The sequence below is a fragment of the Cyprinodon tularosa genome, unplaced genomic scaffold (assembly GCF_016077235.1).
Source record: "Cyprinodon tularosa strain WSP-4 unplaced genomic scaffold, ASM1607723v1 ctg66, whole genome shotgun sequence".
Lineage (NCBI taxonomy): Eukaryota > Metazoa > Chordata > Actinopteri > Cyprinodontiformes > Cyprinodontidae > Cyprinodon > Cyprinodon tularosa.
In genome coordinates, this window is record NW_024039407.1 from 4,943,647 (window position 1) to 5,087,825 (window position 144,179).

Consider the following 144,179-nt stretch of genomic DNA (forward strand, 5'->3'; position numbering starts at 1 on the left):
TTGAGTTGATACTTTTTCACGAGCTTATAAGTTGGAAAAACTAAAATAATTTAGATATGATGCAGAAATACCATTAAACATAGCAAAATGTGCCATTTTAACATGATATATTTTTAAATAATTTTGATTAATATTGCACTCATAGCGTCTGTCTCTACTGAAAAGTTTTAAGTATAAGTATATATATATATATATATATATATATATATATATATATATATATATATATATATATATATATATATATATATATATATATATATATATATATATATATATATATATATACCCTGCGTCAAACCAATTTTTTAAAAGCAATTTTACCAAACAAACAAGAGCTGGTCCTTTTTTGGTTGTTTGCTCGTAATATTTCTGAGGTTGTCTTTTAAAACATGTACATGCTGGAACATGGATGTTACAACATTCGCAAAATACATTAAATAACGTTGACCTACTTTCTCCCACAATTGTGCCGTTGTAATTACGTGACGTGTTTGGTGTGCATGAGGGGACTACTTTCAGGAAGAAACGTGGGAGGCTACGTGTGCTGCTGATTTGAGGTTGTACTTCGGTCGTGAGAAAAAGCTAAGATGGCGTCTCGTTAAGACGCTAAGGATGGCCTAAAGAGAGTATTGATGTTGATCGGGAAAATGATTTATTACGTCAGTAATTGAGAAAGTTTTCGTATTAGGCGAACACCAGCTTCTCCGTAGTACGCCCGTACCGTAGACAGAGCGGTGTGTATGGAGAACTGAGGCTGAAAACGGCCAACTTTGCTAGCCAGCAGAACTGGACCGAGCACAGCTGGTTAGCTAACCAACAGTCATCCCAACAACAGAGGAAGGAGTGCGGCCACAGTCCTTATCAAACCCCGGGACATAGAGGTGTCTTCGGGTCAGTCACGGGAACGCAGCTAAACACTTTACTGTAACGGACTCGCTTCATAATCTGTTTTTTGTTCATAAAATACTCATAATTGGATATATCGATATTATTATCGTAGTGTTGTAGGTTAGCATATCTGCGGTTACATTGTTGACTTGAGTTAACGTTAGCAAACGGATGCTAGCTGTCTGCACTAGTAGGAAGCTATAGGATGGTGCTGCTAGGAAAATTTGGAGGCCTTGATGCTAAACCAAGCCGTCTTTGGTGTTGTGGCCTTTCGATGCTGAATAATGGACGTTAACACGGGTGGTGGTTATCACTAGGAACAGATGGATGACATTTACATAACAGCCTTTTGTTAATTTAGTGTGGAGGCCTGTTTCTTAACACTTCCTTTTTTAAACGACTGTCGCTAAAGGTAAGCTTAGTGTTTTACGTCAGTTCTTACAACTTTACTTGCTAACACTGTCAGCTAAATGGGATGATGTGAAGTTGGGTTAAAACGACATTAAAATTAGATTTTGTGTGACGGGTGAGTTAATATTTGCGTTATATTTTCTTGTTTTTAATTAAGCCCTGCCCACTTATGAGTTTAAGGTGTTTCTGGCCTTTTGGTGCTGCTGGGTTCATTGACTCAACGCCATTGTTTGCCTGGAGGCCCGTGAAAAATCAGTTTGATTGTCATTGAGAGCTCATCGTCAAATGGATTATAATTGAGGCGAAATAAATCTAAGCTCCATGTGATTGTTGTTTACTCGTATTTATCCACTAACATTCTCATCTGCCAAACATTTGTTTTTTGTTTTTGTTTTTTTTATACTAATTGTTTTGCAGCAATACCCGTAAAGTCTAAGAATTGAATTTTCACAATTCTACAGTAATCTGCCTCTCTTGTTAGTACTAAATTGTCATCTGCTTGGATTAGCTGGGAGGGCCTGTGGATTGCAGTCTTCAGTTTTGCCCTTCAGTTTAAGAAATTTAACCTATAACGTGATTAGTTTTCAAATATAAGACAGGAAACACCACTGGAATTACAAAGAAACTAGAGATGTAAACGTCTGAATGTTTAAATGGGCTGGTCGAGGGTTTTGAAGTAGACATTTATTGCTGTCATCTCAGGAAGCTGTTGTCATGCAGTTAGATAAGGTTTGAAACTGGCCTAAAAAGATGTAACCTGAACCTGGGCCTACATGTACTTGGGTTTGTGGTTTGTTTTGTTGTGTCTCGTGCTGGGGGAGGGGATTTCCTCCACAATATGCACAATGCATTGCATCCTGGGGTTTTTCCATTAAGAGTCATCGAAAGGACTGTCCTTTAAAAATGACTGAATTAGAAAATGTTGACTGTTGAAGGAAACCTCTCTTTATAGTAGAGTTGGTGGCAAGATGAGGAACTAATAATTATGTGCAGCTAAACAAATCTAGTGATTTCTGTAGAAACTTGGTAGCCATACTTTATTTTATTTTTTTTTTTAGCAAATGTTACCTTTGTTTTAAATTGCAGAGTTGGAAAACTAACTAATTTATTTGTGTTTTTTGAAATGATTTAAGAACTGACAGGTTTGTAAACATATTTTGGTGGCATATTATTTTAAAATACTGTTTGCATGTGAAGTCGTTTAACTTGTTTCCCTTTGTGACCTTCCTGTCATCAGGGAAATGGAAGTGGAAGAGTTTATCCCTCCTCCGGAGTGTCCAGTTTTTGAGCCATCATGGGAGGAGTTCCAGGATCCCCTGGGCTACATTGCCAAAATACGTCCAATTGCAGAGAAGTCTGGAATTTGTAAAATTCGACCTCCAGCAGTGAGTGGCTTGTTTTAGATGATGTTTTACATGTTTTTGGAGTTGCCACCCTGAAATAAATTCTCTCCAGAAATAGTGGCTTTTCTGTCAAGATGCAGCATCAGAACATTTTGGTTCTGTGAATGGAGAGAACCAAGAGTTAGATATGTATGCTTTTCAAATAAAAAAACAAACAAAACAAATTTGTCCTGAATTAAAAATGCATAAGTTTAAATGTAAATTTAGGTCTAAGTCTTTGTCTAAATATACAGATGTTAACACTTAAGATCTTTTTAATTTCTACAATAGTGAAATATAGTAGCTGATAGTGAGATATCGTGCTTTATAACCACTCTAACAAGGCTGAACAGCACATCTAAACCGGAATTAGACCCAATCCAAGTTAAATTTTAATTGGTGCTACATCCATGGAAGTTTTTGTTGCATCCACAACAAATTTAATAATGCAGATGTTACAAATTAACATATGGACATGTTGTTCATCCTTAGAAAGCTTAGATTCTCCACAATTCAGCAACCAAGTTCATTTTATGGGCACCATAAGGACCAAAGCACAATTAATAGCAGCGTATTAAATCTGAATTTTTAAAATAAAGCTTTAACTTCTTGCCTTTAAAGCGATCCTGTGGTTGTATTATAAATCCTTCCTTAGGTTGTTTATATTCCATTTGTCCGTAAGGGTTCATGAATAAAAAGTAATCTAGCATAGTCTTAATAAAAACTTTCCATGATGAGAAATTCGCCACAAATAAAAAAATTTTAACCATGAGGAAAGTTGGATCCTTATAGTTAATGCTAACCATCTTGCTAATTACCTTAGTTTCGCCAAACATTTCCGGTTGATCAGGACAGCCCTCGAAGCGTAACAAGTGCTCCTTCTCGGCCGTCATCTTTACGCATGCTTTCCCTCATATTATTTCTCATAAAGTCCGGCTGCTATTGGTTAAGTTTACAGGCAATGTTTGGCTCTAGAGCCAATGAAATTACCTTTAAAACGAAGGTAAACATGGCTAATTTGATAGGTGCAGCCCAGATATATCGCCGGTTGTATAGATAATTAGATAAAAAGTTAGAGAAATGGAAAAAAAATATTTGCGTCAAAAATGTTTTGTGGTCATCAAAATGCTTTGGTGTTATTTTTCGGTAAAATTGTTGTGTAAAAGCAATAAGCACAATTTTGAATAATTTGGCACATTTGTAGGTTTGAAGACGCTGGTGACACCAGAAGTCCAGATGTGCTTTTCAAAAAAGACCTATAATTCTCCGAGAAGGAAAAAACAACACCTTTGAGTTAGGTTTGAACTTCTGCAGTTTAGGCTGGGTTTTAATCACACTACTTTCATTTATATTTTTAGAAACTAGGTGTTAGCTTTCAAATGATGTACCACACCTGTAATTTAGGCTTACAGTTCCTTAAGTATTTGCTTTTCCATTTGGATATGCAAAAAGGCGAGGATTACTTAGAATTAGGTGGGTGTTAAGAAGTTTTAACACTCCTTTGCTTTTCTTCCTAATCAGGACTGGCAGCCACCGTTTTCAGTGGAGTTGGAAAACTTTCACTTCACTCCTCGCATTCAAAGGCTGAATGAGTTGGAGGTAAGGGTTGTTCATGCACTAAGACTTGTTTTCCAGTTAAAATGACAAAAGCCAACTTCTTTTTGAAGAGGGTGGCTTTTATTGTTTGTGTGTCGAGCTCATTTCAAGCATCAAATCAGGGTTTCAGTCAAGGAACTTTACTCAACCTTAATTTGTGTTTGAATTAGGAACTCAAAGGGCTAAAAACTTTCTTTACATCTTGCTGTAAAGAGATGCAGGTGTCTGATAGAATTTCTCTCAGATTTTTGCCTTGTGTTTTCATTTTAGGCTGAGACCAGAGTAAAACTCAATTATTTGGACCGAATTGCCAGATTTTGGGAAATTCAAGGATCTTCTTTAAAAATCCCTCATATCGAAAGGCGCATTCTTGATCTGTACAGCTTGTCAAAGGTGAGCAAAGTTCAAGTTTGATCAACGCTTACAATTTTTTGTTGTTTAATAAACATTTTTTCCTCCAGATTGTGGCTGAAGAAGGGGGCTTTGAGCTGATCTGTAAGGAACGGCGATGGGCTCGCATAGCTCAGAGACTGGGCTACCCTCAAGGGAAGAACCTGGGGTCTTTGCTGCGGTCACATTATGAGAGGATCGTCTACCCATTTGAAATGTTCCAGTCTGGCGCCAGTCTTACGGTATTACTCTACTCCAAGTTGTATTTTTTTTTATTTATTCATTTTTCTAATTTTAGCTCATTTCTGATTAAGAAAGGAAATGCAAAGAAAGAGACTATTGTGTAATAATTAACCATTAACCAAGTCTATTGTTTTAACTAAAATCCTTCATTATTGTTCACATTCAAGCATTGCAAGCCAAAGCATTATGATGGTGAAGATGTGGATAAAGAGTACAAGCCTCACTCCATCCCACTGCGACAGTCCGTGCCCCCGTCTAAAACGAGCAGTTATGGACGCAGAGCAAACCGTTGCCAGCCTGATGTGAGTCACAGTTCCTGCTGTTATCTATGTTTTTATATCTACTTCCTTCTGGGATCAGTAACCCTTCAAAGGAAACTATCTTTAACATTATTACATGCGGTCCGACTTCACCTTGCTTCTTATTGATTGTTCTAGTTGGAATATAAATCTGCCATTTGCCCTGAGCAAATTAGAGGAAACAATTTAGTTTCTTCAGCAACACTAGTTTCCCACTGGGTAGAAATCAAACATTCAGATTTATGTATGCTTAAAGTATCATTGATGATTTTTACCTTATAGCTCGAGTTCTGTTATATATTCAGAATATATTCAAATTTTGATCTTAATAAAAACAAACTTTATGCATTCATAGGTACTAATGAACTTGGTTATATTTTATTTTTTTGAGCCCAGTGAGTTTTGCCAGTTAGAGACGTGATTAAATAATTAGGAAAGTTTCTGATGAAGAAAAAATAAACATTAGTTGACCTTTGCAGTGCCTTGCAAAAGTTTCCACACCCACTGAGGTTTTGCCCCCATTGTCACACACGCACAATGTTTTTTCAGTACTTTTCCCTGTGAAGGAAAAAAGAACAAACCTTTTTATTTACTTTTGACAAAAAACAACAAAAAAGGAGGCATGTGTTTGTATTAATCGCATTTTTTCCCCTTAAATAAAATTCAGTCCTTCATGTCCTCAGAAGTCAACTACTTTGTTCAAAGTTTATTCATCCGTTTCTAATGTAATTTCTGTAATTTTGTTTTTTCTTAAGGCCTTGTTTTTTTCACAGTGAACTTTAGTGAATAAATGGATTAATAAAGAGCAAGGAGCTTTATGGAAGGGTCTGGATAGTTGTGAAGAAGTTTCAAATAGCTTAACTAACATCTCTGAGAATGACGTTTAAAGGGGAACACCGTTTTCTTTTACATTGGCCCCTTGATTTTACGTTATTACATCATGTTCCCCTCACCTATATTAGTTTTGTGTCATTTTGATTTTTTCCGAAGATATTCGGTTTTGTAATCCAAGTAACGTCTTCCTATGTGCAACGAGTTGAGCACTGCTTGGATAAAACAAAACCGAATATCTTCAGAACAGCTCCAAATGACACAAAACTAATATGGGTGAGTAGAACATGATGTAATAACGTAAAATCAAGGGGCCAATGTAAAAAAAAAAAACGGTGTTCCCTTTAATTCCTGCAGGTAGCAGTGGTTCACGAGGAAGGGCTTTGTCCTGTTTTTGTTTATTTTTAATGTGATCTCTGCCATGGGAAATTAATAACCCAAAACACCATCCCTACTGTGAAACATAGTGGTGGCAACATCACGCTGTGGTATCTGATTAGATATGATGGAGCTGAATATAGGATGACTATCACAACAAGCAGTGGTTCTTCCAGGTATTTACTCAGGACTGGAAAACAATTGCATGTCCCTCTTTCTAGACTAAAAAACAAAAGAAACTAAAGATAAATATAGGTGTAATTTTCCTTTTACTTCATTATCTGTTTTTCTAATTGGTCTATGATTCAAATATATTATTCAATTAAATGTGTTGCTCTAAAACATCTAAAAGGGGGAAGTTAAATGGTAGCAAATACTTTCCCCTAAAATGTTGTCAAATCATAAATGTTGTAGAAAAACACATTTCTGGGCAAAAATCTAATGACAAACACAATATTCTTCCTGTTCTGGTAAATATTAGTCAACAGGTGTCAGCTTCCTGTGAATGGATATTACTACTTGAGGCATGATAGATGCAACAACCATGGCTTCAGCTTTCTGCTTCATCGGAATTGTTATGCTTTTTCATTGGAAGCTGAAGCCTCCAACTTCCAAGCCACACATGCCTTTGTTGCATGATGGCAGAGTGGCTCTGTTGTTCATGACTGCAGCACATTGCCAAGCATGCTGTCCATGTGTGCTGCTGAGTTGAAAGACGCTTTGAACGAGGATTGAACACATTGGGATAGTATGTTGATTCATCCAATTTTAGGAAATCACACGTGCGCATATTTGTTTGATCCTTTTTGGGGGTGATCACCGTGAGGCAGTAATTGGAATCATTTCTTTTTTTATGGTTATTTGTGCAGCTTCTCATAACACAATTAGTTGGCTGCCAAAATGCTCCCAACTTTTCCACGTTTTCCAAATGTTGGCTTAAATGGTCAGAAAATTGGATTTGATATTAAACAGAACTTAGATTCAGAAAAAGGCCCACACTCTTTTGTTTCTTTTTTTCATCATCATTATCAGTGATTGCGTTAACATTTCCCACTGAAAGTCAGACACGAACATAGAAGTTTTTTTTTTTTGGTTTAATATTACAGAACTATCAGATTCAAGGCTACACTCTTTCTTTTTGATTGTAGTGAACCATTATAGTAAAAATCCCTTAAAGCATTTAACATTCATCATTTGATGTTTGATCAGCTCCCAAATAAATGTATTGGGCAATCTTAAGTAAAGGAGACTCTGCGCTGTGATTGGCTGTGATGTGAATTATTCTGTGAAGCATCAGATGCATGGTGGTATTCAGAAAATTATTCAGTGCACTCAGAGCACATTCCAGCTTGCTTGCTTTGCATCTTGCCATGATGCTCTGCTCATTTCTGCTGTATGTTTTTTGTGCTTTTGGGTTATTCTGTTCTCTGCTTTTATTCTTGTGCTTTTCTTTTACTATTTTAACCAAAGGAAAAGGAAGGGAAGTTTTTTTTTCTCACAAGCAGGATGATGCGAGAAGCAGTTTTACTCAAACAGCATTTGAGTCTGGCTACATCACGTTACTTGCATGCTAATGCTTGGATGTTGACCTAAATCCCCCCCTTTTTTTTTTTTTACTGTGATGACATTATCATTTCTTTTTTTGCTCTGCTTGGTATTTTATGCATTCTGAATAAACAGGGACAGATGTAAGATAATGCATACCATAAGAAGAAACATTTATACAATTTATGCTATATTCTAGTCCTTGAGATCTAATGTCCTGCACCTTTTAATGTTTCTGTGCTTCAAGGCACCTGATTCAAATAATCATGTCATTAGCAGGACTTTACTTTATAATCCAGTCGGCTGTTATCTTTTGCAGCCATCTATTTTTACCACAGCACACTGGTATTGTTTTTTGATGTAGGCCTACAAGTCCATGCATTAAATTGGTCTTGGATCAAAATACATTAATTTCAGTAACTACAAAATCAGCCTTATGTGGATTTGGAATGAAGTACAACCAGTGTATATTGGTAACTTCTGATGCTCATGGCTTTCTGCAAATGTAAACCCAAGATTCAATTTCTGGAACTAAGAGCGACTTACAACAGAAAATACTGTAAATAAGTCATTGTGGTCACACAGGATAGTATTAAAGAGGCTGACCGACCAGAGGTCTATTGTTAGGGTTAACTGGGTTTACAGCCACTCCTGAACCATACATGACAGAAGAATCTTACGGCTGCTCATTTTAGTCCAAAATCATCTTATCAGATGAAGGCAAATTCTGTATTTTATTTAGAAATGGAGGCCCAGAATCTAAGTTGCTTAAAGTCCAGTCTGAAGTGTCCACAGTATTTGATGATCATTGTAGTTTTAGTGTTGCCCCATTCAGTTTTTTTCTAGGCTAAAGTCAGTGCAACTGTTTAGCAGGAAGCACTCGGCACTGTAAACTCTTCCCTCTACTGCCAATTTTTAGTTAGAAATCTGTTATTTTCAAGCAGGACTTGGCCTTTACCCATCTGTCAATGTGACTGATCTGGCAGCAGAGTAGCCTGAACCCATTAGAGAGGGTTATGGAGTTAAGATTAAAATGCTCAAGACCAAAGGCTATAATTTTGTTTAGCTGAATGTTGTAATAAAAAGCAACCTGGGAACCAACTTTTGTTTATATTCCACTCTTGTGATGCACCTTTATGGCTCCCTCAGCTTCATTGTAATGCGTCAACTTTTGTAGTTCGGTGAAGGCGTGTTTTAACAATCCGAGCATCAGTTTTTCCACTAATGCAGAACCTAAAGCCCCATTTACACAACCTTTTTGAGATCGGTCTGAGCTCGGTAACCGAGATAACCGTCGAGTGTAAATGGAACGCACAACTGAACCGAACCGTGCCGGATACAACCGAACCGCGCTAAACTAGTAGAAGTTCATCAGTAGGACTCGGTTCAGTTCTGGCTATGTTCTCGGATAACAAAGAGTGCATGAGCCGACCGCGTCATCTCCTTACAGTCCACCTCCGTAATCATGAAATTTCAGACATTATTAAACATACAAGCTTGTGCCACATGATTTCCATTGATGATTCTGCTTAGCAGTGTGATGAACCTCCACGTCTGTCATTGTTTCCTGCGTTTGTAAGCCCTGATTAGACTATCGTGTGTCAATAGTAGCCAATAGCCGACTCTGTCAAGAAAATTCAACAAAGGCTGCCTTCTTCGCCTGACTCTCCGTAAACAACGAAATATCACAACCTTAACCATAATCAAACTTCCTGAATGTTAGAGGTGCCGCTATGTTGATTTGCTTGTTTCCCTCTAGAGCAGTGTTTTTCAACTCTGGTCCTCAAGGTACACTGCTCTGCATGTGTTGGATGTTTCTGAGCTTCAGCACACCTGATTCAGATGGTTGCAGTTCAGCAAAGCCTGATAATCTGCTATCAATTGATAACAGGTGTGTGAAAGCTGGGAAACATCTAAAACACACAGGGCAGTGTGCCTTGAGGACCAGGGTTGAAAAACACTGCTCTAGAGAGCAGTAGTACCGTAGATCGTCACTAGGAGGCGAGGAACCGTGCTAGCGTGGTGTGTAAATGGTTGTAAGGTAGGATGACCAGACGTCCCCTTTTTCCTGGGGGAATTTCAAAATCATCCGGGATTTTGGTCGACTACAGTGCAGCAGAACTGAGCTGTCAGCACCGTGGTGAATTTTGGTTTGAAGTGGGATATTGAATATTCAAGCTCCGCGCAGTCAGCAGGATCTAGCAAATGGTTGTTCCGACTGAGGCACCTCGATGTCGGCCAGCGTCTCTCAGCTGCTCCCTCCTCCCACACGCAGTGATACAGTTCGGGACGTCAACAAATTTTTGAACCAAGCACTCTTAAGAAACAAAAATCATTAAATTCCTTTTCTTATGATCAACTAAGACGAAAATAATATAAAATTATGCCAATAGATAACATATGTATGGCATACTTGCTTTTATGCAATTTTAATTTTAAGCTATTTTCAATTTTTAAGATATTTTTAAAGACAAAAGGTGGGACTTTTCTTCTATAGCTTCCAGGTCATGTGACCCACTAACTTGTTCATTCTTAATGATTTTTTAAAATACAAAAAAAAGTGATATTTCTTCCCCTCTGAAAAGTGTCCTCCTTTTCAGAAACCCAAATCTGGTCACCCTATCATAAGGGGCCGAGCACGGCACGGTTAACTGATCCAAGCTTGTTCCGAAATCGGCACAGATCGGTTTTCAGAGGGTAGTATAAATGGGGCTATAGCAATACACCGGGACTGCAGGGGCCCTACTATTCTAACAAGGGGGAAATATAAAGCTTAGGTTGTGTTTCTCCAGCTTTATGGCACAGCTGATACTATTAAAATGAACTTTGACGTTGTTTAAATTGTATCTTAAAATATGAGCTTAGGTTGGATTTATCCAAAGATCTGGACCAATCTAATGAGTGTCTATATATAATTCTACATAAATCTTCATTAGTAATGCTGGCAAACTGTTTTAACGTAAAATGTGGACAAAAAATTAAAAAATTTGTAACTGAGACATTTAAAAATATATATATTTTTGTCTCTAAAGCTGCCTCATTTAAAAGATATACTGAAGCAGCTCCCCTTTTATTATTACTAGCCACAGATTAAACAAAACAAAACAAAAATGCTGCCTTCAGAAAAAAAAAATGTGCTTGAAATTTTATTCTGTTGAGATTTTAATATCTTTTGGCGGAGAAAAAAAAACCCTTCTCCAGTTGTCTTGAGTCATTTTAATCTGTCAAGACTATAAATCAGCAGACAAGAGTTCTTTAAATGAGGCAACTCTCTCCAGGACATTATAAAGTGTACAGATGTTCAGAGATGTTTTATTCTGGCTCATATTTCCAGACTTTACTCCCTCCCCCTTTTCCATTTTCCTTGTCTTAGTTTATTGTTGCTGTTATTGTCTCCCCTTGCAGGGTCCAGGGGATCTGGCCCCCCATCCTCTCACCACTGGCTCTCAACTCATCTCTGCGGTACTGCCCCTTGAGCATAAGAGCTCAGTTTCCGCCCGCCCCCATTCTTCTTTCTGCTACCCCTTAAACACCATTCCTCGTATAAGATTTTCACCCCCACTTTTGTTTTGTTTTTTTATACTAAAACATTTTCATTAACATGCAGTCTTTGGGCTCTCTTTGCTCACTTTAACTCACATTCTCTCTGTCATAATGCTTGCCTGAAAATGCTTACTTGCTGAGCCGTCCGCATCCTAACTTTGTCCCCTTGCTCTGATTAGAACTGCTCTGTAATTACTAATGGCTAACATCGTGGTTGCATGCGTTTTAATTTGAGTGCACTTATATAAACCAATAAAAAAACACTGATTTAAATAATTGGTGTTAAATTTGAGACCAAAAATAGTCAAATAACATTCAATGCTTGTTTAAATATTCTTGTTCCATTATTCTCTCCAAGTTTGGTTGTTTAAAGCAAAAACTCTTGCAATGGGCCTACATGATCCTTGTAAATGATCTGGATTTTCAAATGAAATGATCGATTATTTTGTTCCTTAAGAGTTTTACTTTCCTGCTGTTTTCTGTTTGCGGACGGCACTCACTCTGCAGCGCTCTGCTGTAAAGGCGTTAATCAAGTGAACAGTGTTCTTATTTGGTATTACCATCTGAAAGTCAATTTCTGAGATGTCACGAAGATGTCTAATGTGATGAGATAAGCTGCTTGTGCGTAGTATCTCCTCCGAACTGTTTACATTTTTGTGAGATTGCTCCAGAGGCACCATTGTCCGGATGCATCAAGTTCTCTGGTTTTAAAATGATTAGAGAAAGCCCAGTAACCCTGAGGAAGCAATCTCTAAACGCGTCTGTCTTATCCACATCAGATCCACCTGCACAAAGAAATGTGAAGCAACTGTTGAAAGCAGAGCGTTGCACCTCCTTTCCGGTGGTTGATGCTGCGAGTCAGAACGCAGCTGCTTGGTGACATCAGGTTCAAGATTAAATCTTATTACAAAAAAGGTTTCTTTATAAGATGCCCTCAGATTTAACTCCTGCTGATGATCTGTGTCGTTGCTTTGAGGGACACCCGGCGGTTCATGCGGACAGAAACAAAGCAAACGCTGGTCATAAAATCCAAATAGATGAAGCTCTCGTCGGGATATCACGGCCACTGCAGCCATTGGGCGAAAAATTTTCCACTTACCCCCTCTCAGGCCAAAACTTCTCTTCATTTGTCTCCCACAGTTTTCAGTGTTTGACTTCCAACAGAAATCATTGTTTGGAAGCAGCTTTTGGTGTTCAGTCTTTTCATGTTAAGTTTATAAATAGTTATGTTAAATAATCAAGATCTCAACCTCAGTGAAAATAATCGTGGTTATCATTTTTTGCCATTAAGCAGCCCTATTCCAAAACTTTGGTTGCTAAAAATGAACTAATTCTCCATTGGAGACGAGAATACTTTGTAAAGAGCTGCAGCTGCATGATTAAATGGCTTGCAGCCATAGATGCACGGATGCCTTTTGTTTGATAAACGTTTAACCTGCTAATAACATTTTCTCAACCGAATTCTCTTAAAGGTATAACTTAAAGCATTTATATTTTTACAGCATTTCGGCAATGAGCACGCAGTATTTATAATGTGTAGAGGTGATGTCACAACCTCTGGGGAAAAGGAGTCCCCCCCCAAATGTTGTTTTAGTCTGTACTTTGAGCCTTCTATTACCAATTAGGATGATATCATTTAATAACTATGAAATTTTAGAGCGTTAGCTAAAATGTGTTTTTTTTTTATCAATGTTTTGAACTCTAACCTGGTCTAAGGTGGGCTGTTTTATAAGCCTCAGCGGATAAACAAAATCTTCTTTTCTGTCTGCCGTTATCTGTTAAAGTTCTACTTCATTTTGAAGGTTAACTTGTATAGGAAGCACATTTTAGATGATGTCAAGGTAAAATGCCCTCCCAAAACAGCAGAGGGTATAATTGGATAAAGCCAAAATAAATACTAAATATAGCAGAGAAGCAGATGATAAAAGTATCATTTCCTTTTTAAACTGAATTCCATCATCGCACAGAAAATAAACAACTGAAGCTTTTTTTCCAAGTCACCTCTTTAAGTTCATGTAAAGTTTGTTTCTGACAGACCAGTTGTTTCTCAGGGTCAGTAAACCTAAAAAAAAACCTTCCTGGGTGTCGGCATCTCTTCTTGCAGCTAAAGTCATGTGATCACTCTTAATTTTCTTCCATTTTTAGAATCATTTGGAAAAAGCAAATGTTTGGAACAGTAGGGATTTCCCACTACATCTTTTTCATTTACAATACCGCCATTTCAGCCTTTTGCAGTGTGCAATGTTGGGAAAGACTCGGAGTCATATGACTCCCAACAGAGAACAACAATCAACAACAATAAATAGAAAAACTCCCCTATTTATTATAAACCAATGGGTTACAGAAAGTTTGAAGAGAAGCAGAAAGAAACGTTTCCATCAGATTGCTTAGATTTTAGAGGCAGGCAGATATATTTCTATATTCCTTTTCTTCTTGATATCGGACCGATTTTAAATATTAGCTTTTGATTGGGACTTTCCTATTTAACAACATCTTTTATGCCTCTGTATATATATTTTTTTTTTGTCATCTGTGTTCCCGTACAGATTGTGGTTTGCTGACATCTTGCAGGATTTAATAACATATAAATCCTATCCAGTGTGGATGAAAAATGGACTCTGCTAAATTCTGATCTGAAACTGCTTTCAATGTTTACATTTCAAGAAATTGCTTTTGTTTTTTTAGCCGTGACAAATTCAAAATATGTTCTCTTTTTTTCATTTTAAACTTCTCTATTTTTCTACTTCTGGACTCTTTTCAGATCTAGATTTAAATTTTGACACCTTTTTTTTTTAAACCTGCTTTTTTTTCTGGCCTAATTACTTTAAATATATATATATTTTTTTTCTAAATTAAGCCTTCCATCTCAAGACTTGATGTGAGACTTAATCCTTGATTAAAGCAGCACTAAATATTAATTTAATATAGCTTCAAAGTACCTTTGGACGTATTCAAAGTTTTCACGATAGAATCGATTGATTAGAAACTCTGGACCAGAAAACCATCCATGAAACTTTATATTCCACTTCAGGTAACATTCTCCCAGCTTTGTTCTCATTCTCGCAGTAAAAGGAACAGATTTATGGCAGCCTAATGTTAAGTCTTTGGCATCCATAGCTACACGTCCCCCGCTGTGCTTCTAGCAGGTGATTATAGAACAGTTTTAGGAAGAGAAAATAGGAATAGAATCGGGACCGAGCTCACACAAGACTGTGCGTTTACTTTGTGGTGAGACCATCAAACAAGAACAAGGATGCCAAACTGATGCAGACCTGGTGATGTTATTATAATCAAATCATTTTAAACTGTTTGCAAGAGAAGAAAATGCCGCTGTACACTAATATACATTTTATATGTGTATGCAGATATAAATGGTATATTTAAAATAAAAAAAAAAGCTGTCATCATTGGACGCACTGTATATACTGTATATCCCATGCAAATTTGTCTTCCTTTGGCTAATTTTTCTTTGACAATTTGAGCTGATGTAAGGAGCAAATTTCTCTACTATGAGATCAATGATGTCAATCAATCAGTATAGTTCCAGCTGGTTTTAGAGTAGGGGTGGAACGGTTCACAAAATCCACGGTTCGGTTCACGGTTTTTGGTTCGGTATATGTTGATTGTTAGCCTGACCTGGTCGTCGTGTTGCTGTTAGCATAAACAAAACGCGTTGCACAATGCTTGCACACTGTTGCACTTTTATCCACAACTTTCTTTCTGCCGTCATCGTAGGTCACTCTAAATGCAAAGTGGTCCCATACAGCAGACCTATAAAGTGCTGCTGGCGCGTCTTCCAACTCCTGTTCTTTCCCACTCGCCATACCCACACAATTCTCCACAACAACTGATTTTTTTGTACTACACCCGGCTACGCTGCTTCGCTTCTTCTTCTTCTTGTTTACTACTGGTGGTTGGCTTTGGTTGCAGTACCGCCACCTTCTGCTCTGGAGTGTAATCGCTTCGCTTTTGAGAAAAAAGAACAGCGCATGAACCGAACGCAACACACTGTATACTGGTGGGATGCAGGTCAGTTGTAGGACAATCAGACCTCCACCCAGAAATTACTTAGTGCTGCTTTACATGAAATCAGTTCATGATTCAGTTGCACTGTTGGTGCTGTTATTAAAGAGTCTGGTATAAAACCTAGTAGATTCTCACTTTAAAAAAATCCTTTTTGTTGTAGGTTTTTTTCCCCCCCATTATTTATGCACACTGTAAAAAAAAAAAAATATATATATATTACCTAATCTATAGAAATATGTTTTAGTTTATCCCTCTTTTAAAAACGGTGCTAATATTACTAACATATTTGGTAAGGAAATGATGAATGTTGTTGACTGTGGTAGCATCTGCTGGTGGTTGTGTTTCCTAGTGTTGGGTGGTCTGTCACAGATGGTGGTTAACATTTCCTTACTTTCAGTCCCTAATCCTTTCTTGTGACGCATTCCTATGCATTATTATGTGCTTAAGTTTTAGTTTGCTCTGCACTTGGTTGTCACTTGGCTGTTGCTTTGTTTGTGTGTTTGTATAGTAGCTTTTTTTTTGTCCATCTGCGACTTCATAATGAAAGAGTGTCCTTTTGTTTTCAGCCTGAACCAACAGAGGAAGACATAGAGAAGAACCCCGAGCTCAAGAAGTTGCAGATTTATGGCGCGGGGCCAAAGATGATGGGACTTGGACTGGTTGCAAGGGACAAGGGTTTCAAGAAAAAAGGTTTGTGATTTTTTTTTTTTTTTTACTTTATCTTTTTGTTATAATAGAAAGCCCATTTTGTTTAGGTATTTTCCATTAGGAGCTGTTCATCTATATTGTGTTTTTGGTGAGTTTTTATGTCTGACACTCATGAAAGCGTTCCAACCCTTTTGAACGCATAACATCTAAATGTGATAAGCATGAGTTTATACATTTTTTTCTCTCCTTATATTGCAGTGTACAGCTCATTATTTCCTTTGCCTGTTTTTTTTTCTCTAACATTCATTCTCTGTATCCTCCTACCTACTGGGCTTGTTGTGTGTACATGTCAGAATCACGGTAAATCCACTACTAAACCAGATATCTGCCTCTGTCTAACGGGGGACACACCCCATGCACCGTGCCGCTCTAAACGCAGCTAACTGCTGGAGACTTTTGAAGAGAGAGCTGAGCGAAAAGGCAAAGCTCTCAATTTACCGGTCGGTCTACGTTCCTACCCTCACCTATGGTCATGAAATTTGGATCATGACCGAAAGAACGAGATCCCGGATACAAGCGGCTGAAATGAGCTTTCTCCGCAGGGTGGCTGGGCTCTCCCTTAGAGATAGGGTGAGGAGCTCGGTCATTCGGGAGAGGCTCAGTGTAGAGCCGGTTCTCCTCCACATCGAGAGGAGTCAGTTGAGGTGGCTCGGACATCTTCTTCGGATGCCCCCTGGACGCCTCCCTCGGGAGGTGTTCCAGGCATGTCCCACCGGGGGGAGGCCCAGGGGACGGCCCAGGACACCCTGGAGAGACTATGTCTCTCGGCTGGCCTGGGAGCGCCTAGGGCTTCCCCCAACAGAGCTGGAGGAGGTGTCTGCGGAGAGGGAAGTCTGGGAGTCTCTGCTTAGTCTGCTGCCCCCGCGACCCGGTTCCGGATAAAGCGGGAGACGACGAGTACGAGTATAAAAAAGAGATAAAATATATACACATATAGCTCTTCTATATATATCTATGTATGTATAGATATCAAATAATAATAATATCAGTTGTGGCACAGTTTTTGTTTTTCCATGTTTGATAAACAAGGATGTTTTTGATTGTTTTGTAAAGCTTTTGTATTTTTCTGACCTGATGCTGAACTCTTCATGGTGACATAGAGCTGAATTAGATAGTTAACCTTAAATTTTCCACGCTGTTATCAAACCAACATCTCTTTGGTGATCCAACATCATTTTTTGGTTGTTCTTGAATAAAAAAAATTCATCACAAGATGCAGATGATCTTGCATCAACACTAAAATAGGGTTATCTTTGCTGTAAATATGAATGCATGGAACTAGGGCTGCAACTGATCATTTTCAAAACCGATTAATCAGTTAATAATTTTTTTTCTGTTAATAATTGGATAGCCAAATATTGAAGACTTTTTGCGAAATTAAACCCAAATGAACTAAAGCTTTTCCATTCGAGGCGTTCTGGATAGAGCATCAAAGCTCAAAGTGGGCTGCTCTGTCAGCTAAAGGCATGTTTTAGTCTCTATACTCCAGTTAACAATTAATCGAATACTAAATTAGTTGACAATTATTTCAATAATTTATTAATCAAAATGTTTTAGCCCTGCATGGAACCATTAGACCAGCTTTGAGCATCAAATTTATTACCTTATTAGTTTTACCCCAGTTTTTATTCATGATGCCCTTTGGTTTAGTTGCTTATTGTGTCATTTAGAGCGCTTCAGTAAAAATTCATTTGGTCAGATTTTTCTACATATACTTTGAATTTATTTGATTTTTACAGTAAGGTTTAATCACTTTTACGCTTATCCTCCAACTTTTTCCTCTTAATATTTTACCTTCTGTCATTACATCTGTCAGAGCAGTATGTCAGATCTGATATATTACATGTTGTTTTATGTTAGACTTCCTGATTAGTATATTATGTGAATGTGGAATCAAATGGATGGAGATGGGAAAGCACAGTCCTTACCCATCTGCATCCATTTTTCTGGGAGTAGTTTTTCCAAAAAGACGTAAATGCATCACTCGCTCACTTTCCCTCCCACGTTTCTCGAAAGTCCTGCTGGCAAAGTTAACTAGGTGAGATGGAGGATTAAGGTGACGGTGAAAGTAATGAAACAGCCTGAAAGACTTGGTGGCTCTTCAGATAGTGAAGGCAATGGATGCAATGGAAAACGGCTTTCGATGTAAAAACATTGGAGACCTTAAAAAAGCAGAATATTTTCTGATGAATCATTCTGAAAGAGGAAAGTCTGCTCATCACCACCACATTTCTAAAGAATTGTGAAATTCACTATGTTTTTTTTTTTCTTTCTTTATTTTTAAGGAGCAGAAAAAGTTATAAAACTGCAGACTGTCGGTGGTCATTTGGAACAGGCTCTTAAAAAGGAAACCATAACTAGTGCTCTCCTTTATAAAATTTGGTGTGTCTTTAATAGACTTCTCAGATCTAACGTCACTCGTCTGTCATGTTTCGCAGCATTTTGTGCTTGAATTTTACTAGATGTTGTAACTTTTTGTTCTTCATTTTTGGTGGTCGATCAGTTTGTGCTCCAGTCAGTCATTTCTATTTAGCACCTGGATGGTTTGATTATTTCTCATTGCCAAAGAAAACGTTTTTAACTTTGTGTTTTTGTTTGCAAATATTTTGCAGTTAAAACAATGATATAAGTCATGGTAGAGTTAAACCCTGGCTCTATGATTTTTAGGGAAATGTGACATTTTTTTAATGCTGCTAAATATTACAGTGAAGATCTTAATCCATCCCCACATCATTACCACTTTCCCTAAACTTCCTGATCCTGGTTCAATCTACTGCAGATGTGTGCATAAAGGAACAGGAAGTCCATCACCATGGTGACCATGTTGTTGGCAACCTACTTTAAAGGCATACTATGCAACATTTTTTAGTTAAATAATGTGTTCCAATAACGTTTTGGATGATTAAATGAGTCATTTCAGGTCGAACAAAGGTTTTCTCGGCCGCCCTGGTGGTCTGTAGGGGAAATACCGTACTTGCAATTGCAGGAGCCCTCGGCCCGCACCCACAGGCTCAGAAGTCTGGTGCATCGCGAGAGTCGGTCTTGCTTTACGGCGAGAACTGCTACACGCCCCCAGTGAAAGGCATGCTTATTGCTAGCGCAGTGGCGATATTTGTGCAGTTATCATGGCGGAACCAGCGAGAAAACAGCGAAAGCACATGTCGGAAACATGCTAAATTTTCAAACTCAAAAATTGGAACAAAATAGTCACTTACAGCAGTAGACATGGTGATTTGTTGCTTTCGCCTGTCTGCTAAGCTCAAAACAACCGCGCCTGGCTTGACGGAGAAACCAGGAGAACAGCTGAGCATATTTACGACAGTGCACTTTTACTTTCGCCCTCTGGGGGGAGCCTCGCTGGAAAATCAACACCGGTTGCATAGTATACCTTTAATCCAGGATTCATCCAAGAAGCCCTTGTACAGATATTTCTGATTATGACCGGACAACTCCAGCTGAAAATTTATTAACTTTTTTTATGCGTAATAAATACCAACTTTATTTTATTCTGTACTTTTATAGATTTATTTTTTAGGTCATATCTTCAGTCCTTGTAAAAATATCTCACTGCACTGGTGACAGAATAGGGCCTGCACAATAATACAGTTTAAATGGGGCAACAAACCAAAATAATCACTTCCCTCAAGTAACTCAAATCCTTTTAGCCCTGCTTCTGATCACATGTCTCCATTTTAACCAAAGAGGGAGATGTTTAAATATTGACTGAGTGTGATGTGTTTTATATTTTTTTAATAACTTCAGTTATTCAGTAAAAATCCAAAAAAAAATCCACTAGACTTGGTTTCCAAAGTTTGAAAACGTTTTGCTACCTCTCCAGGAAGCTTTCTCAATTCAAATGCTTCCTGGAGAAAAATCCACTGGAAGTCCAGTGGATTTTTTTTTTTAACTTTAACAGAATGACTATGACCTGGATGACTAAGAATCTTCATCAGCAAACTTCAGTTATTTTAACAGACCAGGTCTAATCTTGAATATTTTTCTTTCAGATGATCTGCCTCAGACTGTTACCATCAAGGAAACCCCAGTTCCTGCTTCTGATGATGCACCTGTTAAATCGGAGCCGTTGGACCCTGAAGTGAAGCAAACTGATGGGATTTCTTCCAACCCTCAGCTTCCTCCCCATACTGTTACAGTGAAGGCTGAGCTGAAGAAGGAAGAGGAGGAAGATTTTGATGATGATGGGTCCAAAATGACCATGAGGCTGAGGCGAAACATTACTAACCCACAGCGTGTAAGTGGAGTCATTGGTACTCTGATAAATCCCTACATGAATGCTTCAGTCATTCTCATCTAATGAGCTTAAGATCACCATTTTTTTTTTTTATCTTCTTCTTCTTGAAGGCGGATTCATTTGTGTGTCGGATGTGTGGCCGGGGAGACGACGATGAGAAACTCCTTCAGTGTGACAGCTGTGATGAGAACTATCACACATACTGTCTCTTACCCCCCCTCACCGATCCCCCCAAAACCAAGTGGCGATGCCCAAAATGTGTGGCAGAAGTACGGTCAAAGATTTTTTTCTTTTCGCCAAAAAATTACTTGCCTTGTTTCAGAGTTTCCTCGCTCACTACTTGTCTCTTTCTCAGGAGTGCAAGAAACCGTCTGAAGCATTCGGCTTTGAACAAGCAACACGAGAGTATACTCTGCAGAGCTTTGGGGAAATGGCTGATGCTTTCAAAGCAGATTACTTCAACATGCCCGTTCATGTGAGTGCACCAATAAATGACTGTTTGTTAGAAAACAGGACTCCGTCTGACTTAAAGCATCTGAACCCTCTTGTTATGTGTAGATGGTTCCTACTGAGCTCGTGGAGAGAGAGTTCTGGAGATTAGTCAGCAGTATTGAGGAGGACGTGACCGTTGAGTATGGAGCAGACATACACTCCAAAGACTTTGGGAGTGGATTTCCGATGAATAATGGGAAGAAGGAGCTTACAAAAGAAGAAGAGGTATGCTTTGCATTTCCTACTGTTGGCTCGTTTATGAAACGTTATTCCATGGTTCAGGTTTATGAAACGCACATAAAAATTATGTGTTTGAGTTGTAGTAAACTGCTAAAGTAAATGTAGAAAAAGAATCTGGAATTAATCAATGAAATTGTGGACTTAGTATAATAGTCTCTGCTTTCTTTAACTACAACAGTTATGGTAGTTAAGGATAAAGATGTTCGATTGAATAAGATTTCTTTTTAAAAATGATCATGACATTTATAAAAGAAACTGTAATCAGTTGCTTTTTTAGGTATATAATGGGTCTCAAAGATGGTGTAAAAAAATAAATAAATAAAAATCTCAAAGATCCCCTGGATCTTTAAATTAATCTATATACTTGAAGTATTAAAAGAACATTTCCCTGGACTTGATTAATGAATGACCATATTTGGACTCCGGACTTTAGTTGGCACCTCACTATAAGCCGCGCTCAACAATAAAAAAAAAAAAACAACAACCTGGAAACGTACATAAATAAGCTGCACAGGGCTATAAAGGGCCGCTTATCCTCCTGCAGCAGTGTTGCAGTGAGCTTGTTGCAGATATTTTTGATTTCTATCCAATATTTAAGAGTGGTCTGCGCTGTTATTCCACGGCACAACACAAGAGGAACAATCAGGTACTAGCTGTGAGTCTAGATACGGCCGAGGCCGTGAGGAAGTGGGGGGCAAGTTTGTGTGACAACGGAAGGACATGATGGCCGAAAAAGAGCGGGGATCCAGATGGTAAAACAGTCCCAGCATTCTCGCGCACCTCGCTCTTCGAGCTGGTCCATTTTCACGAGTTGTTTTCCACAATGACGGTCATACAAACAAAACTAGCTGGTAAGGTACCAAACAGGAAATGCACATAGTGTAGAGCGGATGTAGATTTGACCAATCAGAGGCCTCCTGTCTGCGGCACTGTCTGCGGTCACCATTTTCGAGAGGCTCAGCAGAGTGCCTGCAGAAGAGGCAGGGCACATTTGCGTTCACCGCGACGCACATGCAGACTACCTGGTTCTGAGTATAAATCAGCCTTAAGCTGCTTATATCTGCTGAACTGTTTCCCACCAAACCTGTAGGGGGAGCTCTACTTATAGTGCCTGGAGTAGGGACAAAGAATGCTAGCTCCAGTTAGCTTATTGGCTCACAGCAGTAAGAGCTAATACTGAAAAATTGAGCTTTGTCGGCTCTTTATTTAAGTTCTGCAGGAATTTAGCCCAGTCTCTTCGTTGGTTCGGCAGCTTTAATGCGGCAAACAAATGTCTAAATGTGTGAATTCAAGACATTTGCTCTCCGTTGTGCCTGCTACTAGCATGTTCTTGTGCTAAATGCAAATTAGCACCTTATTAGTTTCTAACTTTGACTCCCCGCTCTTCCAGTTAGAAGAAAATCCACAGAAAAGCTGCAACTTCTTATAAGCCGCATGGTTCAAAACATGAGGAAAAAGTAGCGGCTTATAGTCCAGAAAATACGATACGGTCAGGAAGAAGTCGTTCTTAAAAATCTCCATCAACATGTATCCCATAATCCTTTGTCTTGAAGAAGGTTTTAGGGATGCAGCTAAAATAGTCAAGATTGCAATGAGAAAATAAAGACTAAATAAATAATTAATTTTGATTTCTTCACAAAAACAATTTAGCAGATTCAGAAGACAAATATTAATTTGTTTACTGGTAAATATAGATGAAATTGTCAAATAAGGTTTTCATACATGTCCATATAAGGAGAATCATTTCTAGTTCATACATGTGCTAACGGACCATTTTTAGCTCAACTGACGCCATGTTTTTTTTTCCTCTTTATTGGTGTTGCTGGGCAGGAGTACGCACGTTCTGGCTGGAACCTAAATGTGATGCCGGTTCTGGAACAGTCCCTCCTCTGCCATATTAATGGAGACATCTCTGGGATGAAGGTGCCATGGCTTTATGTGGGCATGGTGTTTTCAACCTTCTGCTGGCACATTGAGGATCACTGGAGCTATTCCATCAATTACCTGCACTGGTACTTCATCTTCAGCGCCTCTGTTTTAGCGTTTTATGTGCATGTTTGAATAAAGATTTAATGTTTAGGTGCTTATGAATAATTTGCGTCTCCATTTTATCTCCAGGGGGGAACCCAAGACTTGGTATGGGGTTCCTTCTGCTGCAGCCGAAAAACTCGAAGATGTTATGAAGAAACTGACTCCCGAGTTGTTTGAGTGCCAGCCTGACCTGCTGCACCAGCTCGTCACCATCATGAACCCCAATATTCTCATGGCTCATGGTGTCCCGGTCGGTCCTGCATCCACACCTGCTCAGAAGGACCATGTCATGAAAGTTATTTTAATTACCTTTCTTCTTTCCTCCTAGGTTGTGCGCACTAACCAGTGTGCTGGTGAGTTTGTAATCACCTTTCCTAGAGCCTACCACAGTGGCTTCAATCAGGGATATAATTTTGCTGAAGCAGTCAACTTCTGCACTGCAGATTGGGTTTGTATCCCCACTTTTGGCTTGATTTTTAGATTTACGTGATACTGAGGAGTCAATCTTTAATAAATCCCTTTTTCTTTATTACAGCTCCCTGCTGGTCGACACTGTATCGAGCATTACCGCCGTCTGAGGAGGTATTGCGTGTTCTCTCATGAGGAGCTCACCTGCAAAATGGCTGCCTGCCCAGAGAAACTGGACCTTAACCTGGCTGCGGCTACGCATCGGGAGATGTTTATTATCGTCCAAGAGGAGAGAAAACTGAGGAAGAATCTGATGGAAAGGGTGAGACTTGGAAATAAGTCATATCCTTCAGAATTCTAACAGGGTTCCCGCGGGTCCTTAAAAGGCATTGAATTCTTCAAAATAAAACTAAGGACTTAATTGGTATTTTAAATGTCTTAAATTAGTCCTTTGTAGGTCTTAATTTTTAAAACATAAATGGGATTATTTTTATTACGATTTATTTTTGTAATCTAAATAAAACATTAAAATTGGAATTAATAAATCTTATTTAAAAAAAAAAAACAACTCGCCATTATTGGTTCCGTCCCGATAGCGGAACCAATAAAAGCGTAGTTGTGGCCGGGACATTGGGGAGATGTACCATTAACTTTTTGTCTGAAAAATATGAGCAAGTGTAAATGTAATGAAAATTGTCTCCATCCAAGAGTTTTCTCCATGGCTAAAACCAGGGAACATACATGAGGCTCAGTGGATTTTGTGCAAGAAGTCATTCAAGCTCAGAACGATGGGAATTAAGGCAGTGGAGTCGCACATGCGAAGCGCGAAACACAAAGCGTCAAAATGGAGTTACCGAGAAACAGCCGGTATTTCTCGGTTTAGTTCCACCCTTGTCTCTGCAACGCCTCCACTTATCACCAAATCAAACATATTAACTACACTGGTTATGTTGTGGCTTTAAAACTGATTTTTGTTCCCTGCTAAAACAAAGTTTGTGAATTCAGTTAAATAATTGTTAAAATATATCTGTCATTTGTGTGTTTTTAGCTTTCTTCCTGTATGGGAAGCTTTTCAAAATTTGAAACATTAGTGCAGTGGTTTATGTTAAAATAAACCTTTGGGTTAAGTTGTCACAAGCGGGTTTTTCTTGTGTTTCTTGTGAATTTGGTCTTAAATCTTTATTTCAAGTGGCATTAAAAAGTCTTAAAAAGTCTTGAATTTAACTTGCCTTATGCTGTAGGAACCCTGTATAAATGGTGAACAGTAGCTAACATGGTAGTGAATATTCTGTTTGTCCTTGGGTGACTTGCAGGGTATCACAGAAGCAGAGCGAGAAGCATTTGAGCTACTTCCTGATGACGAAAGACAGTGTGATAAATGTAAGACGACATGCTTCCTCTCCGCTCTGGCCTGCTCCAACTGTCCAGAACGTCTGGTGTGTCTCTATCACACTCAGGATCTCTGCATCTGCCCCACTGAAAAGCTCTACCTCAGGTATTTATCCTGTTGGTGCAAATGCTCATCAATTTTATTGTACTTTCTGGAAAAAAAAAACTTGTGGTCCGAGAATAAATTGCAGTACCACTACAAGTATGGATCATATTTTCTGTCTTCAATCTTTAGATACAGATACACCTTGGATGAGTTGTTAGCTATGCTCCATCGGTTGAAGGTCAGGTCAGAGTCCTTCGATTCCTGGGCCAACAGAGTAAAAGAGGCGCTTGAACAGGAAGAAGGAAGCAAAATAGGTGGGATTTTTTTTTATATCTAATGAAAACTAAACATTAAACAGAATAGGTGATGTTGGTTTTAAGGTGAAACTAATCTTAAACTGCAGAAATTCACGACTTGGAGAAACTGAAGGCCGAAGCAGCAGAGAAGAAGTTTCCTGACAACGAACTTCTCAGGAAACTCAATACTGTTTTCAAAGACCTAGCATACTGCCAGCAGAGCAGCGCCGAGCTCCTCAGCAATTCAAAGACCGGGTGAGAAGGATGATGAGTTGATCTTACATTCAGTGTTTATTTTTATGAAGGTTTATGCTTATTTTGGTGTTATTTCTTTCAGGGATAACAGGATGACCTTGGCTGAGCTGAAATCTTTGGTTGACAAAATGCAAAACTTACCTTGTGGGGTGAACCATTTAGAGGAAGTACGGGTAAGAAGCATGTTATTACACCATATCCCAGCCCAGTGTGATCAGGGCTGCAACTAGCGATTATTTTTCAATTCGTTAATCCGTCAATTATTTTTTCGAAAATCAATTAATAATCGGATAGCCAAAGGTTCCTTAAGAAGAGTTTTTATGAAATTAAACCAGGTGAAACAAAAACTTTTCTACTTGAGGAGTTCTGGATACAGCATCACAGATGAAAAAGTTTTAATTTTTTGGTATAATTGCTGCTCAAGATTGGCGGCTCATTTTACAGTCTCTATACTCCAGTTAACATTTAATTTATTACTAAATTAGGTGACGATTATTTAAATCCATTAATCACAATTAATTGTTTCAGCCCTAAGTGTGATCAAAATATTTTAGTCTCAAAAGCTAATTTGTACGGAAGCCGAGAGCGGTCAGGTCCCTCCTATACTCTTACAAGGTGGTTTTTTTTAGAGAAAATGAGTAAATTTTTTCATTATCTAAAGATAACGTAAGCCGTTTTCTTACAATAGATGATAATTTTCTCATTAGAAAGCCGTTTTATCGTTTTAACGAGATGATTGGCGTGCGTTAAAACTGATTACATCCTTCAATACCACAACAGCAGAAGAGGATTTAGAATTAAAAGTCATGGCTACCTGTGTGTAATTCATTTAATAATCCTGTGTTTAACTTTTAGGTAACGAGATGACGTTGTTGGTTTGATCATTTACTCTTACTTCTGATTAATAAGCAATTAGACCAATGCCTCCGGTGCCTTTGCGCCGGGTGTTTTCTGAACAGCCCCGGTGTTACGTCTGTAATGGGTATAAGATGCATTAACCCCCAAAATGTTGTTGCTGTTTAAAAATTAATGGTTTAAACATGATAACAAGACAGTTATGTCATTATCTAGAGAAGGCAAAGGAGTAGGGCTGGGTATTTTCGCCAAAGTCCTGAATTGATTTGATTTTGATTAATACCGTTCTAAATCGATTAATTTCGATTTGATCTGTTTTTACAATAGTAAAAGTGGTTCAACTGTGTTTCAAAATACTCATGTATTTTGTTTTTTCCTGTCACATTAAACACAAAGTGCAAACTTGTAAATCAGACAGTTTAAACATGAGATGTGAACAAAACTGTCTCATAAGTGCAAACAGGTTTGTGAAAAGTGAAAAAGTGAAGCCTCACTCGAGCAAGCAGACGTGACACAGCAGACATGCATGAGCTGCGTTATCATCACTGCACAGACAGTATTTGCAGCGTTGTCTTTAACAACTACAGGGTGTTTTCAGGTCGGCCGCCATTTGTTAATGTCTTCAGTCAACCTATTGGTTATATTTCCAGCTGTCTGGCGTGAAGTAATCTTGAGTGCATCTTTCCTGCTTGTTTGAACGTCACACGGGTCACTATAAAATGAATGGATCTCATTCCCTAGACATCGATTTTGCAAAAATTTAAAGGAATCTTATTCAAAATTGATTAAATCGCTTTTTTTAACCGAGCCCTACAAAGGAGGAAAAATAGAGTACGGCCGCTCTCGGCTTCCGTAGATTTGATGCATATTCAACTGAAGTAGGATATTTCCATAAATTCCTTTTATCTGATGGTCTTTCTTCAATTTTTCTAGGCGGTTTTGCAGACTGTTGAGGATTTCCAGAAACAGGCCCAAGTTCTTGTCGGTGACAAGGACTGGAAGAAAGAGTCGCCGTCTCCTGAGCAGCTGCAGGGTTTGTTGGAGCAGGGAGACAAACTGCCCGTTTTGGTGCCAGAGTGTAATTTACTCCAGGGTCTAAAGGCGCAAGGCCACTGGCTGGAAGAGGTGAGGCGAACGCTTGGCACTGAAGGAGGAGAGAGGCACGAAGTTACACTGGAGGTGCTGAGGAACCTCATGGAAGCAGGTTGCAACGTGCCACAGAGTGTTTCTGTGGAGACGGCGATGGCTGAGCTGCAGGAGCTGCTGACGATCGCAGAGCGCTGGGAGGAAAAAGCACAGATCTGCCTAGAACAAAGGTAGCAAAACCCATTCATCATTTTCCCAACAAAAAAAATGGCAGCTGTGATCATGATGTAAAGACATCAAGGAATCCTTTGTTTTCCCCCTCTAGGCAGAAGCATCCTCTTTCCACCCTGGAGGCAATTGTGAATGAGGCTCTGCTTATTCCCGTCAAGCTTCCCAACATTGAGGCTCTGCGAGGCTGTTTGACACGAGCTCGGGCCTGGGTCACCGACTTGGAGGAAATCCAGGTACAAAGAAGAAACCTTTACCTGTTAGGCTTCACTGTATCAAAGCATTTTTTAAAGCTATAATGGCTGTAATAATGGATTTTATTTCACATCGATCGTTTCTTTAAAGCTAGCTGCTGTGTTTTCTGTTCTTTTGATGTTTTGCTGTAAACACAGTAGTATGATCAGGAGTAGATGGTAAATTAATGACATGGTGGAATGTGCTGTAGAATGGGGAGCATTACCCATGCCTGGATGACCTGGAGGGCTTGGTGGCCATTGGAAGGGATTTACCAGTCTTCATGGAAGAGTTAAGGCAGCTGGAGCTGCAGGTGGCCAGTGCTCACTCCTGGAGGGACAAAGCCACCAAGACCTTCCTAAAGAAGAGCAGCCAGCACAGTTTACTGGAGGTAAGACTAAAATATACGTATTGGAATAGAAGCATCCAGCAGGTTGCAGCTGATTCATGATATCTGGGATTACTTAAACCTTGTCCTGATTTTGTTTTTAACTTTTTATCTGTAAATATTGAAGCAGATGTGATGTTTTCAGAGTTAGAGAATTTCCTTAAATCCGGATTTTACTTTGTTACATTCCAAAATTATCTTGTTTTAATTAAAGCGGGTCTTTAGTATGTTATATTGATGATTAGCAGGGTTAGATTGGCTAGCATTACTAAATGCAGTCTTTGTCCTTAGAGATGGCTTGACAGACAAAGATTGATCAGAATATCTTAGTTGGTTTCTGGTTAGTCTTCCCGTTATTAATTTTAATTGAACTTCATTGATCTCATTGGATAAATTTAATCTCTGCATTTAACCCATCCCCTTAGGGAGCAGTGGGATGCCCTCGTGGGGCGCCAGGGGAGCAGTGTGGGGTTAAGGGTCTTGCTCAGAGAGCCAGAGTTGCAGTCTGTGGGAGTGGGGTTCGAACTCAGGATTCCAAGCTCTATGCCATAACCACTAGGCCACCACTAGGGGAGCTATCTACTAAATGCCTCTTTCTCCTACTTCCTTAATTTCCCTGGTTCCTGTAATGTAAATTTTTTTTGTGAAAATGTAATGCAGATATTCTTTTAAAAACTTCCTGAAGCTTCTTAGAGTGGTATTTGTTACAATACAAATTTTCTTGGTCCTTAATGTCTGTTTTAGATACTATTAAGAGCCATTGTGGGGGGGTCCAAAGAGCCGCTTTGGGCTCTGGAGCTGCAGGTTGCAGAGACTTTTCGGTTTATCATGGAGCCTAACCAAGAGTGGTAGATCTCTAAACAAAAGGGTGGCCTAAGATGGGCTCTAAAATTGCGGCTTATAAGCCTAAATTCTTTATCATTTATACCTCGCTGATGCCTAGAAATAGAAACCTGGTTTGTTTAGTTTGGTTAAAAGCAAAGTAAACTGGAATCAGTCGGTGATCGTACAATTCCTCCTTGACTACTGGATTTATTAGATCTGTAGAGTTTTGTTTTTACCCTTTTAACTGTGTGGTTCTGTAATGTGACCCCATTGACATCACTTCTTCACCTCCTGCAGGTTTTATGTCCGTGTGTGAAAAGGCGGGAGAGGCGGTCTGAGATGGAGCCGTTGGATGACACTCTGGAGCTCTCTGATTCCAACACTTTGGGGCTCTCTGCTGAGGCGTTGAGGGACCCTGCAGCTATTGTAAGAACTCTGATGCTGTCGTCGTTGTTCCTGCATTTTTATGAAAAACCTTTAGCTATTTCCCTGTAGAAACATGTTTTGTCCCTCACTCTCAGCTTGGTTTTTGTGATTCTTCTTGCTTTCTTTTTAGGTTTTGGCCTTCAAAGAAGGGGAGCATCAGGAGAAGGAGGCACTTCTGAGGTTACAGAAAATGAACATGTGTAAATCAGGACTTAATACAGCAAGCTGTAAGGAAAACGGGTGGTCGGATAAAAAGGACACAGACATGTCTTGTTACTCTGAGAACTCTGTTAAAGAGAACGGAAACGACAGCCACAGTCGCATCACTCCTCCTCAGTCGGTGTGTGTGTGTGCTGGGCCTCCCCGCGCTCCTCAGCTCCGCTGCCATCTGTGCAAGGACTGGTTCCATGGCGGCTGTGTTTCTTTCCCCTCCCTCCTGCCGCCCTATAACCCGCAGAGCAATCATCTTTGTTGGTGGGACTGGGACACCCGCTTTTTATGTCCACAGTGTCAGCGATCGCGGCGCCCACGTTTGGCGACTATTCTTGCACTGCTCGTAGCCCTGCAGAGGCTACCCGTGCGTCTGCCAGAGGGAGAAGCTCTCCAGTGCCTCACCGAGAGAGCGATCACGTGGCAGGGCCGAGCCAAGGAGGCGCTGGATATGCCCGAACTGCGGCGAGCGCTTCAGGAGCTGCAGGAACTCGCAGAGAAAGAGGAGGAAAAGGATGCAGAAGGGAATTCGGTTATTGTTTTATCAGACTCTGATGGAGGAGAAGGAGAAGATGGAGTTATTGATTTAACAGCGGATAATTCACCCATAAAGAAAAGAGAGGAACTCCATACTTCTCAGGTGATTTATATTTTCCCCTAAATGTAAAAACAGAACCTGATCGTCTGTAAACACTACACAGTTTTAAATGTCTCTTATGTCCCTGTTTGGCAGGCTGAATGCCAGAATGGTGTCGGCAAGAAGTCAAATGTTACAGGTAGGACACCTTGCTGATTACTTCCTTATCAAAAAGCTATAGAAAGTAGCTGGATTTAAAAAAGCTCTCTTGTTTTCTTCCAGGTGTGGGATCCTTGCTGTCCCTGCTGCCTTTGCTGAAAGGCAGAGTGGTGAAGCTTTCCCCAGCAACCAGGAAGCAGCTAGAGGAACTGCAGCTAGAAGGAGACCTGCTGGAGGTCACCTTGGACCAGACGTACACCATCCACAGGGTCCTGCAAGCTGCCTCAGACCCTCCCAAAGAAACGCTGAAAACATTTATTCAGGTTAGACACAAACAAATAGCAAAAAGCTATTGGTAAACTCTGCTGTATAATGGTGCGTTCAGATCGGACATGGAATTCCCCGCGGGGCTCAGAACGGGAGAGTCAAAGTCAAAGCTACACACATGAGGGAGTTAAACCTATAAAGGAAATGTATCAAAGAAAAGGTGAAACTGATAAAACTTATGTTTTCTAACCTGTAGTCTGATTCTGACTCTTATTTCCATAGAACCCATACACACGTTTATTTAAACTTTGTGTATTTTAAGACCAAGTTTTATATAAATTCTTTAAAAAACAATGAATGATCTACGCTTTTTTCAAACTTTGCCCACTTAGCGACTTTAAGGCTGTCTTTAGTGGCTTTTCAGACCCTTCTAGTGACTTTTAGGTGCTTTTAGAGACTCTGCACTTACTGTGTTCTGGGAGAATGTGGAGCTACTTTAGCCCCTCCAGCTTCCAAAGTCAGTAGGTCAGTAGGGGTGTAAATCACACCCATCATTTCGATTCGGTATCGATTTCCTGACCCAACAATTCGATTATTTTCGATACTCAAGAATACACCACGATACGATTCGATCAATTGGTTCTTTTTATTTTTTTCCCTTACAGGCTAGACAATGTTTCAAATTTGAAATAAATTAATGAAAACTGTAATATCGTTATGCATTTTATTTGAGAAACAACAGCAAACAACAGAAGTAGAAAAGTTGCACTCCACCTATTCCTATTAAAACCTCATTCACCCTTAATTGGTATTAAAATGTCTTAAATCTTTCGTAGGTCTTAATTTTTAAAACATCATAAATAGGATTATTTTTATTACGATTTTTTTTGTATCCTAAATAAAATGTTTAAATTTTTAAATTTTTTTTTTTATAAAAAAAAATAACGGCTCGCCATTATAGGTTCCGTCCCGATAGCGGAACCAATAAAAGCGTTGTTGCGGCCGGGACATTTGGGAGATGCACCATTAACTTTTTGTCTGGAAAATATGAGCAAGTGTAAATGTAACCAAAATTGTCTCCAGCCAAGAGTTTTCTCCATGGCTAAAACCAGCGAACATACATGAGGCTCAGTGGATTTTGTGCAAGAAGACATTCAAGCTCGGAACGATGGGAATTAAGGCAGTGGAGTTGCACATGCGAAACACGAAACACAAAGCGTCAAAATGGAGTTACAGAGAAACAGCCGGTATTTCTCGGTTTTATTCCACCCTTGTCTCTGCAACGCCTCCACTTATCACCAAATCAAATATACTAAGAAAACGATACAAAGGAAAATAGCTGCAAAAAAGACTTAGCAATGGTTAGGTTGTGGCTTTAAAACTGATTTGTTTTGTTCCCTGCTAAAACAAAGTTTGTGAATTCAGTTAAATAATTGTTAAAATATATCTGTCATTTGTGCGTTGAAGCTTTTCAACATTTGAAACATTAGTGCAGTGGTTTATGTTAAAATAAACCTTTGGGTAAAGTTGTCGCAAGCGAGTTTTTTTTCTTGTGTTTCTTGTGAATTTGGTTAATTTTTATTTCAAGTCACATTAAAAAGTCTTGAATTTAACTTGCCTTATGCTGTAGGAACCCTGATTAGCAGAATATGTCTTATTAAACTGCCTACAGAGGCTGTCCTTATTTGGCTTCTGGATTTGTAACCTTCCTTTCCTTCACAGATTGAGCTTGAAGAACAGAAAGCGATGAGGACGAGTCGTGGACGGCCCAAGGAAAAAAGGAAGCGAAAGGGTCACAGCGGCAGCAGTGCGGACGGAGCAGATCACCCCCTGGACGTCTCCCAGTCCAAGAAAAACTGTCCTCCTCACTTTAATGTTGAAATCCATCCAGAGGTGAGACTTTCTTTTTTTTTTTCTTTCTGTTCAGAAATGCTTGCAGATCCGTTCTGGTCAAACCAAAGTGTAATCATGTTTCTGTTTGTACAGATTTTGTGATGCGGCCTACCTGGGAGCCGCATTCAAACAGATCTGTTCAATGTGAGCAGCAGGACTTTCCGTGCCAGAAACACTGTCAAGTTCTAGAAAGATGCGGGACATCCCTCCTCCTCACCTGCTTCATCCCTCACCATGTGATCAGACACTAACAGACTAAAGACTCTTCTTCTACACTCCACCCATATGCATCGAAAAACCCAGCAGTATCCAACTCATCATTATTTTGTAACATACTTTCTTCCCTGAACATTTCTTTCCAGAGACTGTTGAACCCATGTGAGAGTTGCCGTTAAAGCAGCTTTTATGGTTTGGAGCTGTTAGAGATCAGCCAGTTTACGCTGTACTCCCCATGTTGTTAAAAGCTAGTTCAGTCTCAGGACCAACAGCATCAGTTTCACTTCATTTGAGCTCTCACACTGACATCGGTTAAGCTGTGGGTGATTTGAACTTATTAACGCCCGAATCCTGACGCTGCGGTTACAGCGTAGGATTTAAAACTGCTGACCTGAGACAAGTGGCACAGTTACACATTTACATATGCATCTTTTTTTGTTATTGTTGTATTTAATCTTGTGTTTGAAGCTGTTTCTAGGAGACGTGCTTTTTTCAAAACCCCGAGTCAATTTTGGAAGGTGTTTAAAAACAGGCATAAAAGAAATTGGTGCTACTTTTCCAAAATAAATATACGTACCTTTTGGCTTTACTTTTTATCCTTACCTTCTGCTCAGTGCTTTGTTTTAAGATTCCATCCTTTATGACTCCATTACATATTCTGCTTACTCTGATCCACCCTGTCATTATTTTCACTTTCCAGAATAAGGTTACTTCGACAAATTTCACTTTGTCTCTATTTGTTTTCTTTAAGAGCTCAAATGACTATATTATTATTGTTGATATTGCGGACACAAAGTTTCGTGAGTTTGTGTATAAACTTTTCATTTTACTGTTGCCTTTGTTTCTTTTCACTCTTGTTAGAAAGAAAAAAAAATAAAGGTTTAGAATTGTTTAGGAATTCTGGGCTTGTTATTTCTAACCTCAAACCGGTGAAATAGTCGAAATCAAAGAACGGCCACAGTCGTCAAGGTCACAGAATTTATTTATAAAAGCTTTAAAATTGCAGACACGTCACAACATATAACAATTACACCATTTTTTCTCTATGCTAGGGTTTTTAGCAAAGTCATAGAAAGACACACAGTTGGAGAAAAAGCTTTCAATATTGAAGCATATGTAGGGGGGGGGAATCATCTCCGTATCAAACATGCATGGGTCTAATGGAAAAGCAGCATTTCTCTAGGAAGGATGGTGAAACCAGTCCACATAGTAGGAACGAGTTTCAGAAAACAGCAGATGCAGCAGCAGGTATTGTTAGAAATAACTTAAAGGAATCCATTGAATGCCTCTGGTCAGTCATCAACAAAACTCATTCCTGGTCTGTGGGAGAAGAGAACAAAATTTCTCAGTGGGCGGAAACTTACTATGTCCTGCTTAAGCATTCATAACACTTATATACATCAGTGGGTTTTATTGGCATTTATTATTTTCTCCAAAGTTTATGAAGAATCTTAAAATGTTTGTGTTCAACCACCTTTATCCTTAAATCCATCTTAAGAAGTTCCCTAATAAATAAACGGTCTATCCAATTTAAACTTGGTGTAAATCCAGCTGTTCTTTAAAGGCCTCAAAGGTTTCTTAGATGATAATGGTAGAAAAATGGCGTCGGGACCAAGAAATAAAGTGGAAAGGTGATAAAGTTGAGGAGTTTAAAGCACTTTTGTAAATGAAAACCGTGTATCAAACCACAATTTAATAATCCACACGGCCCAGCTGCAAACCTACCACAACATGGTCGTCCATCTTAACTGAGATCCACATTTTTCTGTTAGCTTATTGAAGGTTTAACATCTTCAGGAAATGTGGTCAGATGAGAGCAAAATATAACTTATTTTGATAAAAATGAAAATAGTGGCACATTAATAATAATTGAACATAATTGTTCACTTCTGCCTCTTAAGGGGAAAGGGGGCTGCCACTGTGCAGTTGGGGGTTAAGGGTCTTGCTCAGGGACCCAGAGTGCAGGCTGTGGGGTTCAAACCGGGTACCTGCAATCTTCTCGGCGCACTGCTCTAACCACTAGGCCACCACTTCCACACATTAGTATGATTGCACACGGTGGTGGCAGCATCATGCTGTGGAGATGGGTGTTATACACTACCTGGCCAAAAAAAAAAGTCACCACCTGGATTCAACTAAGCAAATAGGTACGAGCCTCCTAGTGGATAATTACTGCATGGGCGATTATCTTTCAGCTAGCAACAAGTTATTTAAAGCTACAGTGTGTAATAATTACAGGGATATACAGTCAGAAATGTAATATATTATACATAACTATGTTATTTATCATCATCTACGAGCTCAGCCTCTTAACCTTAATATTTGCGTTGCCTTAGAATTTGTTATTTATAATTACATAGGAGCGGGTCTCGCAGCCATGGAGGCAGACATCTTTGCGCTACGGCAGCGCAGAGCCAACAAACTAGCGATTGCGAGATCGCCCATTACGCTCGAAAGTAACTACGGCAAGTTGAGAGAGATGAACTGAGACGGTACTGAACAATAGATGGCAGTATTAAAATTATCTATGTAAACAAACCTCATCACTTCAGAAGGTAGGTGATGCGGACGTCGTGGAAGTAATTTTGTCCCGTAACGCTCGCCGTACTGTTGGGGGGGGCGAAGCGGTGGGGGGGGGGAGATGTTCATGTTGCTGCGGTCTGCAGTCTGGACGTTAGATGTCGCTGAAAATTACACACTGTAGCTTTAACCCCAACTGGTGCAATGACTTCCTTCTCATTTCCTAAACAGCCATGTCGAAAGACACATCTTGTGGTCGTGGAAAATATGTTAGTCTGTGTAAGAAGGGAGAGATTGCAGAAACTACTAAAATTGAGTTAAGAACTGTCCAACGAATTATTAAAAACTGGAAGGATAGTGGGGACCCGTCATCTTCAAGGAAAAAATGTGGCCGGAAAAAAATCCTGAAAGATCCTTATCGGCGATCACTTAAACGTGTGGTGAGATCAAATCGAAGAAAAACAACAGTAAAACTCAGGGCTATGTTTAATACTGAAAGTAAGAGCATTTCTACACGCACAATGCGAAGGGAACTCAAGGGATTGGGACTGAACAGCTGTGTAGCCGTAAGAAAACAAGTAATCAGTAGAGCTAACCGGAAAAAAAGGCTTCAATTTGCTAGGGAGCATAAAGATTGGACTGTGGAGCAATGGAAGAAGGTCATGTGGTCTGATGAGTCCAGATTTACCCTGTTCCAGAGTGATGGGCCAATCAGGGTAAGAAGAGAGGCAGGTGAAGTGATGCACCCACCATGCCTAGTGCCTACTGTACAAGCCTGTTGGGGCGGGGTTATGATCTGGGGTTGCTGCAGTTGGTCAGGTCTAGGTTCAGCAACAGTATGTGCTCAAAGAATGAGGTCAACTGGCTACCTGAATATACTGAATGACCAGGTTATTCCATCAATGGACTTTTTCTTCCCTGATGGCACAGGCATATTCCAAGATGACAATGCCAGGATTCATCGGGCTTAAATTCTGAAGTTCAGGGAGCATGACTCATGATTTTCACACATGGATTGGCCACCACAGAGTCCAGACCTCAACCCCATTGAGAATCTTTGGGATGTGCTAGAGAGCAGCCAGACTCTACCATCATCAATGCAAGATCTTGGTGAAAAATTAATGCAACACTTGATGGAAATAAATCTTTTGACATCGCAGAAGCTTATCGAAACAATGCCACAGCGGTCCAACAAAGTATTAGAGTGAGTGACCTTTTTTTTGGTGGCGACTTTTTCTTTGACCAGGCAGTGTATTTGCCTGTTACAATGATCCAGTTTAGATAAATGAATGAAAACCTGTTGCAGGATCACAGACGCTTTCCGCCCTGTTTGGGCTGAGCTTGAGCTGTTTGTAGAAGAATAGCTGGATTTTCACTCGTTAGACGCACAGAGCTGCTAGACATGCAGGTTTATGTTTTTACTGAGACAAAATGTGGAAAAAGGTCAAAGATGTATTATTAATGGAAAACTCTTGTTTTGTCATTTGCTTCTCAGTCAACCGAAAACAGGAGAACTACAAAGGGGCAAAAATGAGGACATTCTTTGGAAAGTCCAAACAGCCTAATCTACTCTTTAAATAAAATCACCTTCTCTGTGCTTGTAAAAGGTCAACAACACTCTTTACCGAAAAGCCTTTTTTTTTCTTTTATACAGGCATTTTGTATGAATTGTAATGAAAAAGTGAACTGGTCCAGCCTTTCCTTTTGTGCTATAGTCAGTTCTGCCTGAAAGAAAGGCACGGATCCGCTCCTCTTGTCAAAGAGATGTCTGTGCTTAGAGAATGTAAAAATAAAAAAAAATAACCAGCAAAAACTTGTACATAATGCAAAAAATATTACAAAAGATGCAGCAAGCAGAAAAGGTTGTGGTATATGAAAAGTCCTACATGGACACTTGTCCAGTTTTTATGGCACAAAAGTGAATCTTCAATGTTTTCATGCGGCTGCTTTGTTCTTGGCCCCATTTTTCCATGAATTATTTAAAAAAGGTTTTCAAGACCTGTAAACATGGCTGCCTTTTATCTGTGAGCGTCTTAAGAGCAGCTGGTGCAATCTTGGTATGTAGCATCGTATGACTTAATGTAAATATGACTTATTAAATGTCTGTGCTTCTTTTTTTAATTTGTCCTTAGGACTGGACTTGCTACAGGATACCTTCAAGATGTTTTACTTGGAATAAATCTATGTTCACAGTGTATATATGTTTATTTTTTTCTTGCGATTTGGGAAAATTCTTGAGTTTTCTGTTATTTTTGAACCTGTTTGGTGTTAAATGATGTGATGTCTCTTATACAGTAGTGACAGACAGCAGGGGGTTGTAGACCTTCTTCCCGTCTGCAGACCTGCTCCCATGTGCCAGCAGCTCCTGGATGGTGATCCAGTTGTCCAGGATTCTCCGACTGCGCTTCTTCATGCTCCTGCGGTGGCAGAGCTCCAGGATTGAGGCCGGCTCTTGCGGGTGTGTCACCCCCTGTTCACCTCCTCCTCCTCCACTGCCCTGCTCCCTCTCTCGCTCCCTCAGGCAGTCGAGGCGGCTCTGCATCATGAACTCTCTCCTCCGCCGCTGCTCTCGGGCCTTCAGAAGCTGCTGCTTCCTCTCCTCTTTGCTCCAATAGCGGCCCATCTTCATTTCGCTCACAGCGTCGTCGTCTGTCGTCATTCCGCTGCGCTCCTCTCGGATCTTCATGGCGCGGGCCTTCAGGAGGCGATCCCTCACGGGTCGTTTGGCCACGTAGCGAGAGCCGTCGCTGCGGATCTTCACCTTCCACTCCATTCGGGGGGAAGCGGGTAGCAGTGGAGGGGGCAACGCTGAGGACACCCCCCCTGGGATCTGGGGAACATCTTTACATGAGCTGCCCAAACTCATTGGACTTTCATCACCTCCTATCTCTAGTGTTTCCTCTTTTGGGGGATTCCTGGGTTCACCCAGGTGCTCAGATGCTGAGGGGGTCCTCAGCTGCATGCAGCTCAGGTAGAGCTGGGGGGGCTTTGAGTCTGTCTGACGGCGGGACAGATAAGGGCTGTTTTCTGCACTGCGTCCACCAGCTCTCTCAGAGGTCCCGTTGGTTTTGGGGTTACGTCTCACACCTCCATCAGACCCCCTCCTGCTTCCTGCCTCCCGGGACAGAGACCTAACCTTTGCCCCCAGGCTGGACGTCTTTGCGTCTGTTCCTCTCCTGTGGGTCTGCGGAGAATACGGTTGGTTTAAGTTTGCCTGCATCCCGTCCCATCTCTCTTTTTGCCTGGTTGAATGCGTCAGAGGAGACTCCCCTCCCTCCAGACTCTGAGTGGAGAGTGAAGGGTACTGTTCACTGACCAGAGGTGTGCTCCTGCAGCTTTCTCCTCCGGTGTTGTAGGCACTGGTGCTGTCCTTATCCGAGCGTTCCCTTTCTGGAAGCTCGTTGATGTCTGACAAGGCCTGGTGACAGGACTCCTCACTCACCAAAGAGCCATTCGTTTCCAGACGCCCAGCTCCCAGTCCAGCCGCTTGGCTTGCCCCATTTTTGTCTTCATGAGGCCAAACCTTCATGCAGCGTTCCCGCAGCTGCTGCATCTTCTGCGCTCTCAAGATGTTACGACACTTGAACTCCAGATGGCGGAGTTCCTCTTCTATGAGGGCCATCTCATGCTGTGTCAGACTTTCATTCCTATTCTCATCTAGTGGGACGTGCCCTTCCTCTTGAGCCACCCCCTGAGCATTACTGTTCTTCTCATAGAAACATTTGATCTCCAGGAGCTCTTTGTACCTCTCGCATTCTTCTTCAGTAAGCCCAGGCATCATCATCCTCATTGGATCGGCCACGTAGGTCCTCTCCAACCGTTCCACCAGTTCTATCCCTCCGCCGTTTAAACTGTCCAGTCCTAAGAGAGAGTCTGTGCTGAACTGGAGCTCTTGGGAGTGCAGTAAAGGTGGGGTGTCTCCTCTGCTGGACATGAACCTTCGCATGCTGCCAGGTGTGTTGGTTGTGTTAGTGTTGGAGGCACTGGTGTGGTCATCACCCAGGAGGTCGTGTTCTGACGACTCCTCATAGCGTGTGCTTTCATCCGTACGGCCAACGCCGCTGTCCAACTCCTGGCTGTTACTCAGAACTGTCTGCAGCAAATCAGGAGAATCTCTGCTCAACAAGTGAGAGTGGCTGTGAGTGGAGAGCACACCTCCGATCGCAGCGCCGATCTGTCCGCCACCTTGAGCAGAAGGACTCCTCCTCAGTCTGGGACTGCTGCTCAGACCAACATTGTTGTCCAGAGGCTCCAGTTCCAACTCATCTGCATCCAGCTGGTTTTCATTCTTGCACGTTGATCATATTACAGGGGAGAGGTTTAATGTTGAGGAAGAAAACAAATGAAAAACAGGTTAGTAACACATCTAGATTAAAATTAAACGATTTTCCTGTCACCTGGCTGCTTGTATTTAATGACTAACGGTCAAATTTGTGGACTTTTAGAAAAATGCTGGCAGTGGTCTTGTTGAACACAGATCAACCTGCAGCCCTAAACTGTGAGGAAAACCAAACTAACAGATAACTCACACATATAAAGGACTTAATAATCAAGCTCCATTATATAGTAGATAACTGATGTTCCTTTTGTTCCTAACAGAGAAAGTCGCTCCCAGAATGCAGGTTCACAGTAAAATAAAATAGAATAAAAGGAAAATCTTTTAGTTCTCATGCTCCTCTACTCAGGGGCCGATTTAGGAAATTTGGGGCCCTCTGAATTTAGAAGACATCACATAAAACAAACACATTTTACAGATACAGATATTTTAATAGAATAGACATTCATTATTTGTTCTAGGTTGTGTCCCTCTCTTCTTGTCCCTTTTCTTCTTGTTTTCCTTTCTATGTTTTATACTCAGCTGACTTTTCATGCTGTCTCAAAAGGAATGAAAGATTTTTTCCAAGCACTAAGCTCACTTAGCCGATTGCTCCTTCCTGTGTTTCCAAAAAGGCGACAACAAAAGTAAAAAACCCAGTCCCTCATTTCACTGTAGACAAGCCATGATCTGCTTATCTGTTCTCCATTTTTCATTTTGAGCAGACAAGCAGAAAAGATAGAGGAGAGCAGGAGGCGGGGTTACCAATCTACTTGCTCTGGAGAGCAGAGTTTGGTGCTTTTAGATGTTGTCGCTAAAGTCTCCAGTAGCAGAAAAAAGTCGCTAGATTTGGTGCTAGAGGGTTCTAAAAAGTCGCTAAGTATAGCGACAAAATGCTAAGTTAGCAAGTGCGGGCTGAGACACACTAACTATTAGAAGCGTTCTGATGGCATTTTAGCAAAAGGACTTTTTCTTAAAAGACATAATTAATATGCATAGATAAGGAATAGTTGTATTGAACCTTCATGTAAGCTGAGTTTTATGGGGCCCCCAGGTACATGGGGCCCAAGGCAACTGCCTAGTATTGCCTAATGGTAACACCCCCCCCCCACCCCGCCGCCTCTCCTGTGGAACCAACAATCAGTTTTAATTTGTGAGGCAGACAGACTGTCTACTTTTAAGGCTTGACAAATGTAAAAAAAAATCAGAAAACTCACCTGTACTGATTTACAAAGGAAACAGGTAGAAAGTATGTATTTTACCTGGAATCTTTCTGAAGATTCAATCAAACTCACATTTTCTGTGTGTTTTGAATTGGCACAGTGCAAAAAAACTGAACTGAAGTTGAAAGTAAAAATACTAAATATAAGAATCAGGAGCACAACTTTCACGGAAAAAATGTTATAGTTGATGGTAAACTGGAGATGCACTGAAATATGTTCAGAGCTGATTTGTAAAGGATTCATATTAAAACAGGAAGAGACCTGCAACGTAAGGACATCTCTCCAAATGTACTGTCAGGACATAAATGAACCCTTTAAGCATCATTGTTGGATAGCTCTAATTTTAGTAAACTATTTAACTGACATCAGGCATTAGTAAGCTCTCATTGTTAAATGAATGGCAATGCTAAGAGGACAGAAAAAGTGATGATTGTGGCTATAGAGCTTCTAACAGTAGCTGCTGGTGTATGAGTCTGCATCTCATAAACCTGCAGACTAAAACTCCTCTCTGACACTAGATGGCGTCGATGGTCTGAGAAACTATCATTGTTTTATGATTTTGATATTCCAGTTTCCTCTGAGTGATTGGCCTGATGAACTGACAAAATATAAAAACCATTTCAGTAAAGCAACTAATTCTTCACTATAGGCAATTTTGTATTATTCAATGTTAAAAAAAGGAAAATGTTTTTATTTTCTCTACATGCTCTGCTTTTTTTAAATATTGCCATTTAATTCACAAGCTTATGTAATATATTAGAAATTCTAAAGTATCTTGCCCCCCCCCACCTCCTTTCTGTACATCCTGTCTATTTGGTTGGATGTCAATGGGAACTGTGTGCAGACAGCTAGACGTGCTGTATTGATCCTCTCCCGTCTTCATTCCTGTGCTTTAACAAAGCCCTTCATTTCTTTATCTTCCACACCTACAGATCAAGCTTTAATCTCTTCTTCTGTGTCTCACTCTGATGATTCTCTGTCCGTCCTTCTTCCCTGTTGAATCTTAATGTGGGACCATGCCCCGCCAGTATAAACCTTGTAAACCCTTTACCTGTCTTCATGTATTCAAACGCAAGGACGCATTGGTAGAGAGCAGAGGTTATTTACGTTCGTATCGTCAATGTTTGACCCACAGTTTTTAATGAGTGACTTTTAAATCTGCCCTGTAGCTCAGAGAGAATACAAATGTTTCCCATAAACACTGCATGCCTCTCTAATTATATTCAACAGCAAGCCTGTATGTAACTTAATGGAGAGGATTTACTATTGCAGGCTCTTGTTTTGGTTAAAGGGGACTTTGTGATTTCCAGACTGGTTAAATTCACTATTTGTCCTTGTCTCTGTTTAAACACTCTTGTCTCGACAAGTTTGCAGAATATCTAGCCTTGAGGATAAAACACTGTTTTAGAATTAGAATGTAATTTAGCATCTTGTTGCATAAAAAAAAAGTATTTTTTTTTATAGATCAATATTGAGAATAGAGTCTCTCAGCACTTTTCCTTTACAGGGTGAATACTGAATTCCCTTACCTCTAGCTCTGGCCTTGCAAGAAGCAGGGAGACATTAGTGCTGTCCTCTTTGGTGAGAATAGCGACTGCTGCTTCTCTGTTCTGGATTTCCACTCCATTTATCTGAAAAAAAGGACATGTTGCCTGATTATGTAAGCCTCTTTGCACCAAAGGAAAATTCAATTCAATTGAACAACTGATACTCAGTATTTCAAAAAATATATACTGATGTTCCAAGCGAGGCTAGTAATCATACTCTTGAAATTTTTTACATATTTTCATATTGCAACTGGAAAACTTTTATTGAGCTTTCTTGTAATAAACAACACAATTTAGTGTAAATTTGTGAGGTTAAAATAAAACATAATATGGTTTTATTTTTGCAAATATAAAACTGTGAATTTGGCTACATTTCTATGCAGAACTATTTTCTCTGATTACCCTAAAAAAAGTAGTGCAGCAGTCATAAATCAACTACCATGTGAATTTTTCATGGTGTCAATACAAATATCTGGATGGACTTGCTGGACTGTTTTTCAATTAATTATTCAAAAGTGGAAAAACAAGGCTCTTTGTCACACAGGTCAGTGACATCACACTGAACACACCAATTCAATAGTGAAACACGGAGTTGTTTCATGCAGTTTCATGCTGTATAAATGCTTGTTTTTATTGGAGCAAAAAGGATAGTAATAACTGAGGGAGCTAAATGCTTTGTAGTTCAGGAAGAAAAGACACAAGACTGACCCAGAGGTTCAACTTCCTATTACACAAACAGCCAACCTACTATTATATTGTCAAGACCAGCGGTGTGCAACCTATGGCTCCAGAGCCTCAAGTCCCTTAACATTTGCTGTTCACCTCTTTAGCTAAAAACGACGAAAAGCAAGCAAAGTTTTTAAACAGGTATATTAACAATAAATTTTTAAAAAAAGTTGAAAGTTGAAGTCAAACATTGTTTTTCTTTTTTAATTCTCAAAATAAATGAACTCCAACAATGATAACATCATATGGAATTAATTCACCACAACTTTATATATATATATATATATATATATATATATATATATATATATATATATATATATATATATATATATATATATATATAATATATATATATATATATATATATATATATATATATATATTTATATGTATATATATATATATGTACATATACATATATATATACGTATATGTATATATACGTATATATATATATATATACATAAATATATACATATATGTATATACGTGTATGTATATATATATATATGTATGTATATACATATATATATATATATATCTACATAGAGGCTTAGTTTAGTTGAGTTTCACTAGTTTTTACTCAAGTTTTGTTGTTTGTCTTGGAGCTGAATGCTTTTTGTTGGTAAAATCATGTATTTTGAAAGAAAGTTGTGGCGAATTCATTCCATATTTGTGCAGAATTATCTTTTTGACCATGATTTGAGCTTGATTCACACTTGTTTTTCTAAAACACAGCCAGTAGGGTTGTGTGTTCATAAACAATATATGACAGTTCATATATTTTCTGATTTTTTTTTTCTTTTTTTTTTTTTCTTCGCAAGGCATGCTAACTGGCTTCAGGATCCTGCAGCAGATGAGGAAGGACACTCTAAAACCAATCAACTCAAATTTAGGGCAATGATTTGAAAGCCACAGAAGTACTAAGGCTACCTGTAGTATTCGGTCTCCTTTACGGATGCGTCCATCCATGGCAGCAATGCTGTTTGGGTTCACCTTAAAAAAAAGGACATGCATTTAGAAACTATTAAACAATGGAAACTATTGGTTGAAAAACTGAACTTTAGGTTGTTTATCTGGGTTCACCTCTCCCACATAGATCCCAAGGTCCTCCTCATCATCAGTTCTGTAGCATACGGTCAGACCCAGTTTATCCTGCTGCCGAGACTTGTACAGCTCTACCTCCTAGCAGTTAGAGGTGATTTCAGCACCATCAGACCAACAAAAAGGAGGAAACACTTTCTGTACTGCTATGATTAAAAGTGGCCTAACGCGCCCTCACCTCATATTCCAGGTCATCGTTTCTGTCCACTTCATGCTGATTAATGTCAAAGTAGTCAGTGGGGTCGTAGTACACAGGCTCAGAGAAGCTGGGAATGAAAACATTCAGGAAACTAACATGTAATTGGAGCAGCTTTTAGCTTCAAATACACAAACCAGCATGGCATGAATTGATGCAACAGATGAGCTCCACTTGGACATTTTTCAGAGACCTATTAGACTATTCCCACTCACAGTTCGTTAAACAGATATGGCTCTGGCAGAGGAGGCAGTGGAGGAGAGGGAGGTGGGTCGGGTAGGGGTGGAGCTCCGCAGGGATGCTCTCTGCTCCGGCCCAGAGTCAACATATGCTGGAAGCTGATGTCTGTTTGGGTGCAGCTGTCCACGCAGTCGGCCATGCCCATGGTCACTGGCACCTGCCCTCCTGGAGCTCCAGCTGGGCCCGCCCGTCGCCGAGCTCCACGCTTTAGGATGTTTGACAGCCGTGGGTCTCTTATGTCCAGGGTGGGATCTCCAGACAGGCGAGAAAGCTCCTTCGCGTTTACCTGAAACAGAAAATACAAGAGCAGAAACAAATTAATTGACCTGTAAAAAAACCCAACAACAAATAAATAAATAAATTCAACTAATATTGATCTTCTCTGCAGGTGATTTTACTCACAAGATGCAAAAACTGCAAACATTATGAAATGTTATGAATAAATTATGTAAAGTCTAACATCAGGATTTGTACCAGAGAAACAATTCATGAGACTAAGACACTTTCTGCAACCATCCAAAACATTCAAACCATATTGGCCCTCATTTTAAAGGAGCCCAGGGTAACTTCTTAAAGGATTTGTATTAAAAAACTCCACACTACTCTTAAAATCAAGATACTTTAGCCTTATTAGTACACATAAAAGTAAGATAGATTTCATTCAGCTAAGTATCAGGTCTCCAAATAAACTCCATAACATATTTCTATGCAGTCTTTAAGCACCAGATCAGAAAGAAGATGAAAGAGACCTTTAATCGACCATCGGCATCAAAAGAGCACAGCATGTTGCCTACATGACCCCTCTGCAAAGAGAAATAGAAAAAAAACATTAAAATGTAGATTTAATAAGTAATTATTTTGAAGGATGAAAATAGGTTTCTGAAAAAGGTATTTTATAAATGAGAAAACACATTTTATTTTTCAATTCAATTAAGTTTCTTCATACAGCGCTAATTCGTAACACATGTCATCTCACGGCACAGAGAAAATACAGGATTGGTTAGGAAAACCAGTTGATTGCATCCAGTCATTGACTTGAAAGACATGCTCCTCCTAGATGAGCCTGCAGCGACGTCCTTCGCTTGACTTTCAGCAATCCATCACACCAAGTATGCATGTAGCAACAGTGGAGAGGAAAATCTCCCTTTTAACAGGAAGAAACGTCCAGCAGAACCAGGTTCAGTGTGAGCGGCCATCTGCTGAGGCCGACTGTGGTTCAAGGAGACAGAAGAAGACGTATAAAAAGAAGAAGATATATAAAAGGTAACTGTTAACAAGCCCCAAAGGTGGCCCCATCCAGGAAATACACAGCAAGGCAGACGAGCTCAGAGCCAGCTCCCATGTCAGAGGACGAAAGAGAGAACATCCAGTTAGTCACGGTAAAAGAACCAGGACTACACTCAAATCAGTCCAGGCTCCAACATCTAAAAAACAGAGATGTTGATGGCAGCAGCACAGCTGATATTTTAATCCAGGATTGAATCACAGCCAAACAGGATCAGAACAATGAAGCTGCTATGATGAGAAACAGCAAAGAATACAGATAGAATGAAGCAAAATGAGGAAAGCAGTCCCTATGTGATCAATCAACCCAACATTTGGCAGCACAGTACAGATGATAGCTCAGGGTAACCTGAGCTATTTTAGATGAGATATAAGAAAAGTAGAGCCACATAAGGCCAAGGTAGCATCAAGGAGGAACATTTATTTAGCTACCGGATCAGGCTGTTAACGCTTTAGAAGAAGGATTTTAAATTCTATTCAGCATTTAACAGGAAGCCAATGAAGAGAAGCCAAGATAGGAGAAATATCATTTCTCTTTTTCATTTTCATCAGAACTCTGGCTGCAGCATTTTGGATCAACTTAATGCTTTTAATTACAGTTTGTGGACTTCCTGATGGTAAAAAATTAGTCCAGCCTTGAAGTAACAAATGCATGGACTAGTTTCTCAGCATCACCCCTGGAGAGGATATTACATTTTTTTCTTTTACAATATTTCAGAGATAAATGAAGTAACCTCTTTGATATGGGATTTAAATGACAGATCCTGATCAAATAACACCAAGATTTTTGACTTTATTATCAGAGATCAATTTAATCCAATCCAGATGAAGTGACTAAATAATCGTCTTATTTTTCATAGACTCTGGTCCGAATACTATAACTTCTGTTTTGTCTGCATCCAGAAGCAGAAAGTTAAGAGTAATTCAGGTTTTTATGTCTTCAGACATGCCTGTAATCTATGTAATGGGTTAGCTTCATCTGGATTTATAGACAGATATAGCTGGGTATCATCAGCATAACAGTGGAAATTAATCCCATGCTGTCTAATAATTCTACCGATTGGGAGCATGTATAAAGTAAAGAGAATTGGTCCTAGCACTGATCCCTGTGGTACTCCACAGGTAACTCTGGAGCACGAGGAAGATTTATCAACGTAAACAAACTGAAATCGGTCAAATAAATAAGATTTAAACCAGTCTATGGCTGCTCCCTTGATACCTGCAAAATATTCAAGTCTTTCTAAAAGAATATTATGATCGACTGTATTAAAAGCAGCACTGAGATCCAACAGGACGAGCACAGATACAAGTCCATTATCTGAGGCCATGAGAATATCATTAGTGACTTTCAGCAGATTAAAACTCTTTAAAAAGTTAATTGTGGTGGAAGTGGTTACATACTTGTTTCGCAACTATTTTATCAAGATATTTAGATAAGAAAGATAGATTATATATAGGTCTATAATTGACCAAATCTAACACTAATTCAGTTAGGAGTTCTGAAAACTGATCTTCAAATTAAGAGTAAGTAGCTGGTGGAAGATAAAAGGTTACAAACAGAATAGGTTTTTTTATTTGCTTTACAATTTGGATACAGGAAAGTAAGGATTAAATGTTCAAAAGAATTATAGCTATTGGACAAATCAATAAAATGGACCGAAAGATCGTTTCTACTCCTCCTTCTTGTCCAGAATTTCTGGATATGTGAAAATTTAAATAACTAGAGGGAGTTGCCTCATTTATGTTCACATAATCCGCTTGATGCAGCCAAGTTTCTATAAGGCAACATAAATGAATGTGGTTATCACAAATCTAGTCATTAACTAACCGACTTTTTTTATCTGGAACAAACTTCCAGAAAACTGTAAAAGTGCGGAAAGCCTGAGTTCCTTTAAATCAAGACTAAAAACACATTTGTTTAGGATTGCCTTCAACTGTTCTATTTAAACAGTTCAACTAAAACATCATTAGTTCAACTTTTTTATTTTCTTTAGTCCAACTGTTTTTAATATTCTTTTTAGTTCCTGCATTTTTTATTTTATTTTATTTATTTATTTATTTTTTCCTACTTGCTTTGATTCTGTTTTATCTTCCTGTATTTTAATCATGTAAAGCACTTTGCATTGTCTTTGTACTGAATTGTGCCATACAAATAAATTTGCCTTGCCTTGCCTTGCCTTTTGAAGAAAGACATTTTATGGTAAACAAACCGATATTTATTTGAACTTTTTGCATGATTGGAGTCATTTTAATTAGATTAACATTTACTCCTTTATATTTCTTTATTTGATTTTGGTTGTGGGTGAGACACCGTTTTGCTGGATCAATGGATGGGTAACAGTAGAGAAGCTGCAGAGAGGTGCGTATAACTACGACTCTGCTTCCTGGTCAGCATCCTGGGTTGTCAGATTTTAGGAGGACTAATAAAATTGGCCAGATTCTTAGAAGGAAAGGCTGAACCATCCAAAAATTGCAGCTTTATATTGTATTTCTTGGATAATATATGGAAATTAATTTCCAGTTTCTCTGTACTCTTAGAAATATTCTAAACATTATATTTGTTACCTATTCTTGATGGACAAGAGGTGGGATACAACCTGGAAATTAACCTATCGTGTATGAGGGGAAGTCAGACTATAATGGATAAACCCAAACATGGAGAGGACAAACCATTCACTCTATGCATAAAACCTAAGGTCAGGCGTTAAAGCAGGGATTTTCATATTGCACTACGGTGTTCCTCTAATTCCAAACAAAAAATTAGAAAAATCCTGATAAGATTTTGATGGCTCCTGCCAACTGTGGGAAGTTCTCTTCACTAAAGTGTATTTTTTAATGTCTGACTTAGACCCAACAGATATATCTTCTGGTATTCAAAAGGTTAGAACATACTTTTGTAGCAAGTAAACTCCAAAACAGCAATTTCAATTGTTCTCTTGAAGATTTTTTGCAACATTAATCCAACATTCATCACATTTGATGTTTTTTGGAGGCTTTGCAAATGTGAAATGTCCTAAAAATGCTATTTTTGCTAAGGAAGAAAACAAACTTACTGATATTTATACCTTTTAAAAATGGGAAAATCACTCACAGGCGTTTCACATATAGCACACATGACTGGAACCTTTTTATGCAGCGATTTAAAGGTTCTTTTGAACAATTTGAAGAGCTCCTCACGGCTTGAGTTAGAATAATCACCTTGATTAGATCTAAAGAGCTATCTGAGAGTCTAAGAATGAAGGGAGGACTGTAGCAGATTTAAAGCCTGCTAAAGAGTTTAAAGATGGAATCAAATATTATTTTTCTTTCAAATTATTTTTGTTTTAAATGAGCTTTTCAAGGCGAAATTCATTTAAAAAAATAACTACCAACATGTTTAGATCGGTCTATTTGAGTTTACCCCAAGAGCAGACGAAAAGGGACACGCATTGTTGCTCTTCACTTATTTTAAGCGAGGATTTCCATTCCTATTAGACTCTCATGAATGTACAATGTTTTTCAGGGTTCCCATTTGCTGTAGCTGTAGCAAGGTGATTTATCCAGTTTTAGAGGAGTGAGCAGTATTTTTAGATGCTGTAAAGAGAAGAGACATTAAGGGTGAAACCTTATTGAATCAAAATTGGGAAAAGGTATGAATACTATGCATACAAATCAGAATCTCAGCAGATCAAGATGATCTTATTTAAGAGATGTTGTAGCCCTGTTTGCTGAAGCATATCACTTATTTTCAGAATTAAAGGGTTTTAGATGAAAATTTTTGAAAACATTTTGAAGACAGCAGAAGCAACTTTCAAGAAACTCCAAGACAAAATACTGGTTACAGTAAAAAGGAAACAAAGCATCTAGAGTAAGAAAATAGTTATTGTAGAAAGCATTCTGCTCTTGTGATTGTGTCCTAAATGTAACCATGTTGTGACTGTGTCTCACAAATGCTGCATTTTATTGTTAAATGCAGACTGAATTTTAAGTTAAATTCCTTTTTGCTTTTATATAAAAATGCTACTTACTTAATAAGAAATACATCAAATAAAATGAAAATGACATGTAATTGGTATTGTAATTTATTCTTGTGATTTTATACTTGTGTTTATTTTTAAGGTTGCCTTTTTAATATCTGGCTGGGGGACTACCGATGAAAATTAGCACTCCTTAGCTAACTCGGGTATATTTACATTGTTTTAATGTTGCAGACCAAACCAGACGAAAGTGCGCATTCAGCTCGGCAAAGAACTCATGCTCTTCCTCAACACTGAAGTCCTCAGACATTTTTCTTTCGTTGTTTCTTTCTTTGCACAGGTAAAGAGCACATTTCTTCTTCTACGCTTGCATTATCGGCAGAGCAGACGCTGAATGCGCACTTTCGTCTGGTTTGGTCTGCCGTGGTTTCCGTAGAGTCGTGAACGCGCTTTTAGGAAACCCTATACACTACTGTTTATGCTCTAAAAACATTCTAAATGACTTCGTTTCGAGTAAATTATGGATGCTACCCACTCAGGACACTTGGAATACATTGGACGAGCAGTATGGAGGAATATTGACACGTTTTTTGTGGACTTTTATGGACCTTTCTGCCTCGGGCGCCATAGACCTCCATTATTTGAATGTCAGCAGACAGCAAGAAGCCTCCCAGATCTCCAGATGCATTTGAGATATCAAAAAAGTACTCCAGAGTGTTGTTCAGCATGGGGGTGAGTAGAAAATGAAGGCTTATCATGTTTTGGGTGTACTATTCCTTTAATGTACATTGTCCCCTTTCAAATAAACAATAAATGAAAATGAAATGAAATTTGCATGTTTACACCCATTTTGTGATTAAAAATGAATACTTTGTGAAACAGAATTGTTGAATTAAAAAAAGGGTAACACTTTAAATTTAGAAAAAAGAGCAGATAGCATTTAGAATAACAAGCAATGTCAAAGGCCCCAAGGTTAAGAAGGCTGATTGCAGGTGGAACGTTTATTTTTGTCGCACAATTTTGTTTTTGTAAATTTCTTTTCATGTCTACATCAATAACATTATTGACACACTGAGCCTGGTTCTGCTGGAGGTTTCTTCCTGTTAAAAGGGAGTTTTTCCTCTCCACTGTCACTACAAGCATGCTTAGTGTGAGGGAATGTATTTGAGTCAATGCAATCAACTGGTTTTCCTTGGATAGAAAACTTTGTATCAATTTGACTGGATGATCTGGTTGAAAGTGCCTTGAGATGACATGTGTTGGGAAATGGCCCTATAGAAATAAACTGAATTGAATTGAGTTATTCTATTATAGTTTTAATTAAATGTATTGTGTGTCAAGTTAGGCATTTTATTTGTCTCGACACAAGAATCATAAAGTCGATCGAGTTTAAATCTTTGTTTTTTTTTGTATGAAATCTATGTGCTCGTTATGATTTATTATAAAACCTCAAAGAAAAATACTGCATGCTTGCATTGACTTTTTCTGGCAATCTAAAATTTATATTTATGAAAAGCAATAATTAATCAGTTTTTTTTTTCCTTTGACCTTATTTAGAAACCAGATTTTAACCTTTGAACAAGAGGTTTAATCATTTCTTTGGGTTGGTTTATGGTTATGAGCAGTAACATTCCCAGCATTCCCAGCTTTGCTTTGGTATTTAACTCAGCAACCTGGCACCATAAAATAATTCAACAGGGACCCATTTCAGAATCTATCATCATTATCTCTGATCAGCTCTGCATTGAGAAATAACCCGTATAAACCGCTGATGAAAAAGTTGCAGTACCCAGCCAGAACCGATGATTTAGCTCACATTTAAGCTGACATATTTACCCTAATTTTTCCCATAAACAAGTCTGGTTGTTTAGATCTTAATACACATGACAGAGAAGCAGGCAAAATGAAGTCAACGAGGCTCTGACTGATCCAGACTGTCCCTAAATGATTTCATTCAGCCGCTGACCTTGGATGTCTGCGATTCCACATCTCCCACCCCACTTCATTCCTCCACTCCGTCTCTCATCTCATGTCCCCTTTCCAGTAATTGCATGTCAAATCAATGTTCCCCAGTGCAGCCAAGCATAAAAACTTTCTTGCCACATTCAGCTCCTGTTCCCTTGATATTTTCACTTTCTTTTTTATTAGGCTTCCTCTTAAACCTCTGCTCCTCTGGTCTCTAGGTTTCACTCCTTTCCTTCTTCTTGCCCCTCTTTGCTTCTATCCCTGTATATCTCTCCTCTTTTTCTGGGCTCTGGATTCCCTTTGCCGTGCTGCCTCAGCAGTTCTGTCTGCTCTGTCCCCTCCCAGGAGGGACCATCGCCTCGCCCTCCTCCCTTTCCATCTATTTCAACCGCTCCGTCTCCTTGTGTATGTTTGTCCTTCCTCCCGCTAATGTTCTCCCATAAATCTTGCTGTCTGTCTTAATGAGCTCCTTCGCAGCAAATAAGATGCTTGCAGCCTCCATGGCAGGTTGGTGAGGAAACAAATTAACACTCTGTTCTCTGTATGTTCTGCATTGTGCAAATATTTCTGCCTTGAACTCATGATTTGTTTTACCACCTTAAAGTATAAACATCCTCTCACGTTTTCGACAACACAGACCTATTTCAATTCCTATGTATGTTCACTCTAAACCAAAAAAATAAATAAAAGGAAAGCCTGTATGAAATAGGTGCACTAAAGCAGAGACTTGTTCAAAATCTGCAATGCAAAACGCCACGAGGGCTGGAGTTTGATTCCTGCGTGGGCCAAACATGGCTAAGACACTTTACCTTTCAGTCATTTATGGTAGAGAAGCCAGATAAAAGTGACTCTTCACTAAAAGGAACATGGAAGGCTGCTTTAACCTGGCATTTTAAGCACCAGAATAAACTAAATAATTGGTTCTGACGAAACCAAAGAAGCTTTGTAATCCCTGCATAAGCAATCCTTGCCTTGAAGCAAGGTGGTGACAGCATCATCCTGGGGGAATGTTATTTTTCAGGGTGACTAGTACCCAAGGAGCAGTGGTTCTTTACATTTTTTAGATGAAGCACACCTGCTTCAAGAGCTGCAGAAGTCTGTTAATCCTTATTTTATATAAGTCAGGTGTGTGACAGCAAGAAGACACTTAAAACTTGCAGGAGAGTGAAATTGAGGACCAGAACTGAAAACCACTGACATTGAGGATGAGATGAGAGCAATCAAAAATGAAGGGAGGGACTCTTTAAGTGAAAAACAAAATCATACACAGACCAGAAGCTAGGGGTAACTTGGGTTTATGTGATCAATTCAATTCAATTCAGTTAATTTATATATATATATATATATATATATATATTCACAACACAAGTAATCTCAAGGCACTTTACAGTTCATCCAGATCATACAGTCAAATTTATTCAGTTTTCTATCTAAGGAAAACCAGTTGATTGCATTGACTCATTTTTTTTTTTTTTAAGTGTCCTGTCTGGCAATGTAGCAATAAGAATAATTGTCTTGATGCCAAAAAGAGCCCAACAGATTTTACTTTCACAAGTGTAGCAGTATGGCAATTGCCATATTGCTCCACTTGTTTCATGCATATATTATTGCTTTATTATAATTATGCAGGGAGTTTTACAGTTTATATGGACACTGCAATGTAAATAGAGCAGAAAAACAGAAGAAGAAAGGGAAAAAAGGAGAAAAGATGAAAGAAAGAAGAGATAGAGAAGAGACAATGACAAAACATTTTCAGTCTGCTTCATCACCTGTAACGAGATGAAAAAAAGAACAGACAACCGAAAGACATGCATTGACTCACTGAGTCAAATACACCAACATATGACAGGAGGAAGCTGAATTTGAACCTACAGCTCTCAGCTTGTAAGATGAATACTCTTCCACTGATTCAAAGTCACAAACAATTAATCTATCAACATAACAACAAGATAAAAACACGGCCAAAAGAACAAGGATGACTTTCAGAGCATTTTTCTGATTGTACTTCAACAACCCACCCAGAACCTGGACCAGAGTTCAATGTAATATTGATGGAGAGATTTAAAATGGGCTTATTTTATCCTTCCAAGAATCTTCAGAGAACAATGTAAAAACAAACCTAGAAAGCAGCCACTGGAAAAGCGATCTAGAAATAAGTACAAATTTCTTAAATTAAGTGTATTCACCCTTAATTTGAGTAGGTAAATTAGATAGTTTGCCAATGGAATTAGTATTTTTACTCTTAAAATAAGATAATTAGATAATATGCACTTGAAATAAGAGAATTCAACTGTGTTTTCTTATTTTGAGTGTAAATTGTCTTGTTCCATTGGCAAAATTTATCTTTAACCTCCTCAATTCAAGAACAAATGCACTTATTTTAAGAAAAAAATCACTTATCTAGATTTAGATTTTTTGCAGTGAATTCCCTTTACAGACACACCCCAAAAAAACTTGTTGGTGAAGGCTTTTCAACTAAAAATGAAGCAGTGGAGGTGAATATATACAAAACACTGAATCTAAAAGCTTCTGCGAATTAAATTTTTCCAATAAACACACAAATGTATCTTATAACAATTACATGGAAAAAATGGCGGCGTGTGTATTTATGGTATGTTTTCACTGGAAAAACGATGTAGAATAAGTAAAAATGTCTTCAATTAAGTCTATTTAACCTTAATTTGAGTAGGTAAATGAGTATTTTTACTTATAAAATAAGATAATTAGATAATATGTACTTTTTAATGATCTTTTTTTATTTTAAGTGTAAATTTTCTTGTTTCATTGGCAAAATGGCTCCTTTACCTCCTCAATCCAAGAGCAAATGCACCTATTTTAAGAAAAAAAATACTTATCTAGATTTTGATTTTTTTTCCAGTGTTCACATTAAGATTTTCCAGCAGAAAGCTCTTAGTAGACACTCTGTGGCCATGAGTGACAGGTATGAATACTGATGGGAAAAGTAGGGGGGGGGGTTCTCATTTATTATCAATGAGAGGTGCTGAGATTGCTTTGAAGATGACTTGATGGAGGCTAATGGTTGTTCTGCATTACAAAGATGTTTTCTGTCCCGACTAGACCGCTTCCATGTGCTGCTCTCCTTTATCTGAGTTAGTAGGTCATCACATATACCTTCTATTTATAAGCTCCGCATGTCCTTTTTTTTTTTTTAGATAATGAACACCCTGGTCTCCCTGGTTAATCTGTGGAACCATGATTCATAAAAAGTATTCCAGGATGGTGGGGAGCGGCTGGGTGGGGACGATGTGGGTAGAGATGAAAGAAATGCAAATAGTTCAAAGTGTGGAGCCAGAGAAAGCAAAGTGGGAGATGTTTAGAATGAACAGAGAGGAAAAAAAGGGGGTGAGGATGGTGGAGAAACAAAGAAAACATGGAGGTGAAGGGTTTCTGTGAATACTTTCAGCTGACTAGCTGGTAAACAAACTCAAAATAGGAGCTCCTGGGAAAATGATGAAATTACTGCTGCATATTTATTGTTGTCTAATTGTCTTTTAAAGAGCAAACCAATCTCAGGGAGCTAAGATGAAAACAAGCTTTATGTATAAGCAATGCCACATTAAGATAAAGAAGCACGGAAAGCAGCGGTCAGATGCTAATGCCTTCCTCTGAGCCACCAGAAGTTCTGCTTCATGTGCATTTCAAACAGCTTTCTTACAAGGGCAGAAATCTTTGCCACGGATTCATGGAATTCCACTTGTTTGGTAATTGATTTCTCTCATCTCCCCCACTTTAAAGGCAGCTGCAGCCCACCCCCCCCCCTCAGAAAATCAATTAATCTAGAGACTGAGCTGACCGTCTGCAGCTCCAGCTGTTTCATATCAAGACATACTGATGGTAAAGGTTTTTCACATAATGATCACCATGCAGCTAACAAGGCTCATAGGGAGCGCAAAAATAAACATGATTCAACTGTAAATACTTCAGTTAGGGCAAAAATATTGCTTAGAAACATGTTCTGGATGTGACATCTGAACAGAAAGTGGTGGAAAAAACCCCCCCCACCTCTGGATCACTATGTTTTAAGTCACTCCAGTGTTATTAAATGAAAAATGGAAGTGACAGCCTGTCCATCAGCAGCCTTTTGCTCTCATCTTCATGTCAAGCCTGCAGGTAAAAGATGCACTTCTGCACAGATACTAACAATCTTGTATTTTCCTTGAGAAAACAGACCTATTGTTGACATTAGAGTAATCTGATGTGTCTGTCAGCTGCTCTGAAAAACCAGCATTTTTAATTTCTCTGTCTGACAGTTGATGTTTAAAAAGCTTTAGATACATTTATTAAACTCTTTACAACTCGTCCCTTTAACAGCAAAACCCTATTATTTCCATTTAGCAACTAAAATGGATAAATTACAGCAGGATTATAGAATTTTCGTGTGGTTTCCTATTCTTACTAACTGGTTAATGTCTCATCATGGATACACTGCAAAAAACGATTTCAAAATGAGTAAAAATGTCTTAAATTAAGTGTATTTACCCTTAATTTGAGCAGGGAAATAAGATGATTTGCCAATTTAATTAGTATTTTTACTCTTAAAATAAGCAATCTAGATAATATGCACTTGAAATAAGACAATGCAATTGTTTTTTCTTGTTTAAAGTGTAAATTTTCTTGTTCCATTGGCAAAGTGTCTCACTTCAATCCTTAATTCAAGAAAAAATGCACTAATTTTAAGAAAAAATGACTTATTTAGAGTTTATTTTTTGCAGTGTAGCTTCTATGAGAATATAGATAGTTTTAATTTTAAAATGAAGTGTAAATGATCTGTATCTGTTGTTCTCCTTTCCATGCTGGTCTTTGCATTATAATATAATTGGTCTGTACTTATATAGCACTTTTTCAAGTCAGAGGACTTGTCCAAAGTGCTTTACACTGTGGTGGTGAGCTATATTGTAGCCACAGCTGCCCTGGGGCTCACTGGTGCAGCGAGGTTGTTGTATACTGGGCCACCAGTCCCTCCAACCACCATCAGTAGGCAATGCAGGGGGAGTGTCTTGCCCAAGGACACAACAACACCTAAAGCCGTTGTTGAGGTTTGAATCAACCCTGTGGTCGTAGGGCAAACTCCTTCAGCTGATGCCACTGTCTCTCCTTTAACTTCAACATAGTCTGTTTTTACACCTATCAAATTTAGATGGTTTTTGTCTCCAGGAAAACTCAGTTGTTTCTTTAATCATTGCCATTGTAGGGAGAGGGAAATGGATCATCTCTAGTAGAGTTTTTAAGGTCTTCTGAGGGAGATTTTAGATAAAAATTAGCTATTTGAAGGTTGACGTGGCTTCCTGTAGCTTTGCTTTAACCCTCTAATGCCAAATGTATCATATTTGATCCATACGGTTTCTGAAATATTTTGCATCTGACACCTTTTGAATAATTTAATGGTAAAAACTTTGCTCAAAATCCTAATGTACACAATCAGCTATACCTGATAACAGCCAGTAGAAGACTACACAAAAAATAATCTTGACTTATCGCATAGTAATAAATTATTAATATCAAAAATGTATTTCTGTTTTTTTCTTTTTACATATTTTGATAAAAGGGCAAATAAGGAATTCAAACCAGAAAAAGTAATTTTCTGTTTTGTTTTATTCTTGGATCGGGCTTTAAAGGGTTAAAGATGATCCTGTAGTAGACAACAGTGATGCTGCAAGGTCGCTAAAGGGATAAATAGCTTCAGCTGTTGCAGAGGTTGAAACCAGGGCATGGGAAGAATTTGGACATGAAGGGTGTAATGATTTTTTGTTCACCTCAAGGAGGTTATGAAAAAAATTTCAATGACCCTGAAAGAGAAAACAGAGACAATCTGAATTTGTTTGGTCAGACTCAGGAAATTAGAATCCAGACTGAGCAAACTGTCAAGTGCTGCAAGAAGCACTTTGAGAATCTCCTTAAGTCAATGACTGCGTCCTCCATGGAGCAGACTGAACCTGAGGACTCGCTGAAATGTTATTCTATGACCATGGCAGCTTCCTCTGTGGAATAACATTCTTCACTATGCAGAAAAACCCGGCCATGTGCAATAATAGTAATTTAGGTTCTTAGCAGAATTGTAAACACTGCTGACTGTATATACTGACACCTTATTTCATGCTTATATCTTATTTTTACACTGTTTATATGGGAAGGGTTGTAATACAAAGTGTATAGGGGAGGGGTGTAATTCTGCTTATTTTATTCTGTCTTATTATATTTTAATTTGCTCTCTTCTGTAAACGGGTGCACTGCAAAAAAAAGAAATTCATCCAAGGGATAAATTAAGTAATTCTGATTCTGATTTTAAAAATCCTATGTTGCAGGGAAATGGGGGTGGAGTAGTAGGTTTGTCTCAACTCTAGCGGTTGACATGCCTCATCAATGCTGAGGAAGACCTCTTTGGAACGGCAGACCTTGATGTTGGTCCCAGTCTCTAAGAAAAGGGACCAAAGTTGGAATTTTCCGACCTATTCTTTGAAACTTGGCTTCAAAAGCAGTTGAGAGGCTCCATCCTTGCAGTGGATCAGGGGAGAAGATCTTAGTACTGAGACTCTGTGACAACCTGCTGTCACACTCTAAAGCTGTGTGGTAACTCTCCAAAATGAATTACATATTTCAAATATTTTAATTAGCCTGACTTTTAGTTAACTATTTGCAGTGCCCACATTTAGTTAACTTTTTTGGTTTATTAGATTCTTGTTAAAATGCAATTGATTAATTTCTTTTTCTTCGAGTTGCCAGTTTGCTTTGGATCTGCTGCTTGAGGGCTGCAATAAGCTCCAGCTTTCCTCTCAATTGGTCGTTGCAGGATATTCAACGGGTCACACCATTTGTGGAAATGGGAGGGGAAATTTGTTTATCATTTGTTTAGATAGTCTTTGTTTTGGATAGTTTTGCTAATTTGCTAAATTTAAAAAGTACTTAGTGTCTGGCCAGTATTTCTCAGTTTAATTTAGTTTATTTAGTTAGTTAGTAGGCACCAGCACCCCATGCGACCCCACTCGGGGTAAAACGTGTCAGATGGATGGATGGATAGTTAGTTAGTTTGTCAGTCAGTTATGCCCTGTGTGTGTCAACAGTGGTCTGATCAGCCACTATTAAAGTTTCCCTCATGTCTTGCTTGATAAGGCAGTTTGTGCTTGAGTTCTTTACATTAGTATCTGAATTGAAGTCTGTTTTTTTACCTCTGTTTTTGAGCCCAGTTAATCTTTTTTTGAAAACTTTTTTGAAATAAATTAAGACCTTTTTTGACAATTTTCAGTGGTTTTCTGGCTTGTTTGTGCAAATCCCTCGCAGTCTGCAATAGGTCATTCTACTTTGACAGGAAATTCAGAGGCAGACTCTGAACTTGTGAACCTTCTGGATCCTTTACAGTGAGTGTGAGAGTGTTGCTGGTGAGAGGGGAACCGGGTTTCCCTTCTGGAACTAATACACTATAGCCTCGTGAGACCATCGTGATCTTGCGAGCTTGCAAGGTTTCACTCGCAGATCAGTCTGGAGACTCTCCGTTAAAGAAAATTTGGAGCCGTGCACCAAACGAACGTCCAATCAGCGTTGGCTTTGAGGCGGTTTGAGGTGTTACGCAACGAGAAGCGTAACAGTTCAGTCTAAAGAACATGGCGGCTTCAGCCGATGAAACTAGCGTTAGCGTGGCTATCGAGCAAGTTTTATCGGAATTACAGAGTATTTCTTCACTGAAAGAAGAGCAAAACACTGCTCTGGAGGCTTTTCTCAGAGGAAAATATGTTTTTGCTCTTCTGCCGACTGGTTTCGGCAAGAGTAGCCTGGCTTGTGGTTGTGTTTTCGTCGTCGCTCTGTTAGTACGTCATATGCTTCGTTGATCTGATTGGTTTATTTGGCCTGTCTATCACCAACATAGGCCAATTAGCTAACCAGTATTTTCGCCCCTTCCCAAAATTACTTCAACAGAAGGTTTCCAGATGGATATGCGGAGCAAATCCATCTGGCAGAGTCAGGTTACTGACACACACCAACCCAATTTGTAGGCTAGGAGACGAATGTGTAAGAATGGTTGTTTCTTTTTTGCCTCGCTTGGTGTGCTTGTACATGGGGGTGTAAGGATGTGCAATGATTAGTACTTAATAGTTGACATTTCTAAATAGCAAGTCGGAAAATGTGATAAAATTCAACAAACTGGAAAATTATGCTGAGCTTACTGTTCAATAAGGTCACCATGCCTATAAAGCAATGAAAGTTGTAGAAATAAACAGTATCTCCACTTGTGTGGGTTTGTATCACACTAGACCAGAGACACAGCGCTGCGTTAGTCTTATATTGATGAACATGTTGTTTTAGCATTGACTTGCAATTGATAATGTTAGCGCTTTCACCGTCCACAACAATTAGCATATTCAAAAAGCTTTACAGTTTGCACTGTGAATATGTTAACAAGACTGACTTTAACACAACATCCTACCTGTCATTCACAATGTTTTTTTATTTATTTAAGGTAATCACTATCATATTAAGTCTGTTGTATTATTATTTTTTAGATTTATTCATTTATGAGTTATCTTTTATTTTTGGTGAGTACACCAACTTCAGGGCCTGGCCGCGCCCATTTCAGAAGCTCAAAAACTCAAGCTTTTGATAGCTTTTAATCTTCTATGCCTTAACTTTGATCTTAGATGGCTGACTTACTGTGGGGTTTACAGCATGCCTCCAATAGACTTTTTTTCATGAATTAGTGAGATTTATTTATTTAAAAATTTCAAATCTCTGCAATGTGCGGTTTGCTTTTTCTTATTTTATGATCTAATTTTATGGGGCAACATTCTTAATAATCTTTGCTATTAATTTTGGCAAGTAAGCCCAGATGACAACATTCTTTGTGTGAGTGAGGGATGTGCTGCAGTAGGTTGGGACAAGGTTGTAAAAACCTTTGCAACAGGACAACACATACATGAAAATATAATTTAATACTGCAAAAGACGAAATTCTGCATTTTATGGACGATGTTGATGGGAGCATTAACCACAAACTAAGGCACATTTAAAAGAAGAAAATACAAAATTGTAGATTCATTTTCCATGATTTTTTTTGTATTGTAAAGTCTCATTATTGTTTCCTTTGCTTTCAGCCTGCTTCCCCACGCCTCCACCTGTCTGCAGGTCAGTCGTCTGCATTCATTCTGATGTGTTTACTTCTTGTAAATGTCGGCATGTTTCTCTGTGCCGTGCTGAACGAGAGCACGCTCGGGTTTGTTTAATGACGCCAGTTGCCATGGAAACAGCCTCCTGCTTTAGAGGGAGTTTGGAGAGAGGAAGGGAGTGGCTGCTTGGCTCGTTGGGGGGAAGCGGGCTCACCGTGTCAGTATGGGTCTGCACGGGTCATTTAATGCGTGCAGAATGAAACATAAAAACCAATGTGGTTTATGTTTCTGATACAGATCTGCTGCTGTTGTGTCTAATTTATTACTTTCTCAGTTTTTTTTTTCCCTGGGGCTATAACAGCAGCATAGGAGAGAAACATGCCGATGGCTGTGAGTGAAATGAATGTGCAGCAAAAGGCCGAATGTATATTGTATGAGTTTTACTCCTTTAGCAAGAGAAGCATTTAGAAATAGTTAAAATTAACAGCCTGAATTTGCAGCAGAATTTTGCCCTAAGCTCTTGCATATTCTAGTTATTATTTGAAAAGGAACACACCTAATTTGAGTTTGAATTTTACACCTCAGTTAAGAAAAATAGCCCCAAACTTCAATCCTGGAAAGCTGAAGAGAAGAGTGTGGAGAACCATGAAACTGAGCTTTAATTATATCGAACTCATGTCTGTTATTTGATACGATGTGAGAATTAATCAGCTTCACAGCCTGTTTCTTTTCTGTATCACAACATGCAAAAAAATCAAACTAAATTTTAAAAAGCAGCATGCTTCCTGCAATTACCTCTCCTCTGATTCATTCTTTTGTGCTTGATGTATTATTTTTCGAGTTAAACATGCAACAGCTCAGGCTTCTGTGAGACGCCCAGATTCTATTAAAATTTGAACGCTTGTTGAGTCGCAGCCAGAGGCTCCTTTGGTGCTTCGTTATGCCATCTGCGTTTGTACTGTTGTCTCACGCTCCTCTGCTCCCAGCCAGCAGTGCTGCTTCAGCTCTAACAGTCCGCTGTCTGCACAAACTCATTCCAAAGTATCTGTTTACCTTGCACAAACGATATCCCTGCAGCGGATTTGCACACAACATGACATCTCTCCACGCTTCATCACTCTTCCAAGCTGTCATTGTGGACTCTGTTCATCACCAATCCTGTGGATGTGTCAGCCAAAGCTGAAAATGCATCTAAATGCTGAGCTTCTAAATTACACATGATTTCAAGTCAATAGATCAGGGAAATCTATGTCAGGTGGGAATAAAGACCCCTTTTTCATCATTATGCTTCATTCTATCTCCATTCTCCCACTGTTAGTTCAATCTCTAGCGTTATGCTCTCTCTCGGATTTTTCTCATAGTAGTTTCACCTCTTCTGTTCCTGTTTGGCTGCGAATCAATCCTGAAGAGAAATATCAGCTGTGTTGCTGCCATCAACACCTTTGTTTATAGATGTTTTAGATAAACCTGTTTTTTAGTTGCTTTTTGTATCTCTGCTTCTGTCTCCTTGAACCCCAGTCAGCCTCAGCAGATGGCCGCTCACATTGAGCCTGGTTCTACTGGAAGTTTCTTCTTGTTCAAAGGGAGTTTTTCCTCTCCACTGTCGCTTCAAGCATGCTTAGCGTGAGGGATTGCCTTCGAGTTAATGAGTCGATGCAATCAACTGGTGTTCCTTAGATAGAAAACTTTGAATCAATGTGACTGTATGATCTGGTGAACTGTAAAGTGCTTTGAGATGACATGTGTTGTGAATTGGCGCTATAGAAATAAACTGAATTAAATTTAAATATTTTCCTTGAAATTTTTGAAATTTTGACCTTTCAGCTCCAAAGACGTGTCGCTTTTTCCTGCATGCATATTCTTGTTTTACTCAGATGCAATTAACTCTCTTACACTGCAAAAAACATTCTACAAATGAGTAAAAATGTCTTAAAATAAGTGTATTCACTTTTAATTTAAGCCGGAAAATAAGATGATCTGCCAATGGAATGAGCATTTTTACCCTTGAAATAAGATAATTAGATATTATGCACATGAAATAAGAGACTTAAGTTGTTTTTTCTAATTTTAAATGTGAATGGTCTTATTCCATTGGCAAAGTGTCTCACTTACCTGCTCTATTTAAGAAAAAATCCACTTATTTTAAGAAATAATTACTAACTTAGATTAACATTTTTTGCAGTGTAGTTTAGCTAAAGTGAAGAATTTTATTGAAATAAATGTTGGGAACCCAAAATAATCATCTTTTTCAACTTCCAAACTGTTTTTCCATCTTTATACATGCTATATAGGATATTAACCACTTGAACATCCCATCTTCCAATAAACGGTCTACCTCTGGGCAGCACAATCGAACTGGATCTCTGTCCTTAGATTCGTTTTTCCTTGAATAACCACACTGCAAAAACAATCCAGAAAGAAGTAAAAAATGGCTTAAATTAAGTATATTTAGCCTTAATTTGAGCAGGTAAATAAGATGATTTGCCAATGGAATGAGTATTTTCACTCTTAAAATAAGATAGTTAGATAATATTTACTTGAAATAAGACGATAAAATAGTTTTTTCTTATTTTAAAAGGAAATTGTCTTGTTCCATTGGCAAAGTGTCTTACTTATCTCCTCAAATCAAGGAAAAACACACTTATTTTAAGAAAAAATAACTTATTGAGATTTATATTTTTTGCAGTGCAGGGCTCCCTTTTAGACAGTGATTTATCTCCACCTTTGGAGTATATCTCATGCTTATTTATTATGCATTCATTAAATTTATACAACATTTACCCTAACTTATGCAGCTTAATTTATAGGTTGTGATGTAGTCAGTATTACTGATTAGAAGATGTGTCTAAGTTTGGTCAAGCAGTGATGCTGGTTGGTTTGTGAACATTAAACACACGATTATTCCAGGAGATGACTCTGGTGGATTGTTTTCTTGCCTGAACCCAGTCATTAGTTTTGACTTCTCTTAAAAAAAGGTCACCGCTAAGAACCGTTCTGCCATCCTCTGGGTTTATGATCCATCTGCACGCACCATCTTTCTCCTTGGCCTTCACCTACAACATTAGTGAGCCCTCCCAAAGCTTTTTTATTCCCTTCTTATGAAGCACCAATGTTAATTATTTTGAAGGTTAAGCTATAAGAGAAAAAAGTGCTTTAAAAATGAGTTTGGCCTTATTCTCTCCTCATTTATTTGCATGTTTCTGCTCCCTTTTCAACTCATTAGCCTGCCTTTCCTTGGACTCTTGCTCCTCTCTCACTCTTGGCATTGCCCCTGGCACCAGATGCAGCCCAGTCCATCGTGCAACAGAGGCCCAGCTGAGGCCTGTGGGCCCCACAGATACTAAAAGTGTTGCACTACCTTAATGTGGGAGCTAAACATTTTTTATACGCTCTGTAAGATGGGGACCTATTTTGAGCCAGCGGCTACATCATCAAGTTGCCGAGCAGGAACATTTGTGTGGCAACGCGCAGCCAGATGAGCTTACTCACAAGTAGGCTGAGGTCTCTGTCGGCAGGTGGTGGGGAGGCTGTAACCGTGGCAACGCCTCCCTTCACTTTATCCCAGTTTAACAACCCATCCATCCTTCTGGCTCTGTGGATCCGTCTACTTTTGTTCCGTTTGCTGCTACCGCAGCATCATAATCACAGTGAAGCTTCATTATTCTAATTATCAGTATCATTGTCACTGAATGACTGCTTCATGCAGCAATTAGGAGCCCAGCTAATGAGATCACAAGCTTATATCTCCTTTTAGTATCATTAAAAGGAGATGCATATAAAGCAAAAACTGGTTTGGATCAGTTTCCTCTTTTTAAAACTCCTAACCAGCTTAATTTATCGCATACATGTTGCTCGATAGTACATTATGCTACTTTTGATTTAGAATTTTTATTCAGTTGTTTTATTTATGTTTATTCAAATATCTGTAATTATTATGTTACCATTAAATCTAAAAAAAAAAAAAAAAAACTATAATTTTTATGATTTAACTGTGCAAAGTCCTGCCATGGGGTTAATATTTTGAACTGAAAGGTTTATTAATGTAACATTTAGTTAACAACACACACCACGCCATATTTGGGACATTCTGCTGTTTTCTGCTAAAGAGGAAAACATCCATTGAGGTGTGATGACTTTCGCTTATAGCACTGTGCCTAATGACTCATGCCAGCTGTATTTTTACACATCTTATCATGTTTTAAGGAGAGTAAATAGCATGTGAATGGTTTTATGTGTTAGACTAAATATGTGAGGAAGAAGGCAAACAATTGTAAAGGTTTTTTCTCTTTTTACAAATATATTTTTGAAAGTGCATCATGCATATCATTCTTTATGGTAAAACACAGGTCAGCAAACACATCACTTGGGTCAGGATGAGGAGCAATGTGGAAACTGTGGAGGAAAGTCTTATGAGGAAAAAGACACCAGAAGTTCTGTTTTCCAAACACATGAAAGGGGAAGGAAGTGCACTGGTCCGATGAGAATATAAATTTGCTCCTTTTTCCCTACATGCAAAACAACTGTTTAGAGGAAAACTAACACTGACCAGCCACTTGAACACAAATTGGTTAATGCAAGCATCAAGCTTTGTGCTTTTCTCTCCAGTGACAGGGAAGCTGGTCAGAGATAAAGTCAGGGCAATCCTGGAAGAAAACCTGGTATGGGCTGCAAATCCTTGAGCCAGGTTTAGGGTAAGGATTGATTCAGAGACAGATTACAAATGCAAACCACACTTTCTAGATTTCGTAATAAAGAATGCATGCACCTCTTGAAGATCTGTGATCTTTGTGTTGATCTGTAACATAAAATCTCAATAAAATGCTTTGAAGTTAGTGGTTGTAATGAGGCATCTTAAGGAGAGTTGAATGGATGTGAATACTTGTGCAAGGCACTGTATTTAGCAGCACTTAGTGTGGGGTCAGAAGAGGAGAGCGCTCACCTGGAACATCACCCTGTACTGCTCCTCGGGCTTTTGAACCACACACATGTTGCACCCCATGATGACTATTGGCAGGGAATGAAGGACACTGCTGGTCCACCAACTGAAGATGGGTTGTTAAGGCAGTATTCTTTGTCTGTGGCAGTGGGAGAGCCCCACCCTCATTCACAGGGGGCTGTGGTGTGTATCCCCAGTCCTCCTCAGAGTGACTTGCAGCTCATTCGCGGCTGGGAAGGGCACAGTTTAATTGGCTGCGTCACCGATCCGCTTTTTTGTTGTTGCTCACAGCTCAAATGTTAAAAATCCTCTGTTGATCTTGTCTTCAGATATTTGCAATTAAATGTTAAAAGGTACTGAAGTTTGTGTGCTTATTGGCCAATCTCTCCTTGCACTCCTTTGCCCTGCAGGTTTGTGCTTCACTAATCAATCAGGCACCAATTTCAGACTTATCTGTGCTTCACCCAGAGAGCGGCGATGGTGCAGAACGCTTGCTGTAACCATCTACTCTGGGTCATGGAGGTCTACATCTGCAGCATTGCCAGTTAATCCCTAAAGACCCCTTTTGTGGCTGAACTCCCCCACTCGGGTAGTGCTACACGCTCAAACAATGAGAGCATCTAACAACTTGCCTCTGGTGGCTTTTATTCCTCCAGACCACATTGTCATTCTTTCCTGCTTCGCTCTGTGCTTTCCAGGTTTGCCGAGTGTGGCTGCTGAGATAACGCGCCTCTGCTTAAAGCCCCGTCAGCAAACTCTTCTGATCTGGTCATCTACTTGAGGATCAGTGCATGGTTTGAGGTTTCTCCCTAATGCAGCTGCACTGAAACTCATTTAGAGCACAGGTGGGATTGAAAGCTTTTTGTCAGGTTGTGCCCATGACACAGTTAACCAGAAGCTACAGGTCTGCGCTGTACACTGAAGATAAGGTAAATAAGCAGAAATTTGCAGATTTTTCAAGATGGGTGAAAACACACCATCATTTTAGCTGCAACCTTTTTTAATTATAAACACACACCACTATAGAACCTCAAAACGATCCAAATAAATGAAGCATAACTGCACATTTCTGCAGTGATTCTCATCAATCTGATCTTATCTTCCATTAGACTGTGGCATACTCAGCACTCACTCTGCTTCAGGGTCAGACTGGTGATGGATTATGTTTAGATTAGTTACCTCTTCAGCAGTAATCAGACAAGATTCCTGGATGTTGACATAAATCAATAAAAACAGCTCATAGATCACTTTAATTTGCTGGTGAATTAAAAAGAGGGTTTTTCTTTAAATTCTGCAAACAATCCTCAATATCGTTAGTCGTCCCTAAGACCTCACTTAACCCTGTTTGCAAGGGAAGATCTAAATCTTAATGTTAGCAGGTCTCCTGTTTCCTCAGTGTCATCATTTCAGTAAAACCTTTATCTTTCTTTTTAATCCAACTATGAGGTCGCACAAGCTAATCCTCATTCAAAGCCCCACAGTACCTTTTTGCATAAAGCCTGTAATCCTCCAAACTCCCTCTCCTCACACTGTCTGAACACTAAGAGAAAAGCTATCCTTGCCCAATTAGAAGCGTGATAAGTGCCCGAAACAACCCTGATAGTCAAACCCTGGAGAGCGGGCTACGTTGAGGTGTCAGACGAGCTCAGCAAGCAGGTTTGCTCCACCTGTCACCCTCATCATTCATGGCTATCTGCATGTGTCAGACCTACATGACTCTCAGGATGATGCTCTGCATTAAATGCCTTCAGGATAAATAAATAAAAAAGTCATTACATGAGGAATGCTGCTGTCATGCATTTAAGGAAAGGAGTCATCAGGAGGTAAAAATACAAATGGAAAAGTTAGTCCATCATCAGTCTGCAGCAGAAAAAAAACAAAAAAAAAAACAATCCAACGTGTCCAGCTATTCCTTCTCTTCTGTTCTGGTGAAACTGACAGGAGAATTCTCTTTAAAGTGTCATTTTATATTAAAAATAGAAGTAAAAGCGCAGAGAATATTCCAGGTGGTTGCAGTGGTCAACAGAGGCTGTCTCTGGTCAGTGATAAATGCCCATCAGCAGCCCCACAACATCAAAGGAAGCTCTAACGGCTGATTGGAGGAGACTTCTTCTCTTCTCCCCCAGGAGATGCCGGTAAACGTATCCCCTCTGCAGCAGGGGCGAGAAACACAAAAGGCACTTGTTTCCCGGTGGTGACAGAAGGATCAGATCAGGATAGCCAAAACTAAACCTGAATCTTCAGGATTCTGCACCTAATAACTCCTCTAGTTTTCCGTCTCTTTGCCCCTCCACACCCTCCGTTTCTCCTGATTCAGGGCTGGGCTGCAGCAATCTCTTCCAGTCCCCCCCATAATTTTTACCCACACCTCATTTGCTCGCCTCTCGCTCCTCCTCACTCTCTCCAGCCTCCGTCTCTGCTCGTCTGCAGACGAGGGAGAGAGCAAGCACTGGAAAGCCTGTGTTCTCAATCTGTGCAGGACAGAGCGAGATAACAAGCAAAGCTGCATGAAATATGAGGGTTTCCATGTGCTGCACCATCAAGACACATACAAGCAGGGTTCAGCTACTCATTCAGGGCATTAATGCAATTCATTCTGCTTGGGTTTTTATCCTAAAAGATTAAATAAATGGGTTTTCTTTCAGCACAAACGCAGGCATCTGGTTCTGCATTTAGATGAGGCTTTTCTCTGAAACAAAAAATACAAAAGACTGAAAAATAGAAGAAAAAACAAGTGGATAACAGGTGTGACAGGATACACTGCAAGATGTGGAAAATAGCCAAGAGAGGAAATGCAAATGAGAAAGCATTGGCATAGCAGGGAACAATGGTTCCCTGCAGTAATCAAAATTACCTGCTGAAGGGGTGGGGGGTACATGGACATATTCTGAATAACTGCCTGGGACATCTTTATTGAGTGAAAAGTCCCCTTTATCAAATTTGAGGTTCTGCACTCAGTGATTTAGAGGCAGAGGCTTTTGCCAAACACCAGGAAAGGAAGCCTGGTCCATGAGGGAGAGAGGAGAAAGACGCCCTCTCTGCTCCATCAGACAGTCATTCATCAGCACGACCCATATAAAGAGCTACCTATTGTAGTGTCTCTTTTTCTCTTGCTTCATTGGTCTCTCATGCACACATACAAACACAAACACATACAATCTCCCAGGTATTGAGATATTGTCTATGATCCAGACTGAAACAGGATTTCATGGAGGCTCTGTGTGGCTCAACAGGCTTACATGTATTCATGCCAAATCCCTTTTCTTATTGGATAAAAGCAGGGCAAATTACAGTGGATGGTGATCAGAAATATAAAACAATGTAAATAATAAGAATAATACTACTTCAGCGATACTTTCAAGGTGTTACTTTATTGTATGTCTTGTACCATGTCTTTCGGTTGTGCTGTTCTTTTTGCATCTCGTTGCAGGTGATGAAGCAGACTGAAAATGTTTTGTCATTGTCTCCTTTAGGGCTGAAACGATTCATCGAGTAACTCGATTACAAAAAATCCTCGAGGAAATGTATCTGCCTCGAAGCTTCGCTAAATTTATTGTATTGTAATAAGCAATGCTGTTAAATACGCAGCACACTGGTCTAGCCGGAGGGTTTCTGTGTTGCACAACCCTACCACTTCCGTTAGCGCCTGGAGCGCTTGTGCTAAGTTTGTAGCTATGGAGGGAACCGGAGAAAGCTCAGAAGGAGAACCCCGAAAGCGACAAAAAATGTCCAAAGTTTGGGAACATTTTAGGCTAAACAGAAAGGACAACACAGCGCAATGCATCCACTGCAAAGCAGAATTGGCGTACCATAAAAGCACGACATCAATGTTGCAGCATCTGAAGAGAAAACACCCGCTACATGCATCCAACTCGTACACGGTTGCCAACAGGTAACGTTTATGTTCTCTTTGCTAACTACGTTGTGTGATAATCTGCCATGTTATAGATGTAAATTGAGGCACATTATTTTGCTAACGTTACATCTAATCATAGCGGTTACTTAACCGGGTGTAGTGTAAATTGTATGTGAGGGTGGAACTGAGAGAAATTATGCAGGACTTAATGTAAGTTTGTTAATAAAAATACGCAGCAACAGATTACAGGCATAAGCTGAAAAGCATTTATTTATTGGTGTCTTTCCATCCTGAAAAGTTACAGTCTTTTCTTCTCGCTACTGTTATGTATGAATTAGAAATTTTTGATTAACATTTTTTGTAGTAATTCTATATTTGTTTATACCTAAGCAATCAAGAATAAATAATAGCATCGTTTTAATAAAAATAGCAAAATTTTTGCATTTTATCATGACTAGTTAAGGCTGCAGAACTCTGTACAAACTCAAACCTTTACATTTAGACATTTTTATAAGCATATTTATGAGCCTGCCACTTTATTATTTGAATATAATTTAATATCTTATAACTTTTCTTCAGGTTAAAGCAAACTGCTGTTACAAGTAAACTTTCTAAACTACAAACATTTAACTGTTAGGGATGCTCAAAAAGGAGATATTGGACTGATCTGGACTAACTGGTGTTATTGCAGATTTGCCAATAGTTTATTTTATAAATTTTTTTTATCCGATTACTCGATTAATCGTAAGAATAATCGATAGATTACTCGATTACTAAAATATTCGTTTACAACAGCCCTAGTCTCCTTTCTATCTCCTCTTTCTTTAATCTTTTCTCTCTTTTTTCTTGTTTTTCTGCTCTATTTACATTGCAGTGTCCATATAATCTGTAAAACTCCCTGCATAATTATAATAAAGCAATTTATATGCATGAAACAAGTGTAGCAATATGGCAATTGCCATACTGCTACACTTGTGAAAGTAAAATCTGTTGGGCTCTTTTTGGCATCAAGACAATTATTCTTATTGCCACATTGCCAGACAGGACACTGTAGGAAAAAAACAAACAAACAAAAAAAAAATGTAAATTTAGGTATTTATAGATCCACAAAATTTGGCATTGATGTTGCACAATGTGTACAGGTGTATACTAATGCAATATATCAATTTTTGGTAGAAGGGGATTCTAAGCTGAAACCATTTTGCTCCTGTGCAACAGCCAATGAAAAACATTAATACAAATTTACAATAAACTACTACTAATAGCACTATAGAACAGGGGTCTTCAACGTTTCCCAGGCTAAGGACCCCAAACTGATGGCGAGATGGGAGCCGGGACCCCCTAATTATGCGTATTTTATGAAATTGTGTTATATCAAGTTGGTCACTCTATTAAAAATGGTTTCATGTAACGAAAGTAGTTTCACCCTGGGATTATTAAAGTATTTCTGATTCTAATTCTTCATTGATGGGACAGGTGTTGTGAATGAAACAGTGCCCACCTTAAAAGAGCTCCAGTGTGTCGCTGAATGTGTGCATTGATGACTGAAATCTTCTTCCTCAATTTGTCTGTTTACTGCAGTGTGTTGAATTCATGCAAATGTGTATTTAAAGACATTTCAATTGCAGGGGGACTATAAAAAAAAAAAAAAAAAAAAGTCTAATCAACCAAACCTTTCGCGACCCCCATGCAGTACCTCTATGGACCCCCTAGGGGTCACGGACCCCCTGTTGAAGACCTCTGCTATAGAAGCAATACTAGTACTATATATAATAAAGATACTTCTCCATCAATGCCAATCAATCCACTCTCTCTAATGCATGACTTCCCTCTATTATTCATTGCAGATAGTTTATGCTTTTTTTTTTTACTCCGGTGTTACAATGCTAAAAGCACTCATATTAAGATTACACATATGTGCAAAGACATTTTTCTGCCTGTCATCTCTACTTTGTTCCATCCAAAAGGCCATAGGATGCTGGTACCGTGCTTTAAAATATCAAGAGTACAAAGAGCATCACGTTTGAGGAGGCAGGTTCTTTTAGGACGTTTCTCAGCCAAATGTCATGCTTTTTTTTTCACCACGACCTCCTTATCCTCTACTGAATAGAGGTCGTGTAATCAGGATTTCAATGCCCTTTTAATTTCTGAAGTGAGTTTCAACCTTGTCCCAATGTTGCTACCCCCTTGACCTCTTAACCTTTCATGAATAGATGGTAGGAATGCAGATGGAAAGCTAAAACCTTCCTAAGTGTCTCTGGAGTTGGCAAACTATCATCAGATTTAATCTTGCATTGTATTGACGCATGGATGGAGATTTAAAACAATGAGACATGAATGAAATGGGGATAAAAGTGTTTTTTAAATAACCCAGTTTAATGAATGCCATTACCACCTGAGGACGCTAACATCTCGGACTTTATTCCATGTTCTTTCACCTCACTTTTTAAATTCAATTCAATTCAATTCAGTTTATTTCTATAGCGCCAATTCACAACACAAGTCATCTCAAGGCACTTTACAGTTCAACCAGATCATACAGTCAAATTGATTCAAAGTTTTCTATCTAAGGAAAACCAGTTGATTGCATCGACTCATTGATTCAAATGCCATCCCTCACACTAAGCATGCTTGTAGCGATAGTGGAGAGGAAAAACTCCCTTTTAACAGGAAGAAACCTCCAGCAGAACCAGGCTCAGTGTGAGCGGCCATCTGCCGAGGCCGACTGGGGTTCAAGGAGACAGAAGCAGAGACACAAAAGGCACCTCTAAAAGGCGGTCCCATCCAGGAAACACACAGCCAGGCAGACAAGCTCAGAGCCAGCTCGCATGCCAGAGGATGAAGAGAGCACATCCAGTTAGTCACAGTCAGAGAAACAGGACTACACTGGAAAACAGGCCGATCTCCAGCATCTATAAACAATGGTGTTGATGAAAGCAGTACAGCTGATACCCCTCTTCAGGATGCCGTCACAGCCAAACAGAAACAGACGAGGCAAAGCTACTCTGAGAAAAAGCAGAGAGAGCAGAAGGTTAGAGATTGAACTAACAGATTCTGCAAAATAGGAGAATAGAGAGAGAATGAAGCAGAATGATGAAATGGGGGTCCCTATGTCCTCCAGCAGTCTAAGCCTATAGCAGCATAACTATAGAGATAGCTCAGGATAACCTGAGCCACTCTAACTATAAACTTTATCAAAAAGGAAAGTTTTAAGCCTAGTCTTAAAAGTAGACAGGGTGTCTGCCTCACGGACTAAAACTGGTAGTTGGTTCCACAGGAGAGGAGCCTGATAACTAAAAGATCTGCCTCCCATTCTACTTTTAGAAATTCTAGGAACCACTAGTAAACCTGCAGATTGAGAGCGAAGTGCTCTGTTAGGAACATAAGGAACAGTCAGATCTCTGATATAAAATGGAGCTTGGCCATTTAAGCCTTTATATGTGAGAAGGAGGATTTTAAATTAAATAATGGTTCTTATAATAAACAAACTTTTTTTTTTTTTAAGTTTAGCATAAAAATAGTATGGAATTTAAAGTGCTGGTCCCACTGACTGGAGGTCATCATCCCCAAAGTCAAATCAATGGTATCCGGCCCTATTTTAAGTATCCCTGGGTGCTCTTCAAAGCCATGATTATAAACATATTTCTCCTTTTATCAAACCTGATAGAAAGATGAAAGTGCGCATTCAGCGTCTGCTCTGCCGATAATGCAAGCGTAGAAGAAGAAATGTGCTGTTTACCTGTGCGAAGAAAGAGACAACGAAAGAAAAATGTCCGAGGACTCCAGTGTTGAGGAAGACCATGAGTTCTTTGCCGAGCTGAATGCGCACTTTCATCTGGTTTGGTCTGCCACGGTTTCCGTAGAGTCGTGAACTCGCAAGCGCGCGCTTTTAGGAAATCCTATACACTACTGTTTATGCTCTAAAAACATTCTAAATGACTTCGTTTCGAGTAAATTCTGGATGCTACCCACTCAGGACACTTGGAATACATTGGACGAGCAGTATGGAGGAATATTGACACGTTTTTTGTGGACTTTTATGGACCTTTCTGCCTCGGGCGCCATAGACCTCCATTATTTGAATGTCAGCAGACAGCAAGAAGCCTCCCAGATCTCCAGATGCATTTGAGATATCAAAAAAGTACTCCAGAGTGTTGTTCAGCATGGGGGTGAGTAGAAAATGAAGACTAATCATGTTTTGGATGTACAATTCCTTTAATGAAGATGGTTACTTTTTTCCTGACAAAAGGGAATTCTGCTTTGATGGAGATGGAATAAAACATTGAAATGTATATTTCATACTAGGAAAATATATCTTTAATCAAGAAAAAAGTATACACAGCAATTATATTTAATAACCTAGATAGTTTAGGATTTAACTTTTTTTTCATGAATGATGAATATCATTTCTGACCCTTGAAAATTCTTTCTGTTCCAGGCAGCCCATGAATGCTGTTTTATTCAGAGAGCAGCAGCAGGACCAGATGAGCTAAAACAGGGAGCAATAGTACTATGTTAGGTAAAAAGCCTGATATTAAAAGGATGCTCTCTCTGTTTTCATCTACATGCAGAGGTTAACGGGGCCTCATCGCAGCAGCAAACGGAGCACTGGAAGAATTTTAACAGAGAACTCATCATTTATTTATTGCTGGGAACAGAGGACTGCTAGCATGCTGGAAGAGGAACCATATTTCATGATGTTTTTGCATGCACATATGAGTGTGTTACATACACATGGTGCAGGTGTTTATCGGAGAAGGAGCTTGTTTGAGCATGTCCTCTTTGACTAAATAAAACAGATGATTGACAGGTCATTTAAAATGACCTTTTCCAAGAGCGTCATTCACATTCTGGAGAAGTGACTGTGTGTGTGAAAGCTATCAAACAGAGGAAACGAGGAGAGCCTGCTGCCATGAGATGGACTGAGATGACATTAGACAAGGGGGACTGAGACTGTGGAGGAGCAGATTTGAAGGCATGATAGAACAGGAGGCTGACATGTTTGACAAGAGAGGAGAAGAATAAACCCAGACGAGGAGAAATAATGCAGGGAACCTCATGTTGGACTTTTGCTGTGCAGATTTAGAGCAAAAGTTTGCTTCTCTGTGCAGATTAATGCAACCTTTTTTTCACTAATCCCAATATTACCGCCTTTTTAATTATTATTCTTGTTCCAGTTAAACCTATTTATGTGCAAAGGAAGTGATTCAGATTTAAATCTCATAATTTCCATTAATTATTTTTGTTGCAAGTTTTCATTAATTCATTAACTTTTCATTTCAAAATACAAAAACAGTTGCAACAATATAAAAATGTTTTGGCGTTTATTTGTTACTTTAAAAAAAAATGGATGAATTATCATCCTGATGAGAGCTCTGTCCATGTAGGGCACTGATTATCAGCAAAACAAAGTTTAAAGCTTTGGTTTTTCCAAACCTTAAATGGTTATTTATTTGTTGGTATTTTGTGATGCAAAAAGATGCTTGAGGACAAAATAAGCACCTCTCTAACCTACTAACATTTACCCAATAATTTGGTAAATTTAAATATTGCCATTAAGCTTGTTTTCTCTAATTGTTTTTCCTGTTTCTCGTTTCTATTCTTATGACTCCGTAGCAGATCCGAATCGTAGCAGACAGTGGCTAATCCATAAACTTACTGTAGGTCTACACAACAATGTAGAGTTAAAAATCCAATCCAGTCTAATTGGCAGGGTGTTTTTAGGAAGATCATCCTCTTTTTCACAGCTCTATTTGCTTTAGTTTTCTAATTATTGGTATTTAAATGAAAGCAGGTATAGATGAATAGCTGCTTTCTTCAATCATCTATGATGAATGAAGATCAGCATAATGTTCTTAGTTAATTTACCTTTAAGACTGGTTATCAAAATAGATCTCTTTTTTACACTGTAGTTATACAGTGTAAGTGTAAGAAAATAAAAAAATTGCAAAAATGCCTAATTTTTTATTTATTTATTTCTTTAGGGTGCCTATAATTGTCAAATCTGTAATTTTCAGGTCTTCATTGTAGTGCAGATGATTGTAAAATACACTTTTTTATTCTCTAAAAGTGGACAGTTCTTCTATTAGAACTGCCTGAATATGTCCTCTTATATGTTTAACTGTTTCTTTACAATCCATCAGGAAAATGTGTGGTTCCTTCATTTAGAGAAAGAGATTGGGAGGAAACCATTAACCTGGTTGGAGTATAACCACTCTCCAGGTCAAGCAACAGCAGCCGCTTTGCTGCTTCTACACGCAACCATAGATCATTTCTCATCTAAAGCCAAACAGCTGTTCTACAGTCAACTTCACTGAATTATGGAGACATTCTGCATGAGCAATGCTGCTGCTGCTTCTGCTGCATTTGAGCCCTGAACACCATTCATAAAAAAAAAGACCCTGGATGCATTTTTCATGATGCTGTAGCTAACTTACAGCAAGATGCTCAGAACTACTGCAGTGGTCAGATGTTTTATGACTTTTAATATTAGATGTTATCCAGAAATAAGCCTCTTTGTAAAGCTCATTGATTGCTGTCCTCATTTAAAAATACTCATGTTAAAAAAAGTCTTGAAATTTTTTGTGTACCGGTAGTTAAAATAAACAGTTTGAAAATTTAATGAGAAATATATTTGTCATATATTTTTTTTTATCTTCACTTGCTTTTTTTCTTCCATTGAATTGGTTGATTCTTGTAAAGCACTTATAATTGTGCTTTTACTGAATTGTGCTGTACAAATAAAACTATATTGCCTAACTCCTAATCAAGCCAATACAATAATATTAGACCTACAGAAGTTTTCAATGCTTTTAGGGACAAAAACAAAAGAAACAACCCCAAAAAGTGTAATAAAAAATCCTTTTGGCTGTTTTATAAGCTGCTTGAAAACATGACTTTGTATTCCTATTGCAAAACAGTATATTGAATTCTACAAAATACCAAAGTATTTTGTAATTTCAGTATTTCTTAAATCAATATTCCTTGATGGCTGTCTCAGCCCTCGGTAATGACTCAGAACAAAGGCAGTATTCAAGGGAAAGCAGACAGTGGGATAACTCAAAAAGCGTTTATTTAAATCAAAGGGCTGCAGATCTATGGCAGTAGCAGCTAGGGCGTCTAAAGAGAAACTTTACAGGAGAAAAACACAGGTTAGTGAGCAAGATAATCTGAAAGAGCATGATTATGAACACGTGAGTCACTAACCTAGTTTGACAGTTCAGTCCGTGCGCAGAGGACATGGATGATTCCAGCAGGTCGGCTGACAAATGCAGCGGACACTGCCAGAGAGTTCCAGACACGGAATCCTAGAAGGAACTGACAGGAGATCACATTCAAGAAGACGAAGGAAGGCAGGATAATCCACAGGGCGAAGTCAAGAGGCAGATCCAGAAGAATCCAACAGGAGTCCGAAGACAGGTCAGGCAAACAGATCAAATTCTCTACACCAAAGGCTCAAGAATAATATGGCATTGATGGCTAGGAATAGGGAGTTTAAATAGAAGCAGGAGCAGGTGGATGATATGAGCAGTGATGAGAAACAGGGCAGACTTAGACAGGTGAAAGAAATGAACAATTAAGCCAGCCATCAGCGCCAAGATCATGACACCCACAGACCTAAAAGCCACAGAATACCTCTAGGGGGATCCAGGATCCAGTCTTCTGGATGTTCTGGAGGGATGGTCAAAGATCCCTCTTCAGAGTGGGGTTTAATACTTAAGTTTTAATCAAATAAAGTAGGACTACTTTAGGATTTTTTGTACACAAGTGAAAGTGAATGTTATTACACAGTTATGTGCAATTTGTGGTATTTCAATGTATAAAACAAAAAATGAAATACAAATGGACTGATAACAAAATAATTAATTTGGGATGAAAATTATACCAAATGAATCTTTCATCAAAAACTTATCAAATTAACTTTTACCATAGGCAACACCTACAGTATATGTTAGAAAAGGAAGGAAACTCCAGCTACAGTATCCACTGTTTACTGTATATTGTTTACTGCATACAGAAATGTACTCAAGTAGGAGTAGTGCTACTCTAAAAATAATTTATTTTAATATTTCTTAAGAGAAACCAAAATGTAGGGTAGAGTAGAACTGGTCCTAAAAGCCCTTTATTTGCAAAAATGATTGAAGTAAATGTAACTAGTTACTACCCACATCTGTCAGTTCTTTAAAAGGTATTCTTTTGTCCACTTTTAATTTTGTTAAAAAGAGAACCAGTTTCTTTTATCTGGAATTTCTTCTCCAAATTTTAGACTTTTCTAATATTCCCAACTTAGATTAAAATGGCCTTTTAATGCAAAGGTTGCCAAAGGTTGTGAGAGTCCTGTATACAACTAAACACCCTTTATATCTTAAATAAAAGATCTAACAGAAAAAGAAAATACAGCAAAAACATAGAAAAAAAATATATTCTATCAATGAAACATCAACCGTGAAAGAAATAAGAAACTTAGTTTTCATGTATAGTGCATCAGCAATACATAAAATAATGTAAACCGGACATATTTATTCAATATCCATACAGACATTTTTTTTTCATGGTTAGTTGTCAGATTGGTTTATGCATATTTCACTGACTGTTCCAGAACAAATCAAGGTTATTAATGAATACGGTACATGTTCCAAAGAGAGAAGTGTAGCTGTTGTAAAGCATTAATAGCAAGAATGTTTTTTTCTGTTTATGAAACTGATAAGCGTGAAGCAGACACACTTTAAGATGTTGAGTAGAATTGAGTCTGCCAATCACAAAGCAGAGGCCAATCTTGTGGGGCATGTAAGCCCTCTTAGACAAATTAATGGCTTTCCATGGTGATCATTCCCTGATGCCAGCCCATCAAATCCTCACTCATCCATGCTATTCCCAGATCACCAACAGGCACGGCTGTACTTTATCTTCAGACAAAGGAGGACATTTAAAGTGGAGGTGAGACTGAGGAGGGAAGGAAAAATCAAAAATACGATTTTCATAATGCATCACATTTTTGTCTGGAACATTTCCTCAAAAGGAAGCAGAAGCTTGAATATATTTGCCATGAAGTACAAGGAATACAATAAAACTGAAAAGTAAGAAGAGTTTAATGGTTGCCGGAGGAGAGAGAATATGAGGGAAAGTTTGGCGAGGGAGGAGAAGATATGAAGTAACCTTGATTAATTCAGCTTTAGAGCCTGTGATGCTTCAGTGACTTCATGTTCCGGCTGCTGCTTCTGATCACAGATTAACTCCCATTTGATAACATGGAAGACATTTATAATAACGGCTCAACAGAAGGGAGGACGTTAATACGATCTATACGATCTGTGTATATTTATATATTCATCTCTCTTCTAGTGCCAGGGCAGGATGCTGTCTCAACACATGTATTTTGAGGATGAAGTGTAAGGAAAATGTCACATTGTTTTTCCTTCTTACAATGAAGAAAATGTGTTGTGCATTTCTGCCTAACAGCTTTAGACGGCATATTTTTTAACTATTTTCCTCAGAAATCAAGTTTTTATGGGTATATCCAGCTTTCCACATCTACTGGATGGAAAGCATATGTGAAATTAGTTTACATCTTGCTAATCCAGGATCAAATTTTGACTCCTTTTGTCATGATTCATCACAACATTTGATTCCGCTGTTTACCTGACCAGCTCTCAGACCAGTCACTGGTGCAAAACTATTACAAGCCATCTGTGAATTTATTTCAGCATTCCTGTTACCTGTCTGATTCTGACCCGATTCTGCCTCCTGATCTTCTGAGCCTGCATGAACCCTATCGGACTGACCGTTTTTGGATCTTACCTGTTTTCTATGTCTTGACATTGCTATCAGATTTTCCTGATTGTCTCTGGATCTCGGATCACCTGGCTCTGACCTTGGACCTGCTCTCGTATTCTGTTTTCCTCTTGATCTTTCCACCTGTCTCTGCTCTCATGGATCGGACCCTGTGCGAGCAACGAGTAACTCTGAAAGAAGGATTCCTCCAAATCAGCCCGGACAGATTCCTCCAGAGTCCTCTGAAGGTTCAGCAGTGACGTCAAACACCAACCGGCTTCTGCAGAAACTCTCTAAGTTTGTCCCCAAACATTGAGAAGGTTAGTGAAACAGAAACCTAGACACATTTCCCTCTGTTTCTATCTGTTCACTCAACTGTCCAATCTCCTTCCAGAAGTTCTGGTTGCCGACTCTGATCAATCCCTCCCGACCTGCTGCAGTTTCACTTTCCGATACACTGTAAACTTCTCTCGTTGATCTGGCGGAATTCTGGGTTTTCCGTTTTCTGGTCAATATTCATATATTAAACTCCAGTAGGAAGTTGATGCTCCACCTCAATCTGAAGTCTTTTCCAGGGTTACCTTTTTAAAAATTTCACTACACCTACTAAAGGAAATATTTCTTCCAGCATGATATTGCCACTACCTTGTTTTAGAACAGAGATCATGGATAAGCAGACCGGGTCCGGACCCACCTGCTGGCTAATCCGACTCCAACCTGATTTAAAACATTTATACATCACCACATGTTGTCTGACAAGTGTCTAAACGTCACTTGCACCTCTTTTCCAGTTACCCCGAAATCCCAAATCCTCTGTCACCAATCCGCCCCGCAGCGCTCAACACCTTCTATGCAAAGCAAAGCCTACAGCCTCCGCTGTTCCTCTTATCCTCGGAGCCAGAGGAGAGCATGCGAGACATTATCATTAAATTAGTAGGAGCAAAACATGCAGAAATGAATGCTTAATTTAATATGACATATTAAAAAGTCCCCATCAGCATCCAGCATATGTGCAGTTTGATGGAGATGAGAAATCTGCTTCCTGGTCTGTTGATGAACCAATAGTTTGCATCCAATCTTTTAAATAAACTGTGTTAGTTTTTTGAAATATAGAAGAATTATGCTGTAATTTGTAGTTACCGATCTGTTGTTACTATATTTTAATTTGACAAACCAAATCTTCTCGCCGTTTTTTTTTCTTGTTTGGTGTGATTGCAATAGCTGATCTTGACCTGGCCGGACCGGAGCGGGGCCTGAACATTTAGAGGATGTTTGGCTCAACCTGCTGCTGTGAAGCAGGATTCTCCACCATGAACAGAATCAAAAATAAATATGGATCCAGGCTCATAATGAACACCTGGATATGTGCTTTAGAATGGCTTTGTCTCCATTCAAACCCAGGTTTAAAGCCTTGCAGGTCAGCATAAAGCCCACTGCTCTCATTAAGCCAGAAAAAAGAAAAAAAATATATATCCAATTGTCAGTTCAGGTGTTTTATAAAACATGTGAATCAGGAAATTGTCTATATACCAAACTGAAATCGTACGAAAAGTTATGCACCGTAATTTCGCACCATTAAATAACATAGAATTTAACATACAATTAACCCTAACCCTGACCCTAACCCTAACCCTAACAGCAAGCAACCTAGTTAGAGACGTGAAGAAGTGATTATTGGACTGTTTTTCCCAGTTTTACGTCCGTCCGCGGATCTGCTTTTTTCGTCTGTCTGGCTGCGCATGCACACTGATCTGTATTTTCGAGGAAAAACGTCCAAAATGTACTAAATACTGTGCATAACTTTTCGTACGATTTCATACGAACTGATAATGAGAATATGTTGAACTGATTGTTGTTCTCTACCTCAAAAAACACTAGCTTTAAAAATTTTCTATTTTTTATTTATTTTTTTTTAGATTTTTTTATTTACAAATTCAATGTATAACACGGATACATAAACACCTAATTATTTTTTTTTAAATGTCAAATTCTGTTTAAAGTAGCAGATAATTAAAAATGTCTCCAGACGTTTACTGGTTGATGATTTTCTTTATTCGGACTCCACTGATTTTTAATTGGTTACCCCTGGTTTAAGGTTTATGAATATTTATTTCACGTGATGTGCGCCATCCACTGCAGATCATTGGCGCCATCCACATCTAGTGAAAACGAATGTCATTGGATGAGTCATATAACAAACACTCATTGGTCAGCTAAAGGAAATCATCAGAAGCAAGCAGGTGTTCTTCAAACTGCAAACGCGAATCATCTATGCCATGCTACAATGTCGGATTCTGAAAATGATTTTGTTATGTCTGAAAGGTCGGACACAGGCGAGAGCGTATCGAGAGAACAACAAAACCTCCCTCATCTTTCAGAGAATTTTTCGAAATAGTAAAAAAATTTAGCTTTCAATTTCATATAGTGGCATGTGGCTGTTTTTTTTAAGGTTACTTTATGCTTTTATACTTTAAGTAGTTTTTGGAGTAAAGAGGTCAAGTTGATACTTCAACTTTTACCAGAGTGTTTTTTTACACTGCAGTATCTATACTTCTACTTAAGTAACAAATGTGTGTACTTTTGACACCAATGCTTGTAGCAAACTACAAATATGACTTGTTTTGCTTTCTTTCAAAAACAGCTTCTTTCTGCCTTAAAGGCCAAATTTGAGGAGTCGTTTCGACAGATGAGTTATGGATCTCAGCAGATTCTCCAGAGTTGGTCTCTTCTCTGAATGTTTATTTCTTCCTGTCTGTTCAGTTTAACTATCGTATTCTGATAAGTTTGCAGCTTTGCTACTCTCTAAACCAGGGGTCTGCAACCTGCGGCTCCCGAATTGCAAACGGCTCTTCAGACCTTCTTAATGGCCCCCAAAAGTAGATTAGAATGAAGAACTAACTAATGGTTTTAAATAATGTATAACAAATACCACTCTTTAAAGCTTCAGAATGACATTTAAAGAACCAGAAATATGTATTTCAAGCTATTTTCTGATTACCTTGGAAAGTAAGTCTTTTTTTTTTTTCTTTTCTTACATTATTTCTCACCAATATTCTACAGAGGAAAATCCACATTTCCTCTTTATGAATAGTTTTTGTTCTTTCCTTATTGTAAAATACAAAAAAAAAAATGTTTTAAAGGAGAAGTCCGGTCATATTCAGAATTCAAACTTTAAAGTACTTCAAATATAAAACTATTACATAGTGTTAAAATTAGGGCTGTTGTAAACGAATATTTTAGTAATCGAGTAATCTATCGATTATTCTTACGATTAATCGAGTAATCGGATAAAAAAAATTTATAAAATAAACTATTGGCAAATCTGCAATAACACCAGTTAGTCCAGATCAGTCCAATATCTCCTTTTTGAGCATCCCTAACAGTTAAATGTTTGTAGTTTAGAAAGTTTACTTGTAACAGCAGTTTGCTTTAACCTGAAGAAAAGTTATAAGATATTAAATTATATTCAAATAATAAAGTGGCAGGCTCATAAATATGCTTATAAAAATGTCTAAATGTAAAGGTTTGAGTTTGTACAGAGTTCTGCAGCCTTAACTAGTCATGATAAAATGCAAAAATTTTGCTATTTTTATTAAAACGATGCTATTATTTATTCTTGATTGCTTAGGTATAAACAAATATAGAATTACTACAAAAAATGTTAATCAAAAATTTCTAATTCATACATAACAGTAGCGAGAAGAAAAGACTGTAACTTTTCAGGATGGAAAGACACCAATAAATAAATGCTTTTCAGCTTATGCCTGTAATCTGTTGCTGCGTATTTTTATTAACAAACTTACATTAAGTCCTGCATAATTTCTCTCAGTTCCACCCTCACATACAATTTACACTACACCCGGTTAAGTAACCGCTATGATTAGATGTAACGTTAGCAAAATAATGTGCCTCAATTTACATCTATAACATGGCAGATTATCACACAACGTAGTTAGCAAAGAGAACATAAACGTTACCTGTTGGCAACCGTGTACGAGTTGGATGCATGTAGCGGGTGTTTTCTCTTCAGATGCTGCAACATTGATGTCGTGCTTTTATGGTACGCCAATTCTGCTTTGCAGTGGATGCATTGCGCTGTGTTGTCCTTTCTGTTTAGCCTAAAATGTTCCCAAACTTTGGACATTTTTTGTCGCTTTCGGGGTTCTCCTTCTGAGCTTTCTCCGGTTCCCTCCATAGCTACAAACTTAGCACAAGCGCTCCAGGCGCTAACGGAAGTGGTAGGGTTGTGCAACACAGAAACCCTCCGGCTAGACCAGTGTGCTGCGTATTTAACAGCATTGCTTATTACAATACAATAAATTTAGCGAAGCTTCGAGGCAGATACATTTCCTCGAGGATTTTTTGTAATCGAGTTACTCGAGTTACTCGATGAATCGTTTCAGCCCTAGTTAAAATATATTCTAAGTGTTTTTAATTAGGAGTAATTTAATTTTGATGTGCTTTACTGGAGGCATCCATGTTTGTCAAAGAACACTACTGCCACCTACCTCTTTGTGACGTCACAGTGCGGTATCGGCTGTTGATCAAGTCCCAGTGCTGTATCTGGTTTTTGTCACAACAAGCTATTATCAAAGTCATCTTGAAAATATTCTTCAAAATGTTGGCTACATATTCTCTAAATGTCATTAAACCTATATTCAGGGGTATCAGAATGCAGTGTTATAAATAAAAAAGCAGGTCCCACATGTCAGATTTTATTGTGACCCTGCTTGTATTGTGGTATCTGGAGCATATTCTATTGTTCGACCTCCTGCTTCAACATCATTATTTCAACCAGTCAATAAAGACTGTATGAATCACTTAGAAATGTATTCAACAACCAACATCCCTCACCTGTTTGCCCCTGGGGACACAAGCGCATGAACACATTCCGTTCATGATGCATTATTAAGAGAAAACACACAGAATCCAATTAATTCCACTTTATCTCACACACACACACATACACATCCACCCCCCTTAGCAACCTTCCATCCCCAGAGGAACCCACCTAATGTGATCCCCAATGCCCATCTGCCTCTAAATGCTTCCTTTTACGGCCTCAAGCTTGGATATTTTTCCAGCTGGGGTATTTTCACAGCTGAGCTTTTATTTTCCAGAAATTAATTCAAAAACCTATATTTTTTCTTCTTAAAACTGGGAGAGCTGCAAAGACTGTAAACAGGGTTCCTGGTTTTTTTGTTTTTTTTTATCCACAAGCTGTGCTCCTTCTCCTCCTGTCAACACAGGCACATAATAAACAGCATCTTACCCACACAGGTGTTTTCAGACATCTGTGAGCTGTGACTCCTCTCCTCCCACACATTCCCACTTTTTTGCCACAGGCACAGCCAAATCAATACGTCATTAGCCCGTCTCTCTACTCAACCCATGGCTTCACTCTCACTCCATTCTCCCTCACAGTTCATACCATTTCATGCTGTTTTTTCCTCCTTTTACCTTGCCTCTCATCTCTCCTGCTCTGATTTCTACCAACCCCCTCTTTTTCACTCTCCGGTTTTGCTTCTCCCCTGTTGTGTGTTTCTGTGTACTCCGCTGCTGATATGTGGGGGATAAAAAGGATAGAAGGGGGTTAAAGGTGTAAGGGAGGGATTTGAGCCAGGTGGACAGGGAAGCGATATGAAGGGGGGTTAGTAAAAAATGGTGGCTGTGATGGTGAAATTCATTTGTAATTGTGCTGTAGTAGCTCGGGCTCTCAACATGTGAGTGACAGCAGGAACGATGTAACCTGACTCCGCCAGATGGAGTTGCTCCGCATATCCATCTGGAAACCTTCCGTTGAAGTAATTTTGGGAAGGGGCGAAAACACTGGTTAGCTGATTGGCCTATGTTGGTGATAGATGGGCCAAATAAACCAATCAGATCAACGAAGCATATGATGTAACAGAGCGACGACGAAGAGGAGCCAATTGATAGATCAAACTCTTGCCGAAACTAGTCAGGAGAAGAGCAAAACATATTTTCCTCTGAGAAAAGCCTCCAGAGCAGTGTTTTGCTCTTCTTTCAGTGAAGAAATACTCTGTAATTCCGATAAAACTCGCTCGATAGCCACGCTAACGCTAGTTTCATCGGCTGAAGCCGCCATGTTCTTCAGACTGAACTGTCGCGCTTCTCGTTGCGTCACACCTCAACCCGCCTCAAAGCCAACGCTGATTGGACGTTCGTTTGGTGAACGGCTCCAAATTTTCTTTAACGGAGAGTCTCCAGACTGATCTGCGAGTGAAACCTTGAAAGCTCGCGAGATCAGGATGGTCTCACGAGGCTAGGAACGGCGGCCCCGTTATGTCCTGGTGGAGATAGCAGCTCCTTAGGGCTGCTTGGTTGTTGAGTAAACAGAGGAGGCTGTAGGTGTTTGTACAGGTGTCAAAATCACAAGGTAGGAGCATCATGCAGTGCAAACCATTAAGAACAATAGTGAGCATCACTGCATTAAGGAAGCAGGAGGCCAGCTTTGACCAATGGACAGATAATGACAGAGGTAAGGTATGCAAGTGATAACTTTAATAAAACTGAGTATAAATACATTTAATCATCAAATAAATCTAAAGTATATAAGTAAATGTATAAATGATTAATGCATAAATTAGTAATTAATCTTTGCATTCATTAAACTATAGAAATATACATATTTATTACAGTGTCCATTTGGGAAGCATTAATCCACCATTGACAAGTTAGAGGTCTGCTTCACAGCCCTTCGTTAAGCAGCTAATATGTATTATTTAGTCTAAATGATTCCCTCATTTCAGCAAAATAAAGAATCATTTTACCCTAAAGCATTAAGCTAGTCTCCTAAACCAGTGATGTTTACCTGACATTCCATGCTGAGTCAAATAGTTGTTTAACCCACCTGCAGTTGTGAGTCACAGTGTTGAAATCTTGATATGATCTAAGAAGTAGCTGTCTGACAACATGAGGTAGAATCAGGTGAGGATTATTCAGCATCGGATGAAAAACGGGTGGAAATGGTAAAAATCCCACAATAAAGGTATTTTTAGATTCCAGGGAACCCACTTGTTTTGTTTTATTCACAAACTGATGAAACAGAACAGTGATGAACTTACATGGACGGAAGTGCCATGCCAAAATTACTGCAAGAGCACATCAACGAATCAATCTGGAGGTCCTGCAACAGTCCAAAACATCTTAAGACTTAAAAGCCTCAACTGCCTTAAGGCCTGAACACACCGGCTGCGTACATCTTTTTAATCTCTGAAACAATTGTTTTTGATGTCACATTGACTGCGTATAGTGGGGCTCAGAATGGGGTGGGCAGATCAGTGCACATTTGTTTTTGCACTTCAGTCTCTGTGCTACACAAAAACTATAACTTCCAACATTTGACTTTAAAAGATTATGCAAAATTATTAAAAAGGAATAAATAAAACATCAGTGCAGCTATAAACCAAAGGCCCACTCATGTATGTGCAGCATCTTAAACAGAACAGATAGAGAATGATTATATATTAAAACATAATGTGATCTACCTCTAAAGAAAAGAAAAACAGCCAGAAACGCAGTGGGATGTTTTATATGCTGATAAAAGCAGTGAGAGGTGATTCTCACAGAGAGAGATCTATGAAAATTATCAAAGCTTTTTTTTTTCTCATAATGAAGGGATAGTCATGAGCTTCACTTACCTGCTGTGTTTGCTCCTCGTTGTTGTATTTTTTTGTAAAACTTGGATCATTGTTTTACTATTTTCATTTTCTGTTCTCCTAAAGTATCTCTAAGATTTTATTTCCCCTTGAGATTAATAAACTGTGCTTTCTACTGTCCCTTGTTATTTTTGTTGTTTAATTTTTTATTTTTGCATGAATCTCTCCTGTTTGCCATATACTTTACGTGCAAATCCAAAACTCAGATTTTATGTAGTATTTTCCCCTAAAGCGGATAGGTTTTATTTTGTAACCATATCTCTCTTTCATGTTGGGGTGTGATCATCCCCATTTACTTTCAAAGAGTGCTAAACCCACGATCTGTTTTGACAATTTTCTGAATGTTCTGTCAAAATCGGACAAAAAAATCGTATCCGGAGTATTCTGGGGTTTAGTCAAGGTAGTGGTTTGGTGATAAAAAAAAAAAAAAAAAGAAAAAAAAAAAAAGAAAACATTGCTGACCTTTAAACAAAAAAGGCTCCAACATTTGTGAAAAAAGGCTCAATGAGGCTTGTAGAAATATTGTACAACAAAAGAGAGAAACGGTTTGCATTGCATCACGTCTATTGTTTCAGAAAAGAACATCTGACTAAATATGGTGGTGGTGGTATTGTTCTGAGGCTAGTTTGATATTTCAGCCTATCAGTTATGGCTGGTAGACCTGCTAATTAGCAAGCTAATATGAGCTTGTAATACTTGTGGTCATCTATTAGAAGAAAACATTAAGATGGTGTAATATTCCAGGCAATTAGTGTTTAAAAATCACTGCAACATTTGGATTTGAACTCCTACTCCTTAAGCTCCGGTTCCAACTAATTAGTTTTACGGGTAAAATTATCAGAACTAATAATATTTTAGGAGCCTAAGAAAAAAATTGCCATGCATTTTTGAGTAAACAATGACAGTTTTGTTCATCTTAAATATATACTGCATGCTGTGGTTGTTTTCTAAAGGTAAGTAGATATCGGGAATCTTGTCATTTAAGCCCTGACATCCATAAGACCTGATCATCTTCGTTTGTTTCTCTCCTACAGTTTCAGTTCTTGTCAGAATGAACACTTTCTGCAGACGGGCTACAATGATCACCACAGCCTGTGCAGCCAGCTTCCACAAACAACAAAATACCACAAGACATATTAATACAATATGGATGCTTAGAAGATTGTTGCATTGGGTTTCACTTTGAAGATTAACATTTCTCAAAGACAACAACAGCGCTCTGTGAAAATAAAGCTTTGCCATCGTTTTACTTCATTTTATGGACTTAGCGGATTGGCTGTAGGTGTCCAAACGGTATTAATCAGGGAACCAGAGTGTCAGTTTGTGGGAGTGGGGCTTGAACTCAGAACCTCTGGATTCCAGGTGCAATGCCCTAACCACTAGCCCACACTCCCCCTTACCTATCTGAAGAGAGGATCCTCTGGACACAAGATCAGGACAACAAGAGGCCAATAATTCTTGTCATTTTAGGAGAGAACTAGCCAGAGGGATCCATTTAGTTCCTAAGGCATTTTCACTTTACCCAAACAGGAAATGAAAAAGCAGAACGATCTCACAAGGAGACCCATGGTTCTGAAAACACAAACAGCCTCTCTGGAAAGGAAATTAGCACATCGTTCACTGTCATTTCCCTAAATTTCTGGCCCAGTTTATTGAATCGCCATGCAGCTTTCCTGACCTAAGCAACTTCTTTTTCCCCTAAAAAAAAAACTTCCTCTAAATGACCAGTTACCATATCAAAATAATCTCCCTCCTGACATCAGAGAACTAATTGGATAATTTGTCTTTCCTGTGTTCCTGTGCCTGACAGGAAATTACTTAATCTGTCACTACAGTACATCAAATTGCCTCACTCCTCTGATTGGTAAATTCAGTCATAAACTTGTTGTCAAAAGATTCAGCCCCTTTTATTACAACTCTGCAGCAAAAACAAGAGTTAAAAAATGATAAAGCAATAATAAAGCATTCAAATATTTATGTATTTGATAAATAATTGAAAACATCAAAATCATTAGAGATAAAGATATTCATCTGATGTGTTCCAAAATTTTTTTTTATTGAAGTTATAAATATTTCTTCATCATTATCTATTCATTGAACTGTGTCACTTTTAGGTTGTCAATAAATAATAGACAGTTTTTTTTTCTTTTGTATTAAAGCACAATGAAGTCCTGCATCATAATCTCTGCATCTTTTCTATTTTCTTTCCTCAATATGCATTCACTCACAACCCACCGCACCCTGCTCCCATCGTTATATATAAATGTTAATATTTTTCACCCCTTTCATCCAATTCCTCCTGCTCACAAGCTTCTCCTTAGAGAGGGGAGGGTGAAGAATAAGATAATTAATATGGGGATGTTATGCACTGATTTAAAACTAGTGGAAACTTAACCTTACCAGAAGTGGGGAAAAATATAAATATAGACTAAATAAGCAAAAATACATCAGAAACACTGTTAACTTTAAACACTCCTAACAGGGCGATAGGAAAACCACACTCTGACATCCTTAACCCCCTTTGATTGATGTGCCTCTGAGGCTCCATGAAATCTAATGAAACATGATAGACTGCAGCAGCTCTCCTAAAATAAGAAGGGAACCAGATTTCAGCGACTGTGCCATGGTTACTGCATAGAGAGGGATTGGCAACACCAGGGAGGGTGCAGATGGAGGAGTCACCTTGAGGCAGAAGAGGGGAAGGTGGAAGAACGGCACGTAATGGCAATATATTAGTTTTCAGGTCATGAGCTTGCAGTTATACTGGAGACACACTAACTGATCAGTTCCACTGCATTTTTAAAGAAAATGTATATATATATAGCTGTAATAATTACTAATGATTTCATTCAACACATTTAACAAATAAAAAGATCTAGAAATTTAAATTAAAAGCAACCCGTTTCCATTTTTATTTACTGTCTTTCATGATGTAAAGATGTGTTTCTAAGGATTGAAACTTAGACACTTCTTTTCTTTTTCTCTCGACAGAGGTGCGGCTGAAATTAAATTAGATTGATTATATTGATTTACCTCTTTGTCACAGCTTTATTGGGGGGTCACCATGATACATGGCATGTATGCTTTAAAGCAAACAAGAGAGCCTGTTAACTATCTTAATGCTGATGTTTAGTTGGATTTTATTCAAGATCCTGGCAGTAAAGAAAGCTGATTTGGAAAACATGTCACCCTCTTCTGATTTTACTTCTATAAATATTCAAAACCATTGTGTTTCTTCAATTTCCAATTTATGCATAAAGCTGATAAAAATGCATGGATTAATGTCAGAAAATTTGAACATTTGTTAGTTTCTCTTTAATCTGTTTTTTGTCAAAAAGTAAACAGATAATTTCTACATAAAAAGCTAAGTATAAGGGCTTAGCATCTTTTTTGTCCTGTTTTAAAGCTTGCTTTAATAGCTAGCAATGTCTGAAAAAGAAATAGCTGGTTTTTAATATTGCTTTTTCATCCATAAAGTTGATCTAGTCATTGTTTTTAACATGTGACCACACTGACATCTGCTGGTAAAAGGCAATCAGTAATTCAAAGTACACACAGGGCTAAATTCTTAATTTCAGTCCTGATAATGAGTAAATGCCCTGTTGGGAATTTAATGCAAGGAGGTATTCCCTTTGATCTCCTCCTCCATTTTAGATGTGATTAATCTATCTCTGTTACAGGGATATGTACCTAAAGCTTTTAAGGTTGCTGTAATTAAACCTCTGCTTAAGAAACCATCTCTTGACCCAGATGACTTGGTCAATTATAGACCTATATCCAATCTTCCTTTCTTATCCAAAATTCTTGAGAAAGTAGTTGCCAAACAAGTTTGCGATCACTTCCACCATAATGAACTTTTTGAAGAGTTTCAGTCTGGCTTTAGAGCTCATCATAGCACTGAAACAGCTCTGGTGAAAGTCACTAATGATATTCTCATGGCCTCAGATAATGGACTTGTATCTGTGCTCGTCCTGTTGGATCTTAGTGCTGCATTTGATACAGTTGACCATAATATTCTTTTAGAAAGACTTGAATATTTTGTTGGAATTAAAGGAACAGCACTAGACTGGTTTAAATCTTATCTATCTGATCGAATTCAGTTTGTTCATGTTAATGATAGATCTTCAACACGCTCAAAGGTTACCTGTGGAGTACCACAGGGATCAGTGCTAGGACCAATTCTCTTTACTTTATACATGCTCCCAATTGGTAGAATTATTAGACAGCATGGGATTAATTTCCACTGTTATGCTGATGATACCCAGCTATATCTGTCTATAAATCCAGATGAAGCTAACCCATTACATAGATTACAGGCATGTCTTGAAGACATAAAAACCTGGATGACTCTTAACTTTCTGCTTCTGAATGCAGACAAAACAGAAGTTATAGTCTTTGGACCAGAGTCTCTGAAAAAGAAACTGATTAGCCAGTCACTTCATTTGGATGGGATTAAACTGATTTCAGATAATAAAGTAAAAAATCTTGGTGTTATTTTTGATCAGGACCTGTCATTTAAATCCCATATCAAAGAGGTTTCTAGAATTTCCTTCTTTCATCTGAGGAACATTGCAAAAATTAGAAATATCCTGTCCAGGGGTGATGCTGAGAAACTAGTCCATGCATTTGTTACTTCAAGGCTGGACTATTGTAATTCTTTACTATCAGGAAGTCCACAAACTGTAGTTAAAAGCCTTCAGCTGATCCAAAATGCTGCAGCCAGAGTTCTAATGAAAATTAAAAAGAGAGATCATATCTCACCTATCCTGGCTTCTCTTCATTGGCTTCCTGTTAAATCAAGAATAGAATTTAAAATCCTCCTTCTCACATATAAAGCCTTAAATGGCCAAGCTCCATCTTATATCAGAGATCTGATTGTTCCTTATGTTCCTAACAGAGCACTTCGCTCTCAATCTGCAGGTTTACTAGTGGTTCCTAGAATTTCTAAAAGTAGAATGGGAGGCAGATCTTTTAGTTATCAGGCTCCTCTCCTGTGGAACCAACTACCAGTTTTAGTCCGTGAGGCAGACACCCTGTCTACTTTTAAGGCTAGGCTTAAAACTTTCCTTTTTGATAAAGCTTATAGTTAGGGTGGCTCAGGTTATCCTGAGCTATCTCTATAGTTATGCTGCTATAGGCTCAGACTTTTGGAGGACATAGGGACCCCCATTTCATCATTCTGCTTCATTCTCTCTCTGTTCTCCTATTCTGCAGAATCTGTTAGTTCAATCTCTAACCTTCTGCTCTCTCTGCTTTTCCTCAGAGTAGCTTTGCCTCGTCTGTTCCTGTTTGGCTGTGACGTCATCCTGGAAAGAAACATCAGCTGTGCTGCTTCTATCAACACCCTTGTTTATAGATGTTGGAGATCGGCCTGTTTTCCAGTGTGGTCCTGTTTCTCTGACCGTGACTGAGTGGATGTGCTCTCTTCGTCCTCTGGCATGGGAGCTGCCTTGGAGCTCGTCTGCCTGGCTGTGTGTTTCCTGGACGGGGCCGCCTTTTACAGCTGCTTTTTGTATCTCTGCTTCTGTCTCCTTGAACCCCAGTCGGCCTCGGCAGATGGCCGCTCACACTGAGCCTGGTTCTGCTGGAGGTTTCTTCCTGTTAAAAGGGAGTTTTTCCTCTCCACTGTCGCTACAAGCATGCTTAGTGTGGGGGATTGTATTTGAGTCAATGAGTCAATGCAATCAACTGGTTTTCCTTAGATAGAAAACTTTGTATCAATTTGACTGTATGATCTGGTTGAACTGTAAAGTGCCTTGAGATGACATGTGTTGTGAATTTGGCGCTATATAAATAAACTGAATTGAATTGAATGTGCCTTGCACTGAATTAGTGCCTCAAGGAAAACAATTTTTTCTTGTTGTAACATGCATTCAATATTGTCATAAAACATAAAAATTATTATTTTTTTCCTGATATCCTTGTTGTAAGCATAGGAATCTTGGGATCTTATTTATAGAGACAAATAAATAACTATTTCATAAAGCCAGCATCAAATGATTTTTATAGTTATGAAAAAAAAAAGAACTTTTCATATTCATGAATCCCCAGCCATGGTTCTGTTGAAGCTGAATTCACAAGAAGGCATGAATAAAGATGACCCTTCTTCTAACTGGATAACCTTGGTCCCCATCTTAATTATTTCTTTAAATCCAGACTGAACTTGTCTAATTAAGAGAAACAATCCCTCAGTTCTGTCTGCATGCCTCTGAGAGCATCATTAATGTTACTCTTTGCACTCAGGTCTTATTGAAGCATTTTAACAATGAAAGTGAGTCAGCAGAGAACAGAGCAGGAAATTCTAACATCCATCCATCTGTCCATTTTCTGACATGCTTAATCCCCAATTGGGGTTGTCTATGGGCGAGAGGCGGGGTACAACATGGACAGGTTTGGTTGAGGTTTGAGGACCCAAATGCAGAGGCAGGGAGGCAGAGGTGAGTTTTTGTAGATTTAATGAAAGGTTCACAAACAACTGAGGCAGGAATCCAAAAATCCAACATGAAAAAAGTAAAAAACAAACCAGAACCATGTAGACATCAGCAGAAACCAATCACAACAAAGTAGGATGAGGTATGATGAGGAACCAGCCCTGAGGAACTGCGCAAGGAAAATAATTTATGGGAGACTGAACAAAGAGAGGACTAACAGAGGAGAGGAGCAGGTGTGAATAGAGGAGTCTAGAAAGGAGCAAAATAGGATTTAAACCAATAAAACTAGAAAACATGGAGCAAAGTAAAACTGAATACTCAAAAGAAAACATAACTGAACCAAGACTGTGACAGCACCCTGGAAAGGTCGCCAGTCCATCGCACGGGGAACAGGAAATTATAACAGTGAATGAGTATGTTTCTGTGTGATTTTTTCTTTCACAATAAAAAAGAACGAATCAAAGTGTTTCTGTTTCTTTAAACCTTGAAACTGGAGATCTGTATCTAGCTTAATATAGCTGGAACTTCAGGTTCTTTAGTGGCTTTCAAAAAATATGTGACCTTTATTTGGATTTTGTTTCAATATTTAGAGAAAAATTATGAAAGATTGTTGTGATGCTGAATGTCCAGTATGAATGACAATACGAGCATTGTAACAACTGACCTTTATGTACATGTGTTGCACATGCCCTGTCTTCAAAAATAACCCAAAAAACAAACTCCATAGTCGAGTCTGCAAAGATTAGGAGGGAGGAGGTCTGGTCAAATGAGAGTGAAACTGAAAATCAAATCCAAGTGTTATAATGGTCTAGTCAAAGTCCAATTAAGAATTAGTTTAAACCTGAAAATGTATGTTCACAAATGCTCTCTATCTAATTGAACTGAACCTGTGAACAGAAGAATGGGCAAAGATTTTAGTCTTTGGATTTGCATCCTGAGACATGCGAGTATGACGCAAAGGTCGGTTTCAATAAGCAGGTATAGCAAACTCGGATTCAAATCCTCAACTCTAAAGAGATCTAGCCTAAGGTGAGGAACCCTGAGTTTTGTGCTTCATATTGGCTGCTGTGAATTACTTCAATCAACTCTATGAATCACAAAAATTAACGTACAGGACACACTAGACATTTGTTTGCATTGACTCTGCAGCAATCCCTAACACCAAACATGCATGCAGCAACAGTGGAGAGGAAAAACTCTCTTTTAACAGGAAGAAACCTCCAACAGAACCAGGCTCAGTGTGAGCGGTAAACTAGGTCCGCACCTTTCTCTGTATAGGACAGAAACACTTAAGCAGATGAGCTCTGAGCCAGCTAACATATCAAATGGAGTGAAAGAAAGCACATACAATTATTCACAGCAAAAGAAATATGTCTACACTGAAAAATAGGCCTAATGCCTACATCTATAAAAAAATATGTTTTTATGGCAGCAGTAGAGCTAATATGTTAATCAGGATTACAACAGTCAAACAGGAACAGATGAGATTAAAACGCAGAGAGAGCATAAAGTTAAAGGTGGAACTAACAAATATTGCAGAATGGTTAAAAAGGGATAACCTGGCCTAAGCCAGATTGATATGTGTTGTTCAATTTGAATTCATGGTGTCCATCTGTAAGGCCTCATGTAGAAGGTGTTTGTAAAAGGAGGGACATTCAGTGCAATTCTTTAAGCTGTTTGGATCCTGCCTGCCATGTCGGGATTTTAGACAGTCATAGCAGCAGTAGCAGCTGAGATGTATACATAGCGGAGTTAACTGATAAATCAACTTCTTAACAAATCCGGTCACCAGGAACATGCAAATAACTTTCCATCAACAAAGGCAAAACATCGGGTCCTGCTGCTCGTCTGTCAGTTAAACTGATTAAAAGTTTTCTATCTCAGAAAAACCAGTTGCATTGACTCATTGTCTCGAAGGCAACCCCTCACACTGAGCACGCTTGTAGCGACAGTGGAGAGGAAAAACTCCCTTTTCACAGGAAGAAACCTCCAGCAGAACCAGACTCAGTGTGAGCGGCCATCTGCCGAGGCCGACTGGGGTTCAAGTAGACAGAAGCGGAGATACAAAAGGTAAGTGCACGGAAAAAAATTATGCAACCACTCCTGAAATGGTTGCAAGTTACGAGAATAGTTATAATGAAGCAGATTGAGGAAAAGTGGTCCCTATGTCCTCCGTCAGCCTAGCATGTAGCAGCATAAATATAGAAAATAGCTCAGGATAACCTAACTAGTTTGGATAAGCTATGAGAAAGAGCCAAGGACTGGATTCTCCTCTGTCGGATGAGGCTGTTCCCCCAACTTTTTTCTACTTCTTAAAAATAACAATTCAGGTGTATATTCCTATCACTGGTAGGAGTTACCGCAATCACTAAAAAGGCTTGTATTTGTGAGGGCCTAAATATGTGAATGAGGGAGTGAGACACCTGTCTCCAATATGGTTGATTAGAAGAGCTCTGTGGAGCTCAGCTGGATGCCAGGTAGTTTCGCCCTTAATTCAGGCAGATTTATAACAAAAAGTGGCTTTACATCAGTTTGTAGAGGTTATTGTTTTTGTTTAATATTAACATGTGATTGATCACCTGAAACGTGTGTACAGTAAAAATAAATCAAAGAAAACTCTGGTAAACATGGTGGGTATACCTCATCATTATATGCACTATTTTATTTTATTTTTTCAGAACCAGATAATAGGCTCTTCTGAAGCCTTTCGTGTCTGCGTGCAGGTAAATGATGTCAGGCCTGTGGGAAGCGGTGGATGGTGGCGTATTTTTATTTAACATATGGCAGGCCAATTTGACATTTATTTGCTTGAACGAATATTTAATTAAGATCTAAAATATCATTCTTCTCATCTGAAATAAACATTTCAGATATCTTAAATGTAATTCTTATGAGTACATATGTCACATTTCCCATTCATTTGTATTGGGCTTTTACTCCCTGATATTTAAAATAACATTCTTGGATTCATAAATGTATAAATGTAAACTGAATTTGGACGAGGGTGAACTCTAATTTCAGATCTCCAAAATCCAGTTACTACTGGTCATAATTATGATTTCAGATATAAAAAATTATTATAACATTCTAGGCAATCAGATATCTAATTCTTAAAGCTACAGTGTGTAATAATTACAGGGATATACAGTCAGAAATGTAATATATTATACATAACTATGTTATTTATCATCATCTACTAGCTCAGCCTCTTAACCTTAATATTTGCGTTGCCTTAGAATTCGTTATTTATAATTACATAGGAGCGGGTCTCGCAGCCATGGAGGCAGACATCTTTGCGCTACGGCAGCGCAGAGCCAACAAACTAGCGATTGCGAGATCGCCCATTACAATAACATGCTGCGTGATGATGCTGTTACTCTCCAGTATACTTATTCAGCAACGTCCCTGACGTTTCACAGGTAATGATTCAGTAATTTTCTGTAAAATAATTTTCTGGATATATACCTTGGTTACTTCTCTCCGGCTCCTTTGGAGATCTTCAAGCCTTTCCTCCTCTGCTCTAGTCACCCCGCTGGCACCTCTCCCTCGCCTGGCCCTAGCTGCACGCCCACCCCGGCCTCTCTGCCCTCTTCCTCGCCCTCTTCCTCTCCCTCTTACCTCGCCTTGTAACCCCCGTGCCACAAACAAGACTTGGACTCTGTAAACGGGGAATATATATTCTTCCAGCGAACACAATCTCGCTGTTAAACTAGTGACTACAATTACTTTGTCTGTTTATATCACAATACAAAGCAGCTCACCAAAACGTCACAACGATGTAGAAAAAATAACGGGTATATTTATTATCTTAAGTCTACATGAAATCTATACCCTACACAGACTAATGAAATACTATCTGTAAAATTATCTATGTAAACAAACCTCAGATGTTCATGTTGCTGCGGTCTGCAGTCTGGACGTTAGATGTCGCTGAAAATTACACACTGTAGCTTTAACATGAAAAATATAATATAAACATAACCATTAGAAATGTCATTACAGATACCAACTACTTATTATATGACGAGTGAAGTTAGAAATCCAGGTATCTGAATTCTAGTAATACCTACCCAAGATCATTTCAAAAAAACAATGGGGTTCCTTCTAGACATTAGATATGCAGGCTTACTAGTCACATTTCTATTATAGATAGCACTAAAGCATTCGACACAGTCACAATTACAATACTACTAGTGAGAATTGTAATATAGATATCATTAACTACATTTCTGCCAGTAGAAATTTCCTTTTAAGTAATCTTAAGTTTCAGATATCTGTCATGGTTTTGATTCTGTTCAAGTTTTCTCTTTGAGTTTTTATTGTTTTATTTTCATACTGTGTTGAGTTATTTTTTATTGTATTTGTAGGTATTTCCTTTTTGCTCTCTGGTGCCCTCTTGTGTCATTCTCCTTTCCCCTAGCTCCCTTCTAGTTCCTCTGTCCACATCTGCTCCCAATCTGCTTATTAGCCTAGTCTTTGTTTCTGTCTCCCATATATACACCTCCTGTTCAGTTACTTTGCTTTTTCATCTCTGTTTCTTTGCCCTTTTTGTGTGTATTCCTGGTTTTCAGAATTTTGTGGCTTTACGTTTTTGGACTTTTGCTTCTGTTGCCACCTTTTATTATCAAATCTGCAAGAAATCACATTCAGCTGCATTTAGGCCCTCCTCTCAAACCTCCACCCAACCTGACAATATCTACAAATCTTAACTCATTTCAAGAGGCTGTGTTAACATATTTGCTTGACTGGACATATATTCCAGATATATTTAATGCTATTCTTCCTTTCTAAAATGAACATTTCAGATAGCTGAAATGTGATTCCTACTAGCACAAATTAGGTCAGTTTCCCCATTCATGTGTATTGTACTGTCACTTTCAGATATCTGAAATAAAATTACTCCTATCTAAATTAAAAATGTTGGATGTCTTGGAATAATTTCAGACCACTGTAATCCAGTTGTTATTGGCCAGAATTTGTTATTCCAGATGTAAAGAATGAGGAAAAAATTGCAGATATCTAGAGTATAATTTCTGATATTTAAAATATATTTTTACTAGTAAAATGTCATTATAGATATCCACAGCTGCAGTTTTACTAGGAACAATTTGGTTGTGAATGACCATAACTAATGTTCTTCCTTTCTAAATTAGAAATGTCTACTTTTACGTAATTGATAAGTGATGCAACTTTTGGATGTTTATGAGTTAGACATTTGGAGCACCTCACGCAGGAAATTGTATTTTCCCCTCTGGACTTAATAAAATGGTGTCAGACATGGACAGAACATCTGCTTTTGACAATTTTCTGGGATGTTTCTCGTGCAAGATGCACTGCAACTCCCCTGACTGAGCATAAGGTAATTTAATTTTAAATTTAATTTTCTTTAATTTCTGACAGACTACCTTTGGCACCATTACTGCTTTTAATCAACAGAGAGGAACCAAAATTTACAAAAACCAATGACTTGAATTTAGGTTCCTAAGCCTTAAAACCATATAAGTTAGGCTATTTTTAGTTGTTTATTCTTGATATCTTAAAAAAAAATACGACCAGTGAAATTAATTTTTAGGCATTTAGAATGTTTATTTTAGATTGGAGTAATATTAATATGGGTGTCTGAAAGTGACAGACATGAATGGGGAAATGTGACATAAATTTTACTTAAAAAAAAAATACACTTAAGATATCTGAAATGTTAATTTTAGACGAGGGAAAAATGAATTTGAGACATCCTAAATACACATTCAGTCAAGCTAATAAATTTACAAAATGGCTCCTTATAATTTTGTAAAGATTTCTAGATATCTGAAACTTTATTCTTACTAGTAGCCTACAGTTCTATTTCTTTGCATCCTGAAATTTTGTTTTTGTTAGAAAAAATGTAATTTAGCATCTCAATCACTTTAGTCCTGACTGGTAGGAATGTGGATTAGATCAGAAAGAATCAGATTCTAGTGATCTGCAAATGGATTAGAGAGGACAGCGCTTCTAATAAATGTGAAAACCGCCTGCCATACAGCCACCGTATCCTCAGACGCGTTCTTGCTGTGCGTCACCACCAGAGCAGCTTTTATCCACAGAGCAGCGCGGACGCACCTTCTCCTCCGGACCTGTGCATCATTACATAATATCAGTGAGCCAACATGGTAAGCAGGACTTGCACTTTAATTGCAGACGATATTTTTGGAAGCTGCTTTAAAAAAAAAAAGAAAAAAAAAAGGAAAGGGTGTATTTTTTTCGAAATATTGACCATCTAATTTGGTAAAAATCTTTCTAATAAATACTTTGATATTGTGAAGGACTTTTTGAGTGTTATTACATTTAATTATATATGGCTTTTTTTTTTTTTTTTTTTTTACCTGCATGACAAAATCAGCTTTGATGGTTTCCTTCCACCACCATTAGCCATTCATTTGTGCGCAGTTTGTCATTCTGGATCTGTGTCCCTTTATGGCATCGTTATGTAAATGTGCATTATATAATACAGCCTTTTCCATATTCAAATGAAATCCTTTAAAGATTAAAAGCATTTATAAAACTTGGGAGACTATGTATGTTAAATGTAAATAACGCTGACAAACATTCTCAGTAGAGCTTTCAAGCCAGCACACTACAACATGTCTGTCCTAGATAATCCCCCCTATCTACAGTAATCCTCTGAGCAATGGTAGTTCAGTGTTGCAGTACAAAATGCACTGCTTTATTTAAAGCAAAAATACATGCATTTTTCCACAGATTTACTCTGTAAAAGCCTTTTGAAGCAAATAAAGGAAAATATGTATGGATGGCTTAAAATAGGATAATTTATTTTCTTTTCTTTGACTTCACTTCACCATCATCCCTGAAAAAAATTTCATTTGGTCTCTAATAAAATCTTTTTTTTTTTTTTTTTCCCCAGCGTGAGTGTATCTCTATCCACGTCGGTCAGGCTGGTGTCCAGATTGGTAATGCCTGTTGGGAGCTGTACTGCCTGGAACATGGGATCCAGCCTGACGGACAGATGCCTAGCGACAAAGCCATTGGCGGTGGAGATGATTCTTTTAACACCTTCTTTAGTGAGACTGGAGCTGGAAAACATGTTCCAAGAGCTGTTTTCGTGGATCTAGAGCCCACTGTCATTGGTAATCCCTCTCTGATATTTGTATTGGTTGTCCATTATTATTTGATGCAAACAAACTGACCAGATGTCTTATTGCTTCTGTGTCTTTAGATGAGGTCCGCACCGGGACGTATCGCCAGCTGTTTCATCCTGAGCAGCTGATTACTGGTAAGGAAGATGCCGCCAACAACTATGCCCGCGGACACTACACGATTGGTAAAGAAATCATTGACCTGGTGCTGGACAGGATCCGCAAACTGGTGGGTAAATTTTACAACACTGGTCCTCCAAGTTTCTAATTTATCTTCAGCTTTTACTAAAAAAATATTTTTGTTTTTTCTTTTTAAAATTTATGTTAAACGCAATTAGGACCCAGTTACTTTGATAGACTACAACAACTAATCTATTGCAAAACTAGCAGCTGAAACAAAAACATGATTAATAGGAAAGTAGCCATAATTTCTAGAGTAACTTGTGAGGAGCTGCACAGCTCAGGTGGGAGAATCCTTTCGTCAAAATCACCAACACTAAACATGGTTGGAGACAGTCTTACAACACAGGAAGCTATAAAAGACTTTAGACAGGCCCAATGGAATGGATTTTGTCAAAAAAAAAAAAAAATTATGTTAAATAGTTGAGCTAAAATGGAGACCAAAAATCTAATTGAGAATATGTGTTAAGATTTGAAAATTGATAGAGATGTCTCTGCCCAAAATTGATAACAGAAATTGGTCCATCATTAACCAGGAGAAATGAATATCAGGTTACAACCACCTGAAGCTGAAAGTGCTCTGCTCCAGCCATCCTCATCATCAGTTATCCACTATTTCTATCAACCTTCTGTCCTAGACAGATAAAACAACAGCTGAGCTTCTTATTTATTGTTTTTATTTAGTAGTAAAATATTCTTGTTAGCTTAAAAATGACAAATGGGTTGCCTGTTGACTATTCTCTGTAACATCACTTAATAAAGCCTTCTCTAACATTCTTCACTACGAAATGAATATTGGTATGTGCGATGATATTGTAAGGCGTCGGTATTGCTATCGGTCAATAAGCAGAGCTGCAAGACCTGCTTAATTTTGGAAATTAAACTTATTTTAGAACTAGGGATGTCAAAAATTAACCTGACTCTGCCAGATGGATTTGCTCCGCATATCCATCTGGAAACCTTCCGTTGAAGTAATTTTGGGAAGGGGCGAAAATACTGGTTAGCTGATTGGCCTATGTTGGTGATAGACGGGCCAAATAAACCAATCAGATCGACAAAGCATAAGACGTAACAGAGCGACGACAAAGAGGAGCCAATTGATTGATCAAACTCTTGCCGAAACCAGTCGGGAGAAGAGCAAAAACATCTTTTCCTCTGAGAAAAGCCTCCAGAGCAGTGTTTTGCTCTTCTTTCAGTGAAGAAATACTCTGTAATTCCGATAAAACTTGCTCGATAGCCACGCCAAAGACTGAACTGTCGCGCTTCTCGTTGCGTCACACCTCAACCCGCCTCAAAGCCAACGCTGATTGGACGTTCGTTTGGTGAACTGCTCCAAATTTTCTTCGACGGAGAGTCTCCAGACTGATTAGCCGGTGAAATCTTGAAAGCTCGCGAGATCAGGATGGTCTCACCAGGCTAGTCAAAAATATCCGTACAGTAAAAAGAATTAATACTCAAACTGTATCCAAATACAATACTAATTTTGCCATATTGACATTACTATAAACAAGTATTGTTTGCTTATTTTTGCTATTAATTTCAGGGGGAAAAATACCTCACAAAACCTTACGATATCGTTAAATTGTGTTCTACTGGAGTTTTTATTTTAATTTTGTATCCCTGTGGTATCTAAAATGGTATCAAATATTGAATATTTTCCTGGTTATTGACACTGAGTTTACAATTTTAGGATTGTATATTCCAACCATATTCAGAACACCCCTAAAACTGCTGTTCATTGACACTCTTCAAAATGTCTGTTCTCCAAGTATTCTCTAGAGAAGACGACAATAGTTACCTTTCATCCAGGTCATAGCAACAAGAGAACAGTTTTAGATCTGAGACTGACACCAAATATAGCTGGTAGAGAGTATACATTATAAACCCATATCTCACATTACGTGTGAATTTCTGTTACCACAGGCTGACCAGTGCACAGGGCTGCAGGGTTTCCTGGTTTTCCACAGCTTTGGTGGAGGAACTGGTTCTGGTTTTACCTCTCTGCTGATGGAGCGCCTCTCTGTAGATTACGGCAAGAAGTCCAAGCTGGAGTTCTCCATCTATCCTGCCCCTCAGGTGTCCACTGCAGTGGTTGAGCCCTACAACTCCATCCTGACCACCCACACCACCCTGGAGCACTCTGACTGTGCCTTCATGGTGGACAACGAGGCCATCTACGATATTTGTCGCAGGAACCTTGACATTGAGCGCCCCACCTACACCAACCTGAACAGGCTCATCAGCCAAATCGTGTCCTCCATTACTGCCTCCCTTCGCTTTGATGGTGCTTTGAATGTTGATCTGACGGAGTTCCAGACCAACCTGGTACCGTATCCCCGCATCCACTTCCCTCTGGCCACCTATGCCCCGGTGATCTCTGCAGAGAAGGCCTACCATGAGCAGCTCTCAGTGGCTGAGATCACCAACGCATGCTTCGAGCCGGCCAATCAGATGGTTAAGTGTGACCCTCGTCACGGCAAGTACATGGCCTGCTGTCTTCTGTACCGTGGCGATGTGGTGCCTAAAGACGTCAACGCTGCCATCGCCACCATTAAAACCAAGCGCTCAATCCAATTTGTGGACTGGTGTCCCACTGGCTTCAAGGTTGGCATCAACTACCAGCCACCCACTGTAGTCCCTGGGGGAGACCTTGCTAAGGTCCAGAGGGCCGTGTGCATGCTGAGCAACACCACCGCCATTGCAGAGGCCTGGGCCAGGCTGGACCACAAGTTTGACCTGATGTACGCAAAGAGGGCCTTCGTCCACTGGTATGTGGGGGAGGGGATGGAGGAAGGGGAGTTCTCTGAGGCACGAGAGGATATGGCTGCTCTGGAGAAGGATTATGAAGAGGTGGGAGTCGACTCGATTGAGGGTGAGGGAGAGGAGGAAGGAGAGGAATATTAAATGTGGTGCGAGACACAATTGAAAAATGCTAATTTTCTCTGTCCCTATATTAATTCTGAAATGTTCAGATTGTGACTTGTCAGATTGAATCTAAAATAAAGTTCTCTTAAAGTAAAGTCTTGTTTTTTCTAATTTGTTTTGAGAACCCACTAAGGGACACTGCTGGTAGTAAACCCTATTAGTTGCAGTATTCAGTGCTTATGCCGATTATGCAGAATGTAACGACTATCGAGAAGTAAACACAGATCATCTCTTTATTTCAGGGAGCCAAAGTGTGATGACTCGATGACTAGTTCTCCTGATTTTGTTCATGCTTAGCAGCAGTCAGCTTGCATAAAAGGGGATCTATAGAACAAATTATAATAAGACCTGATTTCAATATCTCATAAAATTAGAATATTTAACAAAATTGAAAAAGCATGTTACTTATTCGCTGTATTACGTGCAGCTAATAAGTAACCCTGCCTCAGTCTATGGGCAGGATACACCCTAAAAGTTTGCCAGTCTGTCACAGGGCAACAGAGACATACAGCTATGCACACGTAAGGGTAATTTAGAGATGGCAATTAAACTACAGGTGCTGGTCATAAAATTAGAATATCATGAAAAAGTAGATTGATTTCAGTAATTCCATTTAAAAAGTGAAACTTGTATATTATATTCATACATTACATACAAACTCATATATTTCAGATGTTTATTTTGTTTAATTTTGATGATTACAAATGACAACAAATGAAAATGCAAGGTGTCGATGGTCGTCTTTTGGACAACTGTCAAGTCAGCAGTCTTCCCCATGATTGTGTAGCCTATAGAACTAGACTGAAAGACCATTTAAAGGCTTTTGCAGGTGGTTTGAGTTAATTAGCTGATTAGAGTGTGGCACCAGGGGCCATCAATTTTGAACCTTTTCACAATATTCTAATTTTCTGATATGATGAATTTGAGATTTTCATTTGTTGTCATTTGTAATCATCAAAATTAAACAAAATAAACATCTGAAATATATGAGTTTGTATGTAATGTATGAATATAATATACAAGTTTCACTTTTTAAATGGAATTACTGAAATCAATCTACTTTTTCATGATATTCTAATTTTATGACCAGCACCTGTAAGTCATGTTTTTGGACTGTGGGAGGAAGCTGGAGTACCCGGAGAGAACCCATGCATGCACAGGGAAAGCATGCAAACTCAATGGAGAAATACCTTGGGCCGGGAATCAAATCTGGAACTTTCTTCCGGCAAGGTTGCATGTATGCAAGATTACATTATATAGATTATAATGTATATAGATGTCCTAAAACACTGAATTTGGGGCTTGTATTTTATGCAAGTCATAATCAACATATGATTTGAAATATTTTATTCTGTAGACATATACCAATTAATTAAAAATCATAGAAAAACAATCCAAATTGTACCATTGGTTCAGGATCAAAGCCTGTGATGTTTGATCCAAACCAACAGATGAGCTACTGCCTCGCAAATGGCTAAAACCCTGCTGATAGACCTTTGTAGGTCACAAAACAGGCTCAAATTCAAGAACACTGAGATTCGCTTAGTTTTTTCTACAGAGTTTCAAACACCTATCCAGGAGTATTTTTCAGTTCTGTCGACTCACATCAGAATCATCTGTAGTTGGAGGGGTACAAAGCTGTTTTATGCTTGCCTATATTCAAGAGAAAAGTCCACAGGAAAACTATGGAACTGAAGCATCAACAGGTAATGCAGCTCCATTAAACTACCTATTTTCATCAAGACAAAAAAACGAGTCAAAGATCACTTTTTCCTTCAAAATAAAGACGGGCAGACCCCCGGATTTTTATTTTCAGACATGATATTTACATATTTGAAAAATTGCTCTTTATAGATCATTTACAGCCACCAACTCTTGTAATGAAAATTAGTACGTTGATGAAATACATCTGGAATTTAAGCTTTAGTAATTTTTTAAAAAGAGTTCCAACAATGTGCAAACTTGGATATAAAGTGCAAACAGGAAAACTGCTCAAAGCCTGTCATCCCGACGTTTCCATGTGTTTCCAAGCACACATAACAATAAATTAATATTATTAATTAATTTAAAATATCTCTATTAACCTAAACTTTTACTAGGGTTTAAAAATGACTGCAGGTTTGAGTGTTTTCAACTCTTAAAACAAAAAAAACAAGCAGCCACCAGTACTTTCCATTAACCGATGACTCGTTTTGGGGGAAATACTTTAATGAAACTAGATGCAGGGACACTGGTGGCATTTAAAAAAAAAATATCAATGCAAAGTACTTGTTAGATATGATGCAATTTTCATGAAGGTTGTTGGAAGCTTTTCTTGAACACAAGTCAAACCTATTTAAAGATTTTTGCAGGCATATTGTGTATAACACCAATTAAAACCGCAGCAAACAGAAAAAATTGCTCAAACTGATGGATATTAGACATAACACCTCACAGTTTATTAACTAGTGGGAGTAATGCAGACAGCAGATGAGGGAGTTTTACTTTAAGGTTGGAATTTAAAGTGTGAATCTATGCAAACATGCAGGCGTGGCTTTTTTCTCGCCCGTAAAGGAGGAAGCCTACAGCAGCGCGCAGGTCTTCCAGCTCTAGGTTTGACAGAAAGCTCCTCTGTAGCTCCGCCTCCACTCTGTTCCCACTGGGTCCACTGCAGCCCTGCAGGAGAACCACAGCAGACTGGCACAGCAGCCAATCAGCCAGTTTTCTCATGCCAGCGCTGTCCTGATTGGCCAGGGCCCTGCGACCCCAGAGGCTTAGGGCGAGCATGTTGGCTGCTACACGAGCGCTTGGACGCTGAGGAGGAAGAATCATGCAGTTAGTGCAGGTTTCAGTAGAAATCTTAATTACAATGCAGCAGAACCAACATCTGTATCACAATCATCTCACCGTCACACCTTCCTTACCTTTTTTGGGTTCCTTCTGAAAAGCAGGCTTATAACTAACTGCACATCGGCTGGAACGCGAGCAGGCAGAGGAGGGAGCTGCTTCTCCTGATAGTTTGTGCTTTGCAGTCCAGCAGCTCCATAAAAAGGGTTATGCAGTCCAAATATCTCATAGGAGATTGCCCCCACAGCCCAGGCATCAGATTTGGTGTAGTCAATCACCACACCAGGACCTGGCACTGCTGTCATCACCTAAGGACAAAAATAACATCCTTTTAATGAGAATTACACTAAAACATGATGCTGAAATACCTATGTCTATTCAGCCTTTTAATATTTCATCACATAAAAACAAGTTTACGAGGTCAAACACAAAGTAGCACATCGTCGTAAAAGGGAAAAGAAAAACTTTTTGAAAAATGTTTTTAAAGTAACACAGCATAGCTTTTGATCCAAGTATCAGTTTCATTTTAGAAATATGTCAAATGATTTTTTTAGTTCAATATTGAGATTACATTTTCACCAAATGTCAGTAACAATCCATGTAATCCACACATGCAAAGAAATCAAACTATAGATGTCCAGAAATTAAGTAATGTGTAATAATGTGGAATGGCACAGGGAAAAAGTGTTGAACACTTGAAGAAATGGAGCTGCATAAACGCATGGAAAATCAAGACGCCAACCGAAATCTCTCAGGAATTAGAGAGCAATCCTGCCCCTTGTCAGTTTAACGGTGTGACCCGGGCTGCACACTCCACCTAAAATGATGCACTTTAGTGGGAGAATTTTTATACCTACAGTAGGGCTGAAACAATTGAGCGGATTAATCATGATTCATCGATTATTGTAATAATCATCGACTAATTTAGTAATCGATTCATTCAGACTCCAACAATGGCGTCCTTACCAACTTCTGTCTTGACTTTATAGGTCCCGGACGTATTTATTTCAAACACAATGTTGTTTTTTTAAACCACAAGATCCCTGACCTTGACACAATATGGTACCCACAAGATCCCTGACCTTGACACAATATGGTACCCACAAGATCCCTGACCTTGACACAATATGGTACCCACAAGATCCCTGACCTTGACACAATATGGTACCCACAAGATCCCTGACCTTGACACGATATGGTATCCACAAGATCCCTGATCTTGACACGATATTGTACCCACAAGATCCCTGATCTTGACACAATATGGTACCCACAAGATACCTGATCTTGACACAATATGCTACTCACAAGATCCCTGACCTTGACACAATATGGTACCCACAAGATCCCTGACCTTGACACAATATGTTACCCACAAGATCCCTGATCTTGACACAATATGCTACCCACAAGATCCCTGACCTTGACACAATATGCTACCCACAAGATCCCTGACCTTGACACAATATGCTACCCACAAGATCCCTGATCTTGACACAATATACTACCCACAAGATCCCTGATCTTGACACAATATGGTACCCACAAGATCCCTGACCTTGACACAATATGCTACCCACAAGATCCCTGACCTTGACACAATATGCTACCCACAAGATCCCTGACCTTGACACAATATGGTACCCACAAGATCCCTGATCTTGACACAATATGGTACCCACAAGATCCCTGACCTTGACACAATATGGTACCCACAAGATCCCTGATCTTGACACAATATGCTACCCACAAGATCCCTGATCTTGGCACAATATGGTACCCACAAGATCCCTGATCTTGACACAATATGGTACCCACAAGATCCCTGACCTTGACACGATATGATACCCACAAGATCCCTGACCTTGACAGGATATGATACCCACAAGATCGCTGACCTTGACACGATATGATACCCACAAGATCCCTGATCTTGACACAATATGATACCCACAAGATCCCTGATCTTGACACAATATGATACCCACAAGATCCCTGATCTTGACACAATATGATACCCACAAGATCCCTGATCTTGACACAATATGATACCCACAAGATCCCTGATCTTGACACAATATGATACCCACAAGATCCCTGATCTTGACACAATATGATACCCACAAGATCCCTGATCTTGACACAATATGATACCCACAAGATCCCTGATCTTGACACAATATGTTACCCACAAGATCCCTGATCTTGACACAATATGCTACCCACAAGATCCCTGATCTTGACACAATATGGTACCCACAAGATCCCTGACCTTGACACGATATGATACCCACAAGATCCCTGATCTTGACACAATAAGATCCCCACAAGATCCCTGAACTTGACACAATATGATACCCACAAGATCCCTGACCTTGACACAATATGGTACCCACAAGATCCCTGATCTTGACACAATATGATACCCACAAGATCCCTGACCTTGACACAATATGGTACCCACAAGATCCCTGATCTTGACACAATATGATACCCACAAGATCCCTGACCTTGACACAATATAATACCCACAAGATCCCTGATCTTGACACAATATGATACCCACAAGATCCCTGATCTTGACACAATACGATCCCCACAAGATCCCTGACCTTGACACAATATGGTACCCACAAGATCCCTGATCTTGACACAATATGGTACCCACAAGATCCTTGATCTTGACACAATATGATACCCACAAGATCCCTGATCTTGACACAGTATGATCCCCACAAGATCCCTGACCTTGACACAATATGGTACCCACAAGATCCCTGATCTTGACACAATATGATCCCCACAAGATCCCTGATCTTGACACAATATGATCCCCACAAGATCCCTGATCTTGACACAATATAATACCCACAAGATCCCTGATCTTGACACAATATGGTACCCACAAGATCCCTGATCTTGACACAATATGATACCCTACAAGATCCCTGACCTTGAAACAAAGCAACCAACCCTTGAGCAGCAATTACACCAAAATGGTAAAAAGAAATATGTAAACATATTGCATTTAAAATAAAAAAGCTTTCTTGTCTGTCAATATGCTCTATCCAGAAGTCAAGTGGAAACATTTTAGTTTCACCTACTTTAATTTTGCAAAAATGAAATTAATAATTTAATGAACCTTTGGCTATCAAATTATTAATCAATTAATAAAAAAACTAAATAACAGATTAATTGATTTGCAGAATAATAATAGAGTAGTTGCAGCCCTAATCTACAGTGGTTAATTAGAAAACAAATACTGACCAACATAACGTCACATATACATAAAAACAAAAAAGGAAGTATTTGGACTTACCTCAGGAGCCATGAGCGAAACATTCCCTCCTTTATCGACGTACATGCTGTTGAACGGCAGCTGTAGGCTGCAGTCATTCTGAGTGAGGCAGCAGCCAAAGTCAGTGATTACCAAACGGGGGCAGCCACCTGCAGGAAGAAAACAAATAAGGAAAGATGTCACCAATATTAAAGCAAAAGTGAAAAAAATCAGAAATAAAAGCAAGTTTGTACGGTGTTTGCTTTAAAATCTGACCTGAATCAAACTCCAGCAGAATGTTGTCTGACTTCAGATCCCTGTGAGCTACACCCTGTCTGCACAGATGGTCCACCCCCTCTAGGAGCTGCAGCAACATTAAAGAGCCCTGCCAGCGGGTGGGTGTGGAAACCTGCAGGTACTGACGTAATGTGCATGGATAGCTGCAGAAACATAAATGACAGCCGTTTAAGATCATTACAAAAAAAAAAAAGAAAAAAGATATAAACCGACTAATAACAAAACTGGTTGAGCTTTGTGTTTCAACATGTCTTACTTCTTCATGACAAGGAAAAGAGTGCGATTGTTTCCAAGGCCTGCGGGGTTGAGCCTGGGTGGCAGCACATCTGGATACTCTTCCTGGGCGCCTGGTAGCAGCGGCACATCTGCCGTGAAAGCTCGATGCACTCTGATCACGTTTGGGTGAGCTGAGACTCTTTTAGGAAGGGAACCAAAATGTCTGCGTTACAAAAGAGACAACAGAGGTTCATCAGGATGTTTGTCGCCCTTTCATCTGTACAGCAGGACAAGACGAAAAGAAACGGAACACAAAAAAATCTACCCATCCAGAGTGATGTGCTCCTTATCCTGCTTTAAGGCGAAAGGGCCAGCAGGTACAAGCTCTTGTGACATAGATTTTAATATAGCCTCACTTGATGATCCAGCCTTTAGAAAAATAAACAAAAACATAAATTGCGTCATTTTTACTCATTAGAGCTACACATGGTAGAGATGGAGGTACTTACTCCAATGTTCCACAGCATTTTTATAGCCAAGGGGAAATTTCTTAGGGAGCAGCATGCTGCCGATCGTACCGCCTGGACTTCCTCTTCATTATCCTTTAGTTCCTGCAGCGAAGCGTCGTCTTCAGACTGCTGAGGGCGGGCGAACTGAGCGGCAGCCTCATACACAGCCGCGTTGGAGCCTTTACCGATCTGCTTTCCTATAATGTAGTCCTCCAGTTTGAATCCAGAGGTGAAAGGCCTCAGTGTGCTCTGGAATTTTTTCTTCTTGAAAACAGCCTGCAGATTGAGAGAAAATCAGTTTCACATGTTAAAACTACACACATTTACCAGATCTCAGTAAATCTTTCAGGAAAAAAAAACAAAAAACTCCACATTTAAAGCAGATATCTACGGAAGAGGATTAGGGCCACTGGAAAAAAAAAGTTAACTGATTTTCTTATTTTATTTCAGTTTAGTATGGGAAAAAAGTCAGAATTCTGACTGTTTTTCTCAGGATTTTGACTTTTTTCTCAGGATTTTTACTTTTTCTCAGAATTCTGAGTTTTTTCCTCAGAATTTTCACTTTTTTCTCAGAATTCTGACAGATAAACATGTTAGCATCAAGCCATAGCCATGTCTGTTTTAGAGACTAGCTCTTTTGTTTTAATGACCTTCTGCTCCTCCATTAATGAGGGGACCCCTCGGGCAAAAACATAAAAGTAGCCTAATTCCATCATTTTCCACCAATGTGTCACTGGCCCTGTCAAACAACTCACATCTTTGTCAGTGAAGCTGAGTGCTCCCACATCTCTTCCTTCATGGTGCCCATCTACATTAAAATCCCAAATTCTGAGATTAAAGTCAGAATTCTGAGAAAAAAGTCAGAATTCTGAGATTAAAGTCAGAATTCTGAGATTAAAGTCAGAATTCTGACTTTTTTCCAATACTAAATTGAAATAAAATTTTAAAATCAGTTAACTTTTTTTTATTTTTTCCAGTGGCCCTTATCCTCTTCCGTAGATATTAAAACTAAAGCTAAAAAATATACAGACTATAAAGAACATGGAAAAATAGATGCTTAAATGATAGAAAGAAATTCATGAATCGATGGAAGGATAGATGAATGGGGGGAGAGATTGGGCAAATATGAAATACCTTTTTTCCCCACATACTCAGAATATACTGAGACTCAATCTCTTTTTTTTTTTCTCTTCAGACAGCATTAAAGGCAATCCCTCACACTAAACATGCTTGTAGCGACAGTGGAGAGGACAAACTCCCTTTTAACAGGTAGAAACCTCCAACAGAACCAGGCTCAGTGTGAGCGGCCATCTGCTGAGGCCGACTGGGGTTCAAGGAGACAGAAGATGAGATCAAAAAAAGCAACTGTAAAAGGCGCCCCGTCCATGAAACACACAGTCACACAGACGAGCTTCTAGCCAACTCCCATGTCAGAGGATGAAGAGAGCACATCCAGCCAGTCACAGTCAGAGAAACAGGACTACACTGGAAAACAGGCCGATCTCCAACATCTATAAACAAAGGTGTTGATGGCAGCAGCACAGCTGATATTTCTCTCCAGGAAGGAGTCACAGCCAAACAGGAACAAACATACTACAGTTCATAGGGTGAATAGGTGTTTATAAAGTTGCTGCATAGTGCTGATGAGTAGTATAAACTATAACCTTTCAACATGTGGATTTTCAAAAGCTAGAAAAAGAAAAGTTTTACACATATTGACACAACTAGACAAAGTATTTTAGATTTAACATTTTCAAAGGCGCCCAGAGAAGCTTAAAAGATGAAATGTTCCTTACTAGGAGAACTGACTCAGATTCTAAGCTGGTCCATCATGGCGGCAGAACTTACCTGGATGTCCTGACAGGTAGCAGCGCTCCGTCTGTCCTCCTCCAGCTGCTGCTCGATAAGCCCCACACCCAGGCCAAAAGCCAGGAACACGGCCCTGTTCCGCGGGGAGCCGCCGGTGAACCTCCTCCTGAAGCCGGCAGACTGAAGCTGAGCCGCTAGCCCCTTCAGAGAGGTTCGGTAATAGCGGTACCGGGAGGGCAGGAAAGCCTGAGGCTGAGGCTGAGCGGTGCGGACCGACAGGCCCACACGGAAACGGTCAGCTCGGAGCTTTGCTGCAACTCGGCCGCCTGTTTTAAAGAGACCAATCTGAAGGAAAGACCGGCCAAGCTCAAGCCCCCGGCTGATGGCATGTTTGACAGACATGATGAACCCAGAAAAAGAGGTTCAATACGGCCTGGTGACCGCTGCCCTCCCTGTGTAGCTCAGGGGTTACAGAAAAGTAAACAAGACGGTCCGCGCATGCGCAATGGAAGCTAGTCATTTTTATGGATCTAGCGACATCTGGTGTTGAAACAATGCAATAGCAGGAATTAATTTTGCCTTATAGCTGGGAAATTTCTTTTTTCGGGATTGATTGATTGATTGATTGATTGATTGATTGATTGAGTGGTGTCAAAAGTACACACATTTGTTACTTAAGTAGAAGTATAAATACTGCAGTTTAAGAACACTGGTAATAGTTGAAGTATCAACTTGACCTCTTTACTCAAGTAAACTACCTAAAGTATAAAAGTATAAAGTAACCTTAAAAAAAAAAAAAAAAAACAGCCAGATGCCACTATATGAATTGAAACCTCAAGTTTTCGACTATTTCAAAAAAATTCTTTGACATAGGGCCAAGGATGAGGGAGGTCTTGTTGGTCTCCGTCTCCATACGCTCTTGCCTGTGTCCGACCTTTCAGACATTTCGACATCTTTTTCTGACTCCAACATTGTAGCATGGCATATAGACAATTCGATTTTTCAGTCTGAAGAATACCTGTTTGCTTCTAATGATTTCCTTTAGCGTCAGCACAAATTTGAGGAATAGCTAACCAATGAGTGTTTGCGTTATATGACTCATCCAATTACACAAGTGTTCACTATATGTGGATGGCACCAATGATCTGCATTGGATGGCGCACATGACAAGAAATAAATATATTTATAAACATAAAAGTGAAACCAAGAGTAATGAGTAATGTTTGTTTTAAAAATGTAAGGAATAGAAAGTACAGATACTTGAGTGAAAATGTAATGAGTAGAAGTCAGAAGTAGGAAGAAAAATAAGTAATGGAGTAAAGTATAGATACCTAAAAAGTGTACATAAGTACAGTATGAAGTATTTGTTCTTCGTTACTTGACACGTCTGGCTGATTGACTTTATTGATCTCACAGTGGAGAAATCTACTATTTACATAAGCTCAAATAGTCAGAGGAGAAGAATGTGCTAAATAAAGAAAATGGTGCATGGGATATATACAGTATATACAGTGCGTCCACATATGACAGCTTTTATTTTTCCCAGAGGCGGGTAGATTACCCCAGAATTGTGCCCATGTAAAAGTCAGAGTACTTTATATTTTTACTCAATTAAAAGTAAAAAGTTGCCATTCAAGAAATTACTCAAGTAAGGGTGAAAAATGTAAAAATGTGTTATCACAGATACTTCCTCCAGCAGCTGTGAGACTCTACAACAGGCATCCCTAAAGTCGGTCTTTGAGGGCCGCTGTCCTGCAGGTTTTAGAGGATCTGGTCAGATGGTCTCTCAATTGTAATTGATAACATTTTCTGAGGGGGTAAAGGGGACTCGTCCTGTCCTGCTGGGACATACACCCTAGACTTCTGAAGAGATTGGAGAATGGTGTGTTTTACAATGCTGTCAGTAGAGGACATTGAAGACATATACATGTTTGGATTTATGATACTCTGATTTCTTCTGTTTGGATACCTGATGTATCTACAATTACAGAGTATGTTGGTTGCAATATGGGCAATAATTAGGCTGCTGGCCGTAAGCTGGATGCAATGGAATGCAAGCTGGCTGTGGTTGTTGAATTCAAAGGTGAGTAACTGAGATAACTTATAGTGTGTAGATGGAAAACAAACTGAACTGAACCAAACTAGACACAACCGGACCGGGCTAACTGCCGACCAGTTCCAGAGGTGAGCTTGGCTAGGTTTTTCCCTTGATGGTTCTCTGATAACAAGAGCGCATGAGCAGAACGCGTCATCTCCGTCTGGCTGCACATCCCGATTCACACTCCATTCCAGTAGTTGGCGGTAGAGACTGAAACGGGAGTGGATTTTCACTCCTGTCCCGTCCCACTCCCACAGAAAAAAATTGTGTCCCGTCCCGATCCCGGGCCAGAGTAGAAATCTAAATCCTGTCCCGTCCCACTCCTGGTGAAATTACTCCCACTCCCATCCCATTCAGAATGACTCCCTCTCCTGCTTCACTCCCATTCTTGTTGTCTTCAATAAGATTTCTGCCAATACATTGAATCTGAATTTCTTTTGAGCGCGGGTGAAAAACTCAGAGCGGATGCACTGTTGGTTTTTGGGTTGTGTAGTTTTTTTGCCTCGCATTATAGTGTAGGCTTCAAGGAAAAAAACTACAAAATGGGGGCGCCAGTGCTGGATTTTTTTTCTTTCTATTTTATTTTATTTTTTGGCATTGATCCTAGTTTTTTTTAGTTACTATTGGTTTGCTCCCGCTCCCGTCTGCTCCCGTTAATGTTTAATCCTGTACCATCCCAATCACATGATCCTTACTAATACTGACTCCCATCCTACAGGAATCCCGTGACCCGTGGGATTTCCGAAATAATTTCAGTCTCTAGTTGGCGGTAATGCCCCACCGGAAGTTGCTTGCCAACCATCCCAAAACAGAAGAAGAAGAACAGGAAAAGGACAACCCATAATAATGAAGTGATATTGCTTTGACAATTTGAAAACTACTTCTTAAATGTCTTCTCAAATAATCATGATTCACAAAAAACAAAAACAAGAGAAAAGATATTATACATTGATTCAATCATGCATATACATCAAGGCAGAGTCATTAGATGTTGCTGATTTTATTAAAAACAAATTTGAATGCTTAGTCAGAATTGATATGAAAGTTGATCCACTGCACATAGTTCCTCACTTTGGTGTAGACACCTGGGTAGTATGGGTTTGCACAGCTGATACCCCAGGAGACAATGCCCTCTAAGCAACCATTGCAGATAAGTGGACCACCGGAGTCTCCCTGTGGATAATAAACAAGAACAGTTTAGTTAGCAGCTGTTAGTTGTTCTAATATGAAAAAAAGGAATTTTTAGCAACGTTTGGTATGCTGTAACATTAAGTCCTGGCAAGGCTGTAATTTTGCGGGGACACGATATGGGTGGGTGCATCTGCAGCTACAGGATCTGAGGGTTTTTGTTAGGTTTTGATATTTTGATGAAAAATGAGCACAAACTTAAATGGCAATACCATATGTCTATTTAATTCTTATTTTTATGAATGCAAAAATAACAAAATAGACTATTTATAATTACAAATAGAAAGATACTTTTAGTGCCTCATTCATAAGTTGCTCTAAATTATCAGTAACATTATTAAAAAATTTATATGTTAAAAAAAAATAATAATAATGGCAGATACTGGTGCCAACATGGATATGTAGGGCATTACAAGTATGTACCCAATTTAAAATAGAAAGTCTGTCGATCTAATACCATCAGACTTGAAAACTTGAGCCTTAAAAAAGAACAACAAACCAGAATAAACTAAAAAATATATCATACATTCTTTTAAAAACATGCAAAAGTAAATGTTCCTTGTATTACAGATAAATTATGATCAGTCAATCTATCTATCTATCTATCTATCTATCTATCTATCTATCTATCTATCTATCTATCTATCTATCTATCTATCTATCTATCTATCTATCTATCTATCTATCTATCTATCTATCTATCTATCTATCTATCTATCTATCTATCTATCTATCTATCTATCTATCTATCTATCTATCTATCTATCTATCTATCTATCTATCAGGGTAAATATAGTAACAAAGACTGCAAATTATGATTCCCAGATAGATTGATGGATAGTTACTACTCTCTTTGCTGTCATCGCTGATTCTAAATAAGGATTTTCCTATAGTGAAGTGATGATGATATTGATGATAACTCTTACAATGTGTCTACTTTTTAAGACCTTTTGGATAAAAGCCTCTGCTTAATGCATAAACATAAAAAAAGATTGCTGTCACATATTTCCAATTAAACATTTAGTCGTAACTATGCTAGTTGGATAAATGCTTCCATGAGTTACCATAAAACTGGGCAGACAAGTTCAGTCTTTTCCATATTTTAACATTATAACTATAGTGTAATTACGGGGATTTACAAACAGAAATATAATATTATACATAAGTTATTTATTATCAACTATGAAGTTAAAGTCTCAATTTTTATGTTTGTGTCGCCTTAGAAATCGTTATTTATAATTACAGTGAAGCTGGTCTTGCATTTATGTAGGCAGACATCTTTGTGTTATGGAAGTGTAGAGCTAAAGAAACCTAGTGAAGGAGGAGATCACCATTACGCTTGATTATGAGTGCGGCAGGTTAGGCCTCTATAAAATCCATATTCTGCACAGATTAATAAAATGCTATTTATAAAATTGTCTTTGTTAACAAACCTCATCATCACTTGATAAGGTAAGTGATGCGGACGTTGCAAAGACATTTTGGTACGAAGATGGCCTTCATATTATTTGAGGGGGAGAAGCGGTTGGGGAAGTAAAGGAGAAGAAGAAAGGAGAAGTGGTTTTTGTTGTTGCATTCTGCAGAGGGCCGTTAGATGTTACTGCAAATAAAAACTGTAGCTTTAATAATACAAAGTAAGACCTGTAGAGTCTGAGAAGTGCTCTGAGATTTCTTAGAGGATTGCAGAAAACGGTAAATTGTTCAAATTGTTTGAAAAAAAATATTTTATTTTACGTCACTGCTGATGTCTTTCTATCTTGGCATTGTTTTAGTCCTATGAGTCTTGTCCTGTCTAAAATTTTATTTAAAAAACAACAACACAAAAACAGTTTCATCTGGAGCAGCAAACTACTTTGATACATTAAACAGAAAAGAGATGATTTGCTATTTAAGTTAGTACTTGAGTACTTTCCTCTCTGACTGCAAAGGAAGTAGGCCATAATAACATGTATTTTTAAGTAATGGCTTTATTATACCTGGCAGGAGTCTTTGCCCCCAAATGGAGATCCAGCACACATCATGTTCTCAGTGATTCTGCCCCAGTAATACCAGTTGCAGTAGCGGATTTCTCTCACGTCCACAGCCCGGAGAACAGGAGACAGAGTGTAACTCCAAACCTGTGTAACACCCCATCCACTCACAGTGCAGACATCCCCCTTTAACTCGGGTGTGTCTTCATCAGGCAGCTGCACTGGCTGGACGTAGGCGTTGAGCTGTGCTGGTCTATCCAGCTGTAACACAAAGAAAGGCGGCAAACAACCAACAATGAAATGTTGAACATCTAATACTGTAAATGCATCACTATTATATCTCCTCAAAATGCTCTTTTGTAAACCTTAATAAGCATGATGTCATTGTTGAATGTGTTGTAGCTGAACTGGTGAAAATATATTTTTGAGACGCCAAAGGTTTGTTCAAATCCCTCTTCTTTATCCAGGTTGTGTTCACTCAGCACCACAATCATCAGGTGGCTCCTGGGAATCCGAAATAGATGCACATAGCTTCTCTTTACAAACAAACTCTTGAAAACTACTAAGAAACATTAATCAACTAAAGAAAAAAGCTTTTTGACGTCAGTACTTACGGTCTCCAGCAGTGGGCAGCAGATAACACCCATTGTTTGTCCACCAATGTTCCTCCACAGTAGTGCTGTCCTGTCTCAGTCTGCAGGGAGGCCTGGTATTTGATTGAGTATGGCTGCACCTCCTGACCCCCGATGATCCTCGCTCCAAGAGCTCCTGTTTAAAAACAAAAAGCTGGTGGGTCTCAAGACCTATGAACTTGAAACATTTAACAAAGAAAAGAACTAGAAGTGTGGAGGAGGTGCCCAACCTTTATTCACTTCCTAAGATGTAAAGAAAAGTCTGGGTTTAGAAAGGTCTTTCTTTACGAAGCCCTTTAAACTCAAAGCGAATCCAAAGCCTTTTAATATGGGTTGTACCCAGCTCTGTTTTTAAGGAAAGGTTGCTGAATTTTTTTATTTATTTATTTTCTTTGTGGGTTAGTTTTATGAAGAAATATGAACATTTTATAGTTAGAAGAATGAATTTTTTTTTTTATAATTTCTTGCCTTTTCCATTTTAGAAAGCTTCAGTTAGTATACACTTTTTGATTATTACAAAAAAAAAAAGGAAAATCCAAATTAAGAGCCTTTCTTGGTGGCCCAGACGTACAGTATATGATTCTATTATTTTTTTTTAATGTTTTTTAAAGCCAAAGCCAAATGGCCTAGAAAACTGAGTTTTATTTTTTGACTGATTGGATTATTTGTAAACTGTGTAGCTAATCAGCTCTAAAGATGACTTTTAAACCAATATAAATGTGAAGTATTGTTATTTCTTGGATTTTTGTGTGTATTTGTATCACTTCATTAATATCCCTAAATGGAGATTTACCATGGACCTTCACCAGCAATCACACCTTTAACACATTTTGAATGTATAATCAAACACTGGACCACTAAATAAAATAGGTCTTCCATCTCTTGTCCTTACTTTAGGCTGTCTGCAACAATTTCCATATGACAGAAGGATTGAAATATGTCTTTTTGTGTTTCTTTATGCTCTATTTGCGTCCCTTCACTACATGTAGGCCTAAGAAGAAAATATTTTGATTTGTATGTTGTATGGATAAAAATCTTTAGAATTAATAGGGAACTATTAGAAAGTTTTATTGCAAAGACTGTTTAAGAAAATCATGCAGATGAGGCATAAAAACTTTCAAGTTGATATTTACCCAAAAATAAACCTTTTTTATTGGAATGTGTAAAGAAAACAAAAAACTGGGCACACCCAAACCCTGGTGTTAAATCGTTAAGTGTGACCCTTCCTATTTGTCTAGAAAAGGAAGTTGATTATACTAGTAAAAGTCAAACACAGACACATACACAGCACTGTTAATTTAAGTCTAAAATTATTCATACTCCTTTTTACTATATTAAAAAAATATTGTGTTTTGGAAGGAAAGTGAGACAGGCTTGTCTTCAAACATAAAACAATTAAACATAGTGCAGGTTTTAATAAAATGCCATTTTGCAAATGTATTTTGGAAATTTACATTGTTAATTTCAATTTTGAGTTTTAGCAATAAGCTTTGTGTCTTTAGGGGTGGGAGGCCTCCGTGCAAACACCCTTATCTTCACAGATTCTCTTCCAAACTGGAGGTAGGATGTTGGCTTTTTGTTTTATATTATGAGATATAATTAAAAGATGAATCGTCATCTAAATGAGGAAAGACAAATGATAGATAGATTGATTGATAGATAGATAGATAGATAGATAGATAGATAGATAGATAGATAGATAGATAGATAGATAGATAGATAGATAGATAGATAGATAGATAGATAGATAGATAGATAGATAGATTATTTAAAAGCTTGTTCATTGACTTTTTTATAGTTCTAGTTTTTAGATAGATGATTTATTCATTTAAAATATTTATCATGGATTTTTCTTTTTTGATCTATATTGAAAATAAAGATTAATAACATACCCAAAAATTCTTTGGAAGATAAAATCAACAGCACTGTAGCAATCTGCTGCAGAGTCATCGCTGATCGTAGTTTACCTGTAATACAAAGAACATTTACTTTATCATGTTTTTTTTTTTTTTTTTATAGATGTACCATTAATTTATTTTCAAATTTTTATGCTAAAGATTAAAAAAGTTGTTCTTACATCTGAACAGTGCTTACCTGAAAGATAAAAGGTTGAATCCTGCGTTGCTTCTGGTGAGACCAGTCTTCTCCTCGTGGCCTTTTAAATGTAACTTTATCCCTTTGCATCTCTTTTGTTGAATTTATCTTTCCATCTTTCTGTGTGCTTTGGTCATCTCACTTTTTAACCTTCTACATAACAAAGCTGAGGTGTTGTTCTTTCTGTAGGCTCAAGTTATCAAGTCTGATGGTATTTAGGTTGGAAACGCCTTGATATTCCGTGATGCGCTTTACAAACAAGATAGAATATTCCACTTTTCTTTATTAGATGAGATTAACTATGGAATAACTCAAAATTAATGTATTTTCTTCCAGGAAATTTATACAAATAATCTTACACGCCATCTTTCCAATGTGGAACAGCAGGTTATTACATTATGATACTCTTATTATCTTGGTTCAGCACTTTTTGTTTTTAATTTGATTCTAAAGAGTATCTGAATTTGAAAAAGTCAAGACATTTTATTTTTATCAGTAATGCACATGCCTTAAAAGAAAACTATTGCAGCTTGTAGAACCCTGACAGTGATAAAGTACAACACTATGAAAAATCTGCTTTTTTTTATCTATAATTTTAAACTCACAGCTTTAAGTTTAAGCTGCCTCATTATCTTATATCTATTATGTTCCTCATATGAATACTGCCATAAAATTTACAAAGAATCTTGTGAAATCTATTTTATTTTCACTTCTAAGGAAGGGGTGTTAACATGCAATGTTAATGTCACTAAATTTTTGCAGGGGTGCCACAAAATGTTTTTCATGTTTATCATATGTGATGCAGTTTGAGATTTACAGAAGTCTCTTGTTTACTAAAACTTTGGCAATTTTGTACATCATAGAAAGAAGCAACAGATACACAGTAATGGAATAAGGGTACAGAAACAGTTTTTTTTGTTTCTGAAATGATTCGCCGTTTGGTGTTTGTTTTTTTCTGACCATGCATTAGTGCAAAACTCTTTTGTTACTGTGTAAATACGGCATGTAATGCTAAGTGGCCCTAAAATTCTGATGCATTAACAAAATCTTTTCTGTAAAATTCCCTTTAGGTACCTATTGTTTGGTTCTTCTATCAGGTGATGCCAAACGTACTTGGGCAAATCTTAAGTTTGAGAACATAATGTTCTCAAGCTTATTTTACTGGTGCTATTGAAAAACGTTTCTTTGAAATGCAAGAAATATTACTAACATACTATATATATATATATATATTTTTTACAGTGTCCTGTCTGGCAATGTGGCAAAAAGAATAATTGTCTCAATGCCAAAAAGAGCCCAACAGATTTTACTTTCACAAGTGTAGCAGTATGGCAATTGCCATATTGCTCCACTTGTTTCATGCATATAAATTGCTTTATTATAATTATGCAGGGAGTTTTACAGTTTATATGGACACTGCAATGTAAATAGAGCAGAAAACCAGAAGAAGAAAAAGGAAAAAAATAAAAAAAGAGAAAAAAAGAAAGAAAGAAGAGATAGAAAGAAGATAATGACAAAACATTTTCAGTCTGCTTCATCACCTGTAACGAGATGAAAAAAGAACAGCACAACCTGAAAGACATGGTACGAGATATACAATAAAGCAACTAACATACTAATTAGCACATAGGTTTAAGGCAGAGGCTCCCAAACTTTTTAGCCTCTGACCTACAAAAGGGTATTACAGTCGACCCAAATTACTGGTCAATTATAAAAATATTTCAACAAAATTAATTCACCATATTAGAAGAAGCATCAACAACCAAGATGGTTGGTTTTTGTCCATTTTTAAGTGATGCTGAGGAACTAAATGTTTATTTTCTGTATTGGATCTCAAGACCCCAAGTGCTTGTGGAGCTAGTCTACATTTACCTTTTCTATCTCTGCTTCTTTTATTTTTTTTTTCTACTTCTGTCTCCTTGAACCCCAGTCGGCCTCGGCAGATGGCGGCTCACACTGACTCTGGTTCTGTTGAAGGTTTCTTCCTGTTAAATGGGAGTCTTTCCTCTCCACTGTCGCTACAAGCATGCTTAGTGTCAGGGATTACCTTCGAGTCAATGAGTCGATGCAATCAACTTGTTTTCCTTAGATAGAAAACTTTGAATTAATTTGACTGTGTGATGTGGTTGAATTGTCTCTGTAAAGTACATTGAGATGACATGTGTAGTCAGTTGCCGCTATATAAATCAACTGAATTGAATTGATCAAGGACCCCAAAGAGGTTAGTGACCCTAACTTTGGAAATCAATAGTTTAGGGTGATTAGTGGTTTTGTATTCACAAGCAAATGTTGGAGGAAGTGAGAAATTGTCAGATGGATTAAAGCATTTTCTCCGCTTGTTGCAAATGTTGCTAAAATCTGTCTGAACCAAGAAAGGTCTGAACTAAAGAGCATTAACTTAATTTACTGAAATATCAATATAAATAATAAGATCATTGATGCAAGCAGCACAAATGAGCCTCATTCATATATGGAGATTGTGTAACAGCTACTCCTAAACACTGAAATCAATAAGTTCCTCCAAGGTTCTACAGTTTTTCTGTCTGCACCCTAATAGGAGGAGACCACAGGAAAGGACTAAGATCTTGTTTTAGGAGATTTATGTTCCATCTTGTCTGTGAAAATCTCAGCATTTCCCAGAATCAGGAGGAGAAAGTTCCTGGATTGGTTTTCTTCCTGGACCTGTTTACCTTGTGATTTGATCTTAGATTGATAAAAGACAAAGGATGGGCATGGTTCAATGATTTATGTCTGGAATTAATTGAATCTGCTAGCTTTGGGGACTTTTATTGTGATTTGCTGCTGTGTACATAAACAGAATATAATAAGAGGCAGTCCTGAGCTATATGCAGCATCTAAACTGCGGAGAAAATAAACCGTGGTTAGCTCCCAGGGGATGACATATAGCTCAACTACAGCATTCAGCACAAGTGAAGACAGCTTGGAGGGCTATTAGCCGTCTGAGGTCAGGAACTCCTGAGAGGGATGGCTACTGAAATGAAACCTGCCACTGGTCTGCTCCATTTTTAATGACAGCCGGCTCCAGACCTGCTGCCTTGACCTGGTCTGATATAACAGCTTTTAACTGCCAAGACCCTTATTATAATCCTGTCTGGGGAAATCAGTGAGGGGAGACTGGACCGTGATGAACAGCAACAGAGAGCTTTAGTCTTTTTCCTTTCATTTAGTGTGATGTACATTTAATACGAATGGGAAACTACAGACGTCTTTGCATGGCTAAAACATCAGAGAGGAAGAAAAATGTATATTACACATAAAAAATAGCTAAGTTTATCAGGCTTGTGGTCCCACTGGAACAATTCATGGCATTAAAAGAACCATCCGCAAACTGTATTACAATGAACATGTTTAACCTGAATAGGTCATGAACACAGCGGGACAAAGTTAAGAACGTTTCAATTATATATTGGTCTGAGGAGGACGTGGCCATGGAAACAGAAATAGAAACTATTGGAAACCTGAGAGTGCAGGTGACTGTGAGATGCCTCCCCCTTTAATTAGACGGCTATCAAACTGGTTAAGCCTCTCACTGCAGGAAAACTTCTCTTCCTTCTGTCTCATCATGAACCTGGCATCTTTATTGCTCTTTATAGTTTTGGAAGTCATGACTGTAAACTGTAAGTACTTCTTTTTTTAATGCTTTAGTTATCATTAGCCTTTTAATTAAATATAATCAAATGGGTTTAAGTGAAATAACATTGACCAGAAAAAGATTTTTACAACATATTCTGAATTAAGCCAACATAATGAGGTTTCTAAAATGAATGCGCATGAATGTCTACCTAATATATGATTAGTGTCCTTAGTGAATTTTTGAAAGCATCCCTTTTAGTGCAGTTTGAGATTAACTACCGTATATTTATTCCCCACAAAAGTATTACTCAAAGGCTTTTACATCAGAATAATAGTTTAGAAAAAGCATCTTGAAATGATTGTATTTAACATCAAATAAATGAAAGTAAAACTTTCATGGTGGAAATCCTGTGTAAGTCAGCATGCTTGTAGGTTATTGAAACATGTTTTCTTATTAGGATGAACACTTTTACTCTTCACACACTGTAATAAAATAGGCTTTTCTCAGAAAAGAATAGGAGGGAGAAAGTGAGCTTATTCACAAACATAACATGAAACCTCTGTAACAACAGATGAGCGCTCACAACAACAATAACCAAAGGCTAATTTGCGGCTGACGCCCTGTTTTGCACATAGAAGAAAGAAATCCCAACCCTGTAATGTTTCTGGGAGGAGTGATTATGAGCTAGAGTCTCTGTTAGATTTGACATTTCTAAGTTATTTGTTAAAACTGCACCTTTTTTAACTAGCTTTCTTAAAAATGCCAACATTCAAGTTCCAAAGTATTACATAATGGTCTCAAACATCTAATTTATACTGCATGCACTGAATGAAGTTTCCACATTGCTCCCAATATGTGCCAGTGCTAACCATAACAACTAATAACAAAATCTGTGCATGAATTTGTCAGGTCCTCAGCTCCCGATTTGTTCATTGGATAGATGGATGATGGATGGATGGGTGGATAGATAATTAAATAAATAAATGTTGTTAGTGATATTTAATTCAGTATGCTTTGAGAATTAAAAAAATAAAAACAAAATGAATAAATAGGATAAAGGATTAGCTTTGTTGGAGTTTTGTTATTGCTTGTTTATTTCGGTTTCTTCCCAAAACTTTGAATTACTTTTTCATGACATTATGAGACATTTAGGCCTGTATATTTAGAGTTTGTAAATTAGGTACTTCTTCTTGTGCAGATTTTTTTTTCTGTTTGTTTAATTTGTAATGCACTTCTTATCTTAGAGGCTGTTTAATCTCAATTTCCCTTACTAAGGATATTTGGTGTTTCTTGGCCATTTGTGCCAAACTTAGCATTTACTCACCACGTTTCAAAGTGGCAATTAAATAACACATTTCAAACTAGTTCATTTTCTTTACTGAGAATTCTGGAATATACAGTCATAATTAAAGAAAAAAAAATAAAATGTTGAGGGGGAAATATTGAACTTGCTTTGCTCTGGACCAACCTACTTTTCAGTCACAAAGATAAAACAATATACAGTAATGATGATGATGATGATGTAATTTGATGGATTCTACATCAGGGAAATGCATGTTATGGTGTCAAGAAATTGACATATGGATTGCTTTAAACAGCAAACATCACAAAGCAATGGGCTCTCTGCACATCTCTACTACTTCCTGAACTTAAGGCAGCTCTTTTGTCTCCTGTCTTTCATTACTGGATGAACTGATTAACCCTGGTGTGTCTGGTCATGGTAACTGAGGTAAGGCACACCTGGTTTAATCCATTAATCAGTAGAAAAAGATAGGAAACAAAATAGCTGCCTTAAGTTCAGGAATTAGTGGAGTTGTGCATTAGTACTGGTTTGAAAAACTGACAGGAAAAATACAATTCAAAACAGCTTAAGATAAGTGTGAACACATCTTTAGAGCTATAGAACATGATATTTGCATTTTTGAGAGCCAGTCAAGGTATCAATGACAGAAAGTTATGCAACAGTATCACCAGCTTATTGGTGCCACATTACAGATTGTTATACAATCTGACAGCAGTTGGTGAGAACATCTGCAAGTCCCTGATTGTTAGAATCGCCCCTTATAGTGAACTAGACACAGGATTGGTGATAGCAAGATGGTCTAACGTTAGAACCTTAACCTAATTTATTTGCCTTCAAATACTAACAGTTTTGCATTTCAGACATTAATTGGCTGCAGCAGCAAATGCATTAAGAAAGATTTGCAGGACAGTGTATGTTAATGATTGGCTCAGGTTCTGAAATTTGTAAAATCATAATGATTTATTGGAAGGTTTATAAGCGTTAGTCATAATTTTTATGAATTTGCACAACCAAAAGCACAATATTTGAATTATTTAAGATATTAAATTTATTTAAAATAACATCTCATTTTCAAGGGGGTCCTTTGCACAAACATATTACAGGAATAGAATCTAAAACAATAAAATAAAATAAATGCAATACGACTTTTATACAACAGACAAAAGCTCCCTGAGCCTAATAACCCCCATAAATTCTGGTAGCGTTTGTACAGTAAAAAGCAAGTTTAAGCCAAATATATATTTCCACAAGTTCATCTTTTGGGATGAGGAATATTCTTTACGCATTTCTAGGCGATTCAGGGAAGAAAACTCAAACCTATGAACTTTCTGAAAATCTTTAAAGGTGCGCAGAAGAAAAGTAACAGCACATAAAACATCTGTTTTATGTGCTGTTACTTGATGTGCAGCAAAGTGAATATTTGTCAATGCTTAAGGTACAGTAATAATCCCAGAATCTACAGTGCAACAGATGTATAAATGTACAAAATATAAAAAAAATACCAAAGGTTTGGAAGATACAAGAATCAAAAGATGAAATGTTGATGGATAAGGGGATCCTGTCAAAGTTTTTCTTGTACTGTAGAAAGAATAGAAAGTACGAAAAAAAATTGGAATTCTAAATCACAAAACCTTAAACTTGAATATATATTTTTTGTCTTTTACCATCTAACTTTAATCTGTTTGACTGATTAAGGGAGCCACATTGCAGCTCTTTGCAGAAACAGTTGAGATTCTGGATCAGGGTTCATCTCAACTGGAAACAGAGAAACTGGATTCATGCCCTGAGGTTAGATATTGAGTTCTACTTGTCAGAGTTTGGACAGACCATCCAGGTTCTTTACTTCTGCTGTCGGTATGGCGCTGCAGTGCAGTTTGGACATGCCTTGGATGCACACTTTACAAAATGCTGGGTTATGAAATTATTCCCCCGATATGAGTTATAATTAGGTTACTACGTTTTTTTATATAGGTCTTATTGGGTAATTTTTTGTGCAATGCTGGGTGCAATGCATGTTCAACATGCATTGGGTAACCCAGCAGCTGATTGTTTGTGCTTCGAACTCATCCCCCGGAAAGACATGTTTGCTCTGGGATCACACCATGACTATGAATTTCGACTACGACTATCCACCATTAGCTCACACATTTGGAGCACCTGACTCACCCTCTTCATGGCAAGCCATCAATATAAGGTTTGTGCACAGAACGTCTAATTTACAAAGTCTGTGTTGCATAATATTAAAGTACTGTATTTTATTGTCAAGGTTGGCTTACTAACTAGCCACTTAGCTGTTATCATGGAAGATGGATACAGCGTTTCTGTTTTATAGTTTGGGATTTCCTAAGTGATCTAATTAAACTAGTTCATAATTTACACTGCTGTCTGCTTAAGTTTATTTTAAGGTCCTTGCTGGTTCTTCAATCAGCAGGCAGATTTGCTTGCTGGTTAATTTTCTAGCTAGTATTTTTTTATGCATTTGAGATCCTTTTAAACTATTCTGCATAAATGCAAAGTTTTAATCAGTTTTCCTAAATTGCATGCCTGGAGCTGGGAGAAGCTGTGCAGCTCATTTTCAATAAGCTGCGGCTTTTTTAGCTTTGCTTTTTAGTGTATCTTTTTGTGAAAATAAAACAAGCAGCTTTCTAAACTACAGAAAAGCAAAAGTAGTGGGATAATAACCATAGCAGTGCTACATATTCCTCCTTAATCTTGCGGCATTCTTGTTCTCCATGTGTGCTTGTGCATGTGTCAGTGTGCCGTAAGCATGCTTGTGCTTGAGCGTGTGGTGCATGTTGTTGTTATTCAGATGAGCAGAGACAGCTTTTGAGCAGACTTTGAACTTTGGTGATATAATAATACTATATTATGTTAACTGTATAACTGTGTTGACCCATTATCATAATTTCTCATTAAAATAGAGGAATTAAGTTCGTTTTTGCTGCTGTGGCAGCTAAAAGGCAGAAATATCTACATTAAAGAAATGTATTTTTCCCAATCCACAGCATTTTAAGTCTGCATTTCTACATATAGTTATAATTTGGGAGAGGACTGCATTACAGTACACAGTACTGTGTAGTTTGGTTAGATACACGTGTTATTGTTAAACATATAAGCAGTGTATAGTTTTAGGGGTATATGCTATTTACCACGTGTGGGCGGGCCTTGGGATTTGTAAAAAAAAAAAAAAAAAAATATATATATATATATATATATATATATATATATATATATATATATTAGGGATGCACGATATTGGGATTTTGGCCGATATCCGATATGCCGATATTTAAAAACTCATGTAGCCGATAACCGATATCGATACCGATGTTAAAGCTGGACAAAAATAAGTAGTCATTGAAAATAGCAGTTTTGTTATCCATTTCTGACACTTTGAAAAATAATATACTCAAATATATTTTCATATGCTGATATCAAATAGATTTTTAAAAACGCGGTATCGATCTATTTTACTTTCAAAATCTCGTGAAATTTCATCGTTCTGTTACAAACTCTCGTGATATTTTGCAAATTCTTGTGAGATTTTGTTAGTAAAATAGATCGATACCGCGTCAATATATCAACATAAAAATATGGCAAAATTTTGTGAATGTTCGGGGGATTTCGTAGCATAACGATGACATATAGCAATATTTCATTAGTAAAAGAGATTGATATGGTGTTTTTAAATGGCAATATATCAGCATATGAAGATATTGTGATATTTTAATGTATCAATATTTTTTCCCTCGTCTTTAGAAGTTTTTAAGTCTGTAAAAAAGAAGTTTTTGAGGAAGAAGAAGAAGTAGTATTTTTATTTTTTTTTTTTAACTTTAGAAACTCAGAAGCTGATCAAATATCGGTTAAATATCGGTGGGGTGGCCGATGTCCGATATTCAGTTTTAAGGCCGATACAGGCCGATACCGATAGGGGGCCGATTATATCGTGCATCCCTAATATATATATATATATATATATATATATATATATATATATATATATATATATATATATATATATATATATATATATATATATATATATATATATATATATATATCTTAAGCCCATGTTACTGGTCTTTATCCTAAAATGATAATTTGGTCCTTACTCATTCTCACTTGCTCCCTCTTGTTTTTAGGCTGGTGGTATGACTTCATGAGGCCAAGGTATCCACACCTTATCCCTTCATTCTGACACCGAGAAATGATCAGCCTCCATCTTAAGTTTCTGCCACCACTGCTGGACAGCCTTTGGACCACTGCTTTCAGCCATCAATGTTTCCTTAAATACATTTTTGATGTCACACATGAAATAGCTAAATCAGCATGAACATGTGCGGGATCGCCTGCAGAGAGCAGCCTATGAAATCCCAGGAGAGAAGTCTGAACTGCTAAACTTTCCCCAAGCTAGAATACTTGCTACCAGAGGAGCAAACAGCCTGAATTACAGCTTGTTATTGCCATTTTGACACTTGACCTGTTGCTCTTCTTGGTTGTTAGTACACTGTTGTACATTGTTTTTTTTATTACACTAATTTAAATTGTTACTTGATTAACTTGACTGCTTCCTTTTTGTAATGTGGGTAATAAGTATTAATAAATTTGAAAGTAGTGCCTCGTAAAGAATCCAGTATCGTGTTTATTGCATAAAAAATGCTTTGCATGAGCAAATTGAGCATGTATTTTAATATAGATAAGGGTTGTCTATTGCAATATATTCTCCTGATGATATGTACTGTAATGTGTTAGAATCAATCTGAGGCATTTAAAAATTTAACAAGCATTTAAAAGCATTACGTATGTAGCTGGTAAAACTTTAAAAAACTGTGATCAATTTCACCAAGCATTCAAGTAGAGGCTATTAACAACTATGTGTATTTGAATTTATCCATATTTGCATTTAATTCAACCCATAATTTGGGTAGAATAGTGTAACCCATTTGTTGGTGTTATGATTTTACTAAGGTTCAGACCCAAATGCAGAAGACCAAACTGGGAGACCAGGGAAGAGGTTTAACAGGTTTTATTGAAGAGATAATTCAGAGAGAAGTGTTCCTCCGAACACTGCTCAACCGGAACTGAAAAGTGAGGGGAGGACACTGCGGTTAGTTCAGGATCAGTGGGAAATTTGACTCGTGAACTTGGAGAAGAGGATTTGGTTGCTGACTCACATTTCCAGAGAAGTTGTTTAATCCTTGACTCCAGTCTGTATGCTGTAGTTCCAGTGTTTGATTCGGTGGAGGGCGGAACAGGGTTTACCCAGAATGCGGTAGTTTGTAGGTGAATGGAGAAAACTGCCTGCCACTCAGATTTCCTGCGGTACTTGAACGGGTCGTAGTGGAGAATAATCCCTTTCTCAGAGCGAAGCTCAAACGATCTCTTGGGAAAGTGAATCCAAACCTCCTGTTTGAAGCCCAGCTCAGTTTATAGCTCAGTTGATCCTTCCAGGGAGATAAGGTCCGAAAAATCCATTTAGCAGGATGACTTCCTGCCGAGAGGCAAAAGACAAACAATGTTAAAACTCAGGTTGACAAGAACTCAGTTTGACTTAGCTAAACTCAGCTTGGCTAGAGTACCCAAAACTGGCAAACACTCTGGCATCAAGGTAGTGGCAGTCAGCAGCTTAAGAACACTCTGTTAACAAGGAAACCATCAGCAGGTGTGTGAGGAGGCGGACCAGAGCTAGGCGCCTCTTGTTGGAGGAAGGGAGAAAACACAGAAACACAAACACACAGAAAGGAGTCCTGACAGTTGGGTTATAAAGAACCAACCATCTTGCTGGTTCCAATTAACCTGACTCGAACTGGAAATAATCAAGTTTGGGGTATTTCTGACTCACTTCTTTTTAGTTTGTACAACTTTAAGAATACGAAGAGATTCAACATGGCTGCAATTTGAATAAAGTGTTAATTTGGGTATGAAAACCTACAGAGATCAAAGTTTTTCCTGATGCATTAGGGGTAATAAAACGTTTCAGCTGCAGTAATAGGGTCTTAATTCCTCTAAAAAGTTATTTCTTTATTTTAATGGTAAATATGACTCTTTTGAGCTTCAGTTGTATTGTTGGCATTATTTACTCTCTGTAAAATTGTGCTTAAATATATTTACTCAGATAGTATTTTACTCATTTATCTAATTATTGCTTTGTTATTCTGTATTTATATCCAGCTGTCTTCCTATTCAATTTGATCAGCCTCCCTGTTCCTGTTGCAAAACATTTTTTATTTTTGTTTTCAAATTATGTAAAGAACGGTGTCCCATGTGATCTTCATCCATGGTTTAAGAACCTAATATTTCAAACATCTTCACAACTGACCTTTCCACCATGTTTCTTGGGGTGCGTGGTACTGTAAGTTCACAAATATCCTTGAACCGATTTCTGTGTTCTTCACAGAAGGGATGCATTTAATTGCAGGACTCTGTGTTCTAACCGTTTTCTCTTCTATAACATTAAATCCTAATAAAATAAATCAATGATTCTGGTTGTAATGTGAAAAATTGTGACCATATTCAAGGTGCTGTTAGGAGCAGAAATGTATTGTGTGTCTCTGGCTAACTCTTAGAAAAAAACAAACAGATAATGATTCTGAGATTCATCCTAGCTGGGAATCAATGCAGCTCTGGGATGAGATCGTTCTTCATCGATCTGCTGGGTGAAAAGGATCCTTGCAGCAAAGATTTGTGTTGGGTTTTTTTTCTGGGTCTTGTATTGTTCCTGTTGATGCTGTTTCAGCACAAATGAAAGCACAACACAAATGTTTCTTTCCATAAATCCAAAGTTAATTCCCATTTCTGTGTCACAGGTCAGGGCATTCCACAGGAACGTATAGTGGGAGGGTACGCACCAGTTCCACATTCCATCAAGTACATTGTGTCAATCCAGACAACGACCCGCAAGCACTTCTGCGGTGGCTTCCTGATTAACAAATTCTGGGTAATCACAGCAGCACACTGTAACATCGGGTGAGCCACTTTCCTTTTGATTTTCCTTTGTGAATAATAGATGTTGCATAACCTCCTGCAAAAACACAGTTGTGATAAAATAAAAGTCAAAGTTTACCTTCAAAATCCTTATTTAGGCTTTTTCTGCACAAGCTATAATAAGCCTAATGACCTGGGTTCAACTTTCTTGACTCCAGGGAATCTAAAACCAGATCAGATGCAAAATTTTGGTAATCTCCATGGCTGAAATAAAGCACATGAAAAATGAAACCATGCACACAATGGAGCTCTGTGCCTCTGCAATCTGACACAAGCATGGTTGTGGCATAAAAAGACATGACAGTTTTATGTGGATAACAAGGAAATAAAGTGCCCATAAAGAGGCAATAAATTCAGGTGGTGTTTGGCATTTAAATCAGATATTAGTTACATCAGTACATCAGCAAATAGATACCTTGTACTTATTGTTAAATGACATTCAGTAAGTGGCTGTCAGTGTCGTCGAGTTGCCCTTTTCCTTTGTTAGTTAACAAAGGGCAGTCTTTCACCTTAAGTCTTGGGATGTTTTATGTTGTTGGAAAAAAAATCTCTCTTAATAATAGATACTAATTGAAGGTCAGGTTATGGCCCTGAAATCTTAATTTGAACAAACAAAAACACTGTCCTATGATGTTCTGTGAACACACACCCAACAGACCGTGTGTTAGGACAAAACAATGAAAGGGTGAATTTAAATCTTTGTCCAACAGTTATTTCTGTACACATATACATTCAATATGCAAGAGTTTATTTACAGAATCATTCAACTCCAAGTCAAACCTATTTCAGATCAAAATTCTTGACTAAACTAGTGAAATTCAGCTTCGTATTTAGGCATAGGAAAATGAATTAAAATGGTTTAAAACCATAATTAATAAAACATAAAGTAATTATATCACAGTTTAGCTCAGCATGCATTTTTTTGTTTGGAAACCAAGTTTTATCTTTAAAAGTTTTAAAGTAGAACTGATTTAAGGAGTGGCTGCCTAGTGGTTAGGGCATAGGGCTTCGAATCCTGAGGTTGTGAGTTCGATCCCCGTTAACCCCACACTGCTCCCTGGCGCTGCACAATGGCAGCCCACTGCTCCCAAAGGGGATGGCTTAAATGCAGAGAAGTAATTTCCCTCTGGGATTATAGGGTATATAAAATACAAAAAAAATAAAGTAATAATTTAGAGCAAATGGATTGTCTTCAAACCAATTTACAGTTTACTTAAAACAGAAATCAATAACCTGTAACTTAAGGCAGCTCTTTTGTTTCCTGTCTTTTTCTACTGGATGAACTGAATAGTTCCTAACCTCAGTAACCATTTTACTGTCTTGCTGCGTGTCGTTCTGCAGTGGACATTTATACATTTTGTTCTTCTTTATATGCCATCTTTTTTTCTCTCCTTCAGCTGTGGCATACTGCGGACCTCTGGGGCAAACATCATTTTCAGATCCGTTTTTGTACCTACACTTGTACTGTGCGGTCAAAAGATTTGTCAAATGAAAGTGTAACCTGGGACTCAATAGAGGCTGTTTTGTGCAGTAAGTCAGTGAAGCTTGAAGAAAGAAATAATCTTTTTCTTTGTGGAAAAGTGGCTTCTATTTCAAAGCTAGCAGCAGTGGCAAAAGTCAGGACCTAAAGCGGATGCAGACCATTAGACCTGAGAAAGATGTCAGATCAAGTGCATTATAGGAAAATGTTCAATATGTTCAGCTTTCCATATCAACAACATATTTAGTCATGCTGAAAAGAGGGCTTGCCATTTATTAATTTAATAGATTAGCATATTATATTAATATTAGTAAAGGTATCATTTTTCAGCACTTGATAAAAAAATTTATCCTAACACTCGAGACACTAGAGAAAAATATGTGTAATTGAATCATTAAATTTGAAAAAATATTAAAATAATTAGCAATTAAATATTTTTTATAAATGAAAAAGTCCAATTCCATCCAAATATGCTTGTTATGAGTAAGTAGTGATGTCAACATCTTTTCCTTCAAAACGGGGTAAGAATGTATTGAAAAAGTCTTAACCCTATAATGCCAAATGTATCATATTTGATACATACGGTTTCTGAAATGTTTTGCGTCTGACACCTTTTGCATAATTTAATGGTAAAAACTTTGCTCAAAATCCTATTGTACACAATCAGATATACCTGATAACAGAGGGCAGAAGACTACACAAAAAATTATCTTGACTTATCGCATAGTAATAAATTATTAATATCAGAAATGTATTTCTGTTTTTTCTTTTTACATATTTTGTTAAAAGGCCAAATAAGGACTATAAACCAAAAAAAAAGTAATTTTCTGTTTTGTTTTATTCTTGGATCGGGCTTTAAATGGTTAAACAACTTTTTGCTTTAATCAACCCACTTGTCTCGCCTGCAGGGTAAACAGAATGGTGATAGTAGCAGGAGACTACTCTTTGGCTATTTATGAAGGCACAGAGCAGGAAGTCTACCCACAGTTTTTGGTTCCCCATCCTCATTACAACAGTACAACAAACAACAGTGACATCATGCTTATTAAGGTACAGAATTCAAAGTAACTGTCAGAATCTCCTGGTAAATCCATCTGTTTACGATAATAACCACGTAATCTGTCTCCAGCTGAGGGAACCTATCTACCTGAACAGCTTCGTGTCCATCGTTCTGCTGCCCAAGCAGGATGCTTCTTTAGCAGAGGGCACAATGTGTCGCGTGTCGGGCTGGGGATACACCAGCCCCACCGGGGGCCAGATTCCAGCCACCCTTCGGACTGTCACACTTCCTGTTGTCTCTACAGAACAATGCAACAGCACAAAATCATTTGATGGCAGTATTACAGACAAAATGTTGTGTGCCGGCTACAACACTGGGGGAAAGGATGCCTGTCAGGTAAGAGTTCGTTCAGTGGAGGAATGCAGCTTTACATTTGTTCAATTTATATACACCTTACACTAACAGAAAAAAACCCTTTGGGAACCGCAGCTTTAGTCCTCAACCAGCCTTGTTTCTCATAACTTCAGCTGTTTGTTTTTATATTTTATTTACATCTGACTTTGGATATAGAAAGTTATTTTATTCCAGCCATTGTCTGTACTGCAAAAAATCAAAATCTTGATAAGTCATTTTTTCTTAAAATAAGTGCATTTGTTCTTGAATTTAGGGGATAAAAGAGACATTCTGCCAATGGAACAAGAAAATTTAGATTTAAAATAAGAAAACACAATTGCATTGTTTATTTTTTAAGTGACTATTATCTAATTATCTTATTTTAAGAGTAAAAATACTGATTCCATTGGAAAACTTTTTCATTTACCTACTCAAATCAAGGGTAAATACACTTACTTTAAAATTTTTTTAATTATTTCTAGATCGTTTTTCCAGTGTGATGTTCTCCTTTATTTGCAATTTTAAAATGGAAAATGTGGCACATTAAATTTATACAACAATGAACAGTGTTTATAGATTACTTGTTAAATGCTCTTTAACAGAAATCCACTGAAAAAAGTTAATAAAACTCAGCCCCTCACTTATTTTGTTATAGTGAAGTGTTAGGGGTTGTATTTGTGATCGAAGTCCTTTTTAATATAATAAAGGCATATCTTAGTGCTGGATTAAGCAAGCAGGACTGCCACTACATTTGAAGTCATTGTGAAGCAAGATTTCATTAATAATCCTTCATTTATTCAGAAAAGTACTTTTGAGATTCACGGTCTCAGTTAAATACATTAATGTCACTGACATAAAAAAGGAATTATATTAGCATAAAAAACAATAATTATACTAACATAAAATGATAAAAATACTAATACTTTTTAAAACTTTTTTAAAATAAACTAAATACTGTACTTCTGAAGATCAATACCATAAAACACCAGCAGACGTTTTACAGAAAAGACATACTGTAGGCTACAGCGTCTGATTGGTCAAGGTTTCTAATCTATTTCCAGCATTGTTCAAAAGGAGACCAAATAATTTTTTTTTTTTTTTCTGTAATGTTCTGGTCTCAAGGCTGGTTAGTGAAACAAGTAATCAGACCAGACATCATCAAGAGATCATGACACTTTAGACACCTGACTTGAAAAAGGTGCTTCATAATCACAGGTAATTTACCATTTAAGCTGTAAATTGATTTGTCAGGGTAACCTAAGCCACTCTAACCATAGGGATTTAAAAATTAAAAAAAAAAAGAAGCCAGGTTGCCTACATCAGAGACTAAAATCGGGAGCTGGATCCACTGAAGTAGAACCTATGAGAAATAATCTGATAATTGAGAGATGGTCATTCCATTCTATTGTTAGGAACTCTAAGAACAACCAGTAAACATTTGATCTGAAAGGAAAGAGCCCAGTTTGTAATATGATGAACAATGAAATCACTAATATATGTAAAAGATTAATTATTAGGGGAATCAAATGTCAGAAAATAAATTTTAATTTCTTCTCTGGATTTAGCAGTGACCTAATAAAGTGAACCTAAAATTAGACATATATGACTCTCCTTTCAAATTTTCATCACAGATCAACATTTGTTCATAAAGCTGTGTAATTACAATTTTGTTCAATTGTAACCCTAGTGTGAGATCTTATTTACTCTAATGGTCCTCTGTGCTGGTCTTTCAGGGTGACTCAGGTGGCCCACTTGTCTGCAATGGAAGGGCCTATGGAGTGGTGTCATGGGGAAGAGGATGTGCGGATGCTGGATATCCTGGAGTCTACACTGCTGTGTCCAAGTTCCGCCACTGGATAGACAACACAATATTTAGCTACTACAGCAGATGTAATAAGAATTAGAGCTCAGTGTTAACTCATTGGAGACATAACACCCTGATTTCACTGTTGCCTCTGATCTAATTTTATGCGTGATACACTATATTGCCAAAAGTATTTGCTCACCTGCCTTGACTCACATATGAGCTTAAGTGACATCCCGTTCCTAATCCATAGGGTTCAATATGACGTCGGTCCACCCTTTGCAGCTAGAACAGCTTCAACTCTTCTGGGAAGGCTGTCCACAAGGTTTAGGAGTGTGTTTATGGGAATTTTTGACCATTCTTCCAGAAGCGCATTTGTGAGGTCGCACACTGATGTTGGACGAGAAGGCCTGGCTCTCAGTCTCCGCTCTAATTCATCCCAAAGGTGTTCTATCGGGTTGAGGTCAGGACTCTGTGCAGGCCAGTCAAGTTCATCCACACCAGACTCTGTCATCCATGTCTTTATGGACCTTGCTTTGTGCACTGGTGCACAGTCATGTTGGAAGAGGAAGGGGCCAGCTCCAAACTGTTCCCACAAAGTTGGGAGCATGGAATTGTCCAAAATGTCTTGGTATGCTGAAGCATTCAGAGTTCCTTTCACTGGAACTAAGGGGCCAAGCCCAGCTCCTGAAAAACAACCCCACACCATAATCCCCCCTCCACCAAACTTTACACTTGGCACAATGCAGTCAGACAAGTACCGTTCTCCTGGCAACCGCCAAACCCAGACCCGTCCATCAGATTGCCAGATGGAGAAGCGCGATTCGTCACTCCAGAGAACGCGTCTCCACTGCTCTAGAGTCCAGTGGCGGCGTGCTTTACACCACCGCATCCGACGCTTTGCATTGCACTTGGTGATGTATGGCTTGGATGCAGCTGCTCGACCATGGAAACCCATTCCATGAAGCTCTCTGCGCACTGTTCTTGAGCTAATCTGAAGGCCACATGAAGTTTGGAGGTCTGTAGTGATTGACTCTGCAGAAAGTTGGCGACCTCTTCGCACTATGCGCGTCAGCATCCGCTGACCCTGCTCCGTCAGTTTACGTGGCCTACCACTTCGTGGCTGAGTTGCTGTCGTTCCCAAACACTTCCATTTTCTTATAATACAGCTGACAGTTGACTGTGGAATATTTAGGAGCGAGGAAATTTCACGACTGGATTTGTTGCACAGGTGGCATCCTATCACAGTTCCACGCTGGAATTCACTGAGCTCCTGAGAGCGACCCATTCTTTCACAAATGTTTGTAAAAACAGTCTGCATGCCTAGGTGCTTGAATTTATACACCTGTGGCCATGGAAGTGATTGGAACACCTGATTCCAATAATTTGGATGGGTGAGCAAATACTTTTGGCAATATAGTGTATGTCAGGTGCACATAGTGGTATATATTCAGGGATGGGTCCATATTTTAGGAAATAGTCATACTTGCTTTCAGTCTGAGAGAGATTTCTTATTGACTCCAAAAAAGCCATAAAATTATGAGCATTGTCAGATGAAATAAGTAATCCTAAAGATGGATAAACTGATCTGAAACTGGAACAAGAAAGTTGACACTTAGACAGAAATCAGCCCCATTACAACGTTTCAAGATTATTCTGAAAAGCAACGAGTTTAAAATAGAATTTTCCAAACGTGGTTCTCAGGTTCAGTGTTTTGCATGTTTTATGTGTTTGTGCTGCCACACACCTGTTTGAAAAAAAAATGGCTGATGGACAATTGGAATACCTTCTGCAGCAATAGATGAAAGTTATAAACTCATTTCACACATTTAGAAACTTCTTAAACATGCATGATGAACGGGCCTTACTCTTCAGTGTGTTCCCAGAAAGCACAAGGTGCACCGTCTCAGTTCTTTATCTTTCTTAAAACAATTAAATGCAATTCTTAAATAACTTTAATCAAAATGTTGCATGTGTCACAGAGACTTCCCTTCCAGCGCTTGATTTGCACCTTTTCACATGTGACTTTCATTCACTTGTCTGTAAGGATTCTTTAAATGTTTTTTACCCTACTTCTTTATTTAGTAGTTTCAGTTTTGTGCCAATATCTTAAGTACGCTTGCATATCTCTTATATTTAGCTTTAACATTTTCAGCTTATTACCATGATTAATTAAGTTAATTTCTACTTTGTCAGTGCTTGGTACTGTATGAACATTTAATTGAGAACCACCAAATGTAGACCAGGCAACGTCTATACCCCAGTAGTACTAGTATCTAAAGTGTCTAATTCTGTCACATTGTTGGAATCATGGCTTTATGTCCAACCAACTTTTATCAGTTTTTAGAAAAATATAAAAGTAAATTTTTTTTTTTTTTTTTTTATCAAAATGTACCCATGTTTGAACTTTTTCGGCTTTTTGGATGCTTTTGTTAGAAAATATTATTTTCTGTATCGAAAAATGACAATAGAAATTACATAAAATGGGTGAGTCTGCTTGGCTTTATAGCAGTAAACAATAGATATCAAAGCTAATTCAGATAGCAAAGAAAATTAGAATGTCTACAAATACACATGCTCTCAACAAAAATAAAAGTGCAACACATTTGGTTTCGCTCTCATTTTTTATGAGATGAACTCAAAGATCTAAAACTTTTTCCACATACACGTCACCATTTCCTTTAAATATAGTTTACAAACCAATCTAAATCTGTGATAGTTAGCACTTCTTCACTGAGATAATCCATCCAGCCTCAGTTGTACCACATCAAGATGCTGATTGAACACCATGATTAGTGCACAGGTGTGCCTCAGACTGCCCACCATAAAAGGCCACTCTGATAGGCAGCTCATCTCCTCCAGGATGATATGGGTGGAACAAATTCTGTAGTATGGGAGAATAGAGATAGAATGAAGCAGAATGAGGAAAAGTGGTCCCCTTGTGATCCAGCAGCGTTAACATATAGCAGCATAAATATAGAAAATAGCTCAGGATAACCTACATATTTTCAGTGTGGTAAAAGAAATGTAGCACCACATGTAGGGCCAAGGTAGAGGTTTCAAGTGCATTTAAATCAGGGGTGCTCAAGTCCAGTCCTCAAGAGGTACTATCCAGCAACTTTTTTATGCAACCTTTTTTAACACACTTGAATCAAATGAGTGGCTCGTTACCACGTCTCTGCTGAGCTAAATGAGGGGAGGCTTTAGATTCAGGTGTGCTAGAGAAGAGCTGCATCTAAAAGTTACAGGAAGGTAGCTCTTGAGGACTGGACCTGAGATCCCTTATAAAAATGGTTAAAAATAATACACTTGTGACTAAGCAAATAGGATTAGAAATCTCCCTCTAAAGTTAGCACCTCTAAAAAGCCATTTGCATTTATTCCTATAAGCAACAGAGGGAATATGCATCTGATTTATGGTGTTTTGTATAATATACCTTAATCCAAATAAAAAAATTTTTATGCAAATATATTGGGTTTGTTTCCTAACTTAGGTAAAGAGTTTTGAGTTTCCCCAGTTTCTACTCATATTTCAGAACTGTTGACCTTGAAGTTCTGAAAGTGTTTGCTTGTATTATTTCATGCTTGAAATAAATGGATATATCCATTAGATAACAAGACAACATAACTTTATTCCTTTGTTTATGTGCATATGCAGTTATATTAAAAAAAAATTAAATAAAAAACTTCCTTAAAATCCATGGGTTTGATTTTAAGGTTGAAAAGCACAACTATAGCAGTGTTCATTAAAACAATTCTCCCTGCCAATGCCAAACTGTGAGGAGGAGCATCTCACCCACAGGAAAAACCAGGCTTGTCATCAGTGGCAGCATTCTCAGTAAAGGACATTGAGCTGATTTCCTGCAACCATTACTAATACCCTCTATCGCTGCTTTTAGGCTGTTTTTCTCTATTGTTATACCGCACACTTCTTCTTTTTCCTTGTTTTATGTTTTGAATGTTAACCTAAACATTTTAATCATTTTAGTGCATAAACCAACTTTTAGTTTTTTTCTTTTCATTTTTTTCTTATTAATTCATTCCAGACATGTCAAACCATTATATGACCCCGTTATACGAGCATAATCTTGCTATTATTTTTTTACTACTGTGTATTTTTGTTTTACTTTGCATGTAAAGCACTCTGAATTGTGTTATAGATATATGCCATACAAATAAACTTGCCTTGCCTTATCTTTACTGAAGCCCCTGCATTTTGTCTTGTCTTGGTTTCTCTAACTTCCATGATACAATTCAATAAACTAAAAGTACGAGAACAAACTATTTGGCATTGGTGAAGGACTTTTCATTAAAAGCTCTACACCTCAACCCTAAAATTACACTTTTTTTTTTTCTTATTACAAATTTGGCGAGGTTATTAACCAGACTTTCAATGGCGTTTATCTCTGGCCAGGAAACACAGTTCAAATAAAAAAATAATAATATCCAAAAACATTTCTTTAGAATTTTCAATGTTCTTTTTAGACCCACATGAATTAGATTTTTATAAGCCTGTACTGTTTCTTGGTGTACTAGGTGATTTATTTAGTAGGGTAGCAGCTGAGTTTCCTGTAAATATAAGTAAATACCAGAGATGGCAAAAGTACTCACTTTCCGTACTTGAGTAAAAGTACAGATACCTGTGTTAAAAAATACTCTGGTAAAAGTGGAAGTACTGATTAAACTTCTTTACTCAAGTAAAAGTAACAAAGTACAGGCTTGTAAATTTACTTAAAGTATAAAAGTAAAAGTAGAAACCACTTTTTTCATGCCGTTGCCTACATTTTAAATGGATGTCTGCCAATAGGACTAGATCTCCGTTGTGTTCATTTTCAATCATCTCGTCGTCCATGCTACTATGCTAACGCCACCGCCACCAAGCTGTAATGATTTGCTGCGAATGAATACCGCAGAATCTGTCGATTCATCTTGTAGTGGTGAGTCAAATGCAACGTAGATTCCCATCCAACTAGATTGAATTTGGTATTGATGACGTGAAAAATAATAGCGGTAACTCCATGGAAATGATTCAAAACTAAAGTAACAAGCTAATTTTTAAAAATGTAAGGAGTAGAAAGTACAGATATTTGTGTAAAAATGTAAGGAGTAGAAGTAAAAAGTCAGCATAAAAATAAGTAGTAAAGTAAAGTAAAAATGTCAGAAAAATCTACTTGAGTACAGTAACGAAGTATTTGTACTTCGTTACTTCCCATCTCTGGTAAATACCATGAAAACTAAGAAGTTAGCACATTCAGGGAACCTTAGTAAAAGAAAATGTTATCATGCATATTGACTGACTTTATTGATCTCACAGTGGAGAAATTAGCGTGGAGTGGAGGTTTCTTCCTGTTAAAAGGGAGTTTTTCCTCTCCACTGTCGCTACAAGCATGCTTAGTGTGAGGGATTGTATTTGAGTCAATGAGTCAATGCAATCAACTGGTTTTCCTTAGTTAGAAAACTTTGTATCAATTTGACTGTATGATCTGGTTGAACTGAAAAGTGCCTTGGGATGACATGTGTTGTGAATTTGGCGCTATATAAATAAACTGAATTGAATTGAATATATACCTTTTGCACTGGGTGTCAAATGTAAAGAAACAGTTTATTGCACACGGTATTAAATAGCATTTCCACATAATACATTTCACAAGTTATTGCCGTTGTAGTGTCGCATTGTAGAATCACCAAATAGTAATAACTGTATTGTTTTCCTGCTTTATACAGTTAAATTAATTACTCATTCTCCCCACTGCAAAAATGATCTCAAAATGAGTAAAAATGTCTTAAATTAAGTGTATTTATCCTTAATTTGAGCAGGTAAATAAGATGATTTGCCAATGGAATTAGTATTTTTACTCTTAAAATAAGGTATCTAGATAAAACGCACTTGAGATAAGACAATGCAATTGTTTTTTTTTTTTATTTTAAGTGTAAATTGTCTTGTTCCATTGGCAAAGTGTCTCACTTAAATCCTTAATTAAAAAAAAAAATGCACTTATTTTAAGAAGAAATTACTTATTTAGATTTAATTTTTTTGCAGTGCCATGTGCATTTAAAAAAACATGCATTGTCATGATATTTAGGGAAATGATTTCCCTTAATAAATGGTTTGGATGAAATACACCCAATCATCAGTATTGGACAATAGTATGGGGGAAATAAAAAAATTAACCGTTAATATTTTTAAAATGTTCATGAATTCATGTATTTTATGGTAAAACATGTGTTGGCTTGTCACTGGTTTTCCTTCAACACTTGATAATTTATCACAAAACTGGAACAGCGTCATTAAATATGTATTGTGCCAGTCGTCCCTCTGAGCAATCTCTGCAATGGCTTCCAAGAATTGTTTGACTCTTTCTTCCTCCTTATCGCCCTCGCAAAGCAGCAGCGTCAGTCAGCTGGGATTCCTGTAAAACACGAGCAGCTATACAGGTGCTGGTCATAAAATTAGAATATCATGAAAAAGTAGATTGATTTCAGTAATTCCATTTAAAAAGTGAAACTTGTATATTATATTCATACATTACATACAAACTCATATATTTCAGATGTTTATTTTGTTTAATTTTGATGATTACAAATGA

At 38.3% G+C, this 144,179-nt stretch overlaps 6 protein-coding genes across 8 annotated transcripts; 3 read left to right on the top strand and 3 right to left on the bottom strand.

Annotated features, from left to right (window-relative positions):
* Positions 1-549: 549 nt before the first annotated feature.
* kdm5c (lysine (K)-specific demethylase 5C) lies at positions 550-33,871 on the top strand. 3 transcript variants are annotated; one of them, XM_038309169.1, is made up of 29 exons: positions 550-894; positions 2,540-2,687; positions 4,206-4,283; positions 4,551-4,673; positions 4,742-4,912; positions 5,081-5,215; positions 11,372-11,428; positions 16,102-16,225; positions 20,251-20,495; positions 20,606-20,764; positions 20,851-20,970; positions 21,054-21,212; positions 23,058-23,239; positions 23,346-23,508; positions 23,587-23,706; positions 23,794-23,988; positions 24,980-25,161; positions 25,291-25,415; positions 25,505-25,652; positions 25,735-25,825; positions 27,441-27,823; positions 27,919-28,057; positions 28,267-28,446; positions 29,566-29,694; positions 29,825-30,544; positions 30,638-30,680; positions 30,764-30,963; positions 32,630-32,800; positions 32,894-33,871. In XM_038309169.1, exons 2-29 carry the CDS (start codon positions 2,544-2,546, stop codon positions 32,900-32,902), a joined length of 4,695 nt encoding a protein of 1,564 aa, XP_038165097.1. In that variant the 5' UTR covers positions 550-894; positions 2,540-2,543; the 3' UTR covers positions 32,903-33,871. The 3 variants fall into 3 exon arrangements, with proteins under 3 accessions (XP_038165097.1, XP_038165099.1, XP_038165098.1); XM_038309170.1 differs by lacking the exon at positions 550-894 and adding an exon at positions 1,069-1,303; XM_038309171.1 differs by lacking the exon at positions 11,372-11,428.
* Positions 33,872-36,939: 3,068 nt separating this feature from the next.
* Positions 36,940-68,556, bottom strand: LOC119799337 (PDZ domain-containing protein 4). Its single transcript, XM_038309174.1, has 8 exons — positions 66,147-68,556; positions 45,640-45,693; positions 44,866-45,176; positions 44,633-44,720; positions 44,437-44,535; positions 44,284-44,346; positions 42,604-42,705; positions 36,940-39,824 (listed from the first exon to the last, which is right to left on the bottom strand). Exons 1-8 carry the CDS (start codon positions 66,204-66,206, stop codon positions 37,824-37,826), a joined length of 2,778 nt encoding a protein of 925 aa, XP_038165102.1. The 5' UTR covers positions 66,207-68,556; the 3' UTR covers positions 36,940-37,823.
* A 31,363-nt stretch (positions 68,557-99,919) lies between these two features.
* On the top strand, positions 99,920-104,213 carry LOC119799487 (tubulin alpha-1B chain). The gene is made up of 4 exons (XM_038309403.1): positions 99,920-100,029; positions 100,782-101,004; positions 101,094-101,242; positions 103,117-104,213. The coding sequence occupies exons 1-4, from the start codon at positions 100,027-100,029 to the stop codon at positions 104,095-104,097; spliced, it is 1,356 nt and encodes a 451-aa protein (XP_038165331.1). The 5' UTR covers positions 99,920-100,026; the 3' UTR covers positions 104,098-104,213.
* A 1,843-nt stretch (positions 104,214-106,056) lies between these two features.
* On the bottom strand, positions 106,057-113,530 carry pink1 (PTEN induced kinase 1). Its single transcript, XM_038309427.1, has 8 exons — positions 113,092-113,530; positions 111,244-111,519; positions 111,060-111,163; positions 110,775-110,957; positions 110,498-110,661; positions 110,264-110,391; positions 107,022-107,252; positions 106,057-106,911 (listed from the first exon to the last, which is right to left on the bottom strand). The coding sequence occupies exons 1-8, from the start codon at positions 113,452-113,454 to the stop codon at positions 106,630-106,632; spliced, it is 1,731 nt and encodes a 576-aa protein (XP_038165355.1). The 5' UTR covers positions 113,455-113,530; the 3' UTR covers positions 106,057-106,629.
* A 2,453-nt stretch (positions 113,531-115,983) lies between these two features.
* Positions 115,984-121,186, bottom strand: LOC119799346 (trypsin I-P1). The gene is made up of 6 exons (XM_038309188.1): positions 121,035-121,186; positions 120,833-120,907; positions 118,923-119,076; positions 118,674-118,812; positions 118,315-118,569; positions 115,984-116,323 (listed from the first exon to the last, which is right to left on the bottom strand). Exons 2-6 carry the CDS (start codon positions 120,888-120,890, stop codon positions 116,174-116,176), a joined length of 756 nt encoding a protein of 251 aa, XP_038165116.1. The 5' UTR covers positions 120,891-120,907; positions 121,035-121,186; the 3' UTR covers positions 115,984-116,173.
* A 3,357-nt stretch (positions 121,187-124,543) lies between these two features.
* Positions 124,544-139,164, top strand: LOC119799345 (trypsin-3). Its single transcript, XM_038309187.1, has 6 exons — positions 124,544-124,672; positions 132,739-132,898; positions 135,305-135,446; positions 135,526-135,792; positions 137,523-137,765; positions 139,016-139,164. The coding sequence occupies exons 1-5, from the start codon at positions 124,618-124,620 to the stop codon at positions 137,691-137,693; spliced, it is 795 nt and encodes a 264-aa protein (XP_038165115.1). The 5' UTR covers positions 124,544-124,617; the 3' UTR covers positions 137,694-137,765; positions 139,016-139,164.
* The last annotated feature ends 5,015 nt before the right edge of the window (positions 139,165-144,179 follow it).

Bases quoted from the DNA above. Each gene is read 5' to 3' on its own strand.
- LOC119799337 (XM_038309174.1), bottom strand. From the start codon at position 66,206: ATGGGGTGCAACATGTGTGTGGTTCAAAAGCCCGAGGAGCAGTACAGG. The intron at 45,694-66,146 runs GTGAGCGCTCTC...TTCTCTTTGCAG, and splicing joins AGTACAGGGTGATGTTCCAG to AGGGGTCATGTAGGCAACAT. The intron at 45,177-45,639 runs GTCTCTTTCATC...TTTCTGTTTCAG, and splicing joins ATGCCGATGGTCGATTAAAG to GTAAACGCGAAGGAGCTTTC.
- LOC119799487 (XM_038309403.1), top strand. The intron at 101,005-101,093 runs GTAATCCCTCTC...CTGTGTCTTTAG, and splicing joins TCTAGAGCCCACTGTCATTG to ATGAGGTCCGCACCGGGACG. The intron at 101,243-103,116 runs GTGGGTAAATTT...CTGTTACCACAG, and splicing joins TGGACAGGATCCGCAAACTG to GCTGACCAGTGCACAGGGCT.
- kdm5c (XM_038309169.1), top strand. From the start codon at position 2,544: ATGGAAGTGGAAGAGTTTATCCCTCCTCCGGAGTGTCCAGTTTTTGAG. The intron at 25,162-25,290 runs GTATTTATCCTG...TTCAATCTTTAG, and splicing joins ACTGAAAAGCTCTACCTCAG to ATACAGATACACCTTGGATG. The intron at 30,545-30,637 runs GTGATTTATATT...CCTGTTTGGCAG, and splicing joins AGGAACTCCATACTTCTCAG to GCTGAATGCCAGAATGGTGT.
- LOC119799346 (XM_038309188.1), bottom strand. From the start codon at position 120,890: ATGACTCTGCAGCAGATTGCTACAGTGCTGTTGATTTTATCTTCCAAA. The intron at 119,077-120,832 runs GTATGTTATTAA...GTTTTTAAACAG, and splicing joins ATCTTCCAAAGAATTTTTGG to GAGCTCTTGGAGCGAGGATC. The intron at 116,324-118,314 runs GTATAATAAAGC...TATTATCCACAG, and splicing joins GGGGCAAAGACTCCTGCCAG to GGAGACTCCGGTGGTCCACT.
- pink1 (XM_038309427.1), bottom strand. From the start codon at position 113,454: ATGTCTGTCAAACATGCCATCAGCCGGGGGCTTGAGCTTGGCCGGTCT. The intron at 111,520-113,091 runs GTAAGTTCTGCC...CTCAATCTGCAG, and splicing joins CTACCTGTCAGGACATCCAG to GCTGTTTTCAAGAAGAAAAA. The intron at 111,164-111,243 runs GTAAGTACCTCC...ATTTTTCTAAAG, and splicing joins AAATGCTGTGGAACATTGGA to GCTGGATCATCAAGTGAGGC.
- LOC119799345 (XM_038309187.1), top strand. From the start codon at position 124,618: ATGAACCTGGCATCTTTATTGCTCTTTATAGTTTTGGAAGTCATGACT. The intron at 132,899-135,304 runs GTGAGCCACTTT...TCTCGCCTGCAG, and splicing joins GCAGCACACTGTAACATCGG to GGTAAACAGAATGGTGATAG. The intron at 135,793-137,522 runs GTAAGAGTTCGT...CTGGTCTTTCAG, and splicing joins GGGGAAAGGATGCCTGTCAG to GGTGACTCAGGTGGCCCACT.